This window comes from Lontra canadensis, unplaced genomic scaffold (assembly GCF_010015895.1).
Source record: "Lontra canadensis isolate GAN:19392208 unplaced genomic scaffold, GSC_riverotter_1.0 scaffold230, whole genome shotgun sequence".
In the NCBI taxonomy this organism is placed as follows: domain Eukaryota; kingdom Metazoa; phylum Chordata; class Mammalia; order Carnivora; family Mustelidae; genus Lontra; species Lontra canadensis.
The window spans coordinates 463,193-597,767 of record NW_022631224.1 but is presented as its reverse complement, the minus strand read 5'-3'; the positions used below and the strand labels follow the sequence as shown (position 1 = coordinate 597,767).

Sequence of the window (134,575 nt, the reverse complement as noted above, 5' to 3'; positions counted from 1 at the left end):
GGTTTTAAAATGATTAAAAGTAAACTTGGCTTAAGTGTTTATGTACAAAAAGTTAAATCAAAAAAGCTAAGCTCTAAGCTGGGCTGGATGAACCCACTGCAGAAGGAAAACACGTTCATCCACTCCCCATCGCTATGCCAAGTCTGACTCAGTAATAACCTCAATCACCCAGGGAGGTCGTATCAGGGGAGAATTCCTCTTCCCAAACCCCCAACGCATAGGTCAAGCAAAAGAAGCTCAACTTCCTTTGCATTGTACAGCAGAGCAAGGACAATATTTTAAAAACATTTACATAAATGAATCACCCTTTCCCCAGGCCACGGGTGTTGTCTCATACATCACCACCTGCTCTCATCTGTTTTGTCAAGACACCCTTTCAGGTTTTCAAAAATCAAGAACTGCATCAGCTCGGTACCTCCGAACAGTTTCTTGGTTTCCCTTGTCACTGGGTTGGGTTGAAGCCAAGTGTTGAATGGCTGTGTTCAACAATTTAATTTATTATGTACCCATATTAAACATGATTCCATTCCCCTCAAGAAAATATAACCTACCCATAGATTACTGATTACAGAAAGAAAAAAACAGTAACTTCATAGTGGAAAAATACCTAGCAGACATTCCCTTATTCATATGATCACACGCCCCCGATGCGAATGTGACAGGGAGTACATACCACTTAAGTATGACTCCTGCCGAAAATGGGTAACCTGACTCTAAATTATAGGAAACGGCCAGACAAATCCAATTTGAGAAACATTCTACAAAATAACTGGCCTGTATTCTTCAAAAATGTGCCACCAAAGGCCAAGGAGGCTAAGAAGCAATTCCAGATTAAAGGATACTAAGAAATATGACAAGTAAATAGAATATGTGAGCCTAATCAGCTCCTGGATGGGGAACAGAAGACTGTATTTCTATAAAGTACATTATTTGGGACAAATGGAAAATCTGAAAACTAACTGCATGCTGGATAAGAGTACATCAATGTTAAATTTCCTGAATTCAATAATTGTGTTTGTATAATTATACTGCTATATATAAGATAATGTTCTTATTCTCAGAAGTAGTATTTAGAAGTAAAGCGTCATGGTGTCTGCAACTTAATCTCAGAGAATTCAGAGAAAATACTAACAATAATTAAATACACATCAGTCTGGACCACACTAGATTGTCAATCTTAGACCAGCTTTGACCAACAAAAATTACAATTTCATAAGACACAACCTAAAATACATAAAACTCTAAGTCAACACAGCGAAATGTTAACAACTGATGAATCTAAGTGAAATGTGTATAGAACTCCCCTGCACTACTCTTCAACTTTTCTGAAAGTATAAAACATTTCCCAAATTTAAAGTTGAATATTCTTATCCTTCCTTCTGCTACCAAGATGAGAAAAATAGTGACCACAATCACTAAATTTTCAGCTAACCATCTGGAACTTCCTTCTTTCATATGTACCCCTAAAATCTAAAGCAACACCCCACTGCTGTTGCCTGAGGGCAAAAACGTTAAGTCATAATAACCTCCGCAAATTTAGGAACTTACTTTCTGATACAGAGCCGAGGACTAAGGTGGGCACGGAGGCAATGACGGCCAACATGTCTGCAAGATAAGAGAATAAAGAGTCAGTGGGGGTGGGGGGAGCACCTGGCTGGCTCAGTGGCTGGAGTCTGCAACCCTGAATCTCAGGGTCGTATCCCCCGAGCCCCACGCTGGATGTAGAGATTACTTAAAAATAAAATCCTTTTTTTTTTTTTTTAAAGAGAGAATAAAGAGTCAACACACATTTAGAGATCAACATCAGTTTATCAACTTCTCTATTTTTGTGTCGTATTGGATTTAGGATTAGAGGGGAAAATTAGTAAGATGAAAACAAGGATAGTATCAATGTCTTTGAGAAATTTTTTAGTTGGAAAGCTACCACTTCAAAGAACTGGGGAATAATCACGTACATAACCTAGAAATGCAAAATAAAGTTTTCGCTGAACATGAATAATACAAAACAAAAGAACAATCAGAGTTAGTAACGTTCAACATTTCAAGTTAGGTCTTAAAGGAGGTGATGAGTAAAGGACAGAGGTAAATAAGAACAAGAATAAGAATAAGGGTAAGAATATACCTTAGTTACCTGCTGCAAATGGATGAATTAAGAAGGCTGAAGAACCCGTGGTGTGTGGGAGGAGGGGCCTAACTATTCAGCTATCATCTTGGGAACTACCATCAAGTTCCAGACAAGCTGGATGAACTTCAAGTCAAAAAAGCATGGAAATGCAAAGATTTCCCTGACTAGTGAAGAGTTGTGTGAAGAGGGTACACAAGTTTGATACCAAAAAGTTACTATTTTTGAAAAGGTATATATCAGTACAAAAACTGCTTTTCAAGTCTAAAATGAAGATGTGCCCAGGCATTCTATGTAAAGTTTAACGGACCCAGAGTTCACATAGTATTATGAAAAGCAGGACAACTACACCCGTTTATTCAACATTATACTAAATCTTTCCAAAAGTATTTAAGAAAGTGAATTTCTGGCACTAGAATTAAAAATGCATTGTTCTACAAAAGTTTATGGTATATCTATTATATGTAAGGCACTGTGGGGATATAAAATATCCTTGAGATCCAATGATCTTCTAAAAAAAAAGCTCATGGTGTCCCTCACACCGATGACATGCTGATACTAGATGCATGAACAGTTCAAAATCCCTATGCTTTACACAGGACAGGAGAAGGGTCCACTGTCGGAAGACAAAATAATCCAATCAACACTTCCTTCAGCTCTTCCATCTTTCCAGCTTTGGCGGCAAGAGGTGAATACTGACATTGTGCCCCCAAGGCTCCCAGAAAGAAGTGGGAACAAATGTCTTCCATCAATTGAAGTAATTGTGGCTCCGGAGTTGCAGGGCACGCATTCCTCGCACCAGGCTGGGTCCAGGCCCCCAGCGACCCGGCAAGAGTTTGCAGATGTGGGTTGGAATCTACAGCAGTCTGTCTAGTGCTATTGTTTCCCAGACAAATGCCAATGTAAGCTTTCCACAAGGCCCTAACAGACCCCAGTTGCACAAACTCCTAGCCTTAACCGAAATATGACAAAAGTAGGTATCTATCCTTGCCTTTCATGAGAGACCAGGAATTCTGAAAAGTTCTACCAAGGACCTGTACTTTATATGTTAGAGCTGAAAGGTAACAGTACGTTATTTTTAATTAATACGCCAGAATGTATCACTCTAGTTAGTACTGTTCCCTTTTAAATGCATTACACATGTCTACCCAAAATGTAATCACTGCTCAAATCATTTCTGAAACTCTTCTCTGGATTCGGGCAACAACAGTGAGGCAGAAAGGACAGTAAAGTAAAAAAGTCACACTGGAGTTCTAGTTAGTGTAAGCTGCGTAACTTTATGGAATCACTGGGCTGCAGCTTTTTCACTTATGAAATGGGACTCATAGGACCTACCTGATTGGTCACTGGGAGGATTACATAAGAAAATGTACAGAAAAGCAGTCTCAAAAATGCAGTATCATCCATATATATATTACTAATATTTCATTGGTCTCGCCAAGGTCTTTAGAATTAACATCACATTCTTTTTAAAATGCTCAGTGGTGATAAAAATATTCATCTGCTGAAAATGGATTTGACTTTTGGAAAAAAACAAAAGTTATTCAAAGCCAAGTCTATGGGATCAAACTAAATAAAACATTTTTGGTGCGAAACAAGATGTGACTACAATATAATGAGTTTCTCTTATATGACTTCGATATGACTTGATCTGATGGTATGCCAAAAAGTTTTAGAAATATCTGGGCTAAGAGCAACTCTAAAATACCTGTAACTTTGAAGGACAGGATGAAGGGGAATCATCTGTACACGAAAGTTCTCATTAGGGGCACCTGGGTGGCTCAATCGTCAAGTGTCTGCCTTCGGCTCAGGTCATGATCTCAGGGTCCTGGGATTGAGCCCTGCCTCGGGCTCCCTGCTCAGCAGAAGCCTGCTTCTCTCTCTCCCACTCCCCCTGCTTGCATTCCCTCTCTCACTGTCTATCAAATTAATAAATAAAATCTTTAAAAAGTTCTCATTAATGGCTATTAGCACTCAACCTACTCCCAAGCTACAGCCTGATTTCTTCTTTCCTCTCACCCCCCCCATACATATGCGAGGCGTCACCCAATCCTATCAGTACTGTCCAAGAAACTTCAGTCCATTGTCTTAGTCCTTATTCTTTTCATTTCTCACAAAGAGGACTATAAAAGGAGCTCTTGGACTGCTTTCCCTAGCATCCCTCTCTTCCCTATCATTCAATATTACCAAAGCTAACTTACTGAAGAATAAAGCTGATTTCATTGCTTTTCTGCCCCAAAGTCTTTTAACAGTTCCCCGCTGCTTGCAGTTCAAGGTCTAGACCCACTCTCCCACAAATTCCCTTCAGCCCCTTATACGTCTACCACACAAAAGTATTATACTACATACGCCAAGAAAGAGCAAGCCATTGTAGGACCACATGCTTCTGCCTGTGCTGTTCTTTAAGTGGAACCTCGCTCACACTCTGACAAACTCATCCTTCAAAACCCAACAACTCCTGGATGGCGACTTCAGTTTCCTCAGCCTTGCTTGGGCCTTGCTTCTACACCACTTCTTATCTCTGTATCAACACATATTATGCTGTTTAATAATTAATCTATTCTCTCCTCTGCTAGCCTGAGCTCTTCAAGGATAAGACTGGGAAGCTTTGTGTCCAGAACACCTGTAATAATGTCTGACACATAAGAGAGGCTCAAAAAAAATGGTTTTGTAAATGAATATGCTTATTTTAAAAAGCAGTCTTATATATGTAAAGTTAAACCTTATTTTTAGAGGTGTTTCACAAGTAGCACTTAATATGATGTGAAGATAGTTAATGACTCTTGGTGACTTTGTGCTTAAGCACCATGAACTTTATTAGAAGCCTAGCTGTTCTTAGCTTAGTTCTGAATCTCCATCTTGGCTTTGGCAAGGCATTCCTGGACTGAGTGCCAACAGAGCGTGCATTCCTCAGCAGGTTATTTATTCCTGGCTAGTCTGCGAACTGTTTTGGGAGTATACAAAATATAGAGCACTATTGAAAATTCATGACATACAGTACTCTGAGCACTAATAATTTTTAGTTAGCCAAACATTAAAAATGTTTAACCCGTACTTCTTTTTAAATGGGCCCAAGTTATTGCTATTTTCATTCACAATGAGGAAACCACAATCATGGAACCGGTGACATTGACTTGTCCAAAATAATGGAGTTCGTGACAATACCAGAACTAGAAACCAGCTCCTATAATTGCTTCGAAGGTATGTTCCTCTGAGGCTAAATCAGCACATTATGAACAGTTCCAAATCCCTGTAGTGAAATGCAACTTGACTCACAACATCCATCAGAAAAAAAAAACTTGGGGGGCACCAGGGTGGCTCAATGGCTTGGGCGCCCAACTCTTGAATTCAGCACAGGTCATGATCTCAGAGTCGTGAGACTGAGCCCTGGGACCTCAACCCACTCTCTGCTCAGCAGGGAGTCTGCTTGAGATTCTCTCCTCTCTGCATACATGTTCTCTCTCTTTTTCTAAAATAAATAAAATACATCTTAAAAAAGAAAAAAAGAAAAAAAATTTAATTCCCTATGTCCCCTCTTAAGAAAGCCCTTGTGAGAAAAGAAGAGAGGTGCCCTTCCCATGAACTTCAAATTACTACTAATGAAAGAGAAGTCTATTTCTTGGCATTGAATCCTAGTGGTGACCATCCTACACATCTCAAAATGTGTATGCTTAATGAGTACGATAACTGTCAGCTTCTAAATTATCCTGAAACTCATAAAATGAACTGTTTAGAACCAATATGATCACAGCCAGCTAAATGTTAATTCTACCAAAGTCCCTGACATCTACCAAAATATATCAAAGAATTCAAAATCAGTCAATTATGGCAAAACTACCTGGAATAAAGAATGCAGTTCTGGCATGACTGGCCCTGGCATACCTTAGGGGGGGGAAAAAAGATACATTTGGAAATAAGAGACAGGGAGGAAAATGATGGATTAAAGTAACCCATTCCCGATCTCAACTGCAAGAGGAATCATTTTGTCACAGAGAAAAACTAAACAAAGTCCCTCTATTTTTATACTGGGTGACTCTAGTGGAAAGAGAAATGAGAAGACATTTGGGGAAATCAGGAATTAAATCTCAACAACATTAGAACTAACTTTCCACAACCAACAGTTTCCAAAAATAGGCCTGGCACGAAACTATGCTGGCCTCTGTACCAGGAGGGTCTGAAGTCACTGAAGTTGGTGCGTCCCTAAGGGCTCTGAGAATGAAACCTGGAAAGAGGACGGCTCAGAATGGAAGGAAATCTAGAGTACTCCGGACAGTGAATGACCTCGTATGGAAAAACTGAGACATCTACCCCCCCCTCCCTTCTCACCCCAAATGCAAAGGGAAATTACAACTGAATTAACCGGGCTGCTGTGGGGCAGCAGAGCGACCGCTACGGGCGCTGTTGCTAATCGCCAGCGCGGTAAGATCTAGGCCTCCTGTGCCCTCCGCCAGGGGCCCGTTAGGAACTCAGACAGTGCCCACTCGCAGCCAGCACGGGCGTCTGCAGCGGGTATAAGCAAAGACAGAGCACACCAAGATCCCTCTCCCCGAGGCCCAATTCCTGAGTAAGACCTCGGAGTCCTAGCGGATGATCCGCTGAACTTTACGGTCTCGGAGTTTGGCTCTGGGAGCGGTCCGAAGCGCAACCTGGAGAAAAAGTACTGGAGGTGGGGGAAGTTGAAGGGGCGACAGCCGCGCGCGCGACCCGTCGGTAGGCAGCAGGGGCGAGATAACGGGCCGGTGACCCCGAATACCGGAGCGGCTGGGGGAAGGGAAGGGGCCCTAGGATTCCACAGCGCGTGGCACGCACACCCGTGGGCCCTTTCCCTGCCCAGGCACGGGGCAAACACCCGTCAGCAAGACGTGAGGGACAGTGCAGGCCTCCCGAGGGCCGCGGACAACGACTCCCAGCCCCAGGCTAAAGTCACCTCAACAAGAGCGCAGCCATCTCGAGTTCCCGCCTGGACGGAAGTGACGTTCAACGCCCCCGCGGCCTTAGGGCGGGGTCTCTGTCACGTGACAACACGAGCTCTTTATAAGGGTTGGGGGGCGCGCCAGGGCGCAGCTTTGTTTTCTCCGCTCCTTCTCGTCTCGGTCCGTTGTCTTCCAGAAGAGCTTGTCAGGGCTTCTGCAGAAACGGAGCTGACTCAGGCTCTGCAGTATGCGTTTTATCTGCGAACATAATCCGTTTTGTTGAACATCTGACTTGTCCTCATTCTTCACCAGGGACTCCTCCGTCTAGTTAGTTTCCCTCCACCTGCTTCCCAGGTAGGGCGGCTAAGGCACCCACGGAAACGGGCTCCATCCCGTTCTAACGGGAAGCTTCGCCAGTGCAGAGATACACAAGTTGAGACCCAAGTTGAGGAAGGAGCGTGAGAACGACGCAGACAAGGGAGCCTCTTCTATCCACCTGGATTAGCTTTGTGCCCCACAGTTCCTGGGCTTCAGCTCCCGCCTGGGCTAGACGCCCACAAGTCAAACACAACGCTCTCTTGTTCCTTGTTTCAAGGCTATGTGGGTGACACCCACAGCTAGAGGAACCCGGGGTGGGGGGAAGCTCGTTTTGATTTTTAAACACACACGCACACGTGTGTGCGTGTGTGTTTGTGTGTGCACGCGCGCGGTTTTGAGGAACCCAAGCACAGCGATCAATTGCAGAACACTTGTGACTTAAGGAAGAAAAAAGGAGTGAGAAAGGAATAGAAAAGTGAATAAGTTCTTCAGTCTCGTTTTGCAGGGGGTGGGAGTGAAGGAGCGAGGCGCAACTCCTACTGAAACCTTCAGCTACATTAATATTCAGATCTCATTTATATTTAGCCCTCCTGCACTTCTTTCAGGATTTAAATAGCACAAATTCACTTATTTCTTCGTCAAATGAAAATACCATTTTGCATTTCTATAATACTTGACAAAGCACTTTTGTAGACTTTTGGGCTGGGAGGGACCTTAGAGGCTCTTAGGCCGGATTTTTTATCCAGTGCAGAAATCTCCTCTGCAACACTTAGGGCCACTGGTCTTCAGGACTCTGCTCTAACGCATTCAGTAATGGTTACCTCAAAACCCAAGTTTCATTTAGTGAACAGTTTAAAAATTAGAAAGTTGTTAAATTAAAGTACAGTTTTCTGGGGGTATGTGGCTGGCTCTGTCGGTGGAGCATGCGACTCTCCATCTTAGCATTGGGAGTTCAAGGCCCAGGTTGGGTGTAGAGACGATTTACAAATAAAATCTTCAAAAATAATAAAATAAAATAAAATACAGTTTTCTGGTGTTGAATTTCCAGTCATTGATCCTACTTTGGCCTTCTGGCTCTTCACATTAACAAATCCAATGCATGCCTCTTCCACTTAGCTCTTTGAATAATTTCACTTAATATATATTAACTTTTTGCCCGAGTATATGGAAGGGCTTTAGGGGATTCAATGATACAAACATGTAATTTTCCTCAAGAAGTTTATAGCCTTATCAGGATCAGTAAGTAAATAAATACAACAAAGAAAGTAGCAATCCCATGAAAGAACTATGGGTAAAAAGGGTGGGGGGATCAAAGCAAAAAGTGATTATTTGCAACTGGGGAGGTGGGGTTAGGAAGGTACAATTGACTACAACATGCCGTGAACATTTACTGATGATTTTCCCTGTGGAGTTTATCATCAAGTCCTGTATTTAGAGTTCCACAATCCAAACCCAATAGTAATCACAGAACCCACCATCTCCTGTGTAAGGAGATGACAGGTAGGTACCAGGAGACTGTGGCTTTCTAGGTCAACCTGCAGTGATTCCACTTCAGGAACAACAGCGGCCTCCCTCCTCAAATTAACCTGTAGGACCCATAATTGATGGAAATTAGTCACATTGAAATTCAAACAAGACATTAAGTCAAGCCCCCTATCACCAGGGTTAATCTTAAAAATAAGCAGGAGGAGGTCAGAGAAAGAAAGGGAAAGAAAGAAGGGAGAACATTTCAAACGGGAGGCAACAATCAAGAGAGCTTTGTTCTGAATGATTTTTTTTTTTTTTTGGCGAGATTTGTTTTAAAACTCAGCTCTGACTATGTAAACATTCCCATCCCTAACCCCATACATTACTCCAAAACCTTCGGGAAATTCTTATTGTTAAGAGTTAGTTGGACAGGTAGGTAGGCAGGGCTGGGGTCCCCAACAAGAAAATATGGGAGTCAGGACAGCTAAAATAAAACAGAACTAACACCCTGTTTTTCAGATTAGACAGAACCACACTGACATTCTGCTTTGCTGCCTTTGCAGAAATGACTTCTGCAAAAATGTCCTAAACTAAGGCAATTAACCACAAAGCATTTGCCAATACCGTGAGCAAGGGGCAATTAAGACATAAGCCCCCCAGATGTCAGCATAAAAAAGACCATCAGCACAGAGACAATAACCTAATAGGTAGAGAGATACGTGACCAAAATCCTGATTGGCATGACTTAACAGGCCTGGATTGCTTAAGATCATTCCACAAAAGAGCTTATAAAAACCCCTAAACTTAGAAACTCTGAGGGCAACCCTCTCAGCCCCCAGCCTGGGAGCTTTAGGCTCTTGCTCAATAAATTTTGCTTTGCTGCCCACCACTCCTCATCTGGTCTACCTCTTCGTTCCTTGAAGTGGTGTGACCAAGAACCATGGACGCTAAGGGAGCAAAAATCCTATAACATTATGATGTACCAATTAAACCTACCCTCTTTTGTCTGCCACTTAATGCCCTTCACCAATTCGTTTCAACTCTCCTGGACAGACTTGTTTCCTATGACCTCCTTTAAATTCCCCCAAATCAAGTCAAAGTGAAGGGCACAAGATCTGCCTTGAATGTGCCCAATACTTTACAAACCTACCCCATACATACACACACATTTTCCTACCTCTTTGTTTTTGCTTTTGCTCTTCTGCCTGGATACCATCACTACCCATTCCATATCTAATATTGCCTTCTATATACAACTCCCCCTTCCTCTGAACTTCACTTATTTTATTTCTTTGTTTGTTAAGTAGGCTCCACACCCAGTGTGGAGCCCCATATGGGTCTTGAACTCACAACACTGAGATCAAGACCTGAGCTGAGATCAAGAGATGTTTAACCGACTGAGCCACCCAGGCGCCCCGGTTTACTTTTGTTTTTAATCTCTGTTACATAACAATCTCCCTGACATTTGTGAGGTATTGGGCATATTGAGCAGATCTGGTTGAGCCCATCTTGGTATTCTCAGCACTTTGTTCCTCTCTCTGCTGTGGCAAGCATCATGGATTATTATATTGGGTTATTGATGGGTTTGTCCTCCAATCCTCCCTTCTCTGCCCCCCGCAACTAGACTTTAAACTTCTTCATGGAGAGACTTAATTTTCATTCCTCTTTCTGTTACCCACATACCCATACTTTACATACAGCTGGCACTCAGTACGGTTTTGTTGCCGTGTTCTAAATTGACATGGACTTGAACTGCAGCGTGAGGCACTGAAAATTCTCTGATGAAGAGGGAAAGCTCAGGGGATTCTTCGCTGGATACTTTCCAGTGGGGAAAAGGTTTATCAGGGAAGACTCACCCAGGATGCCAGGAGTTGGAAGAAAAAAAAAAAAGAACTCCCAGATGACCTGGTCATTTCAAGGAGCCTGTAATGCAACCCAGAGTCATCACAAAAAGAAACAAACAAACAAGGAATATCCCATTTTCATGTTCTCTGGGGGAGCCATTCTCTGGTAAGGAAGCTACAGAGGAACCCCTTCTTGGAACCTTAGAATTCAGGTTCCCCTGCCCATGTGTCCCTCAGAGAAGTGTGTTTATGTCCCTTTTTCTGTCCCTCTCCCTCACAACCCCCCCCCCAGCATTCCAGCCCAGGGCAGGGGGAGGCCAGCAGACACAAAGCTCTCTGTGTATGGGGTGGTATGTGTCCCCCCCACCCCTCCACCCAGAGGACACAATGCCCCTTCTGCTCCCTGTGCTCTGCCCCCCTCCCCACCACCTCTCGAGTGCACATGCCAGGCTGCAATTGGTTACTGGCTCAGGACAGCCCCCTCATACTGGGGCTCCAGGGGATTTTAAGCGGATTCCAGGAACCCCCCGCTCAGTTCCCTGTCCCCCACTCTCCCAACCCCGCAGACGCTCCGGGCCCTAGCCCCTGGCCCAGCTATGGCTCCTGGGGCTCCCTCGTCCAGCCCCAGTCCTATCCTGGCTGCGCTGCTCTTCTCCTCTTTGGGTAAGTGGAGCCGCCCCAGTCTGGGTGCCCTGGGGCTCAGGATGCCTCTCAGCAACCTTGTCACTGCCTTTGCTGCAGTCCCCCCTGCAACCGAAGAGTGAGCAGGAGCAGGAAGGTGATATTATATTCAGAGGGAAAAAATATATATGTATATAGTTTGGAGGGAGGCAATAAAGGTATTCTGTGAAGGGAGAAGATAAAGAGTGTAGAGAATTTCCCTGAGGTGGACCTGGCTAGACCCAGGCTGGAAAGCAGTAACCTGGCCCCAGAGCCATGTTGGGGGCCTGGTGGGAAGCAGTGTCATTGTGTGGTAGGGAACAGGGTCGGACACCCAGTTCTGGTCCCTATGCATTCCCTAGTAGTGTTCGAGGGGCTTAACTTTGGTTTCCCTCAAGAGAAAAGTCAGGGAATGTGATCTAAGGAAGGAGCTCAAGGTTTGTGGTCCCAACTCCTCCAATCCTTTGTCTGTGGGTGCCTCAGTTTCTCCCCTTGGATCCGTTGTCCATTATGTGGGTGAGTGGAGTAGAAGGGAGAGTCTATGAGATTCTAAGATCTTCTCCATCTAAAGTGGTCTTCCTTCATGAGTTGACCAACCCCTTTCTTATCCCATGGCAGATGTTGGGTGAGCGAGGGGAAGTCAAAGTAGGGTTATTTGAGTGGATGTTTCCCTTCTCCAAACTGCCCCAAATCCTAGTCCAATAGATGAGCAGTAGACAAATTGGGGGCGAAGGAGAACTGCTCAGAATAGCCAAGGTTCTCTGTTGTCAGCTCTTGGGGTCCTAAACCCAGAACCCATACTCTTCTGGGTGTTGTACCAGACTACTCTGGGACATCCAGAGAAAATGTTAAAGATAGGGAGTTGAGAAGGTCATAGCGAGGGAAATGGTGAGAGGGAGTCTTGGAGAATAAGGAACAGAGTTCTGTCCCAGAACATGTCCACCCGTAGAACCATTGAACAGAACTGAAGGGCAGTGGTTGATGTTAGAACAGGAGGAATAGAACTTAGAGCCAATGAATAATCTTTTTTGTTGCATTTGGGTTTCCCAAGAGAATGCTAAGGAGTGAGTCACTGATATTGCATGCTGAGGTGGGAGATTTGAGACTATGGAGAAGGAGTGGGGGGGTTAACGGGTAGGGGGGTGCCATAAGCCCCCAACATTGTTCAGACAATGAGTCTCTGTTTGTTTGGTTGCTTCCTCCTCCTCCCATAGAACAAAAGGGTCTACAGTTGCCCCCACCCAGGGCCAGCCCACACACATAATCTCCCTGGAATGGCCTTCCTTGTGTGGGTGAGTCTTGGGAGAGGCACTGGGCCAGAATGGCCAAGAGGAGAGTGAGGAGGGTCAAACCACAGACAGCTCACACGCAGAGTCATCTGAGCTCTGGACTCAGGGATCTTCCTTTGTATCCAGCTTCCCCTGGGAGGGTTACAAGATCCTTCCCTCCCTGACCTCCCTGTCAATGGCAAGCTGTATGGCAACCAGGGATTCAGCAGTGAGGACAGTTGACCCAGGGAAAAACATTCTTTAGTTATTTCTTTTTTTTTTTTTTTGGTAAGAAATTTGAGTTTGTGGTGCTGTGGAATACTATACAGCTGTTAAAAATAAGATTGATCCATATGATTTAACATGGGAAGCTCAGATAGATAGATAGATAGATAGATGATAGATTATAGATAGATAGATTATATATATATATATATATATATATTCTTAAGTGAAAAAAACCAAGTAGAATATGATGCAATGTATGTCAAAAGAAAAGAAAGTTCCATAAAACAAAACTATTTCACATAAGCACATGTACTTCTTGAGTTTGTTGAGTTTATATTGCCTTTGATACATAGAAAGAGGTTCCACACTAAACTGATTAACAGAGGTCATACATGAGATGGACTACAGGAAAGGAATTGGTTGGGTGTGTGTGTTAAGAGGAACTCTAGCGGTATCTCTGCAGTTTGAATAGTTTATAGAAAGAATGCAAAATGTATTACTGTATAACTTCTGATACATTTTATTTTTATTTTTTTTAACTTACAATAAATTTTAAAAACCTTAAAGCCTACAACTAAGGGGTAACTTAAGAGTTAAATACTGACCCAAAAAAAGTGAGACATGGAGACAGAATCCAACTTCTGGAAGTCCTCAAGAGAGTTCTGTTACTGTTGATTTCATTTTTTTTTTTTTTAATAAACATGCTAAAGAGCTTGAACCAACAAAGTGTTTCCACCCAACTCTTCAGTCAGCCTGGAGAGATTTGGGCTTGAGAGTAGATCACAGCTGCCCAGCTTTGCTATGGCCTCTGACTCAGCCCTTGACTTCCTACTGGTCTCACTTCCTCTATATGCCTCGTTGGGCACACCTGTGCATCTGATTCGCCTCTCTGCCTACAGTGCTCCCCCTGGCCCAGGCCATTGTGGTTTACACGGACAGGGAGGTCCACGGTGCGGTGGGCTCCCGGGTGACACTGTACTGCTCCTTCTGGTCCAGCGAGTGGGTCTCAGATGACATCTCCTTTACGTGGCGCTACCAGCCTGAGGGGGGGCGTGACGCCATCTCGGTGAGTGCCTGGGGGAGTCTGGGTTTGAATAATGAAAGGGTGGCTTCAAAGAACAGTAGAAAAGAGTACTTGGGCAAAGGAGGGGAACTCCTTTATGAGCTATAACCCTAACTTTGGCAAGGCAAGCAGCAATCTGACTAGAGCCTATCTACACTGTCTCCCCCACCCCAGCTACCCTCTCCAGCCCGGGATCCCTTACCCTAAGGCTAGACTCACGTACTTGCCCTCATTCCTCATAGATCTTCCACTATGCAAAAGGACAACCCTACATTGACGAGGTGGGGACCTTCAAAGAGCGCATCCAGTGGGTAGGGGACCCTCGCTGGAAGGACGGCTCTATTGTCATACACAACCTGGACTATAGTGACAATGGCACCTTCACTTGCGACGTCAAAAACCCACCAGACATAGTGGGCAAGACTTCTCAGGTCACACTCTACGTCTTTGAAAAAGGTGTGAGAAGGTCTGGGAATGCGCGGTGGGGTGGGTATGGGGGAGGACTGATGGGCTGCGGGAAGAGGCAAAATGCCTGGCCATGGCCCTTCAGGCTCTGGGAGGGTAGGCTGATGGCAGCCTTGGCTGAGAGCTGCACATGCTGCCAGCAGGGGCAGGTGTGGGGCTAAGACCCAAAGGGGCAGGACCCTGCTCACTCCGGTCCTTCTTTTTCCTCCCGTCCTAGTGCCAACCAGGTACGGGGTAGTACTGGGAGCCGTGATCGGGGGTGTCATAGGGGTGGTGCTGTTGCTGCTGCTGCTTTTCTACCTGATTCGGTACTGCTGGCTGCGCAGACAGGCGGCCCTGCAGCGGAGGCTCAGGTAAGAGCAGCCCGCCAACCCTCCCTCTAACCGCACTGTGGCCCATCTGGGCAGACACTCCAGTGAGGGTGCGGGGGGCTGGGAGCCAAGGCGAAGAGGAAGGTGGAGCTGCTCTGGAGGGGGCTACGGCCTGCAGGGGGCCAACCGACGCAACCCCTTTCCCTGCAGCGCCATGGAGAAGGGGAAATTGCATAAGGCCGGGAAGGACTCCTCCAAGCGCGGCCGGCAGGTGAGTGGGACTTGGGGTCGGCGGGAGCTGGGGCTCGGGGGGCGCGGGGGCGGGGCAGCAGGGAGGGCCGGGGTGGGGAGTCACGCCCCATCGGACCTTGCCAGTGACCCACTGACTTGCGCCCCTCCCTGCAGACGCCGGTGCTGTACGCCATGCTTGACCACAGCAGAAGCACCAAAGCGGCCAGTGAAAAGAAAGCCAAGGGGCTGGGGGAGTCTCGCAAGGATAAGAAATAGCGGTTAGCGGGCCGGGCGGGGGGTCGGGGGGCAGGGGCGGAGCCCACCAAAGGCCCTCAGGTGGTGGTCATTGAGATGGAGCTACGGAAGGATGAGCAGAGCTCGGAACTCCGGCCTGCGGTCAAGTCCCCCAGCAGAACCAGCCTCAAGAACGCCCTCAAGAACATGATGGGCCTGGACTCGGACAAGTGACCACCCCTCCCCCGGGCCCTGCCAGAGCAGGGGGACCTAGGCTCCTCTTAGCCCCCGTCTAGGTGCTTTCCTCCTTAGCTCCCCAGCCCCGCCCTGCCCTTAGCATGCTTTGAGATGTAAGTTTCATTCCAAAGTTCACCCCCACGCACCTCCTACTTTCCCCACCTTCCTTCCCTGGCTTGCTGGGAGCCCAGGGCCCGACCCTACCCTTCACCGGCCCCAAGGACTGTGTGTTTGGTGCCTGTCCCTCCGGCACCGAGAAGAAAGGGACCTTGACACCCCGTGCCTCAAACCCCAGGCCACCTGGCCTTTCCATCCCTTGCAATGCCCCGGCGTGTCCCTCGTGCTTTTCTTTCTGACCCTCCGTCCCCTCCATCAGGTGGCCCAGCTCCATACTGTGCTCCTCCCAGCTAACACCCAGACCACCCAGACCGGACTCTCCTTCAGGGTTTATTTAGGTTATTAGTTATTTTTTATTTTTTAATCCATTCTTTTTTGTTTGTTTGCCTGTGCCCTCCCCCATGACTGAGTACCAATGACGTCATGTGGTTTTTGCAATTCCCCACTCCCCCATTAAATCCTTAATGGAGAGCCTGCCGAGCAGAGGGGCCCCTGACGCTCAGTCCTCAACTACAGGGTTGGTGCCCCTGACCGCTTTGGAGCACTGTTCCGGACTCAAGGTCGTGGGGAAGGAGAGACAGAGAGAGGGAAAGAATCCTCATGGGCCAAGGGATTGAGGAGGGGCCCACTGAGCCTTAGGAATGGCTTTTAAACAACCAAAGAGAAAGGAGAAACAAATGGGAAATGGTGGGGGGGAGGGGAGAGGCTGCACTCCCAGCCATAGGGGATTGTTAGGATTTTTCTACATTCTGTATATTTCTTCTCAAACCCCCAGTGTCCTTAAATGTTTAATAAACACTGACATTTCCAGAAGTTCTGCCTCCGTCTCCAGTTTCCTCATTCTCCTGGGAATATCCCTGTCCCTTATCCCATCCCCAACCTCCTACCTTCTCTCATCCCTTCCCTCTCCCACTCCTCTTCCTCATCTACTGGTTTCAGTTAAGAATTTGGCTTTATGGTATGCACTTCCATAGGAGAGTGGAAAGAACTCGGAAATCAGCTGAGAAGACATATTCCACAAATTCGTGCTAAACTGTGTGTCAGGCTCTGCATTTACATGGCTAAAACACAGGCTCCCTCTTTCCCAGGATCTAAATTTTTTTTTAAAGATTTTATTTATTTGACAGAGAGAGAGACAGTGAGAGAGGGAACACAAGCAGGGGGAGTGGGAAGAGGGAGAAGCAGGCTTTCCGCAGAGCAAGGAGCCTGATGCAGGTCTCTATCCCAGGACTCTGGGATCATGACCTGAGCACTTGATCCCAGGACACTGGGATCATGACCTGAGCTGAAGGCAGCTGCTTAACAACCAACTGAGCCACCCAGGCGCCCCTGGGATCTGAATTTTGAAAATAGGTCAGCCACTCACTAGCCATGGCTAGTTATTTGACTTTGGTAAGGCTGTTTCTGCATTTGTAAACTCAGATAACTGCCCTTCTTAATTCCAGGATTTTTATGAGAACCACACAAGATCCTGCATACTGAAACTTGGTAAACTATACATTGATGTGTGATGAAGATATTAGGGATCAGTCCTTTAGAATGTTTCTACAACCTGCCTAAAGTATTACACTTTACAAACTAGCATAAATTCCAGCCCTACAACACGCACACATACAACTTTACTTTGGTCACTATCTGAACCATGCTATTAATACCTCTATCTAGTTTGTTGGTATGCTATTTTAGGCACACTATTAATATCCTGGAATACTTAGATGATTGTGGAAAGACATATATACATATCATTTTCCCTGGGGGGCAAGAGGGCAGGTCACTGATGGCAAAACAAAACCCAAAAAAAACCTCCTACAAGTCATCTCTTCACCTTGTTAAGAGGTTAAAGATAAGATTTTATTTTTTAAGAGATTTTATTTATTAACCTGAGAGAGAGAGTGAGAGAGAGAGAGAGACAGAGAGAGATCACAAGTAGTGGGGAGGGGCGGAGGGAGAAGCAGACCCCTGTCAAACAGGGAGCCAAATGCAGGACTGATCCCAAAAAGGACCTCTGCTGAAGGCAGGCACTTAACCAACTGAGCCACCAGGAACCCTAAAGATAAGATTTAAACACCAGCTTTGCCAAAGACCAGAGTGCTTTCATTTACTTCAAGGGGCATCTTCCACTTTTAAAAAAAGAAATATTAACCCAAATTCATTTTAATATAAAGGCTAATAGATTCCACTGCATAAATGCGAATCAAAACTACAACGAGGGGTGCCTGGGTGGCTCAGTGGGTTGAGCCTCTGCCTTTGGCCCAGGTCATGATCCCGGGGACCTGGGATTGAGCCCCGCATCGGGTTCTCTGCTCACCGGGGAGCCTGCTTCCACCTCTCTCTCTCTGCCTGCCTCTCTGCCTACTTGTGATCTCTGCCTATCATATAAATAAATAAATAAATAAATAAATAAAATCAATCTTAAAAAAAAACCCTACAATGAGAGGGGCACCTGGGTGACTTAGTCGTTAAGCATCTGCCTTCGGCTCAGGTCATGATCCCAGGGTCCTGGGATTGAGCCCCACACTGAGCTCCCTGATCAGCGGGAAACCTGTTTCTCCCACTCCCCCTGCTTGTGTTCCCTCTCTCACTGTGTCTCTCTCTATCAAATAAATAAAATCTTAAAAAAAAAAAAAAACCTACAATGAGATATGGCTTCACACCCATTAGGATGATTACTATCAAACAAAACAAAACAAAACAAAATAACCAGCATTGTAGAGGATGTGGAGAAATTAGAGCCCTGTACTCTGTAGGTAGGAATGTAAAATGGTGCAGCCCCCATGGAAAGCAATATAGGGGGGTCCTCAAAAAATTAAATACAGAATTACCATATCATTCAGCAGTTCTACTTTTGGACATATATCCAAAATAACAGAAAGCCAGGTCTTAAAGAGATATTTGTACACCCCTGTTCACAGCAGTATTATGCACAATAGTTAAAAGGTGGAAACAACCCAAATGGTCATTGATGGTTGGTTGACTCTACACACAATTCACTGTTATTCAGAAAGGAAGGAAATTCTGATTTATACTACAACATGAATGAACTTGAGGATACTATGCTATGTAAAGTAAGCCCATCACAAAGACAAATAACTATATAATTCCACTTATATGATGTACTTGGAGTAGTCACATCATAGAGACAGAAAGTAGAATAGTGGTTTCCAGGGGCTGGGGAAAGATCCTTAACTGATTGAGCCACCCAAGGGCCTCCTCCCCCACTGACCCCCCCCCCCGCCTTTTGTAAAGATTTTCTTTATTTGAGAGAGACAGAGAGCACAGATTACTTAAAAAATAAAATCTTAAAAAAGAAGAGATTGAAACAACCTAGAAGACAAGACATCTTTTGTTTGTCCCACATGATGTGTATTTTTTAATTTAAATTAAAGTTGCATTTGATTGTCCCAGGGCAAGGATCATCTTAAGCTAATATTGTTCCCCCTTCCAGGTGAGGCCTGCATTCTTACTACTCATTTCCTTACCTGTCTGACCCCTCTTAATGTATGAATTTGTTACCCTGTCTTGAAATGTCCAAGAATTGGAAAAATATTTGTGGGTGGGAGTGAGGTTGGGTTAAGGAGGCTATAGTCAAACTACACACTCTCAGAGCTCTTCAGGGCCCCTCAAACATATGATCGGTCATGGTTCTCAACTCTGGCCACACTAGTCACCCCTCAGACTCAACCACATTCCCTCTGGATGCTCTGTTACCTGAAGACTAAATTGTGATATTAAGGAGTGAGGTTAGCGATTTCTATGATCACGAAAAAGTGAGAAGAAAGAGATGAAGGAAATGCTTGACTTAGACAAATAAGCAAATATCCAAAACCAGCAAATAGAAAACATGTCAGTTCACTACAGTCCTTGTTTCTGGGATTGGTCAAGAAGCTATAATGGGTATGTAGGACCTGTTTCCACTACTCATTCCATATTTCCCTGCCCTTAGCCAGAAGGTCAGACAGTCCCGGTTCTTCACCAGGTAAAGTGACCCAAACTCCCATTTCTGATTCAAGGTCTGAGCTCTCAATTGCCCTGGCTCTTTTTTGGTTGCTTCATGTTTCTATAAGCCTTTACTATAAGGCAGGGAAGTGCTAAGTGGTGCCCAGAGAATCCCCTGGGTTCTAGAAATAGCTCTCCCTGCTCCCAGTATGCACCAGCAACCCAAATTTCCCCTAGGTTATCAGGATCCGTCACACCAGCCATCCTTGAACCTCTTGGTTCCCAGATGACCAGGTGATTGTCTCATCCTCCAATGTAATGGAACCGTTGTGTCCACTGGTAGAAACAGGAGCAGTGTCAAAGGATCCTGGGTGACCGGCTTTTACATCTGGACCTGTTCAAACTTGGTTCTTTATATAGACCTTCCTTTAACTGTAACCTGCCATTGCCTACCCCCAATCTCGGTGGATAAAACAACAGCTGGTTTCTGATGGGAAGCTCAGGCCCATAGTCACCCGATGTCCGGGGGTCTTTTGCTGCTAAGCTCACTCAAGGGAGTTCCGCCCTGGCCTTATAAGCCAGGGCTCTTTATCACACATGATTTCTGAGTGCAGGAGACCAATTAGGGGAGCAGATTATAATGTTTAGTTAGGGAGTCAGAAAGGTCTGAGGTTTTTTGTTTTGTTTTGTTTTGTTTTTTTTAAAGATTTTATTTATTTATTTGACAGAGAGATCACAAGCAGGCAGAGAGGCAGGCAGAGAGGAGGAAGCAGGCTCCCTGCTGAGCAGAGAGCCCGATGCGGGGCTCGATCCCAGGACTCCGAGATCATGACCTGAGCCGAAGGCAGCGGCTTAACCCACTGAGCCACCCAGGCGCCCCAGGTCTGAGGTTTTAAAGGAGTTTTCTAACCCCTTGGAATCCCTCTGAATTTATTAAATGGGTGTGATATTGTATAATTGTTAATGAGAATCAATGTGTTATCTTGACATATTAAGAAAGACATCTTTGGTCTTTGTCCTGTTTCTGGCATAGAGCTCCAAAACTCCGGGAATTTCCTAATTGATGAGAACAATAGTGATGCCATTTGTTATGTTAGTGAGGTGACATTTAGAAAGCCCTTATATAACCTAAAGATAATGCTGGATGACAGGAGAAGCAACCACATGATTAGAGGTCAGGAACTTTCAGTCCCATCCCCATGACCTCCAGGGAGGGGAGGAGGGCTTAGAGGTTGAATCGATCACCAATGGCCAGTGAGTTAACCAATCATGCCTGTGTAATGAAGCCTCCATAAAAACCTAGAAGGATGAGGTTCAGAGAGCTTCTGGGTTGGCAAACACTTGGAAACATGGGGATGGTGGCATAGTTGGAGAGGGCACAGAAGTTCCTTGCCCTTTCTCCGTACACTGCCCTGTATTTCTATTCTATCTGGCCGTGTTAGAGTTCTATCCTTTCATAATAAGCCAGTAATCTGGTAGGTAAAATATTTCTCTGTGAGCTCCTCTAGCAAGTTAATCAAATCCAAGGAGGACGTTGTTGAAACTTATGACCTAGAGAAAGTCGGTCAGAGGCATAGATGAAAACCGGGACTTGCAGTGGGCATCCGACGGGGGTGGAGAGCAGTCTTGTAGGACTAAACCCTTAACCTGAGGAGTCTGACATTATCCCCAAGTACAAACTGAGTTGAATTGTAGGACATCCAGCTAGTTTTGGTGAGAATTGCTTGGTGCTGTGGGAAAAATCACATACTCAGAAACGCAAGCATGTTGGAATTGGGAGCTGAGCCCATACAAGAGAAATACTGAATGTCGGATTATTAGATTGGTGTGAGAATAAAGAGAGTTATTGATTCAGAAAAGACTTCAATAACAGCGTCCTTCCTTAGAAAGTGCATTGGGGTCATCTAGAAGATTTTACCTTTTTTTTTCCCCTTAGAGAGAGAGAGAGAGCGCATATGGGAGGTGGGGGCAGAGGGAAAGGGAGAATCTTAAGCAGGTGTGAGCCCAGTGCAGAGCCTGACCTGGGGCTTGATCTTATGACTCTGAATATCAAGACCTGACCCAAAATCAAGAGTTGGCTTGGGGCGCCTGGGTGGCTCAGTGGGTTAAGCCTCTGCCTTCAGGTCAGGTCGTGATCTCAGGGTCTTGGGATCAAGCCCCACATCGGGCTCTCTACTCAGCAGGGAGCCTCCTCCCCCCCCACCTCTGCCTGTTGCTCTTCCTACTTGTGATCTCTCTCTCTCTCTGTCGAATAAATAAACAAAATAAAATTTTTAAAGAAACTAAAAAAAAAAAGAGTTGGAGGCTTAACCACCAAATACCCCTTTAAAAAAATAATTAAATTAATTGTTTTAGAGCAGGAGAGAGAGGTGGGGGAGGGGAAAAGGAAGAGGGAGAGAGGATCTTAAGCAAACTCTATACCCAGAGACAGCTCGATTCAGGGCTTGATCTCACAACACTGAGATCATGACATGAGCTGAAATCAAGAGTTGGATGCTTAACCAACTGAACCATCAAGATGCCCTTGGGGTCACCTAGAAAATTAAATCAGATCTCTCTTTCTAGTCCTGAAGCCCTCCTAATAGTCACCATGTAATTTAGTGTATTTTTTCTTAGAAAAATGGAATTAACAAAATGACTATTAAGAAATTATACCAGGGGGCACCTGGGTGGCTCAGTTGGTTAAGCAACTGCCTTCAGCTCAGGTCATGATCCCAGCATCCTGGGATGGAGCCCCTGTTGGGGCTCCTGCTCAGCGGGAAGCCTGCTTCTCCCTCTCCCAGTCCCCTGCTTGTGTTCCCTCGCTCACTGTGTCTCTCTGTCTTTCATATAAACAAATACAATCTTTAAAAAAGAAAAGAAAAGAAGAGAAAAGAAAAGAAACTATACCAGGGGCTCCTGGGTGGCACAGTCAGTCAAGCATAGCATTCTTGACCTCAGCTCAGGTCTTGATCTCAGGGCTGTGATTTCAAGCCCCATGCTGGGCTCCATGCTGGGCAAGGAGCCTACTTAAAAAAAAAAATTATGCCAATTATAAGTCTGGGGGTCTAATGTACAACATGATGATAGTAGCTACTAACATACTTGAATGTTGCTAGGGGAATACATGTTAAATGTTCTCACCATAAAAAAGAAATGGTCACTATGTAATGAAGCAAGAATGTAGCCAATACTATGGTCCTCATCACTTTGCAATGTATCAAATCAATGGGTTATATACTCTTAAACTTATACAATGTTGTGGGTCAATTATATATCCCAAAAAGCTGGAAAAAAATAAGTTATATAAAAATCTATGTTCCATATTCCTTCCCAGAAGACAGTTTTCATGTATTAAGTTAAATGGAACATGCAATGCTTACAAAGCCCTTGTGAGAAATTACAGCTAAGAGCGGTGTCTTGTGCATTGAGCCAGGCTCCGTCAATATAATAGTTTTACTGGCTTTCCTCACTCCTGGTTAGTCATGCCCAGGAAATAAAAGGGATCAGAACACTTCCTTAGGAAGCAGTTGCCCAGTGTGGATGAAGCCACATGGGTGTGTTTCCCTCACAAGAGTAGGACATCTGGGACTGAGCAAATGCATCTGTAAACACACACACACACACACATGCACACACAGTGAGAGACAGACCGCAATCTCATAAGCAGAGGGTTGATTCTAGCATGTGGGTGTTGTTTAATACTGCTTTAAGGTAGAACAACGACTCAACAGAATCTGACTCACTTAAATCCCTTTGCTTATTCTAAAAGAACCACAGGTTAGGAATGGTCTGGAGAAGGAACTCATCCCTGTCTTTGGCAAGACCTAAAACCGGCATCAAACCAGACCTGGTTTTGATTCCTGCTGTAGCTCTTTGCAACCTAGGACAAACCATTTGACCTCAAACCCTTGAGTTTTGTTAAGTTAATAGCTATCTTATGGTGACTTTCAAAGAAGACATTGAGAATATATGTAAGCCATGTCACTAGGCTAGTTCCTCACCATTCTCTACCTCTGTCACTTTTCCTTTCTTTTCAGTTGAAGGAAGTGGAGGAACTTCTCTAGGAAGAACGTACTCAGGGAGGAGGATCTAACTCACCATCCACTGGTCCGGACCTCAGTCTGTCACTGTCTGCTTCACAATTCAACACCATCACAACACAGACATGAACATTTTGTCTTGCAAAGGCTTTCCTTTCTAGGCAGTAAGTGTGACTCACAGGTGAGCCCCCCGCTCTTTATCTTGTGGTCCCTTTCCAAGTGCTCCGCCCATGGTAAAGACTTACAGCTTAGCTGGAAGCTTTGGGGATCTCTGTTAGAGAGAAAAGGTGTGGAAGCAGAAGAAAGACAGTGTCCTGACTCTTTGGGCTAGTGCTGGCTTTCCAAAGGCTTAGGGCAATAGTTCCCAACCTCCTCAGTCCAACGCCCCCTTTTTTTCTCCTGAACAATAGTCATATGCAATACAAACTAGATACCTACTTTCAAAAGGTAAATTGAATACTCTAACTGTATTATAAAGGTGAAATAAAAAATTAATTTATAACAAAATGGAAAGTATCATAACCAACTGAACCACCTGGGCACCCCAAATATGGAAAGCATTTTAATAAGTCACGTCAGGCATGACTACACATATAATATAGTAGTCAGAGCCTTGAACCCAATACAGAATCCTTGTGAGCACGACAGCAAAAGATGCACAAGTATCAGGCACTCAAATATCACGGGCAGCAGTGTCCTGGGTGACACAGGTTTCTGAAATGGTAAGCAACTCTCAGTAAAAGTTCTGAACAAAGCAAATGATAAGTTCCTTCAATCTACACATTAGAAGCATTTCTAGGAAATGCAGTGTTTAAAATGGCTCAAAAAATACTTTGTGTTCATATGTAAAATGAAGCTGAGTCCAAGGATCCCTCAGATAAGGGGTCACTCACCTACACTGCTATCCGGTGGGACTCTTAAAAGACACGTGAGATGTGCAGCATTTTGCTTGGCACTGTCCTGGTCACTGCAGTACCCTAGCATTTTTGGCCCCAAGACACGAGATAATACCAGGAGACCCTCCTCCATGCCCACCCAACCCCCCATAGATGAAGATAACAAAAAAATGACCCTCACGGATTTCCAAAACATCCCCTAGAGGGCAGTACATCCCCCTGTTGCAAAGTGGCTGAGGGGACCACATGGGACCTGGAACCCTCCCGTGAGTTAAGGAAGAGTTGGGTTTCCTTTCACGATGCCCTCATCTCCTCACCCTCAGACTTCGTGTGAGCCTGTGGACCCTCCCTCCTTCCTAGGCCCATATACCAGCCCTACCTCCCAAGTTCTGAGACCCATTTCACTCTCCGTTTCAGGCCATCCAGCACCAGGGAAGGAACCGGATAAGATCGGTGGGATCGATGGAATTCTAGATTGGAGGCTGGCAGAGCAGTCAGGGAAAGCCAAATATGGTCCTTCCCTGGAAGGAGGGCGGGGGGTCAGGGAGGATCCAGATCTTACCTATGTGGGCCGCAAGAGACCAAGTAGATATGCCTGAGCTCAGCTAAGGGAAGCCCTACCCTCAGGCTTGGCTGGACAACATCCATGCCTTCCGGGCTGTCTGCCTCCACTCAGCCAGTCCCTCCCCAAGGTGGTACAAGGAGCAGAGTCTAGAGCCAGACTGCCATTCCTGTCCTTGCTCCACCATTCGCTTTAATTTGAAAGGTTATTTGATCTCTCTGTGCCTCAGTTTCTTCATGTGTAAAATGGGGATAATAGTATCTATGTCATAGGGGTCTAAGAATTACGTGAGTTGATATATGTAAAAGTGCCTGGCACGTAGTGATTTACAAATCTTAGATACTAACATGGTCATCACCATTCATGCCTTTCAGGGAGCATTAGGCTAAGGAGTACCCCAAACTGGGGGATGAGCATTCCTAAGGACCCCAACTACGAAGAAACTGAAGCTGACGGAGTTACGTGTGAGTAAGGACACTCGCAGCTAATCTAACAGAGATGGCTCCCTTATTTCATTCTTTGAAGGTCTAGGTGACTGGGGAGTAAGAAAGGCCAATTACCACCATCATCATCACCATCAACATCATCATCACACTAAGGGAAAAATAGAATGCTGGATGGAAGAGGGAGGGCTGTCGCTAACAAGGCTGGGTGGAGGAGGGACGTGGTCCAGAAGGGAATAAGGAAGTGTCTCCTGCACCCTTGAGAAAGGACTTACTTTCTGACCATCTATGGACTGTGAGTCTCTGCCTTTGTAGATCTCGAGTCTGAGCAGCTATCCAAAAGACCAGAAAAGAAACAAACTTCCCGACCTCTGAACCCTCGGTCTTCAGAGGCACAGGCAGCAGAAGTGCTGCATTTGGAGAGAAGATGGTGAAGAACAGGAAGGAACAGCTCACTGGAGAGTGATTCCCATAAGGGCTGGGTCTCAGGGACCAAGTACAGCAGGAACAAAGTCGCTCCCAAGAATAGCCCCCCCACACACACACACGCACACACGCACACTGCAAACAGCCCCAGAAATAAAGGAAACACAGCAAGGGCAAGAGGGGCAGAGAGAGGCAGAATTGGGCAGGAAGGGCAGCTCCCCAAAAGGACATTAGGGCAGGAGTCAAGTGCAAGAGAAAGAGATGGACATGGGAAAGCTGCCTCTATACTGGGACCAGATCAAGGAGAAGTCAAGAGTCCTTCCCAGCAAGGACTCCAAGTCCCTGAAAGTAGGTTGTCCCAGGAAGCAGGATCCTTGTTCCCTTTAGCTGCCTGAATTTCTCCCAAAATCTTCACCTTCAATTCTGAGCTCTGGGGACATATTCCGAAGTACCACCCCTGCTCAGATCTCCAGACCTCTTCCACTTCCGTCAGGGTCATCCTCCCAGCTCGACCACCCTCCCAACACAGATGGAAAAGCACCGAAAGGCATATCAGTGATAAGACATGTGACAACTGAATTTGCTTTTTTTCCCCTTGACTGTTTCTGCCTGCCTCTTCTGCTAAGCCATGTAGTAGAAGAGCACTCACCAATCCCCACAGACTTGCAGTTTCTGCTCCACAAATCAAAGCACCCAAGAATAATTCCTTACTGACGGATACTCCAGGATTGTGTCTCAAGCGGCAGGAACCAGAGGAACAGGGAAGAGAAATAGGGCTCTAGGGATCTATGCAAGAGCTCCCAGCCCAAGCCCAGGGTGCCAAGGAGGAGCTACGGGAGGAGAAGAGGGTCAATTCGAGTCCCGCGCAGCCAGAATAAGCAGACTGGCCCAGAGGAACTACCTTCCAGAACCTTTACTGAGAACTACCACTGGCTCCGTGAAAGATGCCCAAATCTTTCTGGTTAGAACCGTCTTGCCCAAATCTACAGACTGCAGTTTTGCTACAATGCCCTTTCTTTTAAAAGACGTCTTGAGGGCAAGTGTAATGCTTCTAAAGCAAAAAATGGTGAAGGCTGAAAAAACACGCTGAAAAATATTTCAGCACCGTGCTCCAGATCAGTGTGGCAAAAAAACCAAAAGGCCGATAACCCCCCATGCAACAGAGCCAACGGGAGCGGGCTGATGGCGAACCCTGCTGTTGCCTTAGCACCCCAGCTCTCAGAAGCCCGGATCGCTGGGAACAGGGAGCACCTATCTTACCTCAGTGTCCGCAGGGCCAGACCCAGGCGAGGCACAGCCAACACCCATCTCATGTCCATGGCATATCCTACAGCCACAGGCTTGCTAGGCAAGGGTCAACTTCCACGTATAGGTTTCCTTCCAGGGCTATTGTCCCTTGCTTCCTACGCCCAGCCGCTACGTGGTTTCAGCATTGGCATTTTTTTTTTTTACTTTAGGATTTTGTTTATTCATTTATTTATTCATTTGAGAGCAAGGGAGAGAGGGGGGCAAAGGGAGAGGGAGAAAGAGAATCTCAAGCAGACTCCCCGCTGAGCACAGAGCTCCATAGAGGGGCTCGATCCCACAACCCCGAGATCAGAACCTGAGCCAAAACCAAGAGTCGGACGCTCAACAGACAGAGCCACCCTGAGGCCCCTCAGCTCCTGTATTCTTGAATCAGGAAAGGAAGGGTGAATGCTAAGAAGTGAAGAGAGTGTGTGAGAATGAGCTTTTCTTGCTTGATCTTCCAGGATTCAGCTTCCGGTCTCAATGTAGAGACCAGTTCTCAGCAGTGTGAGCTCCCTGGAATGCCATCATTTTATTTAACTCATGGTTTAAAATCTTCAGCATGACAGTGGTGTTCTCTACTGACCCAGAGTCTTCTTCTCCTTCCCCTAAGTTAGAGAAACAGTGGGAGGGAGAGGGAGTGTGGGAGGAAAACAAAGCAGGAGGGACAGCGAGTGCGGGTCATTTGGGGATAGGGAGCAAGGAAGGTTGGGTTTGTTTTCCACGGGATAGATCCCAAGAGTGCTTTGAGACAGAAGGGAGCAGGAAGGCGAGCGGGAAGGCGGCTAGCAGCCTCGCAGGTGTGCATGGGGGTGGTGACAGCCGCATACAGAGACCTGGTGACAGCAGCATACAGAGACCATGTGGGCGGTGAATCAAGGTGGAGGGCAAGGTCAGGGGAGGGGGGAAGGAGGAAGGGATGGGTTTCGGTCTAGAGCTTGCTTGGGCAGTGTTGGTTCCTGTGCTGTGGTGTGGTCCACGCGGTCAGTGCCCCACCCTCCCTGAGGCCACATTCGCATTCGTCCCAAGAAAAAAACAGAAGTAGAGGCTAGATGACCCCACTGGGGTTTTGTTTTGTTGTTTTTAATCATGATTAAACATGCTCGAATCACAGAGCGGCTATTCCACTCTGCTCTGACTCCACAGTGGGGTAGGTGGGAACTACAGGGGTCCCTGGGTTGGCGTGGTCTCTAGGGACGGCTGGATTAGAGGTAGGCAGGGTAGCAGAAATCCTTCATCCAGTCCACATTTACTGGCAGTAGTGGTGTCTCCCTTACCTTTCTTTCATGCCCAAATCTACTCTAGGCCCACCTCCCTGCCTGCGCCCCTCTGAAACCTCTTCTTCCTCTGCCCCAATGGTCCTGGACTGGACGGTGAAGGAAATTCCTCTGGCCTCCACCCATCCCACGTTCCCTTCCTCGGAACTCGCCTACTCAGCATGCACTAATGTGGAAGGTGCTTGATCTGGGTCTGCCTTGAGCAGAGGGAGGGTCCAGTCCCCCCTGTCGCTTAGCTCACGGGAGGGAAGGTGGGTGTGTTGGTGCAGAAGGACGGAAGAGCAGAAACACGTTACCTGAAGTGTGACTGTTGCAACTGGTGGAACGATGCCTAGGCCCACCCTCGGGCACCCTTCTCTGAAGGTTCTCCCCTCCCCCCAGCACTGTCCGGGGTCCCTCTCAGCCTTAAAGCCTCTGCTCTTCAACCTCACAGGCCAGGCACGGCTACTGGTCAAGGAGGCTTATCCCAAAGACAAATGGGTCCGCCCTTAGGCAAGTGGCTGCCAGTTGAATTCTTCATCTTCCCCCACATTCCTTGAGCCTCTACTGTTGTGATGGCAGGAGGGGGGACCAGAGAAAATAATATATAAGGGTTGAACTTGCCTCAACAAGAGGCTAGAGGGACAAAGAGACAAAGACACATAGGAGTCAGGCTGCGGTGAAGGGGAGAGAAGGGAGAGAGTGAAGGGCAAGGCTGGTGGTTCAGGAGCTGGGATCCTTTTTCCTTTTCTGGAATCTCCGGAACTTGCCCTGAATGGCAAGGGCGGCCTTCTCTGTTTCCGGCGCAGTCAGGTCAATGTCAATCTCCTCCTCCTCCTCAGCCTTCTTGGCACTGCCAGCTTTCCCTGCAGATCATTGAGAGAGTCACTGATGAGTAAACCTGCAGTGCCCCGGCCCCTTTCTCCAGGCCTCATATACAATGGTTAGGGTCCATTTCCTGCGAGGCTCTGGGAGGTTCTCCGATCTTTGCTAGGACCAGAAACGTCTGATTACTGTCCTGGAAGACTGAGTCGGGGTACCTAGGTTGAGAAGTAGCTGAACTTACTCAGGAGCTTTGCCACTCCTAGACCAAGAGGACAAATGTCATCTATCATCACTTATTCCTCAGTCTTACAACTCAAAGTCCCAGAGCATACTGACTTTACCCAGCTTTCCCCCAATTTCTGCTTGAGACAGGGGCTGGATAATCTCACGAGCTTCCTTCTATCACGGTGCCTGTTTCCAAGCATTGCCAGAATCAAGGAGTAAATACCAGTAGATTTCCTTTTTAGGAAAAAGTGGAAAAATGCCTTCAGGTATAGTGGTTCTTGCCTAGTGCTTTGTTTCACTTGTCCACATTCTTATTCCAACTACATCCGACTCTAGGAGCTTCCAGACTTATGGCCCTACCTGTCCTCCCATCCCTGTATTCACACGCTCTACACACCACCAGACCTGACACCACTCACCTTTTTCCTCTGGGCCAGGTGCCTGGTTGGTTGCCGGGGATGTTTTGGTATTCAGCTGGAAAAGAAAAATCAGAGTATTAGATGTTCATAGAAGTATTAAGGTGCCGTCCCCATAGACTCATCATCAACACTTTCAAGTCCTCCTTTTACCAGGTGCACTCCTCAGTCTTCTGAAGATCAGAGAGAGGGAGAAAAGTCCTCAAAACTCATTCAACAAGGGGCGCCTGGGTGGCTCAGTTGTTAGGTGTCTGCTCAGGTCATGATCCCAGGGTCCTGGGATCAAGCCCCACATTGAACTCCCTGCTCAGCGGGGAGCCTGCTTCTCCCTCTCCCACTCCCTCTGCTCGTGTTCCCTCTCTCACTGTGTCCCTCTCTGTTAGATAAATAAAATCGTTAAAAAAAAAACCTCATTCAACAAGCATTTATTGGTACTAGAAACATTGCAGAGGACAAAACAGAAAAAACCCTGCCCTCATGGGGTTACATTCTAGTATACAGAGAGAATATTAAACAAAATGTTAGGTTAGGGGGTGATAAGTGTCGCTGAGGAAAGACCGGGAAGCAGGTAGTGAGTGCTCGTGGGAATGGAGAAATACAGTTTTACCAAGAGTGGTCAGGAAAATTCTGTCTGAAAGTGGCATTTGAGCCAAAGGCTAAAAGAGATAAAGGAGGAAGGGTTACCCGAGTCCAGGCAGGAGGTGCTGACAGCCGTGGGAAGTGAGAGGAGCCTATCGAGGAGTAGCAAGAGTCCGATGCAGCTGGAGTAAAGAAAGGAAGGAAGCAGGAGGAAGGGGGACAGAGACTGGTCAGAGAGAACTCGGGTGGGTAGATGATGTAGGATCTTGGGAGTCTTCTTAAGGAGTCTGACTTTTACAAGTGAGATGAGAAGGCACTGGAGACCATCACTTTGCACAAAGAGGGCATGAGGGAGGAAGCAGGAGAACCTGATAGGAGGTTACTGCAGAGAGCGAGGCAGGAAATCATGGTTGCTTGGGTCTGCACAGGGGGCACCGGGGGTGGTGAGGCGTGGTTCGATCTTGGGTATATATATTTTTTAAAGATTTTATTTATTTATTGACAGGCAGAGATCACAAGTAGGCAGAAAGGTAGGCAGAGAGAGAGGAAGGGAAGCAGGCTCTCAGCTCAGCAGAGAGCCTGATGCGGAGCTCGATCCCAGGACCCTGCGGTCATGACCTGAGCTGAAGGCAGAGGCTTAACCCACTGAGCCACCCAGGCACCCCTCAATCCTGGGTATATTTTCAAGCTATGACCAAAGGGACTAGGTGATGGGATAAGTGGCATTTTTGAGAAAGTGGTCAAGGATGACTCCAAAGTCTTTGGCTTGAAGAACTGGAAAAAAAAAAAGAAAAAGAAAAAGACAAAAAGAATTGTCATTTCCTGAAATGGAGAAGACAGCAGGAGCAGCAGGTTTAAGGAAAAAGAGAAGATGTTTTTCACTCAAGAGGAGACGTTTTTATAAGCTGCTGGATATCCCAAAGGAGTTAGGGAGCAGGACCTGGCTTAGAGATAGAAATGAGCCTGTATTTACATATGGATGACATTTAAAGCCACCAGGCTGGAGACCACCATTAGATAAAGAAGGAAAAAGCGTCAAATCCTGGGTCATTCCAGTGATGAGAGGTTGTAGAAAAAAGAGGAAAAATCACGAAGGAAAATTGAGAAGTCAAGTAGGAAGAAAGCCAAGAGATTATAGGGATTTAGAAAGCATGTCAAGAAACTATTTCAAGCAGGAGAGAGTGATTGGTTGCGTCCAATTCAGCAGGTGGGCCAAGTAAGATAAGCCGGGATTGGACACTGGGTTTTATTGTGTGGAAATCACTGGGGGCTTTGACAAGAAAAGTCACAGTGAAAGAAGGGAGCAAAGGTCTGGGTAGAATGGGTTTGTGAGGAAAATGGAGGAGAGACACTGAAGCAGCAAAGAGAGAACAAGTTCCCCAAAAATGGGGGTGGGGGATATTTGAGGGGGATACAGGGCATGAGATGATTTGACTTAAGATGGCAGAAATTTATAGAATGATTGTGTTTTATGAAAATGATTCAGGAGAGGGGAGCCTGGGTGGCTCAGTCGGTGAAACATCTGCCTTTGGCTCAGGTCATGAATCCCAGGGTCTTGGGATCAAATCCCACGTCAGGCTCTCTGCTCAGTGGGGAGTCTGCTTCTCCCTCTGCCTCTGTGCCCCCCTGCTTATGCTCCTACTCTCTTTCTCTCTCTCAAATAAATAAAATCTAAAAAAGAAAAAAAGAAAATGATTCAGTAGAGAAGGACAAACTGTAGGACAGAAAGAGGATCCTTGCAGGAGGAGAAAGAGAATGAGATCTAGTGCATGAGCAGTGGGTGGCCCCGAACAGGATAAGGACAGATCACCCACAGTAACTGGAGGGAAAGTAGAGCTTGTGGGCCCAGAGGCAAGGCAGGTAGGGACATGTACAAGGTCTCTTCTCATTGCTTCTGTTTTTGAAGTAAAATAGGTAACAAGGTCATCATCCAAGAGGAGCAGGGAAGAGGTCTTGAAGAAAGGGGAAAGTTTTGCGATACTCGTCTAAGAAAAGCAGGAAAGTGATGGAACTGGTGGTAATAGCATTGCTGGGAAGCACTGGGGCCCCCTCCTAAGTCCAGGGCCATGAATTTGAAATTAGATTAGTCAACTGATATGTGTGTTTTTTCTAGCCTCTCTGTCCAGATGGAGAGTTCAAGTTAAAATAATAGTAATTCCCCATCCTCGGAATTGTATCAATAGAGTTGCTCCATCTGGACACTCCTGTCTCAAGCACACTTCATCTTGAGACCAAGTCATCCCGTGGGCTCCTGGGTACACGTGGAGTCTGTTTACTCATTTCACAATCTGAGTATTTGCTATTTGCTAAAATACAGACACTGAGGGCTTCTCACGAAGGTTCTGTATCTCATCCTTAGAACAGTTCCGTGGAGTACAAGGCATCCTCCCTCATTTTACCGAAGCAAACCTTGGTGGAATGACTGCCAGGTATCAGGGCTCTGCTTTAAGAAGTCGATAAATTTTAGAGCATGCTGTGTAGATTATGCCATTTAAGCCCAATTTTGATAAATATTCATCAACCACTTCCTCGTGTTTAGTTCTAGGCACTAACCGAGTATAGAAGAAACATCAGATTCATTTCTCCAACCACTGTACTGGCACTTCCCAGGGGCCAACTATTATTCTAGACGCAGGGGACACAGCAGCGAGCAAAATAAATTCCTGAACTCATTAAACAACGATGCCAGTTTGTGACACGCTTCAAGAAGGAAAATAGAAGAGCGTAGTCTAGGAAGGCCTCTGTGATGAGTGACATTTGAGCAGAGGTTTGAATGACATCGAAGCGAGCCATGTGAATGTGTGGGAGAAGAGCCTTCTAGGTGGATGAAACATGAGATGGAAAGGCCCTGCGGCAGGTTTTGTGCCTGGCTCTATTCAAGGAAGAGTAAGAAAGCCAGCAAGGCTGGAGCCGAGTGAATAAGGGAGAGAGGAGAAGGAAGGAAGTTGGGTGGACGGCCAGAATATGAAAGTCTCTGGACCACAGCAAAGGCTTAGACTTTTTTTCTGAGTTGATGGGAAAGCGTTACAAAGTTTGGGACAGAGGGAAACATGGTTTGACATGGTTTTAGGGAAATCACTTTGTTGGGGGTGCCTGGGTGGCTCCATCCGTGAAGTGTCTGCCTTCAGATCAGGTCATGACGTCAGGGTCCTGGGATCGAGCCCCGCATTGGGCTCTCTGCTCAGTGGGGAGTCTGCTTGTCCCTCGCCCTCTGCCTGCTGCTCCCCCTGCTTGTGCTCTCTCTGTCAAATAAACAAATAAAATCTTAAAAAAAGAAAAGGTTTGAGGAGAAAAGAGAATGAGTGGGACAATCACGTAAAAAAGAAACAGTGAGTCCCTGAGCAGCGCTCAGGGTCCGCAGGAGGGTCATGTACACGGATTTAAAGAGAAACCAGTTATGAGATTGTCCCGAACTTCCATGCTGAGTGAAGAGATAAGACAAGCACCCAAACAATATTTACTGAGAATTTATTACATGCCTAACATTATCCTAGTGAATCCTCTGAAATTTCCGAGGTGTCATCCCTATTTTATAGGGATGAGGGAAGAGGCTTCAAGATGTTAAAGATAGTGACCAAGGTCAAGCCACACAGCTAGAAACCAGCAGAGCTGACTTCGGGCTACAGAGCCGCGGACTCGGCGTTCAGCCACCGGGCTGTACTACTTCCACAAGCTGAAGGACTGTCACACGCTCGCCCAAACACACTAATGTGCCAGCAATGACCAAATGTAGGTGAAAAGCATCTGGATGCACACTGAACTATTATTCTTTCAACTCGGATAAGTTTTTTGAATAAAAAGTTGGGGGGGAGACAACAACAATTTAGAGGAAAACAAAAATTAAGTATTTGTAAAAGTAGGTTGTGGAATGATATGGTCCAATTTTGTAAAAGATATAGACTGCTTATCTATCTATCTGTTTATTTATTTAAAAATCTGGAAATTCTGTGGGAATTTCTGCTAATCCCCCTTAGCCAAAAAAAAGGGTCCATGGAAAGAACGGCCATTCTTGGGACACCGGCCGGTCATTGCTTTCTTCCCCCATGACCTTCCTGTGGTCATAGTCATTATTTATTTATTTATTTATTTGCACACGATCGATACAATGGCCCAGCAGTCACCCGCGTGACCTGGTTCACTCTGGTACACCGCCATCGCAAGAGGCTTGTCCACACTGCAAAAGCAGGCCATGGGTGGGTGATAGGCTAACAGTCCATAGTCCAGACCAGAGGCTCATGGGTCATGAGGCAAATTCTATAGTGCCATGATCTCTGACTTTAACTCCTACGTTCTCTATTGTCAAGCAAATCCCCGACTCTGATCCTTGCTTTAACTGTTATCCCTCTGTTTGACTCTAAACCTGTTCCCTTTACCCACCAGCTCTAGTCCTCTCACCCCAGCCCTTCCCCTCTGGAGGAAAAATCTAGACCCAATTCTAAATATCTCCCCTCCCATGGCTGACTCTTCCTCTACTTCGCTTCCCGGATCAGCTAATCTTGACCATCTACCAAGCCCGAGTATGTGTCAGGACAGAACCACCCAGGCCACCACTCCCCACCCCTCTGCCCTGCCAGCTGTCCCCCTTTCTGAGTCTCTCCTGAGATTATGGACCCTGGAATGGAGCCACGGCTCAGCTTCTGTCTGGTCTTCCCGGGCTTCTCAGCTCCACTTGGCGTAAATGTACAAGAGGGCGCCTGGGAGACCAGAAAAGGGTGTTGTAAGGAGGAGAAAACCCCTATTGCTCACAAGGCCCTTGGAAATCTCCCTGGTGCCTTCTGCTGGAAAGTAGTATGCGGAGGCTTCTACCTCCTGCCCCTCCTCCCTCCACCCTCTACCCTCTCCAGCCAGTTCTCAAAATAGCTGCTCGGAACACTGGATTTCTAGATTTAGTTTTGGTGATTTGCTGAGGTTGGGGGTAGGGACAGTTAGATCACAGGTTGTTAGCTCCCACACTCTGTCTAGTTCTCAGCCCTTTACTGGTGCCTGGTCTCTGCCCCAACCCTCTGGTTGTTTTCCAGAAATTCAGCGCTATTCGATGAACCGAGGTCCTCTGGTACATCACCTGTAAGCAGTCAGACTCGCTGCACTGTGGGTGAACCAAGGAGGCACGAGGTCCGCTCTGGGCGAACCAGACACTGCTCCGTCAGAGCCCCTGTCCCGCAAACTCCACCTCCCCAGGATCGATGCTGACCCCACAAATCGCTGTGCCCAGGGAGGGTTTCTCAGCTCTCTCTGCCTCACGTCCTAGCCAGGTATGCATTACGAACTCCCGGGCGCCGTTCTGACCAGTAATAACAACAGTGATGTGGGCTGGCAAGTCCTTCCTTTTCCTCATGGGACTCAGCGGGGGAACTCGAAGGAGGAGCCGGGGCCTGCACATGCCACCTCCCCTCGCCCTATTAGTAACCACATGTGTAATACCTTCTATGTGCCAGTCACGTGTCCGCACACATTGCAAACACTGGCACGCTGAGTCACTGTGACAGCCCCATAAGATGGCTCTTGTTACTATTCTCATTTTACAGGCATGGAAACTGAGGTAAGAGAGGGTCATTAACTTGCCTACGGTCATAACAGCTAAGAAGTAGCAAAGCCAGAATCTGAATCAAGGCAGTCTGACTCCATGGGGCGCCTGGGGAGCTCAGTTGGTTAAGCGTCTGCCTTTGGCACAGATCATGATCTCAGAGTCCTGGGTTGAGCCCCATGTGCAGCTCCCTGCTCAGTGGGGAGTCTGCCTCTCCCTCCCCCACCTCCCCTCCTTCCCGCTCATGTTCTCTCACTCCCTCCCAAATCAATAAATAGAATCTTAAAAAAAAAAAAAAGAAAGACAGTGACTCGGGAGTCCATGCTTTCGATCGCCATGCTGCTATGCTGTCTCTCCCAGTCTAGCCAAGGAAGGAAGGTAGGAAGGAAAGTCCTAGGGATCATGACGTCCCACCATTCCTACCGTCAAGGGCTGGTCTCTCAATCCAGTCCCCAGCCCTACTTCACCTGTGTTCTACCAGGAACATGGAGAATGGTGTCCTGTCCACCCATTATGGGGAAATCTTATTATAGAACCTGATCCCAGACCATGCCTGCTGACTCAGAGTCCTACTCCACCCGCGGAGCTGACCACCCTGATTCTTTTATCTTGATGTGTGTGCAGTGGGCCTCCAGACACACAGTAGGCTGGCCTCGGGGGACAGCTTTAACCTGAGGGCATGTTCTGCCCTCCCAGGTCCAGATGCCCGCCCGCTCAGGTTCTGAGAATTCCGTGGGTAGGACTGTCCCACTGGTTTCCATTTCGAATGACTCCCTCGCTCACCGTCAGGTCTGATACTCCATGTTTCTAGTGCGCGTGGAGTTTGGTTCAAGTCCAGCCCCACGGTGCACACAGACGAAATGTTTCCCACTTCTCAACATGCATCAAACACTAATCAGCAACCCCGAGGCCCATCCACTCCCACCTTTCCCCAGAGGGCCCTATTTCTTTCCTTGCCTACCTTCATGTGTTCCTCTCTCCTCCCCTCTGGGCCTGACGTACCCCAGTGTTCCATTCCGTCATCTTGGCGGCGGCCGGGTCCCCATGAGTATACGCTTGTTTCCTCTGCAGTTCAAAATTGTCGACTCTCCCTCCCCACGGGAGAAGGAGGAAAAGGAGAGGCAAGGCCTGTTAGCCTAAAGAAAGGCTTTGAGGGCACAGAGTGGGATCCGACACGACACGGCCTCCCTTTCCCTGGACGATACCTCCTCCCAGGACATTCGTCAGTGTTCCTGTCCTTCCGTCCGAACTTTGGGTCCCACTCCCCTTTCTGCTTCTCAGACTCCTTACAGTTAGCCCCCCTCACTCTCATATATAAAACATCTTCCTCCGGGATGCCTGGGAGGTCCAACACTCAGTTGGTTAAGTGACTACCTTTGGCTCAGGTCATGGTCCTGGAGTCCCAGGATCGAGTCCCACATCAGGCTCCCTGCTCATCAGGGAGTCTGCTTCTCCCTCTGACCCACCCCCTTTCATGCTCTCTCTCTCTCTCTCTCTCAAATAAATAAACAAAAAATCTTAAAAAAAAAAAAAACCTCTCCCTCTTTTTAAAACAGGAAAAGAAGGCTTCTTCAATCTGAATTCCTTCTTCAACTACCATTACAGGGAAAAGCAGCAGGTCTAGGACCACGCATTGAGGAACCCCAATATTTAAAGGTCAGGGGGATCTTTTAAAAAAATATGAAGAGCCATTTAAAAAAAAAAAACCCGACAACCAAAAAAACCTCAATCTAAACCTTGCACTTCATAAAAAAATTAACTCCAGGGACGCCTGGGTGGCTCAGTTGGTTAGGCAGCTGCCTTCGGCTCAGGTCATGATCCCAGCGTCCTGGGATCGAGTCCCGCATCGGCCTCCTTGCTCATCAGGGAGCCTGCTTCTCCCTCTGCCTCTGCCTGCCATTCTGTCTGCCTGTGCTCGCTCTCTCTCCCTCTCTCTCTCTCTGACAAATAAATAAATAAAATCTTTAAAAAAAAAAAAATTAACTCCAAATGTATACAAAACCTAAAACTATAAAACTTCTAGAAGAAAATATAGAAAAAAGCATTTGCAACCTTGTGGTAGGCAAAGATTTCTTAGATATTCCAAAGATAAAATTCATAAAAGAAAAAATTGTAAATTAGACTTTGTCAAAATTAAGAACTGCTCTTTGTATTACACATATAGTGTAATATTGGTTTGGGGAATAGAATTTAGTGATTCATCACTTACATACAATACCCAGTACTCACCATAAGTACCCTCCTTAATACCCATTGCCCTTCCAGCCCACCCCCAACCCACCTCCCTCCATCAACCTTCAGTGTGTTCTGTATCATTAAGAGTCTCTTCTGTTTGCTTCCTTCTTTCTTTTTCCCCCTTCCCACATGTTCATCTGTTTTGTTTCTTAAATTCCATATATGAGTGAAATCATATAGTATTTGTCTTTCTCTGACTGACTTATTTCGCTTAGTATAACACACTCTAGCTCCATCCACGTCATTGCAAAAGGGGAGATTTCATTCTTTTTGATGGCTGAGTAGTATTCCATCGTGTGTGTGTGTGTGTGTGTGTGTGTGTGTGTGTGTGTGTATCACATCTTCTTTTTTTTTTAAAGATTTTATTTATTTATTTGACAGACAGAGATCACAAGCAGGCAGAGAGGCAGGCAGAGAGAGAGGAGGAAGCAGGCTCCCCGTTGAGCAGAGAGCCCAATGCAGGGCTCAATCCCAGGACCCTGAGATCATGACCTGAGCCGAAGGCAGAGGCTTTAACCCACTGAGCCACCCAGGCACTCTGTATCACATCTTCTTTTTCATTCATCTGTCAGTGGACATTTGGGCTCTTTCCATAGTTTGGATAGTGCAGATAGTGCTGCTATAAACATCGGGGTGCGTGTACCCCTTTGAATCTGTATTTTTGTGTCCTCTGGTTAAATGCCCAGTAGTGCCATTGCTGGATCACAGGGTGGCTCTATTTTTAACATGAATAGATATTTATTTATCAATATTTAACAAGAACTGCTCTTTGAGAGACAGTCCTAAGAGAATGAAGAGACAAGCTACAGACTGGAAGAAAACATTTGCAAATCACATATTTGACCAAGGACTTGTATCCCAGATAGATAAAGACCTTTCAAAGTCTGGTAACAGGAACGCGGTTTGTAAAAGTGGGCAGGATATTTGGACTTCTCACGTTAGAAGACACATGGATGACAAATGAGCACAGAAAAAGATATATGACACCATTAGTCATTTGGGAAATTCAAACTGAAACCACGCTGAGATACCATTACGTACCTACTAGCACGGTTCTTTGAAACGACAATGCCAAGTGCAGGGAGATATGGAGTGTCTGCAGTTCTCGTACATTGCTGCTGAGAATGAAAAATGGTGCAGCTACTTGGGCAGGTTAGGCACACCTTTATTGCTAACACCAGCAATCCTGTTCCTAGGTATTTACCAAAGTGGAATTAAAACCTCTACCCAGAAACCTGTAAGTAGATGTTTGTAATAGCTTTACTTTTAATCACCAAAAACTGGAACCAACTCAAGTGCCCCTCAACGGAGTTTACTTAAAAAAAAAAAAAAAAGGCATGAAGTTAAACGAAAGAATCACACGACATTCTTCTAAAGGCAAGACTATAGTGAAAACCAAAAGATCAGTTCAATGCCTGATAAAGGCTGAGGTCACGGGAGGGGTGACTACAAAGCGGAAGTGGGGAATTCAGGGATGATGAAACTGCTCTGAATCTTGATTGTGGTGGTGGTTTCGTGACTATGTGTTTGTCAAGTTTACAGACCTGGGGCATCTGGATGGCTGAGTCGGTTAAGCATCTGATTCAGTCTGGGCTCCGGTCATGATCTTGGGGATGTGAGACTGAGACCCAAGTCGGCTCTGTGCTCAGTGACGAGTCTGCTTGGGATTCTCTCTCTCCCTCTGCCCACCCCCACCCCACATGCTCTGTCTCTCTGTCTCAAAAATAATATAAATAAATCTTTTTTTAATACATAAATATTTAAAAGAAAGATTCACAGAACTATACACTGATATGGGCAATTTTACTGCATTAAAATTATACCTTAATGTTTTAAGTGTGGAAAACAGTTAAGGACTGGTCAGCAGGCTGGCCAAGACTGAGAAGGACCACTTAGAAAAGTAGGGGGGACAGGAGGGGCCAGGCCTCTCCCACTCCCCTCTCTTTAAAGCTGAGCTCTCTGAACACTTACCGTCTCCCACTTCCTCATCTCCCACCTCTCCAACCCACTCCAGTCTCACTTCTCCCCCTCCTACTCCACGGAAATCACTCCTTCCTAGATAACCCATACTCTCTCTGACATCCAGTCAAATGCAAAGGCATGAGTTCCCTTTGGCTTGACCTCTTAAAGCATTCGACGCTCAATAGTTTCACCTTTCTTCTCCCATAGTCTTGCCCTGGCTCCTGAGGCATCATGGTTTTTTCCTGCCTTTTCTCCCATCTTTCTGGGCAGTTCTGCCCAATGTTCAAGGACCAGAGACCCTCCAGGTTTAAAGCTAGCCTCCCTGCTGCTCTCTCTTCCTAGATGATGCTACCTGTACCTCTGACTTGTTATCATTTCTGCCGGTTCTGTCCAGTAGCCCCCAAGTCTGGCCTCCAGCCTGTTTTTGTAAATAGAGTTCGGCAGCAGGACCCGCTGTTTACAACTTATCCTTGGCACGACATCAGCAGAGCCGAATAGTTGTGACAGAGGCCATATAGGTCCACGAAGCGAATACTATTTAGTATCCGGCCCATGACAGAGAAAGCTTGCCGTAGAACATTCTGCGGCGTTTTCTATCTGTGCGGTCCAATGCACACAATCCGCTAGACACGTGTGCCTACTGAATACTTTGCAATGTTTCTAGTGCAACCAGGGAACAAGACTTATAACCTTTTTTAAGATTTTATTTATTTATTTGACAGACAGAGATCACAAGTAGGCAGAGAGGCAGGCAGAGAGAGAGAGGGAAGCAGGCTCCCCGCTGAGCAGAGAGCCCGATGTGGGGCTCGATCCCAGGACCCTGGGATCATGACCTGAGCCGAAGGCAGAGGCTTTAACCCACTGAGCCACCCGGGCGTCCAAGACTTACAACTTTATTTAATTTTAACTAATTAGTCAATCATCGTTGGTCAAATAATTAATGAGGAGAGCGACGTGCGACTAGAGGCTACTACACTGCACACAGAGCCACTGAGGCCTCCATGCGCATCTCTCTCTCCCAGACCTCTCCTCCGTGTTTCAAAACACCTCCACTGGATGTTCACAGAAACCTCAAGCTGTAGGGGTGGTTGGGTGGCTCAGGCGGTGAGGCCACCGTCTCTTGATTCCACCTCAGGTCACGGTCTCAGGGTCATGGGATCGAGCCCCGCGTCCGGTCTGCTGGTCCCTCTCTCGCTGCCCCCCACTCCCAGCTCCTGCTCTTCCTCTCTCTCCCTCCTTCAAATAAATAATTAAAATCTTTTTTAAAATCTTAAAAAAAAAAGAAAAAAGAAACCTCAAGCTCTATGTGTGTCAAACTGGACTCATAAGCCTACTGACCCAACCGAGGCTTCTGCAAATATTCTCTATCTCATCTACTTGTACAAGCCAGAAACCTGGAAAGCCTTCTTGACACCTTCCTCCCATCGCATTCCATATCCGGTCGGTATGAACTCCTGTTAACTTTATCTAAGTATCTCTTACCCCATTCACTTCTCCCCACTGCGCCGGCCCTCAGACGGTTGATTCCTACATGGGCCACTGCAATAGCCCAAGCAGTTACTTATGCCCGTAGAATAAGCAAAATCCTTCCCGTGGCCATCAGGGCCCTATGTTTGCAGCCTCTGATTACTCCGGTAACCTCGTCTCTGGAGCATACCTTGCCCCTTCCCACCTCAGGACCTTGGCGCATGGTTCTCTTAGCCCTGCTTCCCTTTTATTTGGTTAATTCCTGCTTATTTCAGAGCTCCCCTTGAGGGCACCTTCTCCCAGGAAGCTCTTCTCCACTCCCCAGACTCAGCGAGGGCCTTCATTATGTTTTAATAGCACCCAGATTTCTTCTTGGTAGCACTTATTACTCACGTAACTAAGTAATGATTCCGTAGTTAGAACCCGAATGTATTGTCTTCCACTTCTGTGCAAGTTCCTATGCGGGTAGGGGCTGTATCTGTCTTCTTCTCTGCTGTACCCCCAGGGTCTAGCACTAGGCCTTACACAGGATACACACTCTGTATTCGTGGGATGAGTGGAAGGACTTCCCCTTCTGCTCTCTCCTTGGCACCTAAGCCAGGTCTCTGAAGTCAAAGTGGCTTCCCAATGGCTGAGGGCCTCAGAGATGAAGAGTATCAGACATCAGGTCATTGCTTTTCCTCAACTCAACCTATGTGTCTGAAAAGGAGCTGAGGTTGAAGGAGAACGTCTCCAGAAGTGTATTATTTCTTATTCCCCAGACTGCCATTCCCTTCAAAGCAACATCCACAGTTACCGTGTATTTGAGTATCACCGTAACAACAACCTACGTCTTGCACAGAGAAGTTACTCCATAGTTACGTGAATGAAAATTTCGCAAGCCTCAGATTCCTGGTGGAAGCATTATGGCATATTAGGTAGAGCTAGACAGATCTGGGTTCGTATCCTGGACCTGCAAGGACCCTCTTCAAATCCCTGCTCTGCCGTTCCCGGCTGTGTGACATTGGGCAGATGGCTTGGCCTTGCTGTGCCCAGAGAGAGATAATGTCTATTTCAGAGGGTGAAAAGAGCTGTATGTTAGAATCCCTAGCGTATATGAAATAGTTATTGTTTTGAAGTGAAGTAACTCTGGGTTATATAGAAGAAGAGGTCAAGGGGCACCTGGGTGGCTCAGTCCGTTGAGTGTCTGACTCTCGGTTTCAGCTCAGGTCACAATCTCAGGGTCGTGAGACTGGCCCTGCGTCGGGTTCCGTGCTCCGCACGGAGTCAGCTTCAGACTCTCTCTCCATCTCCTTTTCCTCCCCAAATAAATGAATAAATCTTAACAAAACAAAAAGTAGGTCCAGTCCCTGGGTTTTAGGTCCTGGAATCAAAGCCTAAAGTTGCCACCGAGTCGATCTTCACTACGTAGAACTGAACAAGGAAGACGATGTCCGGGATGGCTCTAAGGGCCCATGAGGCTTATCCTGCCACCACAGGAACTTCGTAACCAAACTCTTTACTGTAAACCGACGCTGGAAATCAAAGTCCCCATCTTCCCTATGTTTGTCCCCGGAAAAGCTGACGAGGGCTCTAAGCCTCTGGGAAAGGGCCCGGCGATGGTCTACTGGGCGGAAACTGCATTCTGTCCAGCTGCGGCAGGGTCTGGAGCCTGGAGCCTCCTGGAGCCCCTCCCAGGCGCACAGCAGGGGTGTCCTGAACCCCCATAAGGGTTCACATTTCATTTCAAAGAACCCTAAGACATGACACACACACTTTCTTTCTTTATCATAAAGATGGTTGTGCAAATCTATCCATTGCCTCAGAGGGCTGCTTGGCTGGTGTCATCCTGGCAAAGCACCTGAGAGTGGTCAGGCCGGGGTAACTGGGAAAGAGGGACCTTCTCGCTGTTGGCCCTGACTCCCACTGCCTCCTCTAGCTGTGTTTCTTCCTTTCTTTCTTTTTCATCGTTAATGGTGTTGCCACAGCAACCAGTGTCACCAGGAGAGGCAAGAGAGAGTCACCCCCTCTGCTCCCAGCATCAAGTTAGACCTGACCTTGGGGAAGGTGAACTAGCCAGGTTTCCCTGTTCTTCTCTTCCCATGGGGCTCTGAAAAGCAGCCTCACAGGGTGTTAGCAGCAGCAACAAAAGGAACAAAGGGGCACCTCAGCACGCCTGGATTTGCATGATCCGGACTGGATGCTTTGCAAACAAAACACATGGTATCCACATTCTAGTTCAGTGGCAGTCGCTCCTCTCGTGAATAGGCACAGGTGCTCTGAATCCCAACCTGCGGGTCAGCAGCAGGAAACCTCAAAAGGGCCTGAAGCCTAAAAGTCCTAGTAGAGTCCCCAAAAGACCCTTTCCTCTCTGGTGTACTGACAGAAATCCGAGGCTCTGCCAGCTTCCGGCTTGTTTCAGAGGCGCAGCACGTGAAGGGGGAGTGGGTGCATCTGCTTCCCAGGGGTGACGAAGAGGGTCTCCAGGGACCCTTCTTGCTCTACTGAGTGTCCCCCCACCTCCATGCTAGATGAAGGTCGTGCCTGGAGGACATCTGAGGGGCCCCGGGAGAGACCCCAGCCTGCTGTGAGGAGCGCCACTGGAGCCCTTCCAGTTCTTCCTGCACTCCAGCACGGCAACCAGCTGCAGTCCTCAAACAGCCTCGGAAAGACTTGTTCAAGGTCACCCTCCAGATAATAACAGAGAGAGAACGAGGAATGCTTCCTTCTGGCTCTATATACACACATCCTTCTCCTCAAATAAGGAATACAACCCAAATACCTTATAACTCAGATGTCTCCCGTGATGGGAACAGAACCCAAGCAGAGGCCGAGCTCCCAAGCCCCCGTCGTCCCCTCAGCCACCCCAGCCCTGTTGCCTGGAATAGCAGTAACCCCCCCACCCCCGCCGGAGTCCGAGGCAGAATTCCTTGGCCATGCCAGCTTCTGGTATGCAGTGAGTCAACAGCCCTGGCCATTCCCCCCAGCACGGGCTGCCACGGTTTAATGAGTGGTTATTTGTGCTGCTCTGCACACGGCCTGGAGCTGTGCCTTCTACCCCATACTGCGGGCAGGGGGTGGGGGAGAGCAAGGAGTGCCAAAGCATCATTTATTACTATAATCTTCAATGTGCATCCCACCCATGGCGTTAACGTCCCAAAATAAACGTATTACTCCCCCCACAGCCCACAAAGCAAACACTCAGCTGGAGGACTTTGTGTGGGAGGGAGGCAGCACCAGGGACAACAGCGTGATAAATGGCACCTCTTTCCTCTGGGGTGCGGGGGGCTGCCGGGAAACCCAGGTGGGCAGGCCTTCAGGAGTCAGCCTGGGATGAAGCGGTCATCAGACCTGGGGAGGAGAGCAGGGCGAGGGCCGGGTTTCAAGGTACTTGTTTCCAGGCACCTGTAGGCATGCGGGTCTCTTGGAAAACGGTGGTTTGGGGGGGCGGGGTGCCTGCGTGGCTCTGTCATTAAGCAGCTGCCTTCAGCTCAGGACCCTGGGATTGGCAGGAAGCCTACTTTTCCCTCTTCCACTCCCCCTACTTGTGTTCCCTCTCTCTCTCTCTCTGTGTGTGTGTGTCAAATAAATAAATAAAAATTTTTGTAAAAAAAAGAAAGAAAAGTGGTTTTAGATCTGCTTCTCACATTGCTTACTCTTGCAGGTAAAACAACTCTGGAACAAGTCAAGGCATTCTGAGCAGCCGGTCCAGCGTGTGGATGTAGAAAACCACACACTTAGGATCCCGGGATCCCAGCAGGCTCCCATCAGTTACTTTGTGGGTCTAATACATTCTCCTGTTTCCCCTTTTTAGAGTTTTCCTCCCAAAGCCTTTGTACTCTACTTGGAAGTCAAGAAGCCCAGTGAAGGGCTCAATGTTCAGCGCCTGTTTGGTTAGTAGGGACACCAGCTTTATTTAGCTATCTGTTCCTGCACTGGGTCCTCCAAGTCAAATACGTTAGAGTTAAGAGCATTGCTCTCATTTCTTTCTTTTCAGAAAGAAAACTGCTCCTTCTGGTCCTTGATGCTCTGCAGGTTATGGAGATCAATGAGGGACACCAGGAATTAAGAACCATGAAAGGGGGCCTCTGGGCCTCCAGCGTCACTCGGGCACCCACTTCCAGGATGACCAGACATCATCCTGCCTCAGGGAGGATAGTACCCGGGCTGTCTAGTATTCTACCCAAATGTCTGCTGCTGATAACTATCGTCTCATGCTGGTCTTTCTCTCTACCCTCTGTTTGAGCATTTATTAAATCACACTGCTCAGATTTCCTGTAGAAAGTACTTGTGATCTATTCCTTTACAGTTGCATATAAACTAAAGCATTCTGTACTCACTGGGGTAACACATTAAAGGGCTCTTATGGAATTCTTTTGCTGTGAGAAGTCTGTGTCCTAGTCTTGGCTCTAGCATTGTGTCAACTTACATAAGGTTTGGGCCTCAGTTTCCTCATCTGTAAGATGAGAAGATGGGATCATATGAGCTTTAGGGCTTCTTAACAAATCTAAAATTATATCAAATCTATTAACAAATCTAAAATTATATCACTAAAATGTCTGGGTATATTATTTGAGATTCTCTTGGTGAAAGATATACCTGTATTTCTGTCTTAAAGATTTTTTGCAAACTGAGTTTTTCCATGATAAAACAGACTCATGAAAGACAATTTGGAACTACAGAATAACAGAAAATGGGGAAAGACATTCATAGAAGCACTACCTTGAAAAGACAATTGCTGACCCGATCTTTCCTCCTGCCTCTCCCCCTTCAACCTTATCTCCATCATGTTCATCAGCTAAGACCCCCCACAGAGAGACATGAAAGAGGCATGAGATTTGCATATTTGGACACCAGCCACATTATTTACGGGTGCCTGCCCCTATAAAGACTTGACATTCTGAGAGGTACCAGATCACAGCTGCTGCTTAGCAGAAACAGTCATCCACATTCCCGGTTAGAGGACAGCAGTCATCCGCTTTCCCCAGTGACAGGCTCCTGCTCAAGCAGCCAGAGCCAACAACCTGGATGGGTGACTAAGAAAAGGAAAAGCAAGTTCTAGAACCAAGTTCTGGTTTCCCTTACTTTGGAAGACAGATCATTTCCAGAGGTGGAAGGTATCCCAATATTAAATAACTAACCCTTCTATTTTATATGTCCACTAGAACCATAATCATAATAAAATACCAGAGAGAGAGAAAGGGAGAGAGACACTGGGATTTCCTTCAAGTCCCTACCAGGTTCCCTAAAAACTGGCTCACAGAAGATATCAACCTGACCAAACTTCCATTGTGGGGATTTCCTGTGCTGATATGCACAGAAAAGAGGATGTGACCTCCAAATGTGCTATTCTGTTCCTATTACTTAAGAGGACAGCAAGCAGGGGCACATGGGTGGCTCAGTGGGTTAAGCCACTGCCTCCGGCTCAGGTCATGATTCCAGGGTCCTGGGATCAAGCCCCGAATCAAGCCCCGCATTGGGATCCCTGCTCAGCAGAGAGTCTGCTTCTCTCTCTCCCTCTGCCTGCTGCTCTGCTTACTTGTGCTATTTCTCTGTCAAATAAATAAATAAAATCTTAAAAAAAAAAAAAAGAGGACAGCAAGCAGAATAATAAAGGAGGGGGTATCAGTTCTAAGCTCTCTCCTAGTGAGATTTCTCATGGATCCGTTCCTCGCTCCAGCCCTGCCAGCCCACACACAAGACAGACACCAGGAGGGCGGTTCCCATCCAAGACCCCCCTTGTGACAGAATGACTGCCACACCAAGGGCTTCCTCCAGGAGGGCTCCTCTCCGTTGAGAAATGCAACAGGATCACAGGAGAACTTGCCGAGCGTGCTGTGAAGCAGCAACTCCAGCATGGGATGAGGGATTTTAGAGGCACCAGCCCTCAGGGAGTGAACGCTTCTCCCATCCCTCAATGAAACGGGTGAAGAAAAGTTACGAAACTCTCCGAGACAGACTGTGATTCACAGCAGTCGGGTCCTGCCTGCGGCTGTGAATAGGACAGGCTGGAGAGGAGTCCTGCGGCTCCTCTGCGCACGGATTCACACGCACGTGGACAGGGAGATGCTCGGCTGCAGTACTGAGGGACAGCAAGGGACAGCGAGTGGCCACGGAGGCAAAGCGGAGGGCTGGAGCTCCTCCCCAGCGGCCCCACCAGCACCCCTGCTCTGCGGGCACACAGGGTCTGAAGACCGCTCTCCAGCTTTTACTCTCCCTTGAAATGGAGATCTCTCCATGAGATCCAGATGCTCTTGTGGCAGGCCACTTCTCTGAAGCAAGCAGATAAGCAGGTGGGGGAGGTGAAGCTTATATAAGATTTGGGGTGCACGGAGCTTTCCTGGGCTGGGCACTTCTGCCCGAGCAAGGAGCCCCGTGGGGATGCACTGAGAGAAATGAAGCGGGGTCTCCAGAGAGCTCCAGAGCCCCCGGCAACACTTCCGCTTTTTACCAGAGCTCTTTCCAGAGGAAGAAAACAGGCTGGGTCTCGGGCTCTAGGGAAGCAGAGCCCCTTTGGGGATCTGGTTCAGAAAGAGCTAGTCTATGTGTACTCCCAGGTGGCTGCTTCTGGGTTTTGTAAAGACTCATCCCTGAAGCCAGGCTCAGCTCCCTATTAAAAGGCAGCGTTGACAGCTAAATTGCTGGTTAAAACCAGCTCAATCTGACAGCCTGGGAGGCTGGGCAGCCCGGCACACACAGGAAGAGCTAGTCCCCATCCAAGGGTCCGATCGTCATCATTTTGCTGAGCTCCTGAGTGAGGCCAGCCAAGTTCAGCCAATAAGTCAAGACTCGACTTTCCCCTCAAACACCCAACCGTTTTCCCTGTCACTGAAACCTCTTTGTCACTCCACCAAACACCACCATAAATGCCAGTCCCTGTGGCATGTCCTACAGAAAGTCTGTGCAATTCCCCCCAAAAACTCAGGCCAACCACACATCTTCATGTTGGCATGGCCCTCAGATCACAAACTCCCAGGGGATGGCTTGAATTGCAACTTTCAGATTTAGAAACTCTAGAAGGGGCCTTGAACTCTGGCTCTTAGTGAGAAAGAGGGCAAAGAAAACCTCTCTTCTCCTATCAGGGCTGCTCATGTTAGAAGCAAGAGGAAAGAAGACTGAAATAGATAGATAGATAGAGATAGAGATACATTTTCCCCCTTTTCTTTCGGAAAGGCTGCCATGGTCACAGTCACAACCAGCTGAGGGACTAGAAACCACTTTAGTTCATCTGTAGCCCCCAGACTAGCTGAATTTTCCAGGATAAACTTAGTGGACATGGCAACAAAGACAACATAGCAGTCGGCACTAATTGGCTCCCTGGACGACAGTTTTGGTGGGAGCCAGCAGAGCTCCTACTAAAGATAAAGATCTGAACTGAGACCTAGGCTCCAGGGTCCTGACCCCTGCCCGCAAGCCTGGTCTTCTTGAGAAGGCTTGTGCTCCTTTTCTGTCATATTCAAAAGCAGAAAAGAAGAAATAGGGACACAGCTAATGTAGACTGAGTACCTCCTCTGTGCCACTGTCCTAAGTACTTTGCATGTATCATCTCATTGAATCAAAACAATCTGGGGCACCTGGGTGGCTCAGTGGGTTAAGCCGCTGCCTTTGGCTCGGGTCATGATCTCAGGGTCCTGGGATCCAGTCCCGCATCGGGCTCTCTGCTCAGCGGGGAGCCTGCTTCCTACTCTCTCTCTCTGCCTGCCTCTCTGCCTACTTGTGATCTCTCTCTGTCAAATAAATAAATAAAAATCTTAAAAAAAAAAAAAAAACAAAACAAAAAACAGGGGCACCTGGGTGGCTCAGTGGGTTAAATCCTCTGCCTTCAGCTCAGGTCATGATCCCAGGGTCCTGGGATCGAGCCCCGCATCGGGCTCTCTGCTCAGCAGGGAGCCTGCTTCCTACTCTCTCTCTCTGCCTGCCTCTCTGCCTACTTGTGATCTCTGTCTGTCAAATAAATAAATAAAATCTTTAAAAAAAAAACCGATCTGTATTCCCCCAATTTTATAGATAAAACACTGAAACAGAGAATGGTTTCGGAACTGCCTAAAGCCACACAGCTAGTAAGTAGTAGGGCTGAGACCTGGCATACAGCTGAGAAGTTGGTTTTATCCCAAGATGCTGGGCACTGGGAACGGGGTTGCATGGAGCAAGCCTGTGATGCTTCTGATCATACTGACTTCACTTGGGAAGGAAGACCCTTGATTCTGGATCCTTCGAATGCATTCAAACCATGGAAGAGGTCTTTCCAAGTCTCTGCTTTGACCCCCTCCCTATGAATGGTGTTCTGGGAAGAGAGAAAAATGCCAGTTAATGGACTGGTTCTGGCTCGGATGAGCACGGTGGATCCTGACAGGAAGACCTAGGATGTAACAAGCACTGCAGAGGGAGATCCCTCTTGAAGGGGACAGCTCCCCCGGAGTGGACATGCAGGGGCTCCGGAATAGCAGACACGGTCCCTCCTATGGCTGGTTCCCGCCTGAATGAGAAGAGGCTGGATGCCCCCTTCCCAAAGGGAAAAAGTGGCCACCTCAGGGGGCTAGGCTGGAGTTCTTGCCGAAGGCTACCTAACCAGAGCAAGAGCAGCACAGCCCTCCGAGAGGGACGATGCAGGACAGCGTTTCTCCCGGAAGTCCGGGGACCGAAGGGAAGCCCGAGCGCCCTCGGAGCGCTAGGGCAGATGCAGAGGGTGGTATCCGGAGAAGGCGACTTATCCCCCGAGGTCGCAGTCCCCTTTACACCCGGTTCCAGCCACCGCGCCCCCAACCCCCCCCACCCCCCAGCAAAAGCTCCCTGCACAGTGAGGGGCTTGAAGCCTCCGTCTTCCAGTCGCTTCCCAGGGCCCGAGATGGGAGCTTCCCCGGAGGGGCAGTGGGGCGCCCCCGGAGGTCTCCGTGGCTCCCGGCTGCCGCGCCCTCCCTCGCTCCCTGGGACCCGGGCCGCGACCTCCCCGCCGCGGGCTCGCCCGGAGCCGGGGGCCCGGCAGCGCCCGCGCTCACCTCGCTCATCGCGGCGGCCGGACGGGGCGCGCGGGGCGCGGCACGTGCAGGGGAGGCGAGGGGCCCTCGGGGCTGCGCGGGCGACGGCCGCGGGTGGTCGGGCTCGGCAGGGCGCGCCCCGGCCGAAGAGCAGAGTCTCGCGCGGGGAGCCGCTGCTCCGGAACCCGCACCCCGGCTCTGGGCGACGAGCTTCCCGCCGGGCGTCCCCTCCCGACCCCGTCCTGTCGGAGCCGCTCCGCGCGCCTCCTCCGGGCCCACCTTTTATAGTCGGCTCCGCGCCCGCCTCCAGCGCGACCAATGGGAGCGCCTCCGGCCGCAGAGTGACGGCCGCTCGCACCCAATGGCGGCGGGCCCGGAGGTCTGCGGCATTTCCAAACTAGGGTAAGACGGTCCGAGAGCGGGAAGGAGGGGGAGACCGTCGGGGGCTGAGAGCGCGGAAACCCAAGGAGCGGGCGCAGAGGAGGGAGAGGAAGGAGCAGCGCACGAAGGAGGGAAGGAGAGGGGGAAGGACGGAGCGTGCGAGTTTGTGAGAGCGAGAAGGAAGAGCTGGAGGGAAATCACGAGGGTCCACGAGACGCAGGAAACCAGGAGTGGAAAGGGTAAAGCCAAGAGATGCTGCAGATAAGACTTAGTCGTAGGATGGCAGCCTGATGCGGAGAGGGTAGGAAGAGGGAGGGGAAGGACGAGAGACAGAGCAAGTGGACCGTATTCCGTGGCAAAGAACAGGGAAATTGTGAAGTGCCTGTTTGTTTGGGAATATGACAGATCTGAGGGGTGGAAAGACATTTTAAGATCCATCAGTCTTGGGGCGCCTGGGTGGCTCAGTGGGTTAAGCCTCTGCCTTCGGCTGGGGTCATGGTTTCAGGGTCCTGGAACCAAGCCTTGCAACCGCAACCGGCTCTCTGCTCCACAGGGAGCCTGCTTCACCCTCTCTCTCTGCCTGCCTCGATGGCTACTTGTGATCTCTCTCTCTCTGTCTCTGTCAAATAAATAAATAAAATATTTTTTAAAAATCCATCAATCTTACCTCCCATATAATGGCGAGGGGGGGGGAGATGGTACCTTAGCATCCACTTGAATAGGTAATGGGCTCCCCACCGAAGTTAATTTACAACTGCTTATTCTGGGGAGCCTGGGTAGCTCAGTTGGTTAAGAGTCTGCCCTCGGCTAGGGTCATAGTCCCAGGATCCTGGGATTGAGTCCCGCATTAGCGGGAGCCTGCTTCTCCCTCTCATCTCTGCTTGTGTTCCCTATCCCTATCTCTCTCTCTCTCTCAAATAAATAGATAAAGTCTTAAATAAATAAATAAGTAAGTAAGTAATGAATAATCAAAAAATGTCACAATTTACTTAAAAAAAAAAAAAACACGGGGCGCCTGGGTGGCTCAGTGGGTTAAAGCCTCTGCCTTATGCTCAGGTCGTGATTCCAGGGTCCTGGGATCGAGCCCCACATCCGGCTCTCTGCTCTGCAGGGAGCCTGCTTCCCTCCTCTCTCTGCCTGCCTCTCTGCCTACTTGTGATCTCTATCTGTCAAATAAATAAATAAAATCTTAAAAAAAAAAAACTGCTTATGCATTCAGTCTCCTTGTGACAATGTGCCCTCCACTGTGCCAGGCATGACAGTGAGACTATAAAAAAAGGAGACACACTTATTACCACAACTTACTTATTATGTATAACACACGTATTATGCAACAACTTACTTATTATGACTTTTTGTCTATTGTTGCCATTAAAATGGGTTCGATATCCAAGTCCTGCTCTGGGAGTCCAGCTTGCATCCTCCTGTACTTCAAGGAGCAGCCCGTCTGGTGGTCCGGTTTGAGTGCCAGAGTCCACTAGCCAAGCGGGGTGTAGGGAGCAGATGTGAAAGATGAAGCCCACAGTCCAATCTGTAGAGAGTATTTTTTGAGAAGATGGAATTTTATTTAATAATTATGTCATGTAAGTTTCAAGGAAAAAATATGGTTAGAGCACGATGAAGAGAAGCAGAACATGTAGGGAGAAGTCGTGAACTCCCTGATGACTTCAACTGCCAGTCCTGCTTCTCTAAATATCTAGCCTTCATTTCTACCTTAAGGAAATCCTTCAAACTCTCTTGCCTGTGATCCTTCTAGGCATTGTAAAACCTCTTAGCCTACATACAGTTTCAGCGAGCCAAAACCAAACTCTCGGCTTCAGCCACGACACCCTTTTGATAATTTCCTCCATGGCCTGTACTAACTGAGTCATTTAATAGCTGAGCTACTCTCAGCCAAGAACCACTGATCTCTTTTCAACAACCAGATTCAGATAAGACCTCAAATAACCCTTCTCTAGCTAGCTTCTCTATACTTTTACATTTTCTTTCTTTGTCCTTAGTACTTAAAAAATATTTTTTTCAAGATTTTACTTATTTTGGGGGCTGCCTGGGTGGCTCAGTCATTAAGCGGCTGCCTTTGGCTCAGGTCATGATCCCAGGGTCCTGGGATCAAACGCTGCATTGGGCTCCCTGCTCTTCGGGAAGCCTGCTTCTCCCTCTCCCACTCCTCCTGCTTGTGTTCCCTCTCTTGCTGTGTCTCTCTCTGTCAAATAAATAAAATAAAATCTTAAAAAAAAAAAGATTTTACTTATTTTAGAGCAAGAGAGAGTGAGAAGGGGGAGGGGCAGAGGGAGAGAGAGAGACAAAATCTCAAGCAGACTCCACACTGACCATGGAGCCCCACACAGGGTGGGGCTCGATCTCCAGACCCCAAGATCATGGCATGAACCAAAACCGAGAGTCAGACGCTCAACCAACTGAGCCGCCCAGGCGCCCCACTAATTTAATTTTTTAAAATTCCAATATAGTTAACATACAGTGTTATATTAGTTTGAGGTGTACAATATGGTGATTGAACACTTCTATACATCACCCAATCTGCTTCTACACTTTCTCTGCCAGATCTGAAACAGAGAAGGGGACAAGATCAAGTATTTTCCCCCATCCACCTGAGATCCTCTGACTCTTACTTACAATGGGACGTGGTTGCCTAAGTTAGCCAATTTCTAACTAGGCCAGCTCCTCCTCACTCTAGGAAGCCTACTCCTCGGGTTCCCCCCAACCCTTTCTAATCAGTGGCTAATTAGCACTGAAAAGATTGCCTTGGATGAAGCAGGTCTCTCCACAGTTCTTAAGCAGCTATGCAAAGATTAGAAAGAAAATTGAAGATCGTAGATCAGAGATCAGCAAGCTTTCTCTGTAACAGCCAAATAGTAACTATGTTAAGCTTTGCAGGCCTGATGGTCTCTACTGAAATGATTTACGGCTCCCACTACAGCTTGAAACCAGTCCGCAACAATAAGCCCATAAGTGCGGCTCTGTTCTAATAAAACTTTATTTGTGGACACGGAAGTGTGAATTTCATATAATTTTTATGTGTCATGAAATATTCTTTTTCTTCTTTTTAAATTTTAATGTAAAAACCATTCTTAGCTCATAGGCTCTGCAAAAAAGAGGCAGCAGGCCAGATTTGGCCCACCGGCCATAGATGATTACGTTACCTAAGTGAGTTACAAAGTGTAGGTTGTATAAGAGTAAATGGTAATAGATCAAAGAAGAAAGACATGGTCCTGGCCCGAAAGAGCCAAAAGCTTCCTGGGGAAAATGGGATTTGGGTTGGGCCTTAAGGGAAGGATAAAATTTAGGCAAATGGTGGAAGGAAATGGGAAGAAGGAAAAAAAAAAGTTGTAGCTCTCTGTCCTCTGGGTGTTAACAAGAGAAAAATGATGAAAGAAGATTGTGGTTGATGACAGGGAAGCCACAGGAGATGTGGAAGGGCCTTGAATAACAGAACAAGGACCATAAACCTGACACTTGCCCAAACAGCATGTTTAGATTATTCTAGCAGGACTAATTTGGCAAGGGAGAGATCCGGAGCAGGGAGAACAAGGTGGAGATCCTGCAGTTGTGCAAAGTATACAATTCTGGGTGAGTGTAGAGAAGTAAGAGAAGAGAAGGGAAGTGTTTGAGCCAGAACCCGGGGAGCAGGGAGCAGGAGTACTGTACAGGATAAGGCAGGCTGAACCTGGAGATACAGCTCCATGGACACCTGCGGGAGGTCAGCGACACGTAAATGTAAACATGGCAGGTGGGACCCGCGGAGAGAATGGATTCGGGAAACAGACTAGAAGACGAACGAGTATCCCATCAGAGAATCAGAATAGCAAAAGATCAGGATCTGCTCTGAAAGACGGCGACCGAAGAGGGAGACAGGAATGTATCCCATTAACCCCATGGAACCCGCACTGCTAGAGCAAGCCTGGCATAAAGCAGATTCCATTAAATATCTGCTACATGAAGGAATGCATTCCCGAATACTAACATGTGATGCCACGTGGGAAGAGCGTGAGCTTGGAGTCGGATCTTAATGCAGACCCTGTCCTGCTCACTCACACATAAGCCCTAAGGATCTAAAAGTGACAGGGGCGGTTCTTGACTTTACCAACTCGCAGCTGATCGACAAGAGTCAGAAAGAAACAGACAAGCGCTCTGCAACGTGGTAAGTGTTGTGACAGATGTGTGTGCAGAGGTGTGGCTCTGACCCCCAGGCTCCCAGAGGCCATCTTCTGTGCTCAGGCCTGAAGGGCCAGGTGGATCAGGAGGACCCAGGAGGGGGTTTGTGGTGATGTGGAAGTGGAGATATGTCTGGCCACTCCAACCGGATGGAAAAACAAGGGCTGACGTTCAGAGGTGAGTGAGCGTCGCGTGTTCAGGGATCTCTAAATGTCTAGGCACATCGAGAGCCCAAATGTGACGTCTTGGATGAGGGGAGGAACTGGGGTTGGAATAGATGAGGCCAGAGTGAGAAATTGGGGCCAGGTCACAAAGGACCATGTGTGACATGCTAAAGAGATTGGATTTTATCCTGAAGGTGATGGGAAGCAAATGAAGAATTTTAAGCAGGAAAGAGACATGATCAAATTTGCATTTTAGAAATAGCAACAGCATGGAGGATGGGCTGGAACGAGATGAGGCTGGGCGTAGGGAGAACAATTTAATAGGTTACTGCGGTAATAAGTGGGAAATGGAGGAGGGATTGAGCTCAGCTAAGAGGTGCTGGGCATGTCAGGTGGAGAGACAGCCCGACAGGCGTGACATCTGATCATTTTCAGGGAGCAAGGGAGAGAAAGGAGGCTAGGGGGCTCCCCAGCTCCTGGCTTGGCATCTGGGAGCAGGTGGCAATGGAGAGGAAGGAAAGGAAGAGGGTAAGAGAATGAATATGTATCGACTTCCTTCCATGCTCCAAACGCTGTCTGAGGAACTTTACATATATTCCTTTACGTAATCTTCACAACAAACCTGGCTAGACGGTATTAACCCCCTTTTTCCAGATTAGAAAACTGAAGTTCAGAACGTTTAACCCACCAGGCCATAACCAACACAGATGTTTTTCAGACCCTGGGACAGGCATGTGGGAAAAGGCTAAGAACACCGGTCAACCCTGAAAGCTGCTCGCGGTGGAGGTCGGGGACAGACCCCAGCAGCTCCCAGCCTCAGTCTTGCTCTGTGGGAGAGACTCTAAGACTGGGAGCACTTCTTTTTCTTTTTTTAAGTTGTATTTAAGTAATCTCTCCACCCCACATGGGACTCAAACTCATGAGTGTCCTCCACCCCCAGATCAAGAGTCGCACGCTCTTACACTCTTCGACTGAGCCAGTCAGGTGCCCCAAGGCTGGGAGCATTTCTGTATTTCACTCTGTGCTCAGAGAGGCAGGTCCCCAAGGCACCTGCAAGAAGAACAAGGCTCAGGGTAATCCCCCCGGGGCCCAGGAGAAGGGACAGCCCTGGCCCAGAGCATCTCTCCATCAAACTGAACTCCTCCCTGAGCGTGTCATAAGGATCTGGGAGAAGGAAGTCAACCTCCCTTCCCATGTCTGGGATTGGCCCAGCCTGGTGATACCGGACTCCCACGGAGCTGGATCTCAGTGACATCAAATAGGGAAGGAGCACCCAAAGTAATTCAGCTGTCAAGAGCCTGAGTCAGAACTTAAATCTAAGTCCGTATGACTCCAAAACTCACGCGCTTTCCCCTTTCTCATGCTGGGATAGTCACCAAGTTAGGTAATACAGAAGTTAGTGGGGGTTGACAATGGTTTTCATTTTTTTTTCAGTATTATTAAGATATACTTGACACATAACATCATATAAGTCTGAGGTACAGAACATAATGATTTGATGTAGGTATGTATGGTGAAATGATTCACCTGACCTGGCCCTAAATGTTTTCCCCTGGTAATGAGAACTTTTAAAGTCTGCTCTCATAGCCACCTTCGAACATACAATATTGTTAACTAGAGTCATCACACTCTGTATTACATCCTCAGAATATTTTTATCTTTTAATTAAGAGTTTATACCTTTTGAGCACTTAAAAAATTTTTATTTATTTATTTGAGAGAGAGAGAGCACGAGCAAGAGAGCACAAGCAGGGGGAATGGCAAGGGAAGAGGGAGAAGCAGACTCCCTGCTGAGCAGGGAGCCCAACATGGGGTTCCATTCCAGGACCTTGGGAATATGACCTGAGCGAAGGTAGGTGCTTAACCAAATGAGCCACCTAAGGTCCCCTCCTTTTGACCACTTTCACCCAATTTCGCCACCTCCTCCACCCTCCACCTCTAGCAACCAAAAATCTGATCTCTGTTTCTATGACTTTGTCTTGGATTCCACTTATGAAATCACAAAGTATTTGTCTTTCTCTGCCTGACTTATTTCACTTAGCATAATGCCCTCTAGGTCCATCCATGTTGTCACAAACAGCAAGATTTCCTTCTTTTTACGGCTGAATAGTATCCCAGTGTGTGTGTGTGTGTTTGTGTGTTCGCATCTTTATCTGTCTCTTGGTGGACACTTAGGCTGTTTTCACATCTTAGCTACTGTAAATAATGCTACAGTGAGCACAGGGACTCACATATCTGTCCCGGACAGAGGTGTTGTTTCCTTTGGCTATACACCCAGAAACGGAATTGCTGGATCAGATGGTAGTTCTATTTTTAATTTTTTGAGGAACTTCCATACTGTTTTCCATGGTGGCTGCGAATTTACATTCCCACACACAAGGGTTCCCTTTCTTCACACTCTTGCCACCATTTTTTACCTCTTGTCTTTTTGATGATGGCCCTTCTGACTGGTGCGAGGTGGTATCTCACTGTGGTTTTGATTTGCGTTGCCCTGATGATTAGTGATGCTGAGTACATTTTCATGTACCTGTGGCCATTTAAATATTAAATAAATAAATTTGGGGGGGAGAACCTATTCAGGTCCTTTGTTCCTTTTTAATTGGATTATTGGGGGTGTTGGTTTTGGGTTTTGCTTTTTGCTATTAAGTTTCTTATATACTTTGGATAAGAACCCCTTACTGGATGTGTCCTTTGCAAATATTGTCTCCCATTCTGTAGGTTGCCTTTTCCTTTTGCCTTTTTTTTTTAAGATTTTATTTATTTATTTGACAGATAGAGATCACAAGTAGGCAGAGCAGCAGGTGGGGGGCGCGGGGAAGCAGGTTCCCTGCTGAGCAGAGAGCCCAATGCGGGGCTCAATCCCAGGACCCTGGGATCATGACCTGAGCTAAAGGCAGAGGCCCAACCCACTGAGCCACCCAGGTACCCCTCCTTTTGTTGATGGTTTCTTTTGCTGTGGAGAAGCTTTTTAGTTTGATGCGGTTCTACTTGTATATTTTTTTATTTCATTGTTTGTGCCCTAGGTATTGTACAGCGCCATTTTAAGACCTACCAAATCTGAGATGCGTGTGTGACATCCAAGTGAATTCAGCTAATAAACTGGTGGGTGTATGCAGAACACCGCCCTCCTCCTGTCATCTCTCCGCCAGGAGATGATACCCGCATCCACTTAACCCCTCATGCTAGAAACCTGGAGTCATCCGTGACTCCTCTTCCTCTTCCTCAGCACACGCTAGTAGCCACCAAGTTCCAAAGACTGCACCTCCCATGTATTTCTGAAAACCCTCTCTTCCTCTGCAGCCTCCCGCTGTGCTAGGTCAGGAGTAATCTTCTCCCAACAACATTATGGCAATAGCTCTCTTACTGGTCCCTTTGCCTCGGGTCCAGCACCATCAAATCCGTCTTCCAAACAGCCAGCGACCTAAGATATTTAGAATAAGATCAATCTACCCAGAATAGGTCTGCTCATGTCATTTCTCTGCTTCCTCTTCAAAAGCCTTCTGATGGACTCAAGCTGCTTACTCTGGGAAACAGGGGTTCCTCCATGAGCTGGCCCTGCCCACATCTCGGCCTCCTAGCCCACCTCTCCAGAATCCTCCCCTCCCACCCCCAATCCAAAACGCTGGGCTCCAGCAGAGGAGGCTTGTTTGTGGCTCGACCTCACACACACCTTTTGGTATCTGGCTTCTGGAACTTTCTCAGCCTGCACTCTCCGCCTGAACTGCATTTTGTTTTCACCTAGCTCCTCATGATCCTTTCAAAATCAGCCCAGTTGTCACTCCTCCAGGAAGCCTTTCCTGCCTCCTCCTCAACACCTTTCTGCCAAAGCGGATTAGGTACCCCTCCTCTGTGGTCCCATATGGTCTGTGCACAGCACCATCTTTGATCTGATCATGTTTCTTTATATCTGCGTGAAGGTCTGTCTTCCTCACCAGCACACCGAGGTTCCGTAAGGCCAGAAGAGCATCTTGTTCATCTTTTCATCCCTCCTGTCTACCACATAGTAGGTTCTCTGTCAATATTTGTTGATTAAATGAATTAGCACACATTCTCACAGCCACACTCAGGCGAGCATACCAATAGACGCACACACCAAGATGTGCTCAGCATCTCCCAAGAAGCAGACCTAAGCACCTGTGTTCTCTGGAACTCTGCTTGCTGCAAAATGTAATAGTTTACACAGTCCATTCTGGGGACCTAAACAAGGCTCTGTCTCTTCCCTCGGTCTCTGTTTTTATGACTCCAACCTGCGTGTGGGTTTTAAACTCAAATTTAGGGCAACATAAATTATAATTGAACTCTTAATGGAAGAAAAAGACAGAACCAGAGAAAGAAAGAAAGAAAGAAAGGGAGGGAGGGAGGAAGGAAGAAAGATGCTTATTTCTAGTGAGAAAAGATTGTAGAAGTGCAGAAAGAGCAAACAACTGGGGACATCTGCAGTGAAGACCTTTCAAATTAGAAGACTCAGCTTTGGACTTTATTCCAGCGTGTGTATGATACCAGATTTATCCAACATAGATGTAACCAACATATTGTCCATTCCCAAAATATCCAAATAGCTTTTGAGTTACTTTTTCTGTTCATAGATATTGGGAGAATACACACACACACACACACACACACACACACACACACACACACTTCACACCTGCAAAAATATTCTGCAGTGTTGATGGAACACTTAGACAACCCTGCTGAAGACTCCTACTTGTGATTCTTAAACCTATTAATTAGAAGTCTTTCATCTTGGCTGCAGACAGGACCAAGAACATAACTTGTGGGACCCACTGAAAAACGACAGATTCCCTTGTTCAAAAATCATGGAGAATTTCAAGACAGCAATGGCAGAGAATTAAACCAAATCCAAGATCCCTCTAGGCCAGGGTCCTATGTGACTGCACAGGTCACATGCCCATGAAGCCAGCTTGGGGCCAGAGTCCTCAAATCAATCCGAAGTACCACCTCTAATTTGTTAAGACGCCGCCCTCATTTCATTCCGAGCCCTCCCAGTTAGGAAGTATAGACCTCACTAGCTCTTTGCTTGAGCTATTAAACAGACCTCAGTCTCTCTTTCTCTCTCTCTCTTAAGATTTTTTTATTTACTTGAGAGGGAGAGAGAGCACAAATGGTGGGAGGGACAGAGGGAGAGGGAGAAGCAGGCTTCTCACTGAGCAGAGAGCCCCACAGGGGCTCGATCCCAGGACCCTGAGATCATGACCTGAGCCAAAGGCAGACGCTTAACCCACTGAGCCACCTGAGCACCTGACCCCAATCTGTTTTTAAGAATCTTCCTTTTGGGGAGCCTCGTGCAATTGGTATGCCTGTTCTTTCACCATTGTCATACTGCACGTGAAAAAGCTTGTTCTGTCTCTCCTCTCTCTTCCCAGCTTGTCCAAGATCCAGGTTCAAAGGAGGCTTACAGGTCGAGCCTGGAGCTCAGCAGTAGGGAACATCCCCCTGGGTCTGATGAGCAGCAGCTTCTAGTCATGAGGTCTCTCCCCCACAGGGTCCCTCCTCAGGTGCCAGCAACCTACCCCATGGGCATGCTGGGAACTCCTCCCACCCGGGCCTTTGTCCTGGGTCCAGAGTCTGTGCCCTATCTATGTAGTCACAGAGACCAGCTGCAGCCCACACATAGCAGAAGTTCCTTGTTTACCAGGTACGGAGGGTCATAATCTCTGACTGCAAACGCTGGCAGCTCCAGAGACCAAGGGAAAAGCAGGGGCAGAGTGGCAGTCTGGGGAGAGGCAGCCCACACCAGATCCTCTGGCCTGCGGGTGACAGGCCTAGGAATAGCAGGTAGGGGATCTGTTGGGGGCCAGAGACTAAAAGCAATAAGGTGCAGATAATGCAGAGGGTCAGGAAGAGGTCCCCCAGAAGGGGGAGAAGAGCGTCCCAGGTGCTAACCCTTCCCACATCCAGGGGTCTGTGACAGCCATCGCAACATCTGAAGCCATGGCCAGTGGAGAGGATGGGCCGAGGAGCTGTGTGGAATGCGGGGACCGAGCCACAGGCTATCATTTCCACGCCCTGACCTGTGAGGGCTGCAAGGGCTTCTTCAGGTAAGAGCCCCCTGCCCCGGGAGAAACCACCTCCCAAACTCCCCACTGGGCAGCCTCTAAGCCGTGGCACATGCCCGAGCTTGTCCACCTACGTTACTCCTGCCTCTCAGAGGCTAACTGCCTTGTGGCTAGCGTGGTACATCTCGTCAACCTCAACATTGCATAAATCGGTGATAGAATGATAGAGGGAAGGCTGCTGTTGGTCCTGTGGACACAGCCCCTTACCCACTACCTGCAAACACCAAGTCAGGGTGTCATCTCAGCCCCTCACGTAGCCACCTGTTCACTGCCATCCGTGACCACCCTCACGAAAGTCTCCATCTCTCACAGACGAACAGTCAACAAAAGCATTGGTCTCACCTGCCCCTTTGCTGGAAGATGTAAGGTCAACAAGGCCCAGAGACGCCACTGCCCAGCCTGCCGGTTGCAGAAATGCCTGGACGCTGGCATGAAGACGGAAAGTGAGTTGGCCCCTACCGACACCAGAATCCACGGACAAGGTCACTCTGCTTTATCCTCGTTCCCAAAGCGTGTTCTCCCACAAGAAGAGTAAGATTTTGGAAACAAGTCAGATGATGTTTCTATTCCGCTCCTCATCTCTCTTGTAATCCAAGATCTCATGGTCTGGCTCCAACAGACAGCCTCCCGGATTTTATCTCCTGATCTGCCCACCTTGCTCCCTCGCTCACGGCCACACTGACTTCAGTGCCACTCTCAAGCACACCCAGCACACACCCCTCGGGACTTTTGCCCTTGTCATCCCCTCCACCCAGAATGCTTTCCCTAGATATCCTTACAGCTTGACTTTTGTGTGTCTCACATATAGCACGTGTCACCTAGTAGGTACGTGGTAACTGTTGAAGGAATCATCGCATGTCATTTCTCTGTGCCCCGTAGTGAGGCTTTGCTCCCGCCAGACGATGTCACTGGAGCCCACTCGGCTACAAAGTTACAGTGTCCATGTTTAGCTCTTCTGACTCCCAAGCCCTTCCTTTCCGCTGATAGTGCACTACTCTTCAATATGGACCGGTGCATACCGTAGGAGTCAAAAAATCTTGGCTTGCATCACTTTAGTGTCTTGTGACCTTGGACCTGCCACCAGAATGTCAGCCTGTTTATGTGTCTGAAAAATCTGGATAATAACCCCTGGCCTGTCTACCCTCTACCCACTGGGTTGTTTCATCCAGTGAGATTTAACCTCAGAACCCTTGCCGTTTAGGGCTATGTAAACAGAAGGTGATGCTTTAGGAACCAAGAGCTCTCCCTCTTCGCTGGTCGCCCAGAAGCCAAACATCTCCCTTCACTGTGACTACTTTATTGTCCACCCCTCCCCACCCCCCAGTGGTACCTTGTTTTCCCCAGCGGGGCCTGCGGGGCTGGGGAGAGGACAGGGATCCCTTACCACTGGGGCCTCTAGGACTCCAGCCAAGCCCAAGGAGGCCCCAGGAATGCTGCTCCCTCCCCACATCCTTCATCACAGGGTACCCGATGCCCAAGGGCTCCCAGACAGAGGGCGAGGGTGGGGGCCGGCAGAGACGGTGATGCCCTCTGCGGACCTCAGCAGCATCGTCCCTCATCTTCCCTGGGCACAGCGATCCTGTCGGCAGAAGCCCTGGCAGCGCGGCGGGCGAAGCAGGCCCAGCGGCGGCCCGGCAAGTCCCTGCGCAGCTGAGCAAGGAGCAGGAGGAGCTGGGGCGGACACTCCTGGGGGCTCACAGCTGCCACGTGGGCACCACGTTTAACCAGTTCGTGCAGTTCAGGGTGAGCCTTGCATGGACTTCGGGCTGAAAGAGGACCAAAAGGGCAACCGAGGTGGCTGTCCAGAGGGAGTGGGCAGCAGTGTCCCACGCCCCAAGACAGAGGACGAGCCTTCTCCAGAACCCCAGCGTCCACAGGCTCCTCAACCCAGAAGCCCAAGACAGGGCTGGAGCGACCCCTGGGACTAGGGCCACTCACTCGGGCCCCGATCTCCGCAGCCTCCTGCTCATCTGCTCATCCATCACCAGCGCCGCCCGTCCCGGTCCCCGAGCGGCCCCTGCCCACGCACTTTGCGGAGGTCAACACCTTCATGGTACAGCAAGTCATCAAGTTCACCAAGGACGTGCCTCTCTTCCGGTACGTGACCTCCCCTTACCTTCCAGGAGGAAAACACTCCAATAAATTATAATCACACACACACACACACACACACACACACCCAGTCCCTGACCCGCTAACGCTTCCTACTGCCTTTCTAAGCGCGGGGTCTTGAATTCCCTCCTTTGGTCTTAAGTATCTCAGCCAGAACTGGGAGCTCCTTCCCCTCTCTAAAAGGCTCTTGCCTGCTCCCCTCAGGTCCCTGCCCATGGAGGACCAGATCTCCCTGCTCAAGGGAGCAGCGGTCGAAATCTGTCATATCGCACTCAGTACCACTTTCTGTCTCCAAACACAAAACTTCCTCTGCGGGCCGCTCTGCTACACGCTGGAAGACGGCGTCCATGGTGAGGGGGGCTGGAGCCGGGGCGGGCGCGCGTCCTTTGGCGTAAGGCCTGTGGCGGGGTGACCAGGAGGATCCTAAGACCAGCATCTCCCACAGCGGGCTTCCAGGAAGACTTTTTAGAGTTGCTCTTTCGCTTTCATGCGACACTGAGACGACTCCAGCTCCAGGAGCCCGAGTATGTGCTCATGGCCGCCATGGCCCTCTTCTCTCCCGGTGAGCACCCCCCAAAGCCCAGAAGCTTCTGCTCCTCCACCCCTGCCCGGACTCCCAGCCCCGGGAATCCCTGCCCGCTGCCACCCATCCTTCCCACCCGCTGTCTTCCAGACGGGCCTGGGGTTACCCGGAGGGAGGAGATCGATCGTCTGCAAGAGGTGACGGCACTGACCTTGCAGAGCTACATCAAAGGGCAGCAGCCAAGGCCCGGGGGTCGGTATGCGGGAGCCTGGGGGCTCGGAGCCTGCGCCGGCCAGGAAGGCAAGGGAAACACTGAGCTCAGGGGAATGCTTCTGCTGTCCTGCCCTCTGAGAAACCAGGTTCCTTGGGGGCACCGAGTCCTTCCCTCGCACCTCAGATGGGTCTGGCATCCGAATCGCTCCTACTGCTGTTTCATCTGATTTTTTCCAGATTTTTTTTTTTTTATTCAGTAGAGATGCAAAGTCGTAGCTCGCAGGCTCTGTATGATAGCATTCCTGAGACTGATGACACCCATCACCTTACCCGTCCACTCCAGGCTAAAAGCAGCCTTCCAGGATTCTTGTTCGCTCTTTCCTTGGCCCTCCCCTTCCTCTCCATTGGCCCCTTCCTTTAATTTTTCATCCCCCCCTTGAAGTTATCATGGTCATTCAGATTCCTGGGCAAAGCCAGGCTCTGGCTCAGCCGTCCAGGCTCCATCCAGGCTCTGAGGTAGGCTCCGCGTGTTCTCACGTGCTCCTCAACGAGCCAGTTTGGCCAGAAGAGGGACGCTTTAGACCACAGAACACACCCACCTTCTAGAACCTGCTCTAGAAGGCCAGATCCATAGATTCCACAGAGCTGCAGTTCTGACCAAGTCTGGGGCTTTCTTCACACTTGGCCCTGAGACCTCTGGATTCAAGAAGGGCATGGTGAGAGGAGACCTCGGGGACCTTGGGAATTTTTGCTGATTTGTCATACCAGAGCATGATTTTCTGTAGTGTTCAGACCTAGCTTCACTGAGGGAAAGTGCCGGGGAGCAGGACTTCAAGACAAGACTCTCAGCTACCTTATTTTCCTCTTTCCCTGGTGACCCCACTACCTCCTCCAAAGGTTTCTGTACGCGAAGCTGCTGGGCCTGTTGGCTGAGCTCCGCAGCATTAACAACGCATATGGGTACCAAATCCAGCACATCCAGGGCCTGTCCGCCATGATGCCGCTGCTCCAGGAGATCTGCAGCTGAGGCCCCCGCTTGCCTCCTTCCACAGCCCATCTGGACACGTTGGACTGGAAAGGGGAAAATGCTGGGGCCAGAGGTTGGAACAGGTAGGAAGGGAGCCCAGTGGTTGCAATGAAAGACGAAAGCAGTAACTACCTCTTCATGCAGTCTTGGGGTTGGTGGGGGAGGACCACGGGGACAGAGCTGTTCTCTGGGAGCACGGAAGATGGGAAGGAGGAAGCCTCAGGGCTAAGAGGTAAAGAAGCTCCTTCTGGGGATGGGGGGCACTTTCTGAGGGCAAAGATGTAGCCCTTCAGCTCTTTGTCCCAGCCCTAGACTTGGGGATGGAAAACAGGACAGGGAGCCAATCCCACGCAGCCTGTTCTGCTCTGAAGGGGAAGGAGCTAGGAGTTTAATTGATAGGAAAACGAAGGAGGGGATGTGAGGGGAGAAAAGTCAGCCAGACACACCCCTTAATCCTTTTCCCTTAGTCCAGAGCCACAAGAGCATGGGAAGACGACCCTGGAGCCAGTGGCAGAGGTGGGGGCCACACACCACGGCCCCAGCAGCTGCCCCTGTGGCGGCTCCAGTTCTGAGGAGGGCGCGGTCCCATCCCCTGCTCTGCTCCTGGGACCCAGAGGTCACCGGCAAGGTGCGCTCTGGAGAGGGCGCCTAGTCTCTGGCCCTAGGGCACCTGCCTCGGAGGTTCCAGCGTCTGTGAGGGGAGGGCCCTGGGAGCACCTCAGCCCACAGTGATGCTGAAGCCACAGTGGAATCTGTTGCGCCAGTGATTGAGGAAGGCTCCGAGGGCCAGGGTGACGGGCAAGGGGGGCATCTTCTTCTCCAGCACAGCACCCACACACCAGTTACTGTCCACCAAGCCTGTTGGAGAATAGGATACGCACGAGGTTATTTCACAGGCTTAGAGACGGGGGTCAGGAGCAAGGTCAGAAGGATGCTTGCCTCCTCCCTCTGTCCCCCTAGTCCCTCGGCACCCCCGAACGCCATCTCAATAACCCTCACCTCTAAACACCATGTTGGCCTGGGGCAGAGTCAGGTGGTAACCGAAGGAGAAGGTTGTGTCTTGTAGCCTTGTGTTGGCCTCAAATTCCACTCCAACCTGGACCTGAGAACCACGGGCAAGGATGGGAGAAGGATCTGTGCCATTGAGGACCAGAGGAGTCCTGACGGGGGCTCGGCGGAACGGATGTGTGCGCGAAGCATCTGTGTGGCGTGGGTGGGAAGAATCCCAGGGCAGTGGGGCCTGTGGAGGTCTGCAGGGGCACAAGTTCACGACTGGCTTGCTGGGGTGGGGGAATGGCACCAGTAGACTCACCTGTTCGTTTGCCCTGTGGTAATAGCTTGCATGGGCCCCACCTGACCCCACATTCAGTGTGGCTACCCAGTGCACCGCTGTAAAAACCAAAACGCAGGAGACAAGGAGCGTTACTGTAGCAGGACACAGGCCAGGAATTCTCACCGAGTTCAGAATCTCCCCTCCCTGTCACTATTCCCCCTCACCCCATACCCGAGTACTTTCCAGCCAGTGTCAGGATGGCGCCCTCCTCGCCTGGCCGCCGGTGATAAACTAGCTCTCCTCCCAGCACCAGCCGATGGGTGAGGCTCTGCAGGAAGTGAGCCACCATGATCACTGTGGGGTAGCAGGGAGACACGGAGTCAGTCGCAGGGACAGCCTCCCGGCCTGCTCCCCTACCCCTGCCTGCCCAAGCACTTTCTAATCCCTCAACTGTACAGATGAGGAGGAGACAGAGCCAACATCAGCAAGTGAGCAGCCAAGATCCAAAGCACCCCGTCCCAGTTCCTCACCCGATTCCCCAATCAGGTCAGGATTCCCTAGGGTCAGAGTGGCTGTGTAGTCATCTCCCCGGTACTCGCCATCAAACTGCCACGTCAGGAACTTGGCTTGCTGCGTCTGGGTAGGCAGAACAAGCAGTAGAGCCTTCTCCTCCCACCCCGCACGATCACACCTGCCCTGCTCCTCCCCCTGGAGCCCCCCAGCGCAGCACACTCATGGAGAAAGGGGAAATGCTTCAGCGGACGGCAGCGGGAACCGTGGGTCACCTGGAAGACAGCCTTGGCTCGGAGCCGCTCTGCCAAGAGGAGCAGGACCTGGGCGTTGAGGCTGCCACTGCTGTCCATATCCCCCACCACAGTGGGGAACACCTGTTGAGGAGGGTACAGGGCAAGACTGAGCTGGGGGCACGCTCAGCTCCGGTCCCACCGGCCAGGATTTCTTTAGCAGTACCCAGCGCCCCCTAGTGGAACCACAGAGACAGACTCCGGCTCCTCACCCCAATGTTTCCCCCACTCTCTCCCGTCGGAGGAAACACAGAGGCAGGTGCCCTGCACACTGCAACACACTCCTCTCCTCCTCCTCTAGTCCCAAGTCCTGGGTGGGCTTTTCCCCATAACACACTCCTTTCCTCCTCCTCTAGACCTGAGATCTGGGTGGACTTTTAGGGAGATGACCCGGGTGTGAGGACTTCTCACCTCGGTAGGGCTAAGTTGCCAGTCTCCTGCATAGGCCGCATGGAGGTGATACCCCGGCAAGCCCAGGGCACTCATGTGCACGGTGTGAGCCACCTGAGGAAAGAGAAGTCAGTGGAGAAGGAAAATGTTCCCACCCACCTCAAGCCCCGTTCCACCCCTCTCCTTCTCCCCATCCAGAAGGCCTTACAAGAATCCCAAACATTCCAACATACACAGAGGGTCACCGAAACTAAAAGCAACAAGTCTCACAGGCGAGGGAAGTAAAGAGAGCCCCACATCCTCCCTCATTTGTCCCACAGAGCCTAGTTAAGGCTTGAGTACAAAGGCAAGGAGGAGAGTATCCGGGGATAGGCAGGGAGTATCTTAAGGAGGGCCAGAGAAGTGGGAGCACCTGGAAATGGCTGCTCAGAACCTTGTTGACAACGAGCTTCACTCCCTCCATCTGTGCTGGGAACACATCTGAAGGGGGTGGAGGGGAGGGGAAGCGGAGGAATGAGCACAGACAAGGAACCCCTACCCCAAGACGGAGTCTCCCCTTTCAATCCCATTGAAAGCACTTTGGAGGAACTGACCTCCTTTCAAGTCCTACCACGAAATGTTCCACTCCATGTGGGCACCTGATCCTCCCTGAGGCTGGATGCCTCCGCTGGGTTCTCCCCTTTCCTGCTCCCATCACTGGACACCCAGCATTCAAGACCCTCCCCTCCTCTGCCCCTTCAATGTGAGACACCCAAATGCCAAGTTCTCACCTTTGCATAGCCGGTGCAGCTCATCGAAGCTCCCAGGGTTGGGCAGAGGCTCCTCTCGACGGGGGCTCCGGCGGGGCAAAGCCCCCATCGGTGCCAGGCCCAGTGTGTTCCCCATTTCAGTCCAGAGAACAGGGGAGGGGCCGGGGTTAGCCTGAGAAAGGACGCTATTGCTCCCTCTAGCCCGCACGGGTCCCACCCCCCATCATCCGACTCCCCAGTCCCAGAAACTTCCACATGGTCCGATGCTAGACCTGGAAGAGGAAGAGCAGGGAGAGGGCACCGGTGGGGAGACTGAACCCCAAGCACACTCCCGTCCCATCTTTGATTCTTCACCCCACCTGTCACCCCGTCCCTTCCCCCATTATCTAATCCTAGCTCCCATCACAGACCTCACCCAGCTTCCCAGTCTTCCTGTTCTTCATTCCTAGACCCCAACGCGAGTCTGGCAATGAAGCAATAGTCCTTACCGTCTCAGACTATCATGCTGCCCCTTTTCCCCCGGCACACCCCGGTCATCTTGATGGGGGCAGCCATCTTGAGTAATGGCAGGACTGCGGCTTCACGCTGCTCTTTCAGCGTGGTCATGAGCGCCATCTTGGAGTCGGGCAAAAAAAAAGACATCAAAGACCCGACCCTCCCTTGATTGGGCCCCGCCCAGAAGATTTAAAAAAAAAAAAAAAAAAAAAAAAAGCTGCCTCCGTCTCCCAGGGGCCAATGGGAGAGAAGGAAGCAAAGGAGTGGCAGAGTCGGGTCCAGAGAGCTCCAACCCAGGCACTGCAGAGGCGGGCGGGGCTTGATTGGTAGATGGCCTGAGATCGCCCGGCCTCAACAAAGTCGGGAAGACGCTGGGAACGTCGTAGACGCCAGAGGGAGAGTCTTGGAGCTTGGGCTGCTGCAAGTCCTTTCGCGGGACAGCCTGGAGGCCTCCGTTTTGTGAAGGGTGGCAGAGGGAATGATTTTGAATTCTGCGTTGGAACCCTGGTTCTTATGGCTCCTAGCTGCCCCTACCTCGAACCCCTTAGGGCCTCCTCACAGCCCCCCACAGTACACAGCACACACCTCCAGATGGGTACTACTCGCAAGTACAGCCCTCCCCATGGGGACGCGGAGGTCTACGCCTCTCTCAAGTTCACCTTCTAGTTCTCTTGGTGGATTGGGAATGGGTGAGAGTTTGGGGTAGAGGAGCAGGACTTGCAGCCTTAGTTCTAGCAGGATGATTCCGTGAAGCAACTGCCCTCATTGGCTAACCCTTCCCTCATTGCTCAGGCAAATAAAATCTGGGAATATGGACTCTGGCTCCCAAACGCAGTCCACTCCTGAACCAAGAACCGTCAGTGGGGGTGTCTTTCAAATACTAAGCACTCCAGAGGAATAATTGAAGATGGAGTAAGATTTTTTTTTGGCCCAGGGTCACTTCCCTCACTAGCCCTCACAGCCCCATCTTCGTTTCTCAAGAATGTTCTATGTATGGGGTGCTTGGGTGGCTCAGTGGGGTAAGCTTTTACCTTTGGCTCAGGTCATGGTCCCAGGGTCCTGGGATTGAGCCCTGCATCAGGCTCTCTGCTCAGCAGGAGGCCTGCTTCTGCCTGCTCTCTTCCTACACGGGATCTCCTTCTCTCTCTCTGTCAAATAAATAAAATCTTAAAAAAAAAAAAAAAAGAATGTTCTATGTACACTTTGAGGGCAAAAGGGTAAAAGATACAAATGCTTCAGATATCTGTTTAGGTGATTTCACACAAATGCTTTGGGCTTGGGGGATGTACCTTTGTCCTCCCTCACAGGCAGAGCTGGCGCTGGGGCTGGGGCCTCGGTCAGAGGGATGCTCTGGCCCCGCTGACTCACACTGACTGACCATCACCTTAGTATGACAAGGTAATCCAGTGACCAAGGAACTTCAGCCTTTATCCTTGGTAGAAGACTCTCATTAACTTCCTTTCTTGCCAGGGCCCACCATTTGGGAAGGGGAAGGCAGAGGCTACTTTCTGAATTTATTTTATTAGAGGTAGGGTCTACACGTTTATCAGCACTCAAGAGGGTTATTCTGGGCTCTCCGTGTTTTCTCCCTCATCTCATTACACATTAACTGAAAGCAGGACAGATTCAATCACACTTGCCCTCTGACCCTAACCCTTATTCTCCTGTCTTGGCCGGTGCGACAATTCGATCAGGAACGTGAGAGTAAGAGGATGGTGAAAAGAAATTAAGAGACAAAGAGATGGGGGCAGGAGGAGCACTGAGGAGGAGGTCCCACAGTGCCGATTTTATTCCACATCTTACAAGCACTTATAAGGCAGATCACAATAGAAAGAATAATATACATCAGTATCTAGTCAGATAACCGCAAGTTCCTATAACAAGTCTTACATTAACTACAAACAAATCTCGTGATGCCAGGTAATCACGGCTAAAACCATTAGCTACAAGAAGTTACAATCAACCAGGGAGTGGGTTATGGAAAGTACAGGAACAACGAGGACCAACTAAGAATTCAGGACCCTGACCACATTGTTCCCTTCTGTAGGGAGAGTGTGTGGGAAGTCACATAGGCGAGTGCACGACACATAGCACAGACCCTTTCTCAGTGTTACTCAACTTTCCTGTCCTTAACCCCTTATCAAGGCTTCTGGACTTTAAAGGAGACACAAGTCAGGGCCTGGTTTGATCCACGCCTCCAACGGTGCCGTGGCCTCCAACATTCTCCTAATCCTGATTCGCCTGCCCCCGATTTCATCCCTTTCCCCTTTCTTCTGTTCCCTGATACCTCTCTGCCAAGCTGTAGTGAAGGGGGTAGGGCTGGGGAGATGAAATCTGGCCACAGTGGGGCAAAGTTACCAAGGGCTGAGGGTTTGATATGCCAGGGCTTTCTGGAAGAAAACTAGGAATCCTGCTTCCTGCAGCATTCGAATCCAAAGAGTGCCAGCCCCAGACCCCGAAAGAGTGAGTGTCAGTAAGCCGGAAGAATGCCCCCTTGGCCTCCGCCCACTAACACCCACACCCATGCCTCCCGCCTCCATCACCATGATCCCCCACGTTCTTGTCCTCTCCTCCCCCATTTCTTCAACTTGTTTACTCCAAGGTGGCCCTGTCCCATGGGGCCCTTCCATAGTCCTTATCACCTGACAGGGGGGTGGGGAAGCAGAAATGTATATAGCCCCATCTCCCCAGCCAGGCCAGACACAGACAGCAAAGAGAGACGCTGACCAGGTAGGGTAAGGAAGTGAGTGGTGTGGCCAGGATCCAGAGAGGACCCGGTTTTAACTGTGGGAAGGGAGGGAAACTGGTCGGAGTGGGCACCTAGGTAGGAGTCTCTGGAGAGGGGCTGAAACTCATTCTTCCCCCACTCCCAACTGCTTCCAGGCTACCATCCCCACTGTTACCACCATGAAGCTGCTTGCTCTGACTGTGTTGCTCCTCACCGTCTGTAACCTTGAAGGTGGGTGTCGTATGGAAAGGGATCCCAAGAAGGAGAAGGTGCTAGGGTTCCGGCTTCCCATCTGTCAGAGCTCCTAGCAAGGAGCACTGAGTGCTCCAGAGCAAGATCACCCCCTCTCAAAGGTTCGGAGAGCTCATCCAAAGACCTGGAGCTGGGTACCTGTTTGGGGAGGGGGCTGGGAGTGGGGGCTGGCTACCAACAGAGTCCGGGCCTTCTGCCAGGTCCCTGTTGGGGACCCAGCTGATGAGCCCTGTGTGTGTTGTGTGCATGTGTGTGCAGGGGCTCTTGTTAGGAGACAGGCAGAGGAACCAAATCTGCAGAGCCTGGTCTCTCGGTACTTCCAGACGGTGACCGACTATGGCCAGGACCTGCTGGAGAAGGCCAAGGGCCCAGAGCTTCAGGCCCAGGCCAAGTAAGTCTCAGTGAAAGGAACTTGGGGGGCACAACCAGCTGGCGTGGTCAGTGGAGCGTGCGACTCTTGATCTCTGGATTGTGCGTTTGGGCCCCACGTTGGGTGCAGAGATTGCTAAAAAATGAAATCTTTAAAAAAAGAAAAGAGAAGAGAAAAGAAAGAAAGGGGATCGGGGATCGGGGCCCAGGGAGCTTTAGAGAGAAAGAAGGGAAGATGGGAGATTGCTGGAGCTCAAGGGTGGGGGTTAGAGAGGATGAGGTTTAAGTTGGAGAGACAAATTCTTCACCACCTCGTAGATCCCACAGACCTCTTGGACAGATAGGGCCAGCGGGAACTAGGCTTTGAATTTTTATCTCTAGGGTCTGTTCCTCTACACGACGGAGGGCTTGCCTCCCCTCCTGGGAGGGTTACATAACAGGATGGCCCAGGTCCTAGAGTCTGGGGAGCTGGGTCTCACCTCCCAGCGCCAGTGAGTCCCCTGCCAGTGCCTAGGGTCTCTCACACTGACCTCTAATCCTTTGATTATACAGGGCTTATTTTGAGAAGACACAGGAGCAGCTAACGCCCCTGGTCAAGAAGGCCGGAACTGACCTGATCAACTTCTTGAGCAGTTTCATGGACCTCAAAACACAGCCTGCCCCCCAATGAGGCATCCAGACCATTGTCTTCTATCCCCAGCTGGCCACTAGAACACCCACTGGTCCAGCCTAGAGTGCTCTCCCCCACACGCTCCTTGTTTTCTACAATAAATATTGAAGGAGTCAGGTGTGAACCTGGTGCTTTGGAGGACTGGGAGAAGAGAAGTACGGGTATCGGTGAGGGGAGGACCAAGAGGCCTGCCCCTGCTAGGAGAGGGGTTTGGTGTGCGGAATGGAGGGAGGGATGAAGAGACAGCTGGTGGAAACAATAGGGGAGTGGTGTCTATGATTCTTCTTCATGCCCAAATCATCTTCCCCGAGCCTGGGATCTGCTCGGCACAAAAGCTTAGCCTGTGCACTGCACAAGGGACAGTGAAAGGCAGGAAAGTTTCATAAACCGAGTCCCTAGACTACTGGAGGTCACAGAAAAGGAGGGCACCCCCACCTCCAGAACTTCCTCTCGATCATTCTATGAAGAGGAGAAGGCTTCCAATAAATGAACCCAGAGGTGTCACCTGAGACCCTGGCTTCCCTTCTGAGCCAGGGGAATACCATGCTTCCCCCCATCCTACAGAAAAGATAGGAATTCGCTTTTCTTCCCCAAAAGTGCTCAAACCCTCCTTCCATTTAAAATCTCTCACCTAGACCCCCTGGCTAGGGAACCCCATTCTGAACCTCTCCCCTTATAGAACTGACCAGGTGGTCAGATCTGAAACTCACAGACATGATGGTTAGCTCGGGGCCAGATGGGTCTCCCGGACTAAATCAAAATGGGATGGAAATCAGGCTGGGCTGATGTGGGAGACTCACAATACCAACATGGAGCGCGAAGAAGAGGCATTTTCCAGTAAGTTTATTCCCACTCCACACTTGAAGCAGTTACCTCTGGACCCTGGCTCATCGCTCAGAGCTCATCTGAAATCACTGCTTCCCAGGCACTGGACAGGGCTCCAATTTCCTCCGTGTATTGATCAGTCTTCGGTCTCGCCTTCAAGGCCCTCACCACGCATAGTGACATTCTTCCCTTTCTTCCCCAGTTTCTGTTTTTCTTTCATGCAGCAAGATGTGTGGGGACAAAGAGAGCTCAGTCTGTCCCTTGCAAGATGGCCTTGGACAGGTTAATTAATTTCAAAGAGCCAGATCTTCCACCCGGGGTTGGCAAGCAGATAGAACCGTGCAAGAGAGGCGGGAAACATAGTGGAGGGTTTCAGTCGCTGTGCGGCGCTGAGTCTCACCCAGCTCGGGCGGGGCGGGGTCGGCCTGGGTACTCAGGACCCATTCTGCTGGGGCTGTGGAATCAGAGGTAGAACCCGCGGCATCTGATGTGATGCAGATACCACAGGAAATCCCCGCTCCCGGCAGAGCAGGAAATAGGACAGGCATGGATCTGACCTGGGGCGATTCCTTAGCCGCCCACCCTGGCACGTGGAGCTCGTCTCCCATCTAGAGGCCATTTGTTCCCCTTTGCCTTTCCCGCCTCCAACCCTCATCTGGCCCTCTAAGGTTCCTGCTGCCCGCAGAAACCACTGAAAACTCAAGTTCCCGTAAAACCTTCCATCAGGAGGGTCACACAAGGCTTCAACACGCCATCTGCTCTCAGCGACGCTAATGTCCAGATGCGTGCCTGCTGTGTGCTGTCCCCACGCTGCTCTCTGACCCTCCCTCTGGTCCGGATTGGTCACCGTTTGGGGCGGGACAGCCAGGCTACTCCACGGCCCAACCTCAGTCCAGTTGCCACACACGGAAAGCCAAGCTGGGTGCAGACGTCATTTCTTAGGTTCCGATGTTTCTGAATGTGCCTGGACACCTGACACTCGCTCGCTGTTAAGCTCCATGCCACTGGACCTGGGGCAGAGGGTCTCATCCCCGCCCCAGCCACGGGCAGCTTTCACTCCTCGACCAGGGAGCCTTGCCCTGAAGTCTACCAGACCGTGAGCTCTGTGAGGTCGGGAGCTCGTTACTCGAAACGGCATCGTCAGTCCCCGGCCTAGCGCCTCATAGAGGCTGAATAAAGATATGATATGATATGATATGATATGATATGATATGATATGATATGATATGACATGACATGATAAATAGACGAATAGAGTCCAGGCTCTGACGGCTTTATTGGTGATACTCTATTTCCATTGTTGAGTGGGAGTGGGAGACAGGAAAGAGAGGGGTGGGGAACGGCAGTGAGATCAGAATATACACGTTAATGATTAGCATCTGAGCAGAAGTCTGGCGGGGAGGAAGACCCAACAGTGTCCAATAACGGGGGACGTAGCATCATTTCAGAGGTAAGGCCGGCTGGCACTAACTGGGGATGTATGTCATGTCAACCATGGGGGTTAGGAAGAGAACGAGGAGGGGAAGGATGTGGCCAGCGACATCTGTTCTAAAGTTACTGGGACGGTTTCTCATGCTTCAGGGTCTCGTACGTCTCCTGGTTTCGGGTGCTCAGGCCCTGAGGTGAAGGTCAGAGGATGGTCAGGGCTTGTGCACACTGCAGGCCCCCCTGTCGGGCCCCCTACAGACCCTATGTCTTTCAAAGATCACACGAAAACCCACTCTCTCCTGTTGACTTCCCCAGACTGGGGTGGGGGAAGGCAGGTTCACTCACCGTGTAAATGCCGTCTGATTTCTGCAGAAGCAAAAGGGACAAGGCGTTAGACACCCATGCCTCCTTCAGGGTCCCTCGGCCTCTTCTTCCCCACCCAGTGAGGTATGTGGCTGGGGCTGGCCGGCCACTGGGGCCAGAGGGCACTCATGTGGGGACTCTGGGGCATGAATGCCCCTTTGCCCGCAGGGCTACAAATGCACATACACACGGCATACTCAGGGTCAGTCTCCGCTCTCCCTCATCACCTGCTGATGGGGCCTGACTAGGTGGCAGGGTGCGCAGGGGGAGGGGAAGGGGGGACCTTCGACACTGGGAGTCTGTAGCAGTGACACCCAAGCGCGGAAGGGGCCATACCTCGTAACTGGCTGTGGCTGCCTTCCGCACTTGGATCTGGAGCAGGGGAGAGAGGTCATCGGTAACGGCGAAGGTAGTGGCCCAACGCCATCCCCCCCCAACTTCGCGGGGATCCCCGGTTATTCCGTCTCCTCAAAGCCAAGCCGGCCCCCTCCCCCGGCCTTACCTTAAGTCGGCAGTAGAGAAGTGTGAGGACAATACCGTACAAAAACAGGATGGCATCCAGGATATAGCAGAGCTGAGGCTCTCCCAGGGCGGCTGAGGGGACAGAGGGTGCCCTCAGGGTCAGGGGCATCGGGGAGGTTCCGGCGCTCGGAGGACAGAACCGGCAGGTGGGACCAGGCCTGGCGGGGAATCTCCCAGGAGACACACTTGGTCTTCCTCTCTGGATCCTATTTTTCTCGGCTTTCCCCCTGCTCTCTCCCCCCTGGGGCAGGGCTGGGACAGGAAGTGTGGGGAGTTCTGCCCGCTGCGATGGAACTTACAGGCGCTGAGAGCTGAGGAGGGACCCCCTTCAGCCCTCCTCGGCCCCCCGCCCCGGGCCCCCAGGCCTCTGCTTTCCGCCCTCTCGGTTCCTCAGGCCCCAGTGAGCACTTCACAGCCCTCAAGGGACTCATCTGAGTTCACTCGGCAAAGACCAAAACCTCAGCCCAAAGGAGTAGGGTGAGGGATAGGCAGCGACAAATTTCACTGAAGAAACCACAGGAGTGTCTCTGCTAGGTCCTGTGACCTGTGGCTGAGGGCTGGACAGGAAGGATGTGAACCGAAGAAGGGAGGGAAGGCAATTACCCTATTATCGGTCATCTCTGAGCCTAGGTCCCCACATCTCTGGCCCCCTAGAGTGGGCTCAATAATGGAACAACAGGTGTCTGCTTCCCTGGGCCTCATGGATCTCAATGGCGCACGGCTGGGGGAGAGGCTCTGCTCGAGCTTGGGGGGGTGGGGGGTATGACCACAAGCCCGATTCCAGCCCCGGGCGCTCTACCCGGTTACTCACTCACTCTGGGCCAGAGAGGAAGTTTTATGCAATTTAAAAAATCAAACAGGGTGTGAGCCCCAGCCGCGGTCTGCTAGGAGTCCCTTTCTGAGGGGCTCACCGGCACGTGGCCGATGCTGGGTGGTACCTCTGGTCCCCTGACGCTCTTTCCCACAATATTGCATAAATCGAAAAACTACCGGGTGGGGGTTGGTTGGGGGAAACATCATTATCGCCATTTTACCAAGGATGAAAGGCAGGCTCGGAAAAGCTAAGTAACTCCTTTGGGGCCAGAAGGCAAAGGGACAGAGCCGGAGCTCAAACCCAGGCTTTCTGCTTTCGGCGCTTCTGTCCTGACCTTTCTGCCTCGGTGGCCCCGCTCTCTCCTCACCTGGCGGCAGCAGGTCGGCACCCGTGCAGTCCTTCCCTCCACCTCACAGCTGGGCTGCCGGACTCCCCCAGCCAGTCTCTTTCAATTTCCCACTTCCCTGGAGGTTCATGAACCCCCCATTTCCCCAGCCCCAGCTGCAACCCCCATCAAAACGCAAACACACAGCCAAGCCACGGGCAGCCAGAAGCGACCATGTAGAAACCGAGTGCCTGGAGCCTTAGAGCCTGAGACCTGCCCGTGTCTGCCTCCATTTCTTGGTGGTGCTCAGGCCTCTAGAACCGGGCACTGCAAGCTGCCTCCCACCCCAGCCCTCACAGCAGCTGTTGGCAGAGTGGCCTGGGCTGGTGACGACCCACGGAAGCAGGTACCAGGTCCACTTTGACCATCCTTGCCTCACTGACAAGTCAGACACAACGGGCTCCCGCCTTCCTCGGGGGCTTCATGAATTCATCGCCCAGCCTGAGATCAGCTCCCAGCGCCAGCCCAAAGGCACCACACAGGAAACGCTGATCATGGGAAAAGAAGCTTCTCCCCAGGCTGGCTTTTCACGTCATACCTCCCCTGCCCAACTGAAGCCTTCCCCGTGATCAACCCTAAAAAATGTGAGGAGATGTGAAAACAGGGAACTAGGACTCTTGTGCCCTGACGGGGACCAGAAGGGACCATCCTCAAGGTCTCAGGATCCATCTGAGCCCGGCGCCCACCTGCCAGCCATTTCCCGTCTTCCCCTGCCTCGGCCCTCAGACTTGAGCCCTCAGCTCTCACCCTAGGCCCAGCCCGTGGGCCCACAGCCCACCCTCTCACCTGCTTGTTCAACCAGGAGGAGCAGGAGCAAGACCACTGCGGGGACCATCTTGGGCGGGAGCTGAAGGGCCTCGAGCCGGCGATCGGACGCTCTGGCACTGCGCAGCTGCGCTCAGCGGCTCCCTGACCACAGAGTTCCCCCCCTTCCTGCCCCGCCTTCCCCCAGCTTTGGCCCCTTCCCCTTCCTGCACCAGAGTCCGGGCGGCTCCCGGAAGGGCCAACTAAGAGAGTTAGATCTGGGCTCTCCTGCCTCAGTTCTTCGGTGACCAAGCCCCAGGCACCAGGGAATGGGTTGCTGGGGGGGGGGGGACGCCCCTGCCTGAGAAAGGCCATCTAAACCGGCCGTCACCCCACGTCCGGACACACCTGGAAGAAACTGTCCCTTCAATGTCCCTGAGACCCCACCGGAGCCTTTTCCCTGCCGCATGGAACTTTGCCCCCGTCTTGATGGGAGACGTTTACCAGTTTGTGGAGGCAGCCGAGTCTGGGCGGGGGGAACTGTGGGGGAAAAGAGGAAATGGGGAATGGAGAAGTGGGAAGGCCAAGAGTCAGACAAGGGGGTGGAGAAGAACAGGAAAAACTGGCAAGAACGGAGACTCACAGAGAGCTGCAGGGTTAACTCACGTTCTCAACTTCTTCAACAAAGAGGAAGACGGGAAGATACCGAGAAAGACACACCAGAGGTCTGAGCGGAGGGGCCAGAAGGCGGCTACTTTATTCTAATTCCTCCTTTTCTAGTACATGCACAGAAAGCCTGACGGCTGAGTGTCTGCAGGTGTGCACACACACGCACACAGAGTCCCTTTCCAGGGACGGCTGGGCTCCGAGGAGGAAGCAGACAGGCAGGGGTACCAAATGCTGTTCCCTAGCTCACCGATCCACTTCTCCAAACACAATATCTTGGGTACCTAAGAGATCAGCAGGAGGAGAAAAAAAAGTGGTATCACCAAAAATCCAGAACTCGCTCCTGGGCCCGGCAGACCGAGGATCTGAGTCCGTGCCCACAGTCTCTGAATAGAAGTGTTCAGTCTCTGTCCCCGTCAGAGCCCCAAACTCCCTCATCTGCAGCCTCTCGGCCACACAACAGGCCTCGTACCTATGATGGCGACAACATCCGCCAGCATGTGTCCCTTCGACATCTTGTCCAAACCAGCCTGGAGAGATGGGGACAGTGTCAGGTGAGATCAGCAGGGTGGGAGGAGGAGGAAGGGAAGTTCATCAGAATCTCACCCGAGGTCCCTAATGACTGATTCATTTAGTGGAGAGAGAATCCCTGGGGTTGGTTCTTACCAGGTGGGCAAAACCTGGAGCCTTGATCTTGCACCGGTAAGGGCGGCTGCTGCCATCGGACACGAGGTACACCCCAAACTCTCCCTGTCCGAGGAGAAGGTCGGCTGCCTCCGTTAACAGGAAGAAGACTTTTCTCTGACAACAAAGCCTCTCTATTCCCCCCCATGTCCTCCCTCTCGATGACTGCTCACCTGTCTCCAGTCCCCCAGTGCCCCGGGCTGCCCTTTCCTTCCCCATTTCTCCTCACCTTAGGAGCCTCGATGGCAGTGTACGTGGCCCCCGGGGGGACTTGGTAGCCCTCCGTGTACAGCTTGAAGTGATGGATCAGTGACTCCATGGAAGTCTGGAAAGAGGGGGAAGGGAGCAGCCGTGAGCCAGATCCCAGTATCTCCCAGCCCTTCCCGCAGTGCGGGAAATACCCCCCACCCCGGGGGGGAGACTAAAACCCACGCCGCGAACGGACGAGGTAGCTACGGAGGCAAAGACTCCCACAGTGAATTTTTTCAAAAAGGAAAACTGAGAAGCAGGGTGTAACCGAGGACACTGCCCCCTCGCTGCTGGCTCCTCTCCCTTCTCTCTCCCCCCAGAGCCAACCTTCATCTCTGCTCGCTTAGGCGGAGAAACTTTGGCGTCATCGACCTTGATCTCCCCGGGAGGCATCTTGTTCAGACACTGCGAGATGATGCGAAGGGACTGGCGCATCTCCTCCACCCGACACAGGTACCTGAAGGGGAGGAGCCGGGGTCAGAGCAGGAGAGGGGCCGTCAGAGCAGACGCGAGGCAGAGAAGGAGGCAAGGCGTCCCTTCCCCGACCCAGAGCACTGGCTGACTTGTTCCCTCCCTCTTTTCTCCTAGGGCGGCATGTCTGCCTGGCTTGGCCACCCAGGTAAAACCTCTCGTCTTCTGGCTCTGGTGTGGCTCCTGCCCCAAGTCCCCTCCCGATCTTCTCAGCCCATGTCCCGTGGTCCTCCCCTCTTAGACACTTCTTGGACTCTAGAACGGGTGAGAGTCAAATCGACTCAAAAAGAAAACAGAAGGGACACCTGGGTGGCTCGGTGAGTTAAACCTCTGCCTTCAGCTCAGGTCATGGTCTCAGGGTCCTGGGATCGAGCCCTGTATCGGGCTCTCTGCTCAGCAGGGAGCCTGCTTCCCCTCTCTCTCTGCCTGCCTGTCTGCCTACTTGTGACCTCTGTCTGTCAAATAAATAAATAAAATCTTAAAAAAAAGAAAGAAAGAAAACAGAAGCCAATCTTATTCAGGAATGGAATGTGAAGCTTAGAACTCCGTGGAAAGAGCACCGGGTTGGGTGGACTCTGGTCTCAACCACCACAAACAGGATGACCCCAGGCTGATCTTGAACATCTAGGCCTCAGCTTTCTCAGCTACAAAAATGCAGCCCAAACTAGTTCCATCTAAGAGATGAGGGTAAGTGAGGGTAAAAGAAGACGGCTTTAGAAAACCACCTAGCTTAACAGACACAAGAGCTCCAAAAGCTTCTGGAAAATTCAGGAATACAACAGCTGGAAGACGGGCGGAGAAGATCTGGCCTTACCTATCATAGCAGTCCCCTCGAGAGCCAATAGGGACGTCGAAGTCCACCTGGTCATAAACATCGTAGGGCTGGGTCTTCCGCAGGTCCCACTGGATGCCCGAGCCCCGGAGCATCACTCCACTGGAGAATGGAACGGGAACAAGGGTCCCTTTCCAGGAACCAGGAAAGGAGGCGCACTCTCTTCCTCGGTCTCCCCTTTCCCTCCAGGTGCGGGGGTCTGAGCTCAGAGCAAGGCACGGACGGCGCCACACCTTCCCCAAACCAAGGTATTAGGCTGGACCCCCCCAATCGCAGAAGTCACATTCCTCTCACCTAAACCCATAGTTAAGCGCGTCTTCGGCGGTCACAACCCCAATGTCCACTGTCCGATTCCGCCAGATCCTGTTGTTCGTCAGCATCTGTTGGTCAGGAAAACTGGACATGAACGCTCGTCTTCACTCCCGTCAGAGGCTGCTGGGGTCTTTACAACCAGGACTAAGACCCCATGAGCCTTTCTTGAGGGGAAAAGAAGGATTTTCCCCTCCAGCTCCTGGCTCTTATCTTACCTCTTCCAACTCATCAACCCGAAGAGAGAAGTTCTTAGAAAACTCATAAATGTCATCCAGAAGCCCAAGGGGTAGGTCCTAAGAGCCAAATGGAGAAGAGCAGTGAGCGGGACTCAGCCTGCCCCCGCCCCACAGGGTTAGTGGTTCCATCAGCCGGCGCTGCCCTCCAGTGGCCATAGGGGATACAGGCGCCGGCCGGAGGTTAGGGAAGGCAGAGGCTCAGGCTCACCTGGTGCACGCCCCCCGGGCGGACGTAGGCGGCATGCATCCGGGCCCCAGACACGCGCTCGTAGAATTCAAACATCTTGATAGGACACACTGGGAATTAGTGACAAAGTCCTGGGCCCCAAGTCCAACAACGCGCTGGTGCCCACCCAACCCCTCACAACACTGGGTTCCTTAAAAACAGAACCCCAGTTTGGGGCGCCTGGGTGGCTCAGTCAGTTGCGCATCTGCCTTCAGCTCAGGTCATGATCTCAGGGTCCAGGGATTAAGCTCCGCTTCTCCCTCTCCCTCTGCCTGTCGCTCCCCCTACTTGTGCTCTCTGAAAAATAAATAAAATCTTTTTTTTTTTTTTTAAAGATTTTATTTATTTAGGAGTGCCTGAGTGGATCAGTAGGTTAAGCTTCTGCCTTCGGCTCAGGTCATGGTCTCATGGTCCTCGGATCAAGCCCCGCATCGGGCTCTCTGCTCAGCACGGAGCCTGCCTCCCCCTCTGCCTCTGCCTGCCTCTCTGCCCACTTGTGATCTCTCTCTCTGTCAAATAAATAAAATCTTTTTTTAAAAAAGGCGCTCCAATAAATAAAATCTTTAAAAAAAAAAAAAGAGGGGCGCCTGGGTGGCTAAGTGGGTTAAGGCCTCTGCCTTCAGCTCAGGTCATGGTCCCAGGGTCCTGGAATCGAGCCTGAAATAGGGCTCTCTGCTCAGCAGGGAGCCTGCTTAAAAAAAAAAAAAAAGAAAGAAGAATACAACCCAAGTTAAGAAGACCTCCTTCCTCTCAATGTTCTATGTTCTCTCTCCTTTTAATCTCGTCTCCTTCAAAAACCTTCTCCACTTCTTGTACCCCCTTGCCTATCCTCTCCTCCTTCTCTTACCTTCTCCCTCTCTTCAAACATCCAGAAGAAAGGGGTCATGGCCCCAATGTCCAGGGCATGGGTTGTCACTGCCATTATGTGGTTCAGAAGCCGCGTGATTTCTCCAAACAGCACTGCGCACAGGGAGGGACCACAAGGAGAGAAGGATATAGGAGCCGAGGAACGACGCCAACACGGTGGTTGCGCGCAGAGCCTGGGGTCTGCGTACTAAGCTTGGGGTCGATGCTCCAAGCCCGGCAACGGCCGGGGAGGGCCACGGGCAGGGCTGCGGCTTTACCTCGGATCCACTGCGCCCGGGGTGGAGGCTGGATGTTGAGCAGCTTCTCCACAGCCAGAGAGTAGGCCTGCTCGTTGCACATCATGGACACGTAGTCCAGCCGGTCAAAGTACGGAAGGGCCTGGGAAGAGGCAAGAACCGGAGTCACCCGTGCGGGGCCAGGAGCCCCCAGCGGCCTGCCGAGCGCAGCGCTGTCTGCCGGCTCCGGGTCCGTGCTGCGTAAGGCCTTCCAGGCCCAGGAGCTAAGCAGGCAGCATCCTCCGGCCAGCTGTACACGCTGGGAACGTTTCAAACGAGCTCTCTGAAGGGGTGGGAGGGAACCGTGATGTGCCGTGTGTGCCGGTTTCCACGGGGAAGGTCCACGCAGCGGGGCCGCTTTCAGCCGCGGAACTGAACGCGGCGCCGGACGGTACTTCTGCGAAGCGGACCCAGCGACGGCACCGCAGAGCACAGCAAATGGAAGTAAGAAAGGGATAAGCTCGGAGGACTTCCTACCTCGGCCCTTGACAGAATTTATTAAATTGTGAGTTCACATAATTTACAACTTGTGATCACGGCTGGTGAACAACGGCTCACAAATCCCCACACCTGCTCTCGCGGGCCGGCGGGAGCTGCTCCGGAGCACCTCGGCCCGCGACCGTCTCACACGAGATGGCCCCTCTGAGACAGTGAGGGAGGGAGGTGACCAGTCTGAGCAGTAACCGGGTGGGAGCGAGGGACTGAAGGAACACAGAGCCCCGAGAAGGGCTGCATTGGCTTCTGGTCAGGGAGAAAATGGTTCTTTCTCAGAATGCCAAGAAAGCTACTGAAGCCGCCTGCCCAACAGGCTTCAGCTTCCAGGAAGGAGGCGGAGCTGGGACTCCCGGCTTTGGGACAGCCAGTTCTTGCCCTGATGTCACTGTGACATGGGTTAACGCTGCAGGCTGCAGCTCCATACTCTGGGACCAGACACCATTCCTGCCTGGACTCTCTGCGGCCATCACGTCCGCGTCAGCCGGGTGTACCCTACCCTCGTCACCCTCTGTGAGCAAGACCTTTCTTCGTGACAGTAAGAAAAAACTTCAGATGCCTGTCCCTGCTCCAATTCCTTCCCATCTGACCTTCACCACTCGGGTCACAGAGCTCTCCTCAAAACAGCACGCTGCCCCAACTCCCTCCCGGTCACTCTGACTCACGGAGTGTTTGGAAAACAGACCAGAGACGGCCGGAAGATACAAGAATCGGCTGTTACTCCTAAGGAGCTGACGTCTCTTGCCACTTCCCCTGTCCCTGGGGACACTGGCTTTGACGTACTAGCCCGATATAAGAGCAGGGAAACTGAGGCACTAGAGAAAGGGTAAAGGGGCCAGCCAAAAGCCATCTGGAGAAAAGCTGGGGGTGTTCCAGCTGCCAAACACTCCTGCTGGGTAAACCACATCTGGATGGACTGATGAACTGCGGTCACGCGCCCCTGGCACGTCTCCCCATCCTCCCAACCAAGACCGTCCTCACGTCCTCAATGCCCTCCTCCCCTGGGGCTTTGGGGACAACGAACTGGCAAAGTGCCAGGCCACGGCATCCCCAGGGCCTGTCAGCAGGCCCCTGCGCACCCCCACACCTGCAGATAGGTCTTGTATTCAATGAGCTTCTCGGTGCCTCGGTGCAGCAGGCCGATGTGGGGGTCGCACTTCCGCACCATCTCCCCGCTCAGCTCCATCACGAGCCGCAGGACTCCGTGGGCGGCTGGGTGCTGCGGCCCAAAGTTCAGGGTCAGGTTTGTCACCATTGTGTCCTTTGGAGGGTCCACATCTGAGAAGTAGGAAAGAGTTCAGAGCCAAATGGTAATTCCCTAGAGAGCCCCCAAGAGACAGCAAAGAGTGAGCCTCCCCCTACGGCCTTCCCCGTCACTCCGCACCCTGCTGATTCCCTAATTGCCAACCTAAGCAGGAAGAAGACCATTACATGGGAAAAAGGGGAGGAAGATCTAAATTTCCTGACAAGAGGGACCACACAAGACCCTTACTCTTTCCGTGTCTCCCAGATACCTTTTTAAATATGGCAATACTGGGGCCCCTGGGTGCCTCAGTTGGTTAAGCAGCTAACTTTTTTTTTTTTTTTTTTTAAGATTTTATTTATTTATTTGACAGAGATCACAAGTAGGCAGAGAGGCAAGAAGAAAGAGACAGGGGAGCAGGTTCCCTGCTGAGTAAAGAACCCAATGCAGGGCTCGATCCCAGGAGCCTGAACCAAAGGCAGAGGCTTTAACCCACTGAGCCACCCAAGCGCCCCAAGCAGCTAACTCTTGCTTTCGGCTCAGGTCATGATCTCAGGGTCCTGAGATCAAGCCCTGAGTTGGGCCTGCACTCTGCAGAGTCTGTGTAAGGATTCTCTCTCTCGGGGTGCCTGCGTGGCTCAGTGGGTTAAAGCCTCTGCCTTCGGCTCAGGTCACAATCCCAAGGTCTTGGGATCGAGCCCTGCATCGGGCTCTCTGCTCAGCAGGGAACCTGTTTCCTCTTCTTTCTCTGCCTGCCTCTCTGCCTACTTGTGATCTCTGTCTGTCCGATAAGTAAATAAAATCTTTAAAAAAAAAAAAAGATTCTCTCTCTTCCTCTGCCTCTCCCCCACCACACACGTGTGCACGCATGCAAATAAGTTAAGTCTTTAAAAGAAAATAAAGATGACAATACTAATAACATTCATATAGTCCTTATTATGTGCCAAGCACTACTCTAAGCCCTTCACTGATTTTAATTAACTTAATTCACCTAACAGCCACACGAGTAGTAGGTACTATTATTATCCTCATTTTATTGGTGAAACTGAAGCCAGAGAGAACAAATGACTTCTCAGAGAGCGGGCAAGTGGCAGAGTCAGGACTGATCTCAACGTGTTCAGCAACACAGTCCACATCCTTAACCAGAACGATCCACCCCAAGTCTATCTGATGAATGCCCAACCAATCAGGAAATGTGTACTTCATTCTGACTACTACCGAATGGCAATGCTCACCCTCAAAAAGCATACAGTTTAACAGGGAAATAAGTCCGTGGGAGGAACAGGTAGCAGAGGCCAAATTGACAAGTTACCAAATAAGCGGCTCAGCTGTCAAGTATTTAAAGGGAGAGAAGAACGCTGTGAAGACTTCATGGAGGCGGGATGGGAGGCGGTTCTTAAAAACAGGGCATGGGAATGACTCAAAGAGGTAGACAGGAGAGCCTTCCTAGGCTATGGAATCAGCAAAGGTCAAACTCTGGGAACAAGGACGTCTCTGTGGAACTCCTTCTCTACCAAGAAGCAGAAGATGAGTGTGGGCAGACAGTAGGGGCTAGTGTTTCAATTATCGGTATCATTAATTATCATTAATAACCACACTTACAGCAGATTTACCACGGGCCAATCACTACACTAACTGGTTCTGATGGTTATGACCCCATTTAACCCTTACAGTGATGCTACGAAACAGGCACTTTATTCGCCGGTAAATGGGAGAGCAGAAAACTGAAACCAGAGTTTAACTTTTCAACCAAAATTCTTCACCAGGGGCTCTGGAGTCAGACAGACCCAAGTACAAAGCCGTGTGTGTGTCCTTGATCAAGTTTTGTGATCTCCCTGCACCACGATTTTCTCAAGAGTAGCATAACACTAATCTCACTCTCATGGAGTTTTTGCGAGGACTAGGTGAAATAATGCCTATCAAACGCCTAATATGTGGTTCAACACCCGGCCCTGTTACTATTAGATTTTTGAAAAGTAATGGAAAGTCTTCTGAAGGTTTCTGAGCAAGAGAATGAAGGCCATGGTAAAACGGTGTTTGGGGAAGATGGGGGTGATTACACTGTGATGCAAAGCTGGCGGGGGACCAGATCAGTGGCAGGAACCCAGTGAGGAGATGCCTGAGTAACTAAGGTCTAGTACAAAATAGATCTGAACAAAAAGGACAAGATGGTCCGATGTGGAACATTATAAAAGAATCTGCATGGTTTGGTGACTTCTTGGACTTAAGGAGGACAAGAGAGAAAAAAAAGAGCCAAAGGTAACTAAAATGTTTCATTCCTGAGAAATTAAGGAAAACGTGGGTACCACTGATCTAAATCAAAAAGTCACAAAGAAGAGCTACTTTTGATGGGGAAAAATGCTTCATAGTCTGGAAGATTGCATTTGGGTACCGCTGGAAAAAAACACCTTTTTTACCAAAGGAAGATGGAAATACATTGAACCTCTGGAAAAAGCTGAAGCTAAAAATATAAATCTGGTAAGGACCTCCAAAGGCTGACGAGGATCTACTCTTTTTCTCCTGGAACGTTCTTCTTTTCCTTCTCTACTGACAAACACCTGCCCTATTATCGGTGTTACTCTGTTGAAGTGCTGGTGAAAGAAGCAAAAAGGATGAGGGCCCAAACTTGCCCTGACATCGAGTTCAAGAGCACTCAGAAATCAGCTTAGGGAAAGGATGGGGGGCGAGTCGGGGCAGGGGCTCTGGGAACTCACCATTCCAAGGTGGAGGCTTCCAGTGGGCTGTTTCTTTGGTGGGGTACATGACAGCTCCCCCAAACTGCTCTGCCCAATCCACATCTGGCTGCCATTGCTGAGCACCTCTAGGGAGTTAAAGACAGATCCTAGACACGGGGCCTCAACTGGTTGGTTTCAGTGTTCCCGTTCACTCTCCGGTGGGCCCAGGGAAGGGTCCCGCGGATTCCCCAATGCCAAGTCACTGGCACACAGTGCAGCTTTAGCAGAACAAGCTGGAACTCCAGAATTTCCATTCCTACTAACAACTTATTCTTGCAATCACTACACCCATCACCCCTACGCATGCAAGGCTGGGGATCCCAGCTCCTTCAACTTCTCACCGCATTCGTATTTCCACCTGGGGCATTATGAATGCAAGCAAGGTGTGTATTCAAGGTCAACCCAAGACGAAGAGGTGTGCGGTGCAGTGCCGGTGCAGGGGCGGGGGGGAGGGGCATGACTCCGTGGCTCAGCCTGAGTGTTGTTCTGGGGACCACGTTGGGGGGGGGAGGGGGACACGTGGGGAAGGTATCTGCGTTTGTGTTCCTCCTTGAACTCCAGGAGTGCTTCCCTCTTCTCGTTTAAGGAGACTTCACCAGCTACACGCCACCCATGATGGCATTCGGGAGAAGCAGGGCACAAGGGGAAGGTGACACTATCGCTAACGTTCAGGAGCAGGGTCCCCCCCCCCAGCTGATTTCACCCCTCTTCCCTCCCTCGGCCGGAGCGGACGCCACTGCATGCTGGAGCCCCGGACAGCAGGCCTGGGCGAGGGGTCACAGGCCTGGGTCATTCTTTCCTAGGGGGTCACAAGGCCCGCGGAGGCGCCGGACCCCAGAAATCCTGGCGTCGGGGGCTACGCGTCGAGGGCCGCCGGGAGTCTCACCTGCTGGGCTGTACCGGCAGCCGACCCCCGGCTCCGGGCCGCAGCGCCTGGGCCGCGACGCCCCGGAGGCTGCGCAGAGCCCTCAGCGCCGCCATCTTGCCCCGCCGCGGACTGCGGGAAGGAGAACGGGCGGAAGTGCCTCCCGAGCGCCCCCTGGCGGCTTCCCGCCTATGGGCACCACGGGGCCTCCCTCTTAGAAGCTGGCGGGGCCGCGGCCGCCGCGAGCCGACAGCATCCGGCTTGCGCGCCGAGGCTCCGCTCTCGCTCTCGGAGCGGCGGCCGCGCACGGTGCTCGCCGCCCGTGGCGGACTCGCGGAGGCGGGAGTCGGAGCAAGTTGTGGCTCCCGCGGGGCCCGGCGCTCGCTGGCCCGTGCGCTTCCCCGCCCCCTGCCCGAGCCGCGCTCCGGGTGGCGGCGTCGGAGCCCGGCCCTCCCGGGACAGCCAGCCCCAGGCTTTGCCAAAAGATTGGGAGCGGAGAGAGCCAGCTCATTTCCAGATGGCCCCAACGGGCTCGCGAACGGGGGCCCGAGCGCGGCTGGGCGGGTCTGAGAGCGCCCGCCAAACCAAAACGAAAGAGGAGGACGCCAAGGCCACCAGCGTTGGAGCAGGCTGCTGGGTGCAGAGGAGCCACCTCAGCCCAGATGGGGAGAGGAGGCCCCCTCTGGGTGACCCTGATGTCTGCCAGGTTTCCAGAAGCTACAGAAGCGCCCTTAGAGATGTTTCATTCCCTACTTCCGGCCTGGGTCAAGTCCTCTTTTCCCTCCTGTCTTTCTGACCCTGGCCAGTGGCATCGCATGGGAACGCCGTGCCTCCAGAAGTCTGATCCCAATTCTGCATGGAAGAGACCACGAGTTTTGCAGCCTTGGAGGCTAGTTCCAGCTCGCTCCCTGTGCCTCCCAGCCCAGCTCTAGCTGGGCCACCCGTTGAGTTTGCACAGGCCTCCCACTCTGAGCCTGGAAAGAGGCCGGTCCCCAGATCCACCCCCCCCCCAACAGGGTCCCTGAGACGGCCCACCAGCAGTGCTGCAGGGTGGAGCAGACAGACCAGGAAAGTGGCAGAGACAGGGAATTCTTAGCTGTGAAGAAAGAGGGGAAAGCCAGACTTCTAGCCTGGGAGTTGACCTAATGGGAACCGTCCCAAAGGGTGGGGCCACATCCCTGGCTGTGGGAACTGACTGGGACCCGGGGTGGACTGGGCAGCCCCCACAGCCAGGCAGAGAGGCTCTGCCTCCCTGTCTCCCTCACTCCCCCCACCCTTTCCCTGAGCCTGCTCTCCCTCTGTGGCTGGAACGCAGTGAACGTGATGAGGGGGCAGGGCGATGCTGGAGGTGGGGGGACTGCATTTATTTGCCCTAATCCAGCCTCGGAGAAGTCAGGATAGAGTCTGAGCTGCTTGGCCCTGGAGGCAGCTTGAGCTGGGATACTGGGGTGAGGGCTCCTGGGGGGCTCCCTAGGACACTGCATCTTTTGTGCCTTCTCCCTGTGGCCAACACCCCCACACACTGCTGCTGTGACTCTAAGGCCCTTTGTCTTTCACTGCTTAGTCACCCCCTTTGTCCTCATCTCAGATGGGGGGTTGGAAAGGGGCAGTGAGAGTCCACTGGTGATAGCTCCTCTTGGCCCTGCCCCTCCTGGTCTCCTGTCCTTTGTCTGACTCCCGCAGCCCCAGCCCCCTCCAGAGTTAGGGCACATGGCGGGTCAAGAGGTGGTCTGGCCGTGGTGGGCAGTTCAGAAAGTGGTGGGCATCAGGGGCAGGTAGTCACGACCTGAGCAGGAAGGGAGGGGGAAAGGAAGCATTCTGGCGGATATGATCTGGGAGACAGGAGGTGACAAGGCAGAGAATGGGTAGAGGAATGGGGGTAGGGGCAGGTGATGTGCCTCTGGGAAAGGAAAGGGACCGCTGACTGCATTCTCTTTCCTGGGGATATCCTGGGGAAAGGAGTGGCCGTGGCATGGAGTGGGCAGAAATTGCCTCTACTTCTGTACCCTTAACTTCTTTATCTCGAGTGTCTACCCCCAAGACCTCTCTGCTGAGTTCTTTCCCATCCAGAACCCAACCAAGGGAATCCTTTGGCTTCCTTCTCCTACCACTACCTCTGCCTCCCTAGACACTCTCCCCACCTCAGGCACTGGGTTCCCATTTTTCAGGACTCTGATTTCCCTGAATACACAGGGCAGCCTCCACCTTCTCCGCGTCCCATGGGGAATGAGAAATAAAAAATCACTAGATATTCCAGGAACGACTGTGTTCTCAGGGCAAGGTGGGGCCAAAGGAGGGAGCCAGGTGGGGATTCCCTAGGATGGACTGACTTTCGGTGCAGCTGGGTTCCTAAGAGAACAAGTCTTTCTGTGCTGGGGGCTGGCTGACTTGAGGCTGGGGGAGGATTTAGGGCAGTTGGGAGTGGGTAGGAACAGCTCCAAGAGCCTGGGGGAAGCTACTGGGAGCTGGGCCAGGGAAGTGGGGGTCAGGAAGTGGCGGGGGTGGGGTGGGGGGGAGCCCTGCGGGGAATGGAGGCGGATTGGCTGTTCTGGGCTTTGGAGGGGGTGGGTAGTGGTAACTCAGGAGCAGGGAGCTTGAAGGAGAGGAGTGTTAAAGGAGGGGAGGTGCTACCCTGGATCCTCCTTCTATAAAAGGAAAAGTCATTAACCCCTCCTGCCTTCGCTCTGCCTGCTCCGTGTACCCATTCTAAGCAGACCCATCCTACCTTTGGGCAGTAAACTCCCTGATCACTGTCTCCTCGCCTGTCCCACATCCCTGCAGCCTTTTCTCTCTCTCAGTGCTTGGTCCCGTCCTGAGCCAGGTCCAGCCACCTCCTTCCTTTGTTCTGCCCTCTTGGTGCTTCCTTACCTGTTCCCCATGGTCTTTCCCTGGCTCAGAGCTCAGCTGCCTCAGCTCTGGCAACTAGCCTCTAGGGGCAGAGGGCAGCTCGAGGAAGCCCTGAGAAAAGGGAGGCCATGCCAGATTAGAGAATGGAAGCGAGAATTCTCCCGGGACCATGGCCTTTCTGTGCGTGTTGACCAGGCCCTTTTCCCTTACTTCCTACCCCTCTTGGGGCTCTGTCCCACCAAAAAGGGAAAGAGACAGCTGAGAGCCGACCGTGGGGTTTGGGGAAAGGCTACGTCATCAGCTGGCCCAGTGCCTGGGACCCATCCGGCTGCTAGAGATTCCCCTCCCCTGGGCAAGTCCCATTTTTTTTTTTTAAAGGAAAACAAAAACTAGGATTTTTGGGAAGCAATGAAACACCCATCTGAGTCCTACCAACAGAGCTCCTGGCTGAATGGCTTATAGATCAGCCAATCGCAGAAGCTCAGGACGCTTAAAAGAGCCGGCGCGGAGAGAGGCTGGGAAGAGCCCACAGGGAGACCCCCAGACACATAGACACGGGCGAGCGCGAGAGGAGGAGAGAGACAGAGACAAAGGCACAGCGGAAGGAGCCAGAGACAGGGCAGGCACAGAGGCAAAGCCAGACAGTCTGAGGAAGCCCAGAAGGAGAGGCCAGAGAAGCTGCAGAAGACAGGGGCAGGGAGAGACAAAGACCCAGGAGAGGAGAGTTTGGAAGAGCCAGGCCACTCGGCGCCTCTCCTGAGCCTGGGGGCCAAGTTTTCGCCATCTCCTCTGAAGGTCCCCAGCCCCTCTGAAAACTCTGCCTCTGAGCCTGGCACAAGTCCCGAGCCCCCAGGCTGTAGAGAGGAGCTTTCCAAAGCCAGGGCAGGGAGAACTGGGTGCCCAGACAGCCTCAATCCCTCGCAGCTGCGGCACCAGTGCCATGTCCCGGACAGACTGGCATCCCAGGAGGAGCTTGGCGGAGTGCTGGCTGCGGGGAGTCCACGCCCGCCCACTGCTCCCCACTGTGCCCATCTCTCGCCCAGTGGGACGGCTGCTGCTGCTGCTGCTGCCGCTGGCCTCGCTCCTGCCCTCGGCCCGGCCCGCCAGCCCCCTCCCCCGGGAGGAGGAGATCGTGTTTCCAGAGAAGCTCAATGGCAGCGTCCTGCCGGGTTCAGGCGCCCCTGCCAGGCTTCTGTACCGCTTGCCAGCCTTTGGGGAGACGCTGCTTCTAGAGCTGGAGCAGGACCCCGGCGTGCGGGTGGAGGGGCTGACGGTGCAGTACCTGGGCCAAGCACCTGAGCTGCTGGGAGGGGCCGAGCCAGGGACCTACCTCACCGGCACTGTCAACGGAGATCCGGAGTCGGTGGCATCTCTGCACTGGGACGGGGGAGCCCTGTTAGGGGTGCTGCAGTATCGGGGGACCGAACTCCACATCCAGCCCCTGGAGGGAGGCACCCTTAACTCTGCCGGGGGCCCTGGGGCTCACATCCTCCGCCGGAAGAGTCCTGCCAGCAGCCAGGGCCCCATGTGCAACGTCAAGGCTCCTCCCGGGAATCCCAGCCCCAGCCCTCGAAGAGCCAAGGTAGGCAGCCGTGGAGTCTGTGTCCTGCAGCTACTCCCGCCATGTCTGTCCTACTGACCCCTATTCACCCTCTCCCCACCCACTTCCACTGCTGGCCGTGCCGCTTCTTTCCTGCCTTCTGCCTGCCTCTCCTCTCTCCGCTAGCCTCCTCTCTTGGGAAGGCTCTGGATGCTCCCTGCCCCAGCTGCTGACACCAGAAGGGCTCCCAGAGGTGGGTCAGAGACTCTCTGCTGGGAAGGGGCACCCTTCTGCCCACCCCAGCCCTGCTTGGCCAAGGCACTCTACTGGAACCATCTCCTGCCAGAAAGCTTTCCCAACAGCCCCCTGGGCCTTGACTCTTTTCCGTGCCCCAAATTTGGTTTTCGCCCCCCCACTGCCGGCTAAAGGACTGAGGTTTGAAGCCCCAGGGACTGGCCTCTGGCTTCTGGCGCCGCTTTCCAAATAGTTCTGGCAAACTGCAAAGTAGGGCAAAAGTGGACGGGGAGGAAAGATAGCCCATGCGCCTTCTGCTCAGTCCCCTTCCCACGCTGTGCACTGACTGCAGGGCTGCCGCTGCCCGAAGCTCCATCCTTCCCTCCCTCCCACGGCCGGCCTCCCCCTTCTTCCCTCCCTCCCTCTCTCGCTTTAATCCAGACCAGCCGCTATCCCTCCACACCCGCCACGCCAAGATCTGGCCCGGGCCCTAGCTGCTGACTGAATTGTTCCTCCAACCACACAGGGCAGACACGTTGCAGCCCGGCCCTCTAGCTCCAGGCCTGCGGGCCCTGAGCACTCAGGCCTGGGGGACCCCAGAGCCCCTCCCAGAGGCAGTCCCAGCTGCTTTTCACCTCTGGGGCTCACACGAAGCCCTGCCCTGGGACGTGGCATCCCCCTTCCCCTCCCCTCCTTAGAACCAACAGCTGATTTCTTTGAGTTACCACGAAAGCCCTGGAACTTGGGGTGGGGGTGGGGAGGGCCCAACCAAGACCCGTCAGGAATCCCCTGGGGTATGTGGGGCCCAGCTGGCTCTGCTGAGTTGCAGACCCAGAAAGTAAGGGAGGGGGAGAGGAGCCTCGGGTCCGGGAGGCTCTCTCAGGATGCTCCCCTCCTCTCTCCCCATCTAGCGCTTCGCTTCACTGAGTAGATTTGTGGAGACGCTGGTCGTGGCAGACGACAAGATGGCAGCGTTTCACGGCGCAGGGCTGAAGCGTTACCTGCTGACAGTCATGGCGGCGGCCGCCAAGGCCTTCAAGCACCCCAGCATCCGCAACCCAGTCAGCTTGGTGGTGACGCGGCTCGTGATTTTGGGGCCGGGCGAGGAAGGGCCTCAGGTGGGACCCAGTGCCGCCCAGACCCTGCGCAGCTTCTGCGCCTGGCAGCGGGGACTCAACACCCCCGAGGACTCGGACCCTGACCACTTTGACACGGCCATCCTGTTCACCCGGCAGGTGAGGCCCCAATCAGCTCCAAGAAGCCCCTTGTGTCTGCTGTGCTAGAAACGGTGCCCCTGGAGGTGTTCCACGGGGCACCTGGCCCTGGCCATGCTGCCCCGTATGCCATGCGGGTCCCAACGGCGCTGGCTACTCGGGGCCCAGGTCGCCCATGAAGCTAGATCTTGTCCCAGTGGACCCGGGGGTCCCGGTTCCTCATGCACCTTGTATGCTACCTCCCCACAGGACCTGTGTGGGGTCTCCACCTGTGACACTCTGGGCATGGCTGACGTGGGCACTGTGTGTGACCCAGCTCGGAGCTGTGCTATCGTGGAGGACGACGGGCTCCAGTCGGCCTTCACTGCTGCTCACGAACTGGGTAACGTGGGAATGGGGCTGCGGGGCAACAGGGCGGCCTGGGACAGCTGTCGGGGCAGGGGAAGGGGACAGTGAGCTCACTGGAGGGAGGAAGGGGTCACAGAGTGATTCTTCCTCCTGCCCAGGCCTAGCTCCATGGCCATTAACTTTTTCTGCTGTGGGTGTAGATATTTAGATTTTTTTTTATTGAATGAGATAGTGTGCGGAAACTTACCGTGAGCGCTGTGTGCGTGCGCGTGCGTGTGTCTGGGGAGGGCACCCTATTGAAAGAGATGTTATTCAGGAGGGTCAGTGACGGAGTGGCTGGGTTCAGGGTTCGGAATGCTGGCTACAAAGGAAAAGAGGGTCGGGAGGTGCCCTGCATGTTTGGGGGGAAGGGGAGACAGAGCTGTGGGGGCTCCATACTGGAGCCCCAGAAGGAGATGGGGGGCAGTGTGGGTGGGGTAGGGAATGGATCTGGCCCCCCACAGCTGCACCCAGGTTATTCTGGGCTTGAAGCCCCCTGAGGGCACAGAGATGGGACCCTGCAACCCTAGCAAGGCCTCTGCTGTCACAGGTCACGTCTTCAACATGCTCCATGACAACTCAAAACCATGTGTCGGTCTGAATGGGCCTGGGAGCACCTCCCGCCATGTCATGGCTCCTGTGATGGCCCATGTGGACCCCGAGGAGCCCTGGTCCCCCTGCAGCGCCCGCTTCATCACTGACTTCCTGGACAATGGCTACGGTAAGCAGACAGCAGCCCCCCGCCCCGAGCAGCGCCCCGTCCCTGCTCCCTGCACTGTGTTTTCTCTTCTGCCGCAATCTGTACGGGCCGGACTGCCTGCCTCCAGTGGGTTTCCTCTGCAGTGTAGGATGGGGTGAGAAATGCTTCTGTCTTTGTGTGGTTCCCACTTCCTCTAGCATAAATAGTGCAGCCAAGGGAGGCGACTTTTGGTGCTATAGAATGAGATCTGACCTTTTAAGGGTCAGAACCCTTCACACGAGAACAGGCTGGCTGGGAAGGGAGTGACTGCCCGTCACTGGAGGTGTGCAAGCCTGGCAGGGTGGCCACTTCTGGGCAGGGCTGCGGAGACTAAGCCTATTCAAGAGGTCTGTAGTCGGTTAGAAGAGGTCGGAAGACTTAGCGCTTCGGGTTCCCGGCCTGATTCTGTTCCTTGGACAAGTGTAGATGCGTGAGTGTGAGCTTCGTGTGGCTGGTCGGTAAAGCCAGCAGGAGACGATCGCCACCTCGGAGCTGCTCTCCGTGGTTTATGAGAAAGGTTCATCGTGTAATAAGCACCCAATACATTGTATCAGCTCTTCACAGCCTTTTCCAGCCCAAGGATTTGGATTCTAGGACCCATCAGGCCCCAGGGAGTCCCCACTTTCAGCTAGCAACTAGAATGTTCCCTCAGCCCATTGCTAACTTCCTACCCCATCTCCTCCCCAGGGCACTGTCTCTTAGACAAGCCAGCGGCTCCCCTGCATCTGCCTGTGACTTTCCCTGGCAAGGACTATGACGCCGATCGCCAGTGTCAGCTGACCTTTGGTCCCGACTCACGCCATTGTCCCCAGCTGCCACCGCCCTGTGCTGCTCTCTGGTGTTCCGGCCATCTCAACGGCCATGCCATGTGCCAGACCAAGCATTCACCCTGGGCTGATGGCACTCCCTGTGGGCCGTCACAGGCCTGCATGGGGGGCCGCTGCCTCCACGTGGACCAGCTGCAGGACTTTAATGTGAGATCCCGGGCCAGGGATGCAGCAGGGGGTCTGAAGGAGTGGGGCTGGCCCTGATCCAAAGAGAGGGTATTGATCCCGCCCCTTCATTCTGTGCTTCTGCAGATCCCCCAGGCTGGTGGCTGGGGTCCCTGGGGGTCATGGGGCGACTGCTCTCGGAGCTGTGGTGGTGGCGTCCAGTTCTCGTCCCGGGACTGCACGCGGCCAGTCCCCCGGAATGGCGGCAAGTACTGCGAGGGTCGCCGCACCCGCTTCCGTTCCTGCAACACCCAGGACTGCCCAACTGGCTCAGGTGAGGAGCGGGAGGGGCAGAAGCCACTGGGGGGAATGCTCGTAGAGCAGGACCCATGGTCCCTGGAGTGGGGCGGCGTGTGGGGGGGGAGGCAGTCCCTGCTGTTGAGGGAAGTAATTTCACCCTCCAGGAACCTTCTGTGGTGGTCTGCAGGGGAGAGAGGTGCCAGGCTGTGCTCTGAGGGGCTTACGTGGAGGGGCTCACGGGGAATGTAGTGGGCAAAGAGGACCCTGACCGCCGGTTTCACCCCTACAGCACTGACCTTCCGTGACGAGCAGTGTGCCGCTTTCAACCACCGCACTGACCTCTTCAAGAGCTTCCCAGGGCCCATGGACTGGGTCCCTCGCTACACGGGGGTAGCCCCCCGGGACCAGTGCAAGCTCACCTGCCAGGCCCGGGCCCTGGGCTACTACTACGTGCTGGAACCTCGGGTGAGGACCAGGTGCCCCCAGGCCCCTGCTTGCTCACTGTCCCGAAGCCCCCTGCTCTCTGATGGCAAAGACCCTCCCGCGGCCATTCCAGGCCCGCCCAGGGTCCATTCACACTTTCCCATCCGCGGATATTTGGAAACCAGTCCCCAGACTCTGGATCGGTTCCCAGTCAGGCAGCTCCAGCCCATCCCCTTTCCCTTGGGTTCTTTTTCTCTCTCTTCTGTCTCCCGGGTCCCATCTCTCTATTGCCTGAGAACGGATGTGGCCTTCTGGGCAAGTCTTTGACCCCCTTTCTGTGGGCTCCTCTATCACTTACATGGGTGGCCTCGTCCGGCTCATGGGAGGCCAGACGCTCACTGGACAGGCGTCTTGGAGACTGTGGCGTCCCTGCACCCCTTCTCTGGGAGAGGGCGGCTTGTGAAAGCCCAAAGGAAGAACGGGCCCTCGCAGAGGTTTTGGCCCTCCCCCGGGGAGCATCCTTGCTCGTCGGCCGCCCTCTAGCGGCCGTCTGGGTCGCTACCATCAAGGTTCCGGGCTGGTGCTGAGACTCAGACCTGCCCATTTCCCTCGTGGCCCCTCCGCTTGCCAGCCGGCTCATCTTTGGGAAAGTCTCTTCATCTTTCTAAACCACAGTGTTCTGTGTCTAGAAACCTCCAACAGTGTGTGAGATCTATATTCTAGTTTATAAGGCACTTAGCAAAGTGCCCGATTGTGAGGGAGTCTTCTGGAAATGGTGGCTTTTATAATTAGTATCGTTAGGATTATTCCCCCTTCACAGGGCTGGGACTCACCCCACACCCCATCTTCGTCCCCTCCCACCCAGCCTTTCTGACGTCCCCTCCTGGGTGGGATGTGGGTCTGGTCTGGCTCACCAACCCCTCCTAACTAAGGAAGAATCCTTTGCATCTCTCCTTCCCTTGGCAGGTAGTAGATGGGACTCCCTGTTCCCCGGACAGCTCGTCGGTCTGTGTCCAGGGCCGCTGTATCCATGCAGGCTGTGACCGTGTCATTGGCTCCAAAAAGAAGTTTGACAAGTGCATGGTGTGCGGTGGGGATGGTTCCAGCTGCAGTAAACAGTCTGGCTCCTTCAGAAAATTCAGGTTCATTCGCTATTGATTTCCCCCTTCCTGGCCCTTGGGGTACAGAGGTGAACTTGACACTGTCTGTCCTCTCAGAGAGCTGACAGTCTAGTGAGGGAGACGGATGAGTAAGTTGTTCGAGCACAGTGTCCCATGTGTTCAACAGACAGCTTGGGGCTGACGCGAGGGCCCTGGTGGGCCTCAGGGAGGGATTCCTGGGGAGGGGGGTGACTTGCTCCTGGAGGGAGAGTAGGAACTGGACCGGCTGGGAAGAGGTGGGCTCAGAAGGGAACCTCAGTCAGGGGTCTAGACAGGAGAGGGAGGAGGGCGCATTGGCAGGGAGCTCAGATCCAGGCCGGACACCCCTCTGGGTGGGGAGACACCCCTCTGCGCACACAGACTCACACACACAATTGTACAAGCGGCTCAGAAGGGCTGAGGAGATTCGGAAAGATGCTGAGCCCCTGTCTTCTCTTTCGGCTCAGGTACGGATACAACAACGTGGTCACTATCCCCGCGGGGGCCACGCATATCCTGGTCCGGCAGCAGGGGTCCCCTGGGGTCCGCAGTCTCTATCTGGCCCTAAAGCTTCCAGATGGCTCCTACGCCCTCAACGGAGAGTACACGCTGATGCCCTCGCCCACGGACGTGGTCCTGCCCGGGGGGGTCAGCCTCCGCTACAGTGGGGCCACGGCAGCCTCCGAGACGCTGGCGGGCCACGGGCCGCTGGCCCAGCCGCTCACGCTGCAGGTCCTGGTGGCCGGCAACCCCCAGAACGCTCGCCTGCGCTACAGCTTCTTCGTGCCCCGGCCAGCGCCGTCCACACCCCGTCCCCCTCCGCAGGACTGGCTGCACCGCAAGGCTCAGATTCTGGAGATCCTCCGGCGGCGCCCTTGGGCGGGCAGGAAATAACCTCATCCTCCCCGCTGCCCTTGCCGGGCACCGGGGCCTCGGACTGAGTTGGGAGAAAGACGGGGCCTCCCCGGCTGCCTCCTGCGGACACACGGACACGCAGACACGCAGATACCGCGGGTATCTCGGCGGGGAGGGGCGGAGAGCATGAGGCCCGCACTCCTCCCCGCCCCCGACTCGCAGGCTGGCCCTGCCCTGATTTCCTGCCCTGGACGGCAGGGACGGGTGGTGAATGGAAGGGGCTGGGAAACCGTCCCCATCTACACTGCCCCCTCTGCCCTGCTGGTCACGGGAGGGAGGGGGAAGCCAGTGGGGAAGGGGGACGGGGAGCCGTTGTATTTATTTAGTATTTATTCACTTTTATTTAGTACCAGGGAAGGGGATGAGGACTAGGGTCCTGGGAAAAATGACTTCCACCCCCTCATAACCCGCACCCTGGCTAGGAAATCCAGGGTGGTGGTGATAGGCAAAACTGACCTGTGTGTGTGTGTGTGTGTGTCTGTGTGTCTGTGTGTCTGTGTGCGTGGGTTCATGTATGAAGTACATCCTGCCCTTGCTTTCCTCTCCCTGAATTCTGTTTTCTGGGAAAGGAAGAGTCAAGGGTATGATAGACCTTCAGGGAGTAAGGGATTATCATATTTTTAAAATATATATTGACTTCTGCTATTTATGTGCTCCTTTCGAACTCGGACAGAGGTGGGTCGCACCCTGGTTCCCCGTCTCTGAACATCAGTTTCCTCGTTTGCCGATAACAATACCTCCCATGGAAACGTGTTGTGAGGCTGAATAATGTCAATAAAGATGTCAATAAAGAACTGCATTACTCCTGGCCCTTGGTTAGCGGGGGCCTACGTTGCTGCCTGTAGGGTTTGCTGCACCCCGAAGGTGAAAAGCTCTTGCCGGTGGTACCTGCCCTCGCCCCCAGGCCGAATTCCTCTGGTGGGCAGACTGCTGTCCTGGATTCTCAGGGAGGATCGGAGACAGGACGGTCGTGTCCCTGATCACCGCGACTTCCCGTCCACACAATGTCATAGACCCTTCGCTCCAAGCACAGCTGACAAAACAAGGAAGCACAGAGAAAACAGGACTGGCTCTGTCCAAGCCACCGGGCAGTTAGTAATGAGAGTTCTCGGGGGGCCCTCGGGCCACTGGACAAGGGAGCCCATGAGTCTGAGTCTGAGCTGGGGCTCAGTGTCTGACCGGCCGTGGTGCTGGGTGAGTCACTGATGCCGAGCTGCAGGGAGCTCGTATGTGTAAGGGGCTACTGACGCCTGTCCCCACCGGCTTGTTCTGGGAACAAATGATACCGTTATTTCCAAAATAGTAAAGGCTGAACCACGTGAGAGGTTACCCTTATGACTACTGAGTGATTGGGACGGGCACCCGGAATCCACCAGTGTCGACACAGCTCGCTTCTCTGCAGCTGTGAGGTTAGATCGGGATTTCATAGAGAAGAACAGGACCCAGGTGGGCGGGGGGTCGTCCAGCGGCTCACGAAAATGGCTCAGGGGCGAGTCTCCAGTGGCGGGGAGCTGGGCTTTCATGAGAGGTGGCACACTTGACCGGACGATGGGACACGTGACAGCTCAGCTTTGCCTTCTGAGCAGGCGACGTCAGTTGGCCATCTTGCATGGGTCATGAAGGCCATGGGGTTGGGAAGGGCGGCAGGCGGATCCCAGGAGAACAGCAGTCAGTCGGGGGGCACTGCGGAGATTGGAGAAGGGCCTGGATGGGGAGGTGAGGGAGGAACTGTGGGTAAAGAAGACCCTGGGGTGGGAGCAAGAGGGAGACTGGGGGAGCTAGAGGCACCGCACGTGGGGGCCGTAGCTCCTCCAGACATTCTTGGGGTGTGGAGCTGGAGCAGGGGCTCGAGGCAGGCCATGGAGGTTGCGGTTGTGTGCGCTGTGCTCGCTGGGGCTGGGCTTTGCTCCCCGAGGGCTGTGCCAGGCGGTGCCTCACACTTACCGCCGCCCGCTGGGTGCCTCCTCCCTCGGCTGCAGCTACAAGAACAGGGCCAGTCTCTTCTCTCCCTGCTGCTTGGTGCCTGTCTTTCCCTCCTGTCCTCCTACCAGCCAGCCTGGAGGAGGTATAACCGGGAGTCGGAGCCAAGGTCAGAGTGCTCTTCCTCTGTTTCATCTAGTTAGCAAAGCTGGGCCACCAAGAGCGTGTTTACAGGTCAAAGGACTATGAGCTCACGGGGCAATAAGCCGAGCTCTGTGCCAGGTGCATGCAAGGTACAGACGCAGACAATGCGGGACTGAAGGAGCTCGCTGCACCGGGGGAGGGTGCGCGTTGCACCCCCGCGAAGAGAAGCAGTGGGATGATGCAAAGAACTGCACGGTGAGGCCCAGATGGACCGTGCGGAGACTGAGCCCAAGCCCAGGCTTAGTGGCCTCGAGGGTTAAGGAGGGTGAGTGTCAGCGGGGCCCAGGAATGGGTCACCCCGATGGCCTTCCTGTCTTCCCATTGGGCTCGTGGTAACTCATGCCTCATAAATCACTTTCATGTGTATTATTCTAACCAGAAGCTCTTCACTGAGTAGGGTCCTGACCGGCATCACATTTTTCCCAGAAAGGGACTGAGCTGAGTGACCACGTCTGTGATGGAGTGTGTGTGTGAGAGGAGGACAGAGAGGGTTAACTCCCCAAAGAGAAGGGATGGGCATCATAGCCCTCCATCCCAGGCAAGGCCCAACTCCTTTCTGGAATGCTCTCCCCCATAGCACCCTTCCCATAGCCAGGCTCTAGACGCTGCCTAATATCCTGAACTCAGAGGTCCAACAAGTTGTTGCTAGGGATGGGGGGACTTCATACCTCCCTGCGAGAGCCACAGTGAATGCTGTCTCCCCAGTCGGCCTACCCGTTGCGTTCTTGGGCCAGTGCTGGGGTGTGTGTGTGTAATCAGGAGGAGAAGCAGGAACAACAGGAAGGAAGCAGACACGGAGACCATCCAAGTATCTGGTCTTAGAGGGGACAATGGTGAGCGGAAGAAAGACCAGTCAGGGAGTGCGTGGGGGTCCGTGAGCGGCCTGTTTCTGGGGAAGTTCAAGCAGAGTTTGGACAACCATTCTACGGGATGGTAAGTGTTGTGCGTGTGTTTGGGGTGGGGAGGTTGACAATAACTGTGAGCCGAGCCGATTTCTCTAAGCTCTTTCTGCCCCTCAGATTCTCTGCCTCTGCGGTTAGAGCAGAGGAAATCTGGGCATTTGCTCAACCTCTATTTTTTGTGGTGGGGTGGGAAAGCCAGGTTTCGGGATGAGCTACTCATGTGCACTCCCACTCCATCCCTAACTCCACTTCCTTAATCTCCACGTAGTATCACAGTAGTGTGTCTTCTGAAATACCAGATTGACGGCAAGTGACAAATACCAGTGTCTCATTGGTCAGGGCTTGGAGGGAAAGAAGCAGGGAAGAGAGTGAAATTCAATGTATTCATATTTTGTTGGCTAAGAGAATGCTTCTGAACCAACTGAATACTTTCCTCATTGACTGTTGCTAGAAGGAAAGCCAAAATCATTGGCAATAAGACTTAACCAGCTGACAGTTGAGGAAACCACCAGTTCTAAAAATGCTCGGAGAAAGGCTGGGGGGAACATGGTGGGGGGACTGGGAGCAACAATACTGAACAATTTCCCCAGAAAGGACCTTATATAGGGACCGGCCCAGAGTACTTAGGTAGCCTTAGGAAGGAAAAGGCGGGGGGAGGAAAAGCATTTAAGTCATCCCTCGCAGTCTTTGGGAAACCAACAGCAGACCTTAGAAACCCAGTAATACACAAGTCCACACACAGTCCACACACTTGGACATACACCCGTCTAACTTCACGGACATACACCAGCACATTCTCTTGATAAGGTAATAAGCGTTAAGAAGTTGAAAATAAAAGAAGAAGAAGAAGAAGAAGAAGCAGAAACAGCTGAAAATATGATGGGGCACCTGGGTGGCTCAGTGGGTTAAGCCTCTGCCCTAAGCCTCAGCTCAGGTCATGGTCTCAGGGTCCTCGGGTCAAGCCCCACATCAGGCTCTCTGCTCAGCGAGGAGCCTGCTTCCCCCTCACTCTCTGCCTGCCTCTCTGCCTACTTGTGATCTCTCTATCAAATAAATAAATAAAATCTTTTTTAAAAATGCTGAAAATATGAGAATGTTGGCCTGAAAATGGGTCAGAGGAAAACATGTTAATTGACCTAGTTTCCCAAGGAGAATTGACTGTTTACCGCATTTGTTCAATTATAAAGCCATTGGGTTATACACTGGTATCAAATCCTCCTCTCACAGCGTTGGGAAAGGACATGGATTTTTGGAATCAGACTTAGTCTAAGCTTTGCTACTTACCCGTGATGATATGATCTTAAGTTACTTGATCTCTGTGAGCCTTGGTGTCTTTATCTGTAAAATGGGTGTTACTACTACCTGCCTTATGGAGAGGTTGTCAGAACTTAAGAATACAGTGGCATAAATGCTTGGCTCCATGGCTTCTAGTAAGTGTCAGTACGTGCTGATTCTCTTCCCCTCAAATCTCTTCTTTTGTCAGGTCCCCTCCCTTTCCACTCCTGCATTAGCATAAGAAAATAATTCTACCAAGGGAGAGTCTAGGTCCCATCTAAGATGGGCTGTCTTGTCACATTTGTGCTAAAGGTCTTGGTTACGTTCAGGGGATGATAAAAGGGAAGACGTAGTTCCTGTCCTCAAAGTTCACCATCTGGTGGCTGAGACCAAAATGCCAGACCAGTGTGACAGATGCCATGATAGATGAGGGGTGCGTAGCCCAGAATATGGGGTCACAGAAGGATTCTTGGAGGAGGTGTCTGCCTCCCCTTCTAGAAGTGAGTTGTAAGATTGGGGGGCCCCCAAGGAGAGTAGGATGGTGATAGAAGAAGAAAGAGCTTCTGCTTGCTAAGCCAGCCTCAGGGTTCTTCTCCGTTATGCAAAACCCAAGACACATGAAATGCCTGGACTTGAAGCTGGAGGATAATACGGTAAGGAGCCAAGTAGGGTTGGAAGGGAGAGTTTTGGGGAGAAGCTACCATCTCAATGGACAATGCTGAATGGGAAAGAGGATTTTAAAGACATTGGGCTGTGTATTCAATGGGCTCCTGCTCCATACTCCCTTCTCCCAACCTCCCATGTTTCCTTGAGAAACTAAATAGAAATTTAAATTATTCAGCATCAGTTTTGAGTACTAGACTGGGTTTCTTCTATTGCACTGCGTGTTGCGACGGCGCCATTAGGAGCACCAGGATTTATTCAGAACAGAAAGATAGGATATTGGGGTAAAAACCAGCACATTAGAGTTTAAGCTTTCGGAGATGCAGCAGTTCTAGGTGATGACTAAGTCCAGGGAGTGGCCAGGGTGAATGGAGTGGAGGTGTGAGTTCTTGAAAACAGGAAGCTTACAGATGAATGCAGGGGAATTGTAGCACATGGCAGTTGGAGAGCTGGGGTAGAAGATGAAGGTCAGGGGGCATCTGGGGGCTCAGTCAATTAAATGTCTGACTATTTTTTTTTTAAGATTTTATTTGTTTATTTGACAGAGAGACAGCGAGAGAGGGAACAAAAGCAGGGGGAGTGGAAGAGGGAGAAGCAACCTCCCCACTGAGTAGGGAGTCTAATGCGGGTCTCGATCCCAGTACCCTGGGATCATGACCTGAGCTGAGGGCAGTTGCTTAAGGACTGAGGCTTCCAGGCACCCCTAAATGTCTGACTCTTGATTTTGGCTTAGATCATGATCTTAGGGTCGTGCAATCCAGGCCTGAGTCAGGTTCATGCTCCTGCTTGGGATTCTCTCTCTGGCTCCTTCTGCCTGACCCCCATACTCTCTATAAACAAACAAACAAATAAAATCTTTAAAAAAAAAGATGGTGATGACCATCAGTTTACAAGAACTGAACACCATGGAGGAACAAGAGTTCCTCGGGGAGAGCCATGTTTTCATTTTTTTTTTTAACAATTTATTTTATTTATTTATTTATTTATTTATTTATTTATTTTTAACGATTTAAGTCTCCACACAGAAAGAGTGGGGAGAGAGGCAGAAGGGGAGGGAGAGGGAAAGAATCTCAAGTATTCTCCCTGCTGAGCTCAGAGCCAGACACATGGGGCTCAACCCCACCACCTGAGATCATAACCTGAGCCAAAGTTCAGAGTCAGAGTCAGACTCTGAGCCAATGGAGCCACCCAGGTGCCCCTCCATTCTCTATGTTTGTCTTCGCTACTACCCAGTGAGCTCCTTAAAATAACAGGCTTTTACTTGGCTCCCACTTTGTCCTCAAAATTCAGATGTACAAAATTCAGATATATGTCCTCAAAATTCAGGTGCCTGGGTGGCTCAGTTGGTTAAGTGACTGCCCTCAGCTCAGGTCATGATCCCAGAGTCCTGGGATCGAGTCCCATATTGGGCTCCCAGCTCCATGGGGACTCTGCTTCTCCCTCTGACCTTCTCCCCTTTCATGCTCTCTCTCACTCTCTCTTTCTCTCTCAAATAAACAAATAAAATCTTAAAAAAAATTCAGATATACTGAATATCTAACTTCTGCCAGCACTGTCTCATAGTCTTAATTATCACAAACCTCCCTTAAAATGGGGTTTATTTTACAGATGAAACCCAGAAAATGTATTGTTCAACATCACACAGTCAGTGGGGTTCAGTGCTGATTATACTGAAATGCAGTTTTGTCTCATTTTGGGCCTCCACTGGTATCTCGAGCTCATCAAGTCCAAAGATTAACTTGTCATCTCTACTGTTTCACCCAAATGTGTGTCTTCCAAGTTTTGTTTCATACTGAAAGGAGCCGCCATCCACCCACTGGCCCACACTAAGAATCGGGGAATCCTCTGGCTCCCTGAGTAGGCTTATCCACTCAATCTCCAAGCTCTACTGGCCTTGTAAAGTCCTCAAAGACCACCTCTTCCTTCTAGTCCCACTGATAATGCCTTATTTTTTTTTAAGATTTTATTTATTTGAGAGGGAGAGAGCGAGCTCAAGCAGAAGGAATGGGGGAAGCAGGTTCCCTGCTGAGCAGGGAGCCCCATGGCGCTGGATCCCAGGATCCCAGGATCATGGCAAGAGCCTAAGGCAGAAGCTTAACCCACTGAGCCACCCAGGTGCCCGCCTCCCGCAATTGATATTGCCTTACTTTGCATGAGCTCCATCTCTCTCCTGGATTTCTGTGGTGACCTCCGAAATGGTGTCCCTGTGTCCAGTCTTGACCACTCCAGTGGAAGCTCCATGTTTCCACCAGAGTGAACTTCCTAAAGTTCTGACAGTAGCTCTCTTTGTTTTAAGCACTTTCTTGCCTTCCTCTTCCCCCAGGATAAAACCCACTCTTTTTATGTAGTTTATGGAATCTTTTACTACCTCGCACCTGTTCACCTCTCCTGTCTCCTGGCTCACCATGCCCTTCACCAGACTGGCTAGACTTACTGATCCATTTTAATTTCCCGAACTCCCTCCCTTCTTCTCCTTTTCAGACTTTTGCACTTAAGGTTTCCTGTATCCAGAACACCAGACATCTATTAAAATACAGTGTTCTGGGGCCCCGGGGTGACTCCATCGTTTAAGCATCTGCTTTCAGCCTAGGTTATGATTCCAGAGTCCTGGAATCAAGCCCCTCATCAAGCTCCTTGCTCACCAGGAAGGCTGCTTCTCCCTCTCCCTCTGCCCCTACCCCCGCTGCTCGTGATCTGTCTCAAATAAATAAATAAAATCTTAAAAAATATATAAAACAGAATGTTCAGAAAAGGGTGGAATTATGATTTTCCCACTGCCGAAAAGATAATTATTCTGGCACTTGTTCAAGAGGTAAGGAAGACTTTTTTTCAGGACTACTGCGGTTAGTGTGTAGACTATCCCAACTGGAGAGAGGTTGGATTTGACTCTGAATACAGTCAGGATGTGGGAATATGTATGGCCAATGAGAGGAATGAGAGGGTCAGTGGATGGAAAATTACCTCAGGGATGAGGAGATTCTGGCTAACCTGATGTAGCCGGATTCTTGCTGAAAGTGGCCAGTGGTCCAGGGATGAGGCTTTATTCGAAAAGAAGCCTTAGCAGAGCCTGTCTAAAGTTTGGCCAAGGGGTACCTGGTTGGCTCAGTGGGTTACAACCTCTGCCTTCGGCTCAGGTCAGGTCATGATCCAGGGTCCTGGAATCCAGCCCCTAATTGGGCTCTCTGCTCAGCAGGGAGCCTGTTTCTCCTTCTGCCTGCTTCTTCCTCTGCTTGTGCTCTCTCTCTGACAAATAAATAAATAAAATCTTTAACAACAACAACAACAAAAAATAAAGTTTGGCCAAGGACAGAATTTTTGTCAATACCCAGATAAAAATGAACATGTAACTCATGCAGGAACTGACAGATATGTGTTCTAAGAAAAGATTCGCAGCAGCTGTACTCTCAGTTTCAAAGAGGAAAAAAACACTTTATTGATATTATAAAAATCTAATAGAAACCGGAAAAAAAAAAAAAGGAAAATCTGAGTATAGATGAAGGCAACCATAAGCAGTAAAGGAGAGTAAGACAGACTTACCTCAAACCGGGTACTTAAAACATCCAACCTCCTGGTGAGGGTGGGGAAGGTGTGACCGGTGGAGTCAGCTAGGCTGGAGTGCTGATGGAGAGGCCCTTCAGCTAAGACTCCCCATAAGGGTTGTATGTGTAGGGCAAATGATGGGGTCTGAAATTAAACATTTGTTTGCCTACGTGCAGTTTGGAGGGAGCTGCATTCCTATGTTATCATGTCTTTACATATTCAAGGAGCCTGGGCTAGGTGTGTTTGCTTCCCCTCCCGGATTCCTTGGGGAATGGAGGGGCAGGGGGCAGCCCAGCCGGGAGATCGAGGGGATGCAAGGCAAATTTATAGCTCTTGGCGTCCAGACCAGAAGGGCCAGTTCTGAGCTGGAGGCCCGCTAATGTCAATTAACCAGGCTCCTTGGGTCACTTATGTCTCGCAAACAACATTCTTTAGCGTGACTGCCAACCTGCGGGTGGGGTGGCGGGTTTTGCAGGACAAATCCCAGAAACCTCTGTCCATTCAATGCAATCTGATATGTAGTTTAAAAGAAATCTGAGGAACACACATTTATGGATCAGGAACACAGAAATGAGCATGAACACGGAGGCAAAAACTGTTTTTTGTTTTGTTTTACTTTGTTTATTGCACAATGTAGGGAGCAATTGAGCATTGAACCTCAATCCGTCCAGATTTGCATTTGGATCAGTTCCTTACAGAGTTGCAGAACAGCTCTCCGGGAAACAGAACCTCAAAAGGCAGAAGGGTGTGCTATAGAACGAATCTTTCTGGTTCCCCATTAACCATCACTTCTGGGAAGTTTCTCCCAAGTGTCTACGTGTGAATGAGCTGCAATTTCTGGGCAATCATATTTATTTTACTATATTTTTTATATCCCTCCCTTTTGGAAGAACACTCTGTGAGTTATTCTAAGTTTCCTGGGTGTGAACATCTGCTTCTAAGAAACACAACGTGCTAAGGGGATAGTGGAAGCCACAGGATACACATATTGCACACTAATGGAGCGTCCATTTTACTGTAATGTCAGGGAAAACGCAATTTTACATTAAAGCAGACGCCGCCCTTCCCTCCTCACTCAGTGCATCATTTTTTATTAACTAACTAATAGTTTCTATCAAGGCCTGCAGGACACGGGGATACAAAAATGCGCCAGAGCAATCGAAACAATGTACCCTGAGCAAGAAACAATTCTGCTACTAAGTGGCCCTAAGTTGCGGGGGCACCACCGAACGCCCCGGGAAGGGGCTGGCCTGCGGTGACAGGTTTTGCGACGCGCCATAAACTGTCGCACTGGCCTCTGGGCCAGGCCGGGCCCTGAAAGAGTCCTGATTTGAGCTGCTGTCCCAGTCTGAGGGGTGGGAAATGGCATCCCGTCAGGAGGGGAGAGCGCCCGGCGCCGGCTTCCCCCGCCGCCCAGCTCCACCCAGCCGCGCTCCGGCCTCCCCCAGCACCCCCGCGCCCCGCTCGCCCGGGAGGCTCCACCCAGGCCCCGCCCCGTGACGCGAGGCCCCGCCCAGCGGCGCCCGCTTCCAAGATGGCGGTGACGATGCCTGCCAGGCTGTCGGGGTGGCGGTGACGACGGGAAGCAGAAGAGCAGGTATGTGGGCTGGGGATGATGGGGTGAGAGGCCCGGGAGAAAGGTTCGGGCGACGGGGAGGATGAGAAGTTCCGGGTGAAGTCTGGAGACCAGCTGGGGCAGGGAGGGGGTCCCAGGTGGAAATATGGACAGAGGCCGGTGGGCTCACATTGCAAATGCAAGAGGAGGTTGGGGTGGGCGGTTGGGGAGGGCGGTTGGGGTGCTCTGAAAGACCTGGGCTGTGACCCTCTGCAGAGCGCTGACCACGCCCCTTAGGTGAGCCAGCCCAGGTACCCACGACGGGCTCTGCCCAGCCTCCCACTCCCCGTCTCACTTTTAGTGGTAACCCTCCTCCCTACGCCCCGCTAGGACTGGGATAGGGTAGGAAAGGTAGAGGACGCCACCCCCATCCTACTCCCCGTCGCGCTCCGGGGCTGTTTGCTTGCAGCTCCCAGGTGATCGAGCTCCCTGCACCTGCGGGGCTGGCTCCTAGGCACGTGAAGAACGGAAAGGAACCCGTTTCCTAGTCTGCCCTGGGTTCTCCTGAGGCCGTTCCACAATCCTGTCGTGACTGCCTCCCCCCTTGGCAAAAATGTCTGCATTAGCAGTCCCGTCCCCACTCCCCAAACAGGTTGGTCCTGTCAGGGTGGGGAATGGTTAAGTACACGTAAACCTGACACTCAAGGGCAGCTGGGGGAGAGGCCAGGGACCTAGCATCTCTGGGTCCTCCCCTTTTCTTTCCAACCACTTTCCTTCACTTCCCCTGCTTGGGAAACCAGTTTCACCCTGATCTTGATCTCTGCCCCTCTGGGTGGGTGGTTATCCTTGACCACTTCTGTTCCAGCTGGTCCCAGGATCACTGTTGGAGTGCTGGATGGAGCCTTTCTCTGTCCTCTGTGACATTTCCAATTTAGATAATGCCTCACATCTCTGCCCCCCCGGGACCCCCTGAAGTCCCCATGATCCCGAAGAAGACAGCTTGAACCTAGGTGAGTCCACCCCCACCCCCCTCTAAAATTGGGAGGGACGTTCTCCAGAGACTCCTTTGAAAAGGCCCTGAATGATGTAAGCAACCTTGGGGGTGGGGACCTAGAGTAGTTGGCCTGAGTGGTTCAGGGAGGAGGTGGAGAGTGAGACTTGGGCTGGAAATGACAGGTGGTAGGTAGGGCTGCTGGTGGTTACATTCTGTTTCTTTTCCACGCATGACTGTACACCTGTGTGCTCCCTTCTGTGACTTCGCTCTTTGCCTCTTTTCCTCTTTAACTCTTGGCACCACCTTGGTTCTTAACTGATGATCTCTTTGCTGGCTTGCTCTTCACCTGCCTGCCCCCAGAATTCTCCTCTCTCCTTCCTTAGACCTGAGCCCAGGATGTTGCGGAGGCTGCTGGAGCGGCCCTGCACACTGGCCCTGCTGGTGGGCTCCCAGCTGGCTGTCATGATGTACCTGTCACTGGGGGGCTTCCGAAGCCTCAGTGCCCTATTTGGCCGAGAGCAGGGGCCGACATTTGACTATTCTCATCCCCATGATGTCTACAGTAACCTCAGTCACCTGCCTGGGGCCCCTGTTGCCCCAGGCGGCCCTCCAGCTCCTCAAGGTCTGCCCTACTGTCCAGAACGATCTCCTCTTTTAGGTGAGTGCAGAGGGAGGGGGAAGTAAAGGGAAGGCCAGGGTGTGGGGACAGGGATAGGGCGGCAGGCATGGGGCTTAGGACCTGGGTTAATGTCACCAGAGGTGGGCAGAGGCTGAGATAAGCAGCCTCTGAATTTGGAGTTTAGATTGGACTCCTGGGTTGAGCCACAGCTTTTCACTGCCCGGCCATTCCTGTGCTCTTCCTGCCTTGGGCCGGGGATTGCTTCCTTTGTAGATGGGCCGCGGTTTTGTTAGTTAGTTGGAAGTCCTGTGTTCTCCACCTTATAGTGAGGCTGGAGTTATGGAACCCTAAAATAAGGCAGGCTAAGTGAAGAACCTACACCTTTCAGACTTTGCAAAGCTGTCCCAATGATGGGAAACTCACGGTGTATGTGATCTCGCTGTAAGCTGTCGGGAGAGCAGAGCCCAAGAACCAGACCACTGCGGCCAGCGGTATTCCCAGGCCCTGGAGGTCCCTCTTTCTAACCATTAACTTGGCCCTTCCCTCCCAATAGTGGGTCCCGTGTCCGTGTCCTTTAGCCCGGTGCCATCACTGGCAGAGATCGCGGAGAGGAACCCCCGGGTGGAACCCGGGGGCCGCTACCGCCCCGCGGGGTGTGAGCCCCGCTCCCGCACGGCCATCATCGTGCCCCACCGGGCCCGGGAGCACCACCTGCGCCTGCTGCTCTACCACCTGCACCCCTTCCTGCAGCGCCAGCAGCTCGCTTACGGCATCTACGTCATCCACCAGGTACCCCAGCCCCCCACCCCCCTGACTTTCTGGTAAGGACGCTGCGAGGAAATGCCAGTCCACTCTCAGACGGTGGGTCCCCGCGATCATTTTAAGAGGGTGAGACTGTTGAATGTGGGAAAGCACTTGGTCTTCCTCTGCCAGCTTGTCGGCCCCCGAGTCCTCCTTATTCTGCTCGGGTACTCTGTCCTGTACTCTCTGGGATTTTTCCGTGGTTGACTTGGGAATGGTCCAGATTGGGAATTGGACAGATTTGGATTAAAATCAGTTCTGCCATTTTTCCCGTATGTGACCTTGAACAAGATTCTTAGGCTCCCCTAGAGTCTAAGAATGAAAACCTATAGACCCCTGTTTTCCATGGCTGTGGTTGTTAGGTTTAAGTGCTAAACAGCCGCGCATAAGTAAACAGGCCATCCCGGTGCTCTGAAACGATTTGTTGGAGGAAAAATGAAAGTTTGGCTTTCTCTTCACTGTCCTTGCCCCTCTTCCCCCCTTCGATTCCCCTCCTTTCACTTTGGTACTTCTGCCTCCTCTCCTCCATGCTGCTACCTATAGACGAGGTGGTTCTTCTCCGTTACCTTCCAGGCTGGAAATGGAACGTTTAACAGGGCCAAGCTGCTAAATGTTGGCGTGCGGGAAGCCCTGCGTGATGAGGAGTGGGACTGCCTGTTCTTGCACGATGTGGACCTCCTGCCCGAGAACGACCACAATCTGTATGTGTGTGACCCCCGGGGACCCCGGCATGTTGCTGTTGCCATGAACAAGTTTGGATACAGGTAGAGGGCACGAGAGGGTGCTGGGAAGTAGGGACACCCACCATCCATTGGAAGGAGGAGAGTTAAGGGGTTGTGGGGTAGGGATGTCTCCCCAAAAGACTCGTGGAACCCAAGGATCTTTCTCTCCCTAGCCTCCCGTACCCCCAGTACTTTGGAGGAGTCTCAGCTCTCACTCCTGACCAGTACCTGAAGATGAATGGCTTCCCCAATGAATACTGGGGCTGGGGTGGTGAGGATGACGACATTGCTACCAGGTCAGACTTCCCGCCACTGCTTCCCACCCCCACGGGGGCCTGCATCCCTGTCCTCCGAGACCACCCCCGGCGCTTGTGCTTTCACACCACTTTAGCTCCTTGGTCCTATTCCTCTCCCTTAGCTTTTCCTCTCTGCCCAGGTCAGGCTTTATCATGCTGTTCCCCACTCTGTCACCCTTCCGTCTCCTAGATCTGGTGAGTTCTGTTTCTGGGAGAGAGGAGAAGATCACTGGGCTGTAGTATCATGGGATTCCAGAGCTGGAAAGGGGCCTAGAGACAAGTCAGTCCTGCCTTCTACTAACGTAACTCCAGACCACTTCCTATGGGGCCGGGGAGGAGGGGCTGTGCTCCATATCACCCAGAATCACTTTTTGGTTTTAAGTCCATGCCATTGGCACGATGCCAGCTCATTTTTAGCATGTGAAACATTTTGACCTTCAGCCTCAGCTGACCCAATTTCCTATCTGTGGTGTGAGAATTTGGGCTTGCTGTGTTGGACCCATGGCCTCCCTTCCCCCCTCGTGTCCTCCGGGATGACCTCTCTGAATTCTTGTCCTCTGTATGTGTGGAAAGGGCCCAGGGACTCCTAAATGAATGTGTTCTTTAAGCACTTGCCCAGGCCATCTCAGTTCTGCTTCTGTGTGTCAGAGGTGGGGTCCTGATGACTTGGTTTTGTTCTTTTCCTAACACTGAGGCCCATGGTGCAGGGTGAGAAGTCGAGGCAGGGCAGCCGCTGTTCTAGGTGGGGATTGCTGAGCTTGGGGGTGTAACTCCTGGGCTAGTCCTGTCCTTTCCAACAAATGCCAGGGCGGTTTCTCGGAGCCACTGAGATAACAAGATGGGAGGTGCAGACCTACCTGCCAGGTATCAAGAGGCCCCAAGGCGCCCAGACTTACTTGGCTGCGTCCCGCCTTTACATTCTCCTGCCTTTCCTTCTGTTTGACTTTCTCTCTTCCAGCGTGTGGCCCTTTTCTTGCCTAGCTAGTGCTAGTTGTTGTACAGAACCCTGCTGCCGCCTCCTTGCTGGGTGGAGCAAACAGGAAGAGCAGCTTGCCTCCGCGCAGGGTCCTCCAAGGTGCCCCTACTTTCCCCGCAGGGTGCGCCTGGCTGGGATGAAGATCTCTCGCCCCCCCACGTCGGTGGGGCACTATAAGATGGTGAAGCATCGTGGTGATAAGGGCAATGAGGAGAACCCGCACAGGTAGGAGGGGACAGCCTGGGAGCTGCTGCGGCTGCTCAGGGAGCCGCATTCCCAGGGAAGGCGCTGCATCCTGACGCTCCCTAGGTCCCCGGCTGTTTCTTTCTGGGCCTTAGTTCTCCAACCTCTGACCCTCAGATTTGACCTCCTGGTCCGTACCCAGAATTCCTGGACGCAAGATGGGATGAACTCGCTGACATACCGATTGCTGGCTCGAGAGCTGGGCCCTCTCTATACCAACATCACAGCAGACATTGGAACTGACCCTCGGGGTCCCCGGACTCCCTCTGGTCCCCGTTACCCACCTGGTTCTTCCCAGGCCTTCCGTCAAGAGATGCTGCAGCGCCGGCCCCCAGCCAGGCCCGGCCCTCTGCCTACTGCCAACCACACGGCCCCCAACGGTTCACACTGACTCGTCCTGCCTGCCCACCTCAATCATGAAACCGAATCAGACGGGTTGTACTCTCCCCACCCTCAGGTCCTCACTGCTCTTAGAGGGATGTGGGGGGACACAACTCCAGGGCTGCGCTGGAGGCCAGGGCCTCTCCTCACTGCTGGACTGGAGCTGGGCTCCTTCAGACCTGGGGGTCCCTCTTTCTAGGGTCACCTGCCAGGGCTTATGACTGTGAATCCTTGGTGTCATGATTTTATGTGATGACTCCTGAGAGTCCCTGGCCCCTGGGTAAGAGCAGGGCTGGACCCCAAGTCCCTTGATCTTTCACGGAGAGAAGAGCAATCTGGCTTTTCCCGGGACCTCTGTGAATATTTATTCTATTTATGGTTCCGAGGAAGTACGTTTGGTGAAGGAAGCCCCTCCCTGGGTACTTTCTGCCAGTGCTCGAGTAGCTTCCTCTTCTGGACCTGGCTCAGGGGGCTGGGATTTTGATATATTTTCTAATAAAGGAGTTTGTCTTGCCTCTGCTCCTGCTTGCTGCCTCCCCGGCGACCCGCTCCTTCCCCTGCCACCACATGCCCAGAGGTGACGGAACAACCAGATCCAGCCAAGCTCCAGCTTTTATTTTTGTGGGTAAAGAGGTGCCGCCAGCATGGCCAGGAGGAGGTGGGGATCAGCTGTTAGGTTCTGAGCCCAGGGCCCGGGCTGCTGCCTGGCGTCCGCTCTCTATACAGTCATTGACGGCAACCCCCTCATAGGAGGCTCCAGCCAGAGTCAGGGGCAGCCTCTGAGAAGCCAGGAACTGGGTCGCTGCCTCTGGAAGAAGATGATGGGACTGTTAGCGCTGGAGGTCTGGTTTCCTTGCCCTCCTCAGCACAGCTGCTTTCCCAACTCACCCAGTTTTTGCCAGTGGCCTAGTGTATACTGGGGGATGCAGTTCTGGGGAGAGAAGAGGGGATACAGGGAAACTTTTGTTGCTGATGGCCAAGCTTGAGGAGATGGCCACAGATACACCGTCCCTGCCTTCAGTGGGAGCCGAGAGGCGCTTCCTCGCTCACCTTGTGCAGGTGGACCAAGCAGTGACTCGGGGGCTCCTTCAGTCCTAACTGGGCGGCAGCTGCCTGCTGTGCCCGCTGCTGGAACAGCTCTTGAGATAAGACGGAGCCCCTGGCTTCCAGCGTCTGTAACCAGGACCCTCCCAGCATCACCTAGGGAGAGAATGTGGCACTGACCAGCCTGGCCTTAACTACTGGGCCCAGAGGAGCCCTCTGGAAACTCCTGCTAAGCAAAATCCACTGCTCACAGTCACTCGGAGGCCCGGGGGGCTCCCGTCCTGCTCAGGAAAAGCAACTGAGTCATACACGATTCCCAGGATGCCTGGGTCTTCTGAGGACGGCACCAAATGTCCAAATCCCTGGAGGAAGGAAGAGACCGGGTCAGGAAGGAAGGTGCCCGGTGGCCCCGCATGGCGGCTCTCGCTGGTCTGTGCCACACGTACCTGCACAGGCAGACGAGCTCCTCGATACTGGAGGTTCACCACAGCCACGGACACGGCAGGGATGGCGCGCAAGGCACGGGCCAGAGGTGCGGCCTGGGCAGGGAGCAGCCCGCTGAGTACTGGGGGAGAGCAGCCAGAGGCCTGCTTCAGGAGGCGCTCACGGCGGGCTCACCGACCCTCCCTGCGATCAGACTCCCACAGAGACGACCAGGTTGGGCACAGCGTGGTCCCGCTGGCCCAGGAAACTACACTTAGCCTCACTCTGGCTGGGGATGGGGGCGACCCCATTACCTGAAGCTGGAACAGCGCTAATCACGTGGTCTGCCTCCAGACTGCCGTCCCCTAGGGATACCTGACAGGATGAAAACCGTGTGTGAGACACAGACATAATGGGAATTTTGCCTCAGATTCCCAGGCACCAAACTGGCAGGAGAGACTGAGTGCACTCCAGGATGAAGTCAGCACAGAGCCCGCCAACTGCCATCACTCCAGGCAGTTGGCCGCACGGAAGCCAGTGTGGCCCCTGAGATGTGCAGGGGAGCTGGGCTGTCCCTTCCCCTGTCTAAGCCACTCTCCAACAGCATTCCTACCCAGACTTGGATCAAACAGGTCTTGGAGAAACGCCCACAAATAAGGCCTAAGACCCTAGGATAGCCCATGTTCATGCAGGATCTAAGGCAAGAAAACAACGAGCAAGTCCTAACAACCCTGGCCATTTAGGCAAAGATGGAGACTTAAACACTCACATTACACACCCGGGGGCTCTCCTACCTTCCAGCGCCCTTCTGCCTGGAGGCTGAGCCCACAGACAGGCTGGCCTTTGAGAACAGTGACGCCCCTACTAGTCAGGTGGGTGTTAAGGGCCTGGGGCAACATCTCCAGCCCTCCCCGCAGTGACCACTGGCTCCAGCGCTCCGCTCGAGCCTGGCGAATGAGTGCCGAGTCTGGCTGCGGGCTCCGCCCTGCAGAGGAGGAGGGAAAGAAGGATCATTAAAACAGCACCCCTGGCCTCCAGTCCCTTACTCCGGCGGTCCTTAATATCGTCACCCCTTGAACCAACCCCCACTCACCTGCCCCCAGCAGCAGCCCCAGTAAAACAGAACGATGCGTTTGCTCAGCTTGGAAGAGACTGGGAAAGCAGGACCTGATGCTGAGCTTCCGGCTGTTGCCTGCAAACACTCCTCGGCAGAGACTGTCCATGGCGAGAGACGCCACCTTGAGGACGAGACCGGGATTGAGAGGCCAAGGAAGAAGAAGCCACAGAGAGGACTTCCCACCGCCCCTGCAAGGTAGGGATTGGAAGTGGGATGGGATTGGGGGCGAGGAGGGGAGCAGTCCCGCTGTAACAGAAGAACAGGAGGGAAGTGGAGGCATCCACTCTCAGTGCTGACTTCTGGGGACTACTGGGTGTGAAGAGAGGGAGAGAATATTCCCAGATGATACAGAAGAGTCCCCAAGTGGAAGGTCTGAGTGGGGGGCTCTGCTGTTTAGCAGGAGAGGGATCTGGGGCCCTCTGGGCCGCGTTACCTCGGGTCCAAGGCGGCGCTGGGCAAAACTGTGCACGGTCTCATCAGGGTCTTTGCCCCTGGGCGTGGTCAACTCCTTCAGCCCAGCCCAAAACAGAGGTTTGGAGAAGGGAGGTGAAGGACGGAAGAGCCCCCTGCACTGAGGAAGGCACAGTCATTTCCGTTCGTGTGGCTCCTCTTGCTGGGAGGGCTGACAGACTGGGAGGTGGGGAAATGGAAGGGGTGAGAGGATGCGGGCAAGGTAGAGGGGCAGCAAGGAGATGACAGCGTTACCTGAGGCCAGAGGGCAGCGCGTGCAGGGCACCACCTACGTACAGGAACCTGTTCTGGGCAGCTGGGTGGTCTCCCCGGACAGGCAACACTTCTGAGTCCAAGCCAAGCTCAGAAACCTGCTCTCCATACACCCTCAGGAAGAGGAGAAACTAAGGAAAGGACTGGCCCACCAGCACTTCCTCCCAAGTCTGTCCTCTGGTGACGGCCCATCTGCAAGCCCTCCTGGGCATTCCATCATCCTCTCACCAGGAGCAGGGTACGGGCTCCCAGGGCTCCCGCGGGCCGAATTCCTCGAGGTCCAAGTTCAAAGACAGCATCACCTGGCCCTCGGACCGAGCGGATCCAGCCTCCCAGACGCTCGCTGCCCTCTACTAGGACCACCTGGGGACGGCAGGGGGGAGACACGCCGCAAGGCCTATAGCCGCGGGGTGAAGGGTCCGCAAGGGAAGATGTGGCGCCCTCCCTTCAGCCGGAAACGGGAAGAGAGTATTAAAGGGGGTCCCTCTGGCGCGATGGGGCACTCACCTTGGGGGGACAGGGGGCCCGGCTCAGGTGGTAACTGGCGGCCAAGCCGCTGATGCCACCGCCCAGCACGACCACGGTCCGGCCCATTGGGAAGCCTAGGGGAGAGGGGCGATCGGACAGGTTGACCGGGGGGCAGTCTGCTCTGCAGAAGCCCCGCGCAGGTCCCACGTTCCACCCCTGCCACTCACCGCTTCGGGGGCAGCTACGGCGGAGCCGGCGGACGAGAAGGGGCCAGTGAGGGGACGTCCCGCCCAGGGCCCAGGACTTACCCACGAGAAGCAGAGGGAACAGGAGAGAGAGGCCTCCGGGCCCTCGGTGGGCGCTCGCCGTGGAGGCGGATAAGGGCGACGCCCACGCTATCTGCGGGCGCAGGGCTCCGGGTGCCGCGGGGCCCCCCCAGGCCCACGGGTCGGAGGCCGCCGCTCCGCCCGCCCCCTTCGGACCCTCCGACTCGGCGTCCGCTCCGCCCCGCGGTCCCCAGGCTCCCCCGCCTCCGGATTGGTGGGCCCCGGGAGGCCCCGGATCGCGTCAGCCAATGAAAGCACAGAGCTGGAGGCGGCTCCTCCCACCCCGCAGAGGCCGGCCGCGGTGCGCAGCGGCGTCCGGGTGCCGCGTTTAACTGCTTAGGCGCCAGCGTGGGGAGGGCTCCCGGCCCGGCTCTGTCCGCCCCCAGGGCTGCGGCGGCGCAGGCTCGAGCCGGGTCCGCGGGCCCCGCCGCCGGCTTCCCAGGCCCGGGGAGGGTGACGGCCCTGGGGGAGGCCCCGCGAGCGCGGGGTGCAGGGAGAGCAGATTGAGTCGCTGGGGCTGCTCCGTGGGGAGGCGGCGCCGTAAACAGCTCCTTGATGTTAGCAACAGCCCGGGCCTACGGGAGCCGGGGCCGCCCGGCAACGTGCCGCGTGTTTGTCAACAGGGGTCCTCGGTGCCTCGCCCTCCGGGGACAGCCCCCTTCCGGGCAGAACCCGGCGCCCCAGTGCTCTCACCCGCTTCCCTGCAGCTTCGCCAGGCCCCGCTTCGCCTTCCCTCTCTCCCACCTGACACAGACATTCGCTGCTCCGGCGAACGTCGGCGCCCGCGCGTCCGGGTCCGGCACTCCCACCCCCCGGCGCCGGGGGCGCCCCCAACTGCGCCCAGTTCCGTATCCACCCCCTAAGCACAAATACAGAAAAGGACATCCATTTTTTCTTAATAAATTTATTCACAAAAAGTGAGATTGTGGAGGGGCTGGGGGCTGTACACGGGCAGGGGCCTGGGGAGCTCTGTACACGGGGCTGGGAGACAAGGGAGCCTCCAGGTGGAAAGGTACTTTTTAATAAAAAAAATAATGGGAGCTACAACCACCGCCTCCCCCCCTCCCCGATTAAAAAGACACAAAAATAGACGTCTCTGAGGTAAATGGGGAGCCTGGAGCTTAAGGGAGTTGAACGGGTTTCACAGGTGCCAGGGCTTCGGGGGTGGGGGGGGGGGTGTCACAGGCACCGGGGTGGCTCCTGCATCAGTTGGTAGAACAGAACGTAGCCCTCACTGGACGCCACCTGGTTTTCACTGACAGGGGAGACGCTGGGGAGGAGGCAGACGGGGCGGGGGTTGGGATCACTGCCGTGGATCCCCTCCTCCCCGTGGATCCGTGGATCCCCTCCTCCCCGGCAGATCATCCTCCCAGCATCTGGGCCCCCCAGCACTCTGCTGTCCCAGGGCTGCTGCAGATTAGGGCAAAGTGTTCAAGCTGCAGTGGGAATGGGGCGGGGATGGCGTGGGAGGCTGTTCTCACCGAGAGTCATTGTAGACGTGCCAACCAGTCTGGCACCGGCACAGAGCTGTGTAGTGGCCGTAGTGGACGCTGCCCGAGTGGTTGCAGAGGGCATACAGCTGATAGACAGGGCTTCCTGGGGATTCGGAGGCCAAAGAATTGCAGAATTGCGCCGTGCTGGGGCCCAGGACCACACCCCCTCCCCTTCCGAGGAGCTCTTCAGGTCCCTCCCTTCCAGACTCACCAGCTTTGTCGCTGGCAAAGTCCCCCAGGCTCAGTCGCTGCAGCGGGAAATCCACACCTACTGAACTTTTCTTGATGGAGCCTCGAGAGGCGGAAAATCGATTAAGATCTAAGCCCTAGTTAAGGAGCATTTGGGGGGCAGAGGGCCTCTGAAGAGGGCTGAGGTCTTGAATGCTGTCCACTCCCCTCTGGGAACACACCCCAGGAGTGTGGTAGGAAAAGTCAACTCCCAAATGGAACATGCGGGATGGGGGGAATACAGATGGGAGAAAGAAGAATTTGAGGATTAGGATACGGAGCACAAGGATTCGGGGGAATCTTTGTACTGTCAACTTTTTGGTACTTCGTGTTTTCTGCCGACATCGGTCACATACCTGAAGAAATGTCAAATAATGTCACGTTAATCTGCTCCTCTCCTCGACTGGCTTTTCTGACTCCCCGACTCAGGTACAAATTCACTATGCTCCCCGTGACTCCTGTATCCTCTGGGCTACTCCCCTCAGCCTGAGGAGTATTAGGACATACCCGAGACTCCAACACAAGCCCAGACCTACAAATATTATTCCCTATACCAAAGCATCACGTGACCCCTTCCATCCATAGCCCCTCTGCCCCCCTCGCAAGGTCTCCCACCCTTACTGTATCCCTTGTGAAACCCCACATACTGGAGCATTCTCTGACTCTAGCTCTTCTTCCTTGGTGAAAAGGCTAAAACAATCCCGCAGAGACACCTTGCCCCCGGCAAATCCTTTCTGAGGCGGGGAAACAGGAATGAAAGGTCAGTATGTCCTGAATTTCCGTCTCCAGCTCTTCTCAATCAATCCAGGCTTCAGTTTTCCTTCAGAGACCCACAGGGCTCCCTCCCACGTTCTGGGGGTGGGTAGGGAAGGGTCCCAGAACCCATGTCCCATCCACCCCTGGAATCCTCTGGAATCCCACCTTGGGGATGGGCAGGGACAGGTCACAAAAAACCTCGAAGGTCGTGGAGCGATACCCACAGGCCTGGCACTTGAGACAACTTTTCAACTGGCCCACAAACAGGTCTAGACAAGTGAAGATGTGGAAGAAACAGTCACTGTGGGGTGCCCGAGATGCTTCCTTGGGTTCCCATCTCTTCCCAGCCCTCAGCCCGACCCTTCCTTTCCCAGCGCCAGCGCTCCTAACAAACCCCTCACCCCCGTCCACACTTCCATCATCTAGCCTGTCCCCACGCCCCTGCGGTGTCAATTCTTCTCCCAAGCCCACAACCTCCCGCACCGATCGTGCTGCATGGCTCTGCCCGCTCCGTACCCACAATCTTGCTGTCTTCTCTCTCCAGGTAACGCTTCCACATTAGGTTGGCTCGGTCATCATCACTACCACAGATTTAGGGACGTGGAAAGCACCCAGTGAGACAAGGGGATCCCTGGGCACCCCAGGCACCACGGAAATGACCCACACAGTCCTGCACCCCACCCATACCCTAGCTCCTTCTCGACATTTCTGAGAAGTCTCAAAGGAGTGACGCTTCAGAAGACTTTTGGGGGGAATCCAAGGGAAGAGGAAAAGGAAAGAACAAGGGAAGAGCAGCTGACTTCCCCGGGCTTTAAACTCTCTATATTCCTGGCTGTAAAGTTGCTACCCCTCTCCCTTGGCCCAGGGACATTCGTACCCTATCCCCTGACCCCATCTCCCCACCTTGGCCTCCTTTCCCAGCTACTTCGGCACTGCTTCTCAAACCACTTCCTAAGCTGAGTGTTTCTCTGGACCCCAAATCCTTAGGCTTGACGAGCTCAGTTCCCTAATCCAGGCATGCTGAGGAGCAACTACCGGGAAGATAGGGGTGGGGGAGCGACCTTACCTCAGCTCCGGTTCTTCCAGCAGAGCTCCTCCTCGGCGGGGCTGAGAGGGAGCAGGACTGCTGGCCAGGATGGGCGGAGCCCGGCGGCCCCGCCGGTTGATTTCCAGGTGTAGCCGCTCCATGAGAAGCTTCAGGAACTCTTGGGCATCCTGCTGGCTACAGCCAGAAACAGGGTGTGGGCAACTGACACCGTCCTCTCCTCCCTCCCCAAACGCCCTGTCCAAAGACTCTCTCTCCTGCCCAGACGTTGGTCCCCCTTTCCTGGACGGAAAACATCTGAAGGTCCCGCGCCATGCTGCCAGGGCCCCTGCTTGGCCCGAGCCCCAGACGGGGCCAGAGAGAAACGGCATACCCTCCAGCTCTCCCACCTGTATCCAGAGAAGGAAGGGACGTATTTCTGGAAGACAGCTCGGAATCGAGTAGGATTCACAGCTTCACACGAGTCAGGGTGCCACAGGGCACCAATCACATCCGCAAAGGCTGTTAGGGCAGGTGTGGGGAAACAGAGGTTACTGACTGGAAGAGGCAAGCCCAGGGAGGCCCCGAGGGTAGAAAACAACCTCCAGGGAAGCAGGCACCAGCATAACCAGATACAGCCGCCAGATTTGAGGGTTGGGGTTGCCATGATTGGCAGATGGTCCCAGAGGCTGGAGGGAGGACTGGAAAAGTGGGAGCAGGAGCAGCTGCCGCACCTTCAGTGAGCTCTTGGGCTCGACCCCCTCCAGGCACCTCTTGCCGGAAGTCCCTTCGCAGACAGAAGTCCCGCAGAGGCCGAGTGCTGCTCAGACACTGTAGCACTGCGTTCAGGAAGCACTGGGGGGTGAGGAGGGGAAGAGGGTAGGAGAGACACTGCCATTATTTCTGCTGACCGGGGACAGGAAGCCTAGAAGAGCTTCAGCTCTCTCCTTCCCCAAGTCAGTGCCACACCCCCCGCACCATTTCACTGACAGACAGGAGGATAGCTCTCACCGTGTTCCCCAGATTTCGGAGGCCAACATGACCGGAGCCCAGAAGCAGCGTGTGATGAGCCTGGAAGGTCAAAGGCGAGTCAGCAGGTTCCCACATATCCCACCCGGCACTTGAACGTTTCAACAGTACACTGCCCACTGCTTTCCCACCCTCCTGTACCTCACAGGGCTCTTGGGGGTTCCCTACCTCACTGGACATGAGCAGGAAGCCCATCACAGCTGAGTGTACCACGGACTCGGCCATGGCTGTCCCACCTGTTCCCCACCTACTCCTCTGCCCAGCCAGCCGGCGCTGTAGCTCCTGGGGGAGCTCCCCAAGCACAGGCATGGCCGCCCAGCTGCTCCCCACACCCACCTTGCTTCCCCCAAAGCCCCCTCCCGCCCCCGTGGCCCCTTCCTGAACCCTCTCCTGATGGCTCCAACTGCAATCAACCTAGCTCCCTTAGCTCAGAAATGGGCCACCACGCTAACTCAGATGTTCTGAGCCCGCCCCTCTTCAGCTCCAGAGATCAATTAGGCCTAGGGAGCATCCTGGGAGAGAAGGTGAAGCAAGGGAGAGCAAGGGCCTGGGGACCCAGAGAAGAATTCCAAATGGTTGGGTTAATTCCCTGGGGATCGAAATGGCACACCACACTGGGGAGTCACAGAAAACCCGAAAAAGGTCTCGGAAGCTCGAGGGTACTTAAGTAAGGGAGTGGAGAGTCCAAGCTGCTGTAATGAGGGACTGAGATCGGAACTTGGGGGAAAAGAGGGAAAAGAAAGCCATGTGATGGCAAGAAAGCTGGAGGCATAGAGGAACATGAGCATGGAAGGCCACGGGTGCTGGCAAGTCCTCACCATTTTGTCATCGGAGTAGAAAGACTCAGAGGGCCGGGCAGATATGATGTGGAAGGAGCCATGGGATGTAGGGGGCTCCGTCCGTATACTGAGCAAGGTGGGGGGACCAGGAAAGCCCCCAAGGCGGCGGAGAGAGGCGCTACGTCTCAGGGTGGGAGGTTCAGGCCGGAGCGCCAAGCGGCTCAGTGCAGCCCCTAGTTCTCCAGTGCCACGATGCCCTCCCAAGGCAATCCCCATAGGACGCAAGTCCCCACTGCTCACAGACTTGGAACGAGCTAGGTTGGTCCTGGAAGGGAGAGGCAGAGCCACAGTTGGGGGTGGTGAGCCAGGCAGGGGAACTCCATGATCTGCCCGAAGGGGTCCTCTGGGACGAGGGCCTGAGGTCCGTCCCCGTCCCAGCTCCAGTTTCTTGAGCCGTTCCTCAGGGGGACCTGGCCGGGGAGGCAGAGGTCTTAACATGGGGTTCGGCCCAGGGCCTGGGTTTCGGCGCTCCTTGCTTCGGGCCCTCGGGGCAAATGGTAGCTTGGACCCCACTCGGGGCTGGACATTAACAGGTGGCTCTCGGGTCCGGCCCAGGCGGTGCTCAGAGGCCTGGGGCATTGTGGACACCACAGGCTGGACCTGGGAGGAGAAGAGAGGGTCAGCATTTGAATGTGGAGGGAGGAGGGAACCTACATTACCACACTACCTTCTACATACACTGAAGGCAGGAACCATGTCTACCTATCTCCACTATCTAGCATAGTGTGTGACACAAAGTCGATACTTAGTATCCATTGAGTAAATGAATGAATGATAGCAGCCCGCCGCTTTGATTCTTTCTAAATTCCTCAGGCCCTACCTGCAGAATACAGCTTTACTGAAAAGCCAATGTTAGTCTCTATCTCGGCTGTCTTTAAGATCTAAACGCTCATGCCAAGGGCCCCCACGCCTGGCTAATCAAGTGGGATGTGCCCTGGGTCATTTAGACTCTCTGGACAAATGAGGGTGTGGATATAAGGAAAACAACCCAAAGACAGCATTCCACCCTCAAACCCCTGTCCCTCTGGACTGCAAATGAAGCCGACTAAATGAGTGACTTGCCAATCACTCCCTCCCCCACCCCTGAGGCTCCAGCGAGGTGTCGGGGCTCAGGGGCAGTGGCGGGGAGGGAGGACGGAACGACTCCCCGACCCTAATCTCCGCACCTCTCCCACCACAGCAGGGCTTCAGCCGGGTCCGCCCCCCTCGAGGGCAGAAAGGCCGAGGCCGCTGATTGGCTACGGGGTCCAGCGGCGTATTCCCTGCGGTCCACGGATGCTGTCCCTCCAGCCCAGGTCCCCCAGGCCTGCTGAGCCCCCCGCGCCCTGCCTTTGCGGACGGCGTCCTCTCGGGTCCGGAGCAGTCTTCCCGCGCCCCCCCCACCCCGCCATAGCGCCCCGGCCCGTACCTGTCCCCCGGTGAGGCGGCGGGGGAGGCCAGCCGGGGCCAAGCCCCAGCTCAGGGCCACCCCCTACTACCCCCGTGCAGCCCCCCCGAGGGCCGGGCTGCAGGTTTAGCCGCAGCTGTTGCCCAGATCTCTCCCGCCGCAGGGGCCGCCGCCATCTTTGTTGGTCCCGCCCGACCACCGGCCACCGGCTTCACCGCCTCTCACAGCGCCTGCGCACCCACACTCGCAATCCACCCACCTGCTTCCATGGCGCTTGCGTGAACCCGCCCCCTTGGCTCCGCCGCCGACACCATGGAAACGCAGCCAACTTTAGGACCGCCGGTCCCCAGATCTGCCCTGAACCGTTTTAAAACCGTCGCTTGAAACTATAGGGATGTAGATCCATCATCGTAGTATGGCCCCCAGGCCTGCAGCACACATCCTTCCGTGGGAGCAGGGGTGCTAGTGTGGGAAGCTGCATTGCCTGGGTCCAGCTCGCAGACCAGTGGAGTAGGATCCAGCACTCCACGTAGGGACGGGAAGATCCCTGGAGGACGGGAAATGCTGGTCCTGCAAAACCATTCCTCAAGCATCTTGCAGACCAAAGCAGTAGGCACCCCGTTAGAGGACACGAGCAGATCTCTGCAAGCAGATTTCAGCAGGAGGCAGAGCAGTCCAAGATTTCATTTCCCAGCTCCCGACCACAGCATCCTCCATTTCCCCCTCCCTCCCAAACTTATGTAGTTGTGTATGTGCCTTGGGTCTTAACCAGCTCACCCTCTCTTCACAGCCACCAATGAGAACCACGGATTACCAGAGGAAGCAGCTTTTATTGAAGAGTTATCTCCAGAAACCAAAAAGACTATGCACCCACTTTCAGCCCTCCCAGACTTCCTGGATCTCACACTGCTTCACCTGCGGAAGGCATACAAATTGCCTTTGGGCTCCCCAAAGCCCCAGTCTTTCCCCTCCCTGTGTAGCCTTAGGAATTCAGTAGCAATGCTGTTGTTTCTTTTTTTCAGCATGCCTGATGCAGCTACTTAGTAACAATTATAGGTGAAGTGGTATGGGGGGGAAGCGGTTGGATGAGTAAGAGTGATGCACAGAGAGCAAGAATGTAGCCTATCAAAGGTCCCTCTGTCCTGCCTCAGTGGCTTGATCTTTCATTGGTTGCATTTCTCTTTATGCTGAATCACGCCCTTCTGAATCAGATCGGGGATTTCCACTGCCAGCCATGGACCCAGCTGCAATACAAGGGAGACCCTGTCAGATTAGGACCACTTGGTCAATATCTCTTGTTCCATCAGAAGCTCCTTCCCAGAGAGATTCTATGGGAACATGCCCAGGGAAAACACTGTCACTCCTTGTTTATTCTCAGTTACTTTTCTTACATTGCTACGTGCCTAATTCCTCCCCTTCCCCTTATGCACCAAATAGCCCAAACTTACCCCCAGAGCCATAAGATGAGCTAGTCCAAACTTGGGCACATTTCTGGCCCACAAAGGCTTAAAGTGATCAGTCAGGCATATTTTGCCACCCCTATGAGAGGGACAAGAGGAAGACAGTGTTGACATGTGAAGTTTACCATAAAGCACAGTAGCCTCTGGGAAGCACAAGGTAACTAGCAGCGATCAGAATCGAGCGCAAGGTTAGCTAAGTACTTTGCCCAGACTTGACAGAGGGAGGCCAGAAGGCCCTCTAGGCAGGCAAACTCTGGGAAAATCCCAGACTTAGAGTTCTCTCCTAAGTCCTCTTCGGCCTTTTCCTGTCTCCTGTTGATCCTACCTGTACATCTTTGCTGTTTTTCCATCCAGTTCAGGGACTGCAATTTCTGGAGCAGTAGTAGGATATGTGATAGGAATCTGGAGAAATCATAAGGCCTTAATGAAACAGAAGCAGGGTAGAAATGAACCAATCCCCCACCAAACAGCATGTACACGCTGGGATTCTGGATATGGAGATGAGCAGCTGTAATCTATGCTTGCTTCAAACCTCAGCATTTCCCTCCCATTTTAAAAGTTTTCTTTGATCCCTTCAAGAAAGGTTAGCTTACTAACCATCACCTAATCCCTCCCCTTCCACTAACCTCCATACTTCTCATGCCATCATACTCACGTCAAACTCAATGTCAAACTCATATTTGAGCAGGTCATGAATGTACCAGCATTTCCCAAACCACCTGTAACAAAGACCAAAGAAAAAGACCAAACCTCAATCCAACCTGTCCATTCTGGGAGACTCATGGGATGGGAATTAGAGAACTCTGGAGCTGTGGGAGCAGAGGCAGCTACCAGGAGGCAGGGAAGGCCCAGCCGTGGGCTTTGGGACATTAAAATGCTCAAGCCACGTTAAGATTCCCACCCCCAAAACTCCCAAGAAGGTCTGCGTACCGAGTCCCTTCCTTGTTGGACTCCAGTCGGAACCAATCATTGTCCGCATTCTTGTTGTTCTCCACATACTAAAAGCAGAAAATGAGGTCTTTGAGGGGAGAGTTGAAACCAAAGGCAGTCCCTCTTCCCTCAAAAGAAAAGCATGTGATTACTTTCTCTCTTAGTATGTACCCAGCTTTTCTTTCTTTAAAAAAATTTTTTTTTTAATTTATTTATTTGACTGGGAGGAGGGGACAAGCAGGAGTCATGGAAGAGGGAGGGGCAGGCTTCTCACTGAGCAGAGAGGCCAACGCGGGGTTTGATCCCAGGACCCTGGCATCATGATCTGAGCCGAAGGGAAATGCTTAAAGACTGAGCCCCCCAGGTGCCCCTGTACCCCACTTTTCTGACAGGAGGAAAGCTGAAGACAAAGTTACACTGGTAAATGGGAGACTTGCTCAGAGAAGAGAATAGGATGGTTGGGTCTCACTCAGTTTAGCAAGGACAAAATATGACATCTTCTGGATTCTCTTCTCACTTCTGATAGTGCCTGCCCTCAGCCCACGACTCATTTTATGGTATCCTCCCTCCCTGGAGAACCTCATAGAGTCCTGGTTTTGACCAGTACCCGTGTGCTGTTGATTTCCAACTCTTTATTTTAATCCAGACCATTTCTCAGAGCTTCAGACTCTAGTATCCACTTATATACTGAATATTCTAACTTCATTTCACAGGTACCTCAAACTCAGCACTTCCTCAGGGTTCTTCAGGCCATTTCTCCATTGCATCAGTCTCAGATGACAGTATTAGCATTCGCTCAGTAATGCAAGCCAAAGAGTGGGAATCATCCTTGACCTTCCTTCTCCTCTCCTCTACACCAAACCTTCATGATGTACTGCTGATTTTACCTTCTGAATGTTCTTCAGATCTACCTCTTCTAGCCTCACAGTAACTATCCAGTTTGGGTCATCATCGTTCTCTTGTCTGGCTTAATGACAGCCGCCTAATTTGTTTCCTGCCTTCAATCTTAACCTCTTTTAATTCTATGTTCCTCTCTACTCACTGCAATTGGTCTAAATCCAATCTGAGCACGTTACGCCTCAGCTTAAAATACTTTAAAGGTATCCCAGCGCCTTCGAGGCAAAATTCAAGTACTTGAGCCTATGTCTCAAGCCTTGTCTACCACTCCCTGCCCTACAGCTTGATGCTTCAGCAACTCTGAACTACTTATATTTCTTTATACACATCATGCCACTTGTAACTTCCATGCTTTTACTCATGCTGTTCCTTTTGCCGTGAACATCCCCCTCTTACCCTGTTTATCAGGCTAACTTATGTTTACCCTTTGAGGTTCAGCTCAAGCACTGCCTCTTTTATGAAACCTTCCCCGACCAGACCCAGGGTGATTTAGGAATCTCACCTTCTGCTCTCAGAACATCCTAGCCATACCTCCCTCTCTCTCCTCTTCATGCTATAATGATTTGTTTCATTTATCTCAGTAGGTTCCACCCTATTCAGCTTTGGATCCCGTCCCTAGATGCTTCGTGTACAAATGGGGCAGGGCAGGGGGTGGTTAGTGGAAACAAATACTCGTGTCAGGAGAGCTGCTGGCTTTTGAAACAGGCAGAGGCCACCTCGAGGAAGATAGACCGTCTTCTCTTCACACAGAAGAGAGATTTGCCGAGAAGATGGCTCATTCCTAACTGTGAGTTTAACTCCTCAACTCTCTGCAACTAACGCTTACTTTACTTTTCAGCCCTAGCGTGTTTCTCTCACAGGAAGAGTAAAAGAGGGAACAGAGAGAAACGACTGGGACTTAGGGCCCCAGGAATTCCTCGGGACCACCTCCCCTACCTCCAGGAGACAGAACACCTGGAGCCAGAGGGACACGTCACCTTCCGGGAGGACGTACCCCTAAAATAACAGATGTTTTGGCCCCACCGGGGCTCCTAAACTGAGTTTCTTTTGCCTCCTCCCTCCCATACCTCCTTAAATCCCCCCAGCCCCACAACTGTCCACCTTCTATGAATCTGGGAGTTAAATTTTATAACCGGAAGCGACTTCCACACGGAGCTTATTCCTAAGGACACCTGATTACCCGCAACCCTTCTGCGACGCGGCCGGCCGCAGAAGCAAAACTAACCCGGATAAGAGACTGATATTCCTCTTTAAGTCGCTGCACCCACAACTCACGATCTCGAGGGCCGGCGTTAGTCTTCAGCACCGGGATTTCGGACACCACACGCCGGGTGGCCTCGTCGGCCATGTTGGATGAGGGCGCAAGAAAAATGCGGAAGTGGTACTGCCTGTAGTCTACACTCCGGGGGCCGCCATCTTTACTATGGGAAGACGGAGGTGTTCGGCTGCCTGAGGACTTCTTTGAGTGCGGTGTTTATTTTCCTGTAACGAAAATAATTTGTCACCTGGTCACTTGCTTGTGGGTGCAACGGGAAAAGCAGAGTGAAGTTGATTGCTCCTTAATATGGTACCTATCATTTGAAAAAAACCGCAGACTGCCCAAAAGGTGACTTCCGCTCATGCTCAGAGAAGTGATCTCCGAACACTCGGAAGCCTTCCCAAACTCAGGAGAGTTGTTAGATTTTCGCCTGTTCTAGGCACCGTGCCAGGCACTGTCTTCCTGAAACGCGCTGTTCAAATATTTGAAGAAGCTTCGTTAGCTTCTGTGTAGTTTGGCTCAGGTAGCAGAGGCAAAGAAGCCATCCAATAGAAGGGCATTAAACTCGTGCTAATTGTTGGGAACTTTGGAAAATCAAAGTATAGTAGACAGCCTGGGTCCTGAAGAATTAACAGTATCGAATTAGAGAATTCTTAATCAGTGCTAAAGGAGTTTAGGGATCGCAGGAAAATTTGCCTTAGTCTAGCCTAGACATTTTTTTTTTTTTTTTGCTTCGGAATCAAATCCCCTAGTGAGGATTCTAGTACACGGCACGCAGTAGGTACCTGGCAATGCTTTTGCAGAATTTTGTATCTTCCTGTTGCTTTTTCTACCTAAATACATTAGTTCTGGCTTTAATTTATATTTCAATGGAGAAATATAGGTCAAACGGTGCAAAATCTAATAAAAATAAATTCTGAGGACCTACTGTAGAGCATGGTAACTATAATTAGTAATATAGTATTACATATTTGAAAGTTGCTGAGAGGTTTATTCTGTTAATCATCCAGCCTGTAGCAGTAATTTTGGATCAGATTCTAGTAATCATCAAATTCTATAGTCCATCTCCAAAGCTATATCTTAATTATAAGCATGCTACATCTTAATTTCTAATGGCTGTAACTTCCAGGACAGTGTTGAATAAACGTTTTGAAAGCACAGATCCTTGTCTTACTCTGATTTTAGGGGGGAAAGCATCATCTTTTTTCATTAAGTATGATGAGAGCTGTAAGCTCTTCAGATGCTCTTCATTGGGTTAAGAAAGTTCCTTTCTATCTTGGTGTGAGGGTTTTTATCATAAATGGATGTTGGATTTTTTCCAAATGCTTTTCTGTGTTCATTAGAATAATAACAATTTTTTTGTCTTTTGTTAGAATACTATATGTTACTTTCTGTAAAACATTATATGTTGGGGGTGAGAGTGCCTGGGAACCTCAGTTGGTTGGGGGTCCAACTCTTGGTTTCAGTTCAGGTCTTGGTCTCCAGGTGGTGGGATCAAGTGAGTGCCTGGCACCAAGTCTGCTTGTCCCTCTTTGTCCCTCTCCCTCCACCTCTTGTTCTCTCTCTCTCTCTCTCTCAAATAAATAAATAAATAAATAAATAAATAAATAAAATCTTTTAAAAAATTATATTGGAGAAAGCTAAGGCAAAACTTTATAATATCTCACTAGAGACCACTCTTCTAAGTGAAATGAAAATTCATTTGCTTTCAAGTGTAGGCACTGTTGTGTGGTACGGAGTACAGAGATTTGGAATGAGGCTTTTGATTTCATTGTCACAAGACTTTGCTGATGGGGTAAGGGAACAATGGAGAAATATAGGTCAAAGGGTGCAAAATTTCTAATAAGAAGAATAAATTCTGAGGACCTAATGTAGAGCATGGTAACTATAGTTAGTAATATGGTATTGTATATTTGAAAGTTGCTGACAAAGACGAAAAGACATAGTCTTTGGGGGGAAGAAACTTATATGTAGACAATCACCATAAAACAAAAAAATCTCTGTTCTGGAAACATACAAAGTACATTCTGAGTAACAGTGCCTGAGAGAATATGGTAAGGCTGATGTCATTTGAACCAGAAGTCTTAGGATGAGTATACTGGATATACGGACAAGGAGAGAGTGGGGGAAATCTGTCATTCTAGAAAGACAGCACAAGTAAGGCAGGAAGGCATGAGAAAATATTTCATTTGAGGGAATCACAAGCAGGGGGAGTGGGAGAGGAAGAGCTTCCTGCTGAGCAGGGAGCTGGATGCGGGACCCTGGGATCATGACCTAAGCTGAAGGCACGCAGCAACTGAGCCACCCAGGGATCCCAAATATTTGCTTTTGAATAGCTAAGCCATGCACCTGCTCAAAATTCAAAGGTACAAAAGGATATAGAGTCAAATGTTAGTCTCCTTCTTATCCCATTTCTTGGCTGCTTAGTTCCCTTCTCCAGGGGCCCCTCTCCTCCAGCTAGTTTTTTGTACATCCCTCCAAATATATTCTATGCACTAATCAATATCTATGCACATATATACTTTTAAAACTTTTACACAAATGGGAACACACTATACATATTTCTGCACTTTCCTTTTCTCACTGAATAATATATCTTGGAGGCTGTTCCATATTAATGCTTTTAACACTATCTCATTTTCCTTTTCCTTCTCTCTTTCCCCCCTCTTCTTCTGCAGTAGATACATCCCACTGTAGGGATCTACCACCATAAGTTATTCAACCAGACCCTAGTGAATAGATAGTGTTCAGTTTCATGTTATTACAAACAGTTCTGTAGTTAATATCCTTGTCCACCCACTATTTTGTACATGTGCAGTAAATACTCAGATATGGAACTGTTGCCTCAAAAGATGTGTGCATTTTAAATTTTGTTAAATATTGCCAAATTGCCCTCCATAAAGATTAAACCAATTTGTATTACCATTGGCAATTATTATTGGCAATAAATAAAATAACAAGGTTTCCTCCAAAACAAATCATTTTTAGTAACAGTTGTTTTTGCCAATTCCTTGATTGAAGTGGAATCTCAAGATCGTTTTTTGTTTTGTTTTGTTTTAAATAAGTAAGCTCTGTGCCCAACGTGGGGCTTGAACTCGGGATCTTGAGATCAAGGGTCCCATGCTCTACCAACTGAGCCAGGCCCCCTGGCTAAGTGTCTTCTCAGAGGTTTAGCATTCATTTGTATTTCCTCTTTTCTTTTCTATAAATTCTTATATCCTTTGCCTCTTTTAAATTACTATTCATTTTTTCTTAGTGATTTGTGTGAGGGTTTGTTGTTATTGTATCAAAGCAATTAGACATTTGTGATGAGTTGTAAATAATCTTCCCAGTTTATTATCAGTCTTTGCTTCTCTTCACAGTATTTTTTAAAGATTTTATTTATTGTGGTATCTGGGTGGCTCAGTCATTAAGCCTCTGCCTTCGGCTCAGGTCATGATCCCAGGGTCCTGGGATCGAGCCCTGCATCAGGCTCCCTACTTGGCAGGAAGCCTGCTTCTCCCTTTCCCAGTTCCTCTGCTTGGGTTCCCCCTCTTGCTGTGTCTCTCTCTGTCAAGTAAATAAAATATTTTTATAAAAAGGATTTTATTTATTTGAGATAGAGAGAGCACACAAGCACAGAAGGAGAGGGAAAAACAGACTCTGCGTTGGGCAGGGAGCTGGACGGAAGCAGGGCTCCATCCCAGGACTCTGAGATCATAACTGGAGCTAAAACCAAGAGTCAGATGCTTTACTGACTGAGCCACCCTGGAGCCCCTTCATGATATCTTTAACCATGTATAAATTTTTCATATATAAGGTTGAGTTTATCAGGCTTTTTACTTAAAGCTTCGGGTATGTCACCGTAATAGTCTAGATTATCTTATAAATATTCCCTCAGGGCACTTGGCTGGCTCAGTGTTTAGAGAGAGTGACCCTTGATCTCAGGATCATGAGTTCAAGCCCCACATTGGGTATAGAGACTACACCAACAGTTACAACAAAAAGATTGTCCCACGTTTTCCTCTACTGCTTTCCCCCCAAAACGAAAATGGCTTTGTTTCTTGTGCCTTACTTAAATGATACAGAAAAATGAAATTAATTAAAAATCCTACCCCAAGTGAAGCACCTGGGTGGCTCAGTGGGTTAAGCCTCTGCCTTCGGCTCAGGTCATGATCTCAGGGTCCTGAGATTGAGCCCCAAATCAGGCTCTCTGCTCAGAGGGGAGCCTGCTTCCTCCTCTCTCTCTCTGCCTGCCTCTCTGCCTACTTGTGATCTCTCTCTGTCCAATAAGTAAATCTTTAAAAAAAAAATCCTACCCCAAGAGATTAAAAACTGCTATCATTTTTTAAAAATTTTTATTTATTATTTTTTTAAGATTTTATTTATTTATTTCACAGAGAGAGATCACAAGCAGGCAGAGAGGCAGGCAGAGAGAGAGACAGAGGAGGAAGCAGGTTCTCCGCTGAGCAGAGAGCCGGATGCGGGACTCGATCCCAGGACCCTGAGATCGTGACCTGAGCCGAAGGCAGAGGCTTAACCCACTGAGCCACCCAGGCGCCCCAAAACTGCTATCATTTTGAGTATATATCCTTTCAGTCATCTTTTTGTGCGCACTTTCTTTTTTCCACTCTCTTTGGATTTAATTTACTATTCTCAGTTCTTGAGATAATGCAAGCCTTGTACATTTTCAGCTTTTCTTTTTTCCTAATATGTGCACTTAAGACTACACATTTTCTTGTTAAAACACAGCTGTAGCCCCATCCTGTAAACTTTGGCACGTACTATTTTTATTATCATTGAGTTCCAATTATTCTCTAACTTCAGTCATAATTTGGGGGGTTATTTAGAAGTGTTTCCTAATTTCTAAATAGACTTTCATAGTTATTGTTACTGATTTGTAGCTGAACTGTATGAGAGCAAGAAACACTGTATATTTTAAATCCTCCAAAATTTGTTGAAATTGCTTTATAGCACAGTATGTCAGTTTTTTAAATGTCCCAAGTGTGCTTAAAAATAATTTGTAGGGTTGGGGATGAGCTAAGTGGCTGATGGGTATTAAGGCAGTTGTGATGAGCGCTGGGTATTATATGTAGGTAATAAATCACTAAATTCTACTCCTGAAACCAATATTACACTATATGTTTATTAACTGAAATTTTAAAAAGACGAAACAAAAAGGAAGATAATTTATAATTCGCAATTGTCGGTTATAGTGAACTATATATGCTTGCTGAATTCAGTTTGCTGCTCTCCTTATTTGTTTATATCCTTACTTTTTTTTTTTTTTTTTTTTGTCCACTGA

At 51.5% G+C, this 134,575-nt stretch overlaps 13 protein-coding genes across 29 annotated transcripts in view; 5 read left to right on the top strand and 8 right to left on the bottom strand.

Annotated features, from left to right (window-relative positions):
- The window catches only part of SDHC (succinate dehydrogenase complex subunit C), a 32,391-nt gene extending 25,279 nt beyond the window's left edge, over window positions 1-7,112 (bottom strand). Inside the window, exons 1-2 of the mRNA XM_032849475.1 lie at window positions 7,050-7,112; window positions 1,549-1,605 (exon numbers count right to left, since the gene is read on the bottom strand). Of these exons, the coding sequence (XP_032705366.1) occupies window positions 1,549-1,605; window positions 7,050-7,069 (77 nt within the window). The 5' untranslated portion in view covers window positions 7,070-7,112. The remainder of the gene's footprint in view (window positions 1-1,548; window positions 1,606-7,049) is intronic.
- A 4,084-nt stretch (window positions 7,113-11,196) lies between these two features.
- MPZ (myelin protein zero) lies at window positions 11,197-16,291 on the top strand. The gene is given in 6 exon segments (XM_032849513.1): window positions 11,197-11,327; window positions 13,720-13,886; window positions 14,126-14,339; window positions 14,566-14,701; window positions 14,870-14,930; window positions 15,065-16,291. Coding segments are annotated over 6 exon segments (939 nt in total). The 5' UTR covers window positions 11,197-11,260; the 3' UTR covers window positions 15,359-16,291.
- Window positions 16,292-28,285: 11,994 nt separating this feature from the next.
- PCP4L1 (Purkinje cell protein 4 like 1) lies at window positions 28,286-50,751 on the bottom strand. The gene is made up of 3 exons (XM_032849512.1): window positions 50,515-50,751; window positions 29,776-29,830; window positions 28,286-29,172 (listed from the first exon to the last, which is right to left on the bottom strand). Exons 1-3 carry the CDS (start codon window positions 50,521-50,523, stop codon window positions 29,030-29,032), a joined length of 207 nt encoding a protein of 68 aa, XP_032705403.1. The 5' UTR covers window positions 50,524-50,751; the 3' UTR covers window positions 28,286-29,029.
- Window positions 50,752-60,807: 10,056 nt separating this feature from the next.
- NR1I3 (nuclear receptor subfamily 1 group I member 3) lies at window positions 60,808-65,291 on the top strand. The gene is given in 11 exon segments (XM_032849489.1): window positions 60,808-61,009; window positions 61,133-61,272; window positions 61,603-61,733; window positions 62,865-62,918; window positions 62,921-63,033; window positions 63,249-63,297; window positions 63,300-63,387; window positions 63,607-63,752; window positions 63,848-63,964; window positions 64,076-64,181; window positions 65,036-65,291. Coding segments are annotated over 10 exon segments (1,041 nt in total). The 5' UTR covers window positions 60,808-61,009; window positions 61,133-61,165; the 3' UTR covers window positions 65,166-65,291.
- Window positions 64,351-68,995, bottom strand: TOMM40L (translocase of outer mitochondrial membrane 40 like). 3 transcript variants are annotated; one of them, XM_032849486.1, is made up of 10 exons: window positions 68,791-68,995; window positions 68,402-68,652; window positions 68,044-68,111; window positions 67,653-67,745; window positions 67,224-67,325; window positions 66,969-67,074; window positions 66,670-66,792; window positions 66,478-66,554; window positions 66,165-66,267; window positions 64,351-66,023 (listed from the first exon to the last, which is right to left on the bottom strand). In XM_032849486.1, the coding sequence occupies exons 2-10, from the start codon at window positions 68,514-68,516 to the stop codon at window positions 65,884-65,886; spliced, it is 927 nt and encodes a 308-aa protein (XP_032705377.1). In that variant the 5' UTR covers window positions 68,517-68,652; window positions 68,791-68,995; the 3' UTR covers window positions 64,351-65,883. The 3 variants fall into 3 exon arrangements, with proteins under 3 accessions (XP_032705377.1, XP_032705376.1, XP_032705378.1); XM_032849485.1 differs by having other exon boundaries at window positions 68,869-68,995; XM_032849487.1 differs by having other exon boundaries at window positions 68,402-68,552; window positions 68,869-68,995.
- A 2,602-nt stretch (window positions 68,996-71,597) lies between these two features.
- Window positions 71,598-72,973, top strand: APOA2 (apolipoprotein A2). The gene is made up of 4 exons (XM_032849488.1): window positions 71,598-71,605; window positions 71,759-71,834; window positions 72,114-72,246; window positions 72,777-72,973. Exons 2-4 carry the CDS (start codon window positions 71,783-71,785, stop codon window positions 72,892-72,894), a joined length of 303 nt encoding a protein of 100 aa, XP_032705379.1. The 5' UTR covers window positions 71,598-71,605; window positions 71,759-71,782; the 3' UTR covers window positions 72,895-72,973.
- Window positions 72,974-74,971: 1,998 nt separating this feature from the next.
- Window positions 74,972-78,165, bottom strand: FCER1G (Fc fragment of IgE receptor Ig). Its single transcript, XM_032849510.1, has 5 exons — window positions 78,018-78,165; window positions 76,013-76,104; window positions 75,847-75,882; window positions 75,493-75,513; window positions 74,972-75,336 (listed from the first exon to the last, which is right to left on the bottom strand). Exons 1-5 carry the CDS (start codon window positions 78,064-78,066, stop codon window positions 75,274-75,276), a joined length of 261 nt encoding a protein of 86 aa, XP_032705401.1. The 5' UTR covers window positions 78,067-78,165; the 3' UTR covers window positions 74,972-75,273.
- Window positions 78,166-78,706: 541 nt separating this feature from the next.
- On the bottom strand, window positions 78,707-88,283 carry NDUFS2 (NADH:ubiquinone oxidoreductase core subunit S2). The gene is made up of 14 exons (XM_032849508.1): window positions 88,150-88,283; window positions 87,243-87,349; window positions 84,373-84,563; window positions 82,776-82,896; window positions 82,499-82,611; window positions 81,634-81,708; window positions 81,405-81,482; window positions 81,172-81,257; window positions 80,860-80,979; window positions 79,902-80,031; window positions 79,555-79,650; window positions 79,308-79,391; window positions 79,114-79,171; window positions 78,707-78,925 (listed from the first exon to the last, which is right to left on the bottom strand). Exons 1-14 carry the CDS (start codon window positions 88,242-88,244, stop codon window positions 78,888-78,890), a joined length of 1,392 nt encoding a protein of 463 aa, XP_032705399.1. The 5' UTR covers window positions 88,245-88,283; the 3' UTR covers window positions 78,707-78,887.
- Window positions 88,284-91,915: 3,632 nt separating this feature from the next.
- ADAMTS4 (ADAM metallopeptidase with thrombospondin type 1 motif 4) lies at window positions 91,916-98,883 on the top strand. Its single transcript, XM_032849511.1, has 9 exons — window positions 91,916-92,557; window positions 93,661-93,984; window positions 94,213-94,345; window positions 94,901-95,071; window positions 95,777-96,063; window positions 96,169-96,355; window positions 96,611-96,786; window positions 97,711-97,886; window positions 98,351-98,883. The coding sequence occupies exons 1-9, from the start codon at window positions 91,916-91,918 to the stop codon at window positions 98,775-98,777; spliced, it is 2,523 nt and encodes an 840-aa protein (XP_032705402.1). The 3' UTR covers window positions 98,778-98,883.
- Window positions 98,884-108,792: 9,909 nt separating this feature from the next.
- On the top strand, window positions 108,793-114,408 carry B4GALT3 (beta-1,4-galactosyltransferase 3). Of its 9 annotated transcripts, XM_032849466.1 has the most exons (9): window positions 108,798-108,899; window positions 109,327-109,509; window positions 109,793-109,867; window positions 110,235-110,509; window positions 111,024-111,259; window positions 111,845-112,035; window positions 112,167-112,289; window positions 113,386-113,490; window positions 113,626-114,408. In XM_032849466.1, exons 4-9 carry the CDS (start codon window positions 110,248-110,250, stop codon window positions 113,897-113,899), a joined length of 1,191 nt encoding a protein of 396 aa, XP_032705357.1. In that variant the 5' UTR covers window positions 108,798-108,899; window positions 109,327-109,509; window positions 109,793-109,867; window positions 110,235-110,247; the 3' UTR covers window positions 113,900-114,408. The 9 variants fall into 9 exon arrangements, with proteins under 9 accessions (XP_032705356.1, XP_032705353.1, XP_032705357.1 ...); XM_032849465.1 differs by lacking the exon at window positions 109,327-109,509 and having other exon boundaries at window positions 108,793-108,899; XM_032849463.1 differs by having other exon boundaries at window positions 109,793-110,509.
- A 75-nt stretch (window positions 114,409-114,483) lies between these two features.
- PPOX (protoporphyrinogen oxidase) lies at window positions 114,484-118,047 on the bottom strand. Of its 5 annotated transcripts, none has more exons than XM_032849453.1 (13): window positions 117,973-118,047; window positions 117,704-117,798; window positions 117,425-117,559; window positions 117,179-117,294; window positions 116,907-117,039; window positions 116,450-116,594; window positions 116,151-116,341; window positions 115,671-115,731; window positions 115,380-115,498; window positions 115,185-115,295; window positions 114,940-115,089; window positions 114,778-114,820; window positions 114,484-114,697 (listed from the first exon to the last, which is right to left on the bottom strand). In XM_032849453.1, the coding sequence occupies exons 2-13, from the start codon at window positions 117,788-117,790 to the stop codon at window positions 114,555-114,557; spliced, it is 1,434 nt and encodes a 477-aa protein (XP_032705344.1). In that variant the 5' UTR covers window positions 117,791-117,798; window positions 117,973-118,047; the 3' UTR covers window positions 114,484-114,554. The 5 variants fall into 5 exon arrangements, with proteins under 5 accessions (XP_032705344.1, XP_032705345.1, XP_032705346.1 ...); XM_032849454.1 differs by lacking the exon at window positions 117,973-118,047 and adding an exon at window positions 117,892-117,951; XM_032849455.1 differs by lacking the exon at window positions 117,973-118,047 and having other exon boundaries at window positions 117,179-117,310.
- An 829-nt stretch (window positions 118,048-118,876) lies between these two features.
- On the bottom strand, window positions 118,877-125,271 carry USP21 (ubiquitin specific peptidase 21). 3 transcript variants are annotated; one of them, XM_032849494.1, is made up of 13 exons: window positions 125,006-125,271; window positions 123,339-123,959; window positions 122,503-122,562; window positions 122,226-122,346; window positions 121,902-122,013; window positions 121,534-121,689; window positions 120,984-121,048; window positions 120,633-120,736; window positions 120,359-120,445; window positions 119,989-120,067; window positions 119,695-119,802; window positions 119,472-119,586; window positions 118,877-119,260 (listed from the first exon to the last, which is right to left on the bottom strand). In XM_032849494.1, the coding sequence occupies exons 2-13, from the start codon at window positions 123,936-123,938 to the stop codon at window positions 119,170-119,172; spliced, it is 1,698 nt and encodes a 565-aa protein (XP_032705385.1). In that variant the 5' UTR covers window positions 123,939-123,959; window positions 125,006-125,271; the 3' UTR covers window positions 118,877-119,169. The 3 variants fall into 3 exon arrangements, with proteins under 3 accessions (XP_032705385.1, XP_032705384.1, XP_032705386.1); XM_032849493.1 differs by lacking the exon at window positions 125,006-125,271 and adding an exon at window positions 124,768-124,974; XM_032849495.1 differs by lacking the exon at window positions 125,006-125,271 and adding an exon at window positions 124,768-124,973 and having other exon boundaries at window positions 123,600-123,959.
- Window positions 125,272-125,556: 285 nt separating this feature from the next.
- Window positions 125,557-129,472, bottom strand: UFC1 (ubiquitin-fold modifier conjugating enzyme 1). The gene is made up of 6 exons (XM_032849507.1): window positions 129,259-129,472; window positions 127,137-127,204; window positions 126,862-126,925; window positions 126,532-126,608; window positions 126,195-126,285; window positions 125,557-125,990 (listed from the first exon to the last, which is right to left on the bottom strand). The coding sequence occupies exons 1-6, from the start codon at window positions 129,379-129,381 to the stop codon at window positions 125,910-125,912; spliced, it is 504 nt and encodes a 167-aa protein (XP_032705398.1). The 5' UTR covers window positions 129,382-129,472; the 3' UTR covers window positions 125,557-125,909.
- Between the last annotated feature and the right edge of the window lie 5,103 nt (window positions 129,473-134,575).

What these genes read in the sequence shown, in the direction of transcription:
- PCP4L1 (XM_032849512.1), bottom strand. An exon ending in ACCTGGCCCAGAGGAAAAAG is followed by an intron (nt 29,173 to 29,775) that starts GTGAGTGGTGTC and finishes AATGATCTGCAG; the next exon opens with GGAAAGCTGGCAGTGCCAAG.
- TOMM40L (XM_032849486.1), bottom strand. Translation starts at nt 68,516, where the DNA reads ATGGGGAACACACTGGGCCTGGCACCGATGGGGGCTTTGCCCCGCCGG. An exon ending in TTCTGAGCAGCCATTTCCAG is followed by an intron (nt 67,746 to 68,043) that starts GTGCTCCCACTT and finishes CTCTTTCCTCAG; the next exon opens with GTGGCTCACACCGTGCACAT. An exon ending in GGCCAACATGGTGTTTAGAG is followed by an intron (nt 66,024 to 66,164) that starts GTGAGGGTTATT and finishes ATTCTCCAACAG; the next exon opens with GCTTGGTGGACAGTAACTGG.
- APOA2 (XM_032849488.1), top strand. Translation starts at nt 71,783, where the DNA reads ATGAAGCTGCTTGCTCTGACTGTGTTGCTCCTCACCGTCTGTAACCTT. An exon ending in CACCGTCTGTAACCTTGAAG is followed by an intron (nt 71,835 to 72,113) that starts GTGGGTGTCGTA and finishes ATGTGTGTGCAG; the next exon opens with GGGCTCTTGTTAGGAGACAG. An exon ending in GAGCTTCAGGCCCAGGCCAA is followed by an intron (nt 72,247 to 72,776) that starts GTAAGTCTCAGT and finishes TTGATTATACAG; the next exon opens with GGCTTATTTTGAGAAGACAC.
- FCER1G (XM_032849510.1), bottom strand. Translation starts at nt 78,066, where the DNA reads ATGGTCCCCGCAGTGGTCTTGCTCCTGCTCCTCCTGGTTGAACAAGCA. An exon ending in TTCTCTACTGCCGACTTAAG is followed by an intron (nt 75,883 to 76,012) that starts GTAAGGCCGGGG and finishes CCCCTGCTCCAG; the next exon opens with ATCCAAGTGCGGAAGGCAGC. An exon ending in AATCAGACGGCATTTACACG is followed by an intron (nt 75,337 to 75,492) that starts GTGAGTGAACCT and finishes CCTTCACCTCAG; the next exon opens with GGCCTGAGCACCCGAAACCA.
- NDUFS2 (XM_032849508.1), bottom strand. Translation starts at nt 88,244, where the DNA reads ATGGCGGCGCTGAGGGCTCTGCGCAGCCTCCGGGGCGTCGCGGCCCAG. An exon ending in TGTTTGAAGAGAGGGAGAAG is followed by an intron (nt 81,709 to 82,498) that starts GTAAGAGAAGGA and finishes TGTCCTATCAAG; the next exon opens with ATGTTTGAATTCTACGAGCG. An exon ending in GCGCTTAACTATGGGTTTAG is followed by an intron (nt 80,980 to 81,171) that starts GTGAGAGGAATG and finishes TCCATTCTCCAG; the next exon opens with TGGAGTGATGCTCCGGGGCT.
- ADAMTS4 (XM_032849511.1), top strand. Translation starts at nt 91,916, where the DNA reads ATGTCCCGGACAGACTGGCATCCCAGGAGGAGCTTGGCGGAGTGCTGG. An exon ending in CACTGCTGCTCACGAACTGG is followed by an intron (nt 94,346 to 94,900) that starts GTAACGTGGGAA and finishes CTGCTGTCACAG; the next exon opens with GTCACGTCTTCAACATGCTC. An exon ending in GGCTCCTTCAGAAAATTCAG is followed by an intron (nt 97,887 to 98,350) that starts GTTCATTCGCTA and finishes CTTTCGGCTCAG; the next exon opens with GTACGGATACAACAACGTGG.
- B4GALT3 (XM_032849462.1), top strand. Translation starts at nt 110,170, where the DNA reads ATGATCTCTTTGCTGGCTTGCTCTTCACCTGCCTGCCCCCAGAATTCT. An exon ending in GCATCTACGTCATCCACCAG is followed by an intron (nt 111,260 to 111,844) that starts GTACCCCAGCCC and finishes GTTACCTTCCAG; the next exon opens with GCTGGAAATGGAACGTTTAA. An exon ending in ATGAACAAGTTTGGATACAG is followed by an intron (nt 112,036 to 112,166) that starts GTAGAGGGCACG and finishes TTCTCTCCCTAG; the next exon opens with CCTCCCGTACCCCCAGTACT.
- PPOX (XM_032849453.1), bottom strand. Translation starts at nt 117,790, where the DNA reads ATGGGCCGGACCGTGGTCGTGCTGGGCGGTGGCATCAGCGGCTTGGCC. An exon ending in AGCGCCGCCTTGGACCCGAG is followed by an intron (nt 116,595 to 116,906) that starts GTAACGCGGCCC and finishes CTCGTCCTCAAG; the next exon opens with GTGGCGTCTCTCGCCATGGA. An exon ending in TAGCGCTGTTCCAGCTTCAG is followed by an intron (nt 115,499 to 115,670) that starts GTAATGGGGTCG and finishes GCTCTCCCCCAG; the next exon opens with TACTCAGCGGGCTGCTCCCT.
- USP21 (XM_032849494.1), bottom strand. Translation starts at nt 123,938, where the DNA reads ATGCCCCAGGCCTCTGAGCACCGCCTGGGCCGGACCCGAGAGCCACCT. An exon ending in TCCGAAATCTGGGGAACACG is followed by an intron (nt 122,347 to 122,502) that starts GTGAGAGCTATC and finishes CTCACCCCCCAG; the next exon opens with TGCTTCCTGAACGCAGTGCT. An exon ending in CTGGAAGAACCGGAGCTGAG is followed by an intron (nt 121,049 to 121,533) that starts GTAAGGTCGCTC and finishes AATCTGTGGTAG; the next exon opens with TGATGATGACCGAGCCAACC.
- UFC1 (XM_032849507.1), bottom strand. Translation starts at nt 129,381, where the DNA reads ATGGCCGACGAGGCCACCCGGCGTGTGGTGTCCGAAATCCCGGTGCTG. An exon ending in AATATCAGTCTCTTATCCGG is followed by an intron (nt 127,205 to 129,258) that starts GTTAGTTTTGCT and finishes TTCTGCTTTTAG; the next exon opens with TATGTGGAGAACAACAAGAA. An exon ending in TCCAACAAGGAAGGGACTCG is followed by an intron (nt 126,926 to 127,136) that starts GTACGCAGACCT and finishes TCTTTGTTACAG; the next exon opens with GTGGTTTGGGAAATGCTGGT.